The sequence below is a fragment of the Anomalospiza imberbis genome, chromosome 25, assembly GCF_031753505.1.
Source record: "Anomalospiza imberbis isolate Cuckoo-Finch-1a 21T00152 chromosome 25, ASM3175350v1, whole genome shotgun sequence".
Lineage (NCBI taxonomy): Eukaryota > Metazoa > Chordata > Aves > Passeriformes > Viduidae > Anomalospiza > Anomalospiza imberbis.
Window position 1 is genome coordinate 1,153,219 of NC_089705.1, and position 142,248 is coordinate 1,295,466.

At 53.8% G+C, this 142,248-nt stretch overlaps 2 protein-coding genes, 1 long non-coding RNA gene and 1 other non-coding gene across 10 annotated transcripts; 1 reads left to right on the forward strand and 3 right to left on the reverse strand.

The window, feature by feature from the left end:
- Nucleotides 1-561: 561 nt before the first annotated feature.
- PUM1 (pumilio RNA binding family member 1) lies at nucleotides 562-89,778 on the reverse strand. 7 transcript variants are annotated; one of them, XM_068172922.1, is made up of 22 exons: nucleotides 89,623-89,778; nucleotides 85,285-85,655; nucleotides 68,932-69,000; nucleotides 59,247-59,352; nucleotides 56,504-56,682; nucleotides 54,447-54,613; nucleotides 51,401-51,671; nucleotides 41,982-42,075; nucleotides 40,715-40,819; nucleotides 33,127-33,278; nucleotides 29,648-29,786; nucleotides 28,119-28,262; nucleotides 26,083-26,379; nucleotides 22,236-22,472; nucleotides 15,998-16,265; nucleotides 14,418-14,547; nucleotides 13,409-13,537; nucleotides 11,939-12,076; nucleotides 10,113-10,238; nucleotides 9,012-9,133; nucleotides 6,588-6,780; nucleotides 562-2,424 (listed from the first exon to the last, which is right to left on the reverse strand). In XM_068172922.1, exons 2-22 carry the CDS (start codon nucleotides 85,642-85,644, stop codon nucleotides 2,293-2,295), a joined length of 3,558 nt encoding a protein of 1,185 aa, XP_068029023.1. In that variant the 5' UTR covers nucleotides 85,645-85,655; nucleotides 89,623-89,778; the 3' UTR covers nucleotides 562-2,292. The 7 variants fall into 7 exon arrangements, with proteins under 7 accessions (XP_068029023.1, XP_068029020.1, XP_068029022.1 ...); XM_068172919.1 differs by having other exon boundaries at nucleotides 13,403-13,537; XM_068172921.1 differs by having other exon boundaries at nucleotides 40,715-40,816; nucleotides 59,247-59,355.
- On the forward strand, nucleotides 28,251-34,887 carry LOC137462492 (uncharacterized). The gene is made up of 4 exons (XR_010993706.1): nucleotides 28,251-28,318; nucleotides 29,280-29,430; nucleotides 31,276-31,347; nucleotides 34,614-34,887. It is a non-coding gene; the product is annotated as an uncharacterized lncRNA (long non-coding RNA).
- On the reverse strand, nucleotides 35,245-35,329 carry LOC137462531 (small nucleolar RNA SNORD103/SNORD85). The gene has a single exon (XR_010993717.1). It is a non-coding gene; the product is annotated as a small nucleolar RNA SNORD103/SNORD85 (small nucleolar RNA).
- A 14,948-nt stretch (nucleotides 89,779-104,726) lies between the features above and the next one.
- On the reverse strand, nucleotides 104,727-138,724 carry NKAIN1 (sodium/potassium transporting ATPase interacting 1). The gene is made up of 7 exons (XM_068172586.1): nucleotides 138,268-138,724; nucleotides 116,054-116,191; nucleotides 114,430-114,510; nucleotides 112,521-112,718; nucleotides 111,624-111,684; nucleotides 109,320-109,401; nucleotides 104,727-104,874 (listed from the first exon to the last, which is right to left on the reverse strand). The coding sequence occupies exons 1-7, from the start codon at nucleotides 138,319-138,321 to the stop codon at nucleotides 104,865-104,867; spliced, it is 624 nt and encodes a 207-aa protein (XP_068028687.1). The 5' UTR covers nucleotides 138,322-138,724; the 3' UTR covers nucleotides 104,727-104,864.
- Between the last annotated feature and the right edge of the window lie 3,524 nt (nucleotides 138,725-142,248).

Here is a 142,248-nt window from a genome sequence, read left to right on the forward strand (position 1 = left end):
CTCCTGAAGCTCCAAATTCCAATTCGACTCTCCATGAGAAGCAGAGCCCCAGCTCTCCCCATGTCCTGCCCCTGGATTGCAGCTCCAATTCCATGAAAAGCAGAGCCCCAGCTCTCCCCACGTCCTGCCCCTGGATTGCAGCTCCAATTCCATGGAAAGCAGAGCCCCAGCTCCTCCCTGTGTCCTGCTTCTGCCCCTGCAGTGAAGCTCCAAACTCCAACAAAACATTCCATGAGAAGCAGAGCCCCAGCTCTCCCCATGTCCTGCCCCTGGACTGCAGCTCCAATTCCATGAGAAGCAGAGCCCCAGCTCTCCCCATGTCCTGCCCCTGGACTGCAGCTCCAATTCCATGAAAAGCAGAGCCCCAGCTCTCCCCATGTCCTGTCCCTGGATTGCAGCTCCAATTCCATGGAAAGCAGAGCCCCAGCTCCTCCCTGTGTCCTGCTCCTGAAGCTCCAAATCCCAATTCGACTCTCCATGAGCAGCAGAGCTCCAGCTCTTCCCCGTGTCCCCTGGACTGAGGCTCCAAACTCCAACAAACGATTCCATGAAACCCGGGGCCAGATTCCAAAGTTCTGTATTTTTCAAAATAAAGATCACACGTTGTTTAGAGACAATCTACACAAGAGTTACAAAAAATAGTCGCCCAGGCAGAAGCATACACAGGTTTGTTAATTATACACATATGGTTACAAGTGTGCTTGCAAAAAAGTTCATTGGAAATATACACAAGGCTCTGTAAATGTACACCGTGTAGTGTTACAATTCTATATTCAAACGAGGAAAATTGACAGTATGTTACATTCACTTACAAGTAGACAAAATGCAAAATACAGTTCATCTTCTGTACAAAAAAGGGGGAGGTGATTCACACTTTACAAGGTGAAAAGGGGCTCTGATTGTAAGGAAAACTAGGAGGGGCTGTACTTTTGCACTTTTTGTTTCTTACTGTCACAAAAGAAGCAAAACATTACTTTGTAAGATTCAAAAAAACACTATTTGGAACTGAATCAGGTCTGTAGAACATTTAGAAAGGATCTCTACCGTCCAACTAGGTGACAAATAAAACCAAGCAGTTTATTTTTCTTCCTTTTTGTTTTTAAACATTAACTAGGCTGTATAAAGAGAACATTTCCTTCAAAGAAAAAATTTACTTCTGGTTGAAATTACAATTTACAATATACAACACTATATGCTACGACCATAAAAGGTGTGAATATACACTGAAATGCACAGGTTTTGCTAAATTCTTTTTTTTTTCCTGTTTTCTTACCAAAAAAACGGGTTTTATGTCGATTCAAACTTCTCCACATTTACATTACAGAGGTTTACAAATGTACAATTGTACAGTCAGAAGTATGTTCCACTACTAGGGTACATTATAGATACAGATCAGACATCAAAACAAGAAAATACTACAAATTTTTATATATGTAAAGTCTACACCAAGTATACACTATATATTTATAGAAGCAAGACCAAAGCCGAGTTGGATTTTTTTGTTTTTCCTCATGCTAAATAATCAAATTGTGTCTCTCCAGGTGAACAGAGGAGTGGGCATAAAAATCCCCAAAATCCTCCACTTTTAGATCATCTCTGGGTGTTTTCTCAAAACGCCAGCTAAGCTCCCTCCTTCAGCATGTCAGTCACAAATAAAATAGAAATAAAGCCATTAAAAAGTCCCAAAAACTGAATTTTGGTGTCTTCGTTTAAAACCAAACATTAGCAAGTTGAATTTTTCTCTTTTTAGTATTTCTACCAGTGGTGTCATTGAACTAAAATTCCAACTTCTCGCTGATTTTTGGGCTAAAAGGAGGAAAAAAACCCCATAAAAAGGTATTTGCAAAAAAGGATGAATTAAAAACGGGGTTTTTTTCCTGTTTTGTCTGTTTGTTGTCTTCGAACCAACCACCCTGAAAGTCTCCACATTTGGAATATAGATACAACAGTGAACAAAAATGTGGCCTTCCATGTACATCTGAGACCTATGTACAAGAATTCTATACACCAGTAAAACAGCAGGGCAATTAGTTAATTAAAAAAAATAATTAGTACATGTTATGCATAATAAAATTAAAGAAATTTACAAAGGCTTCTTTTTTTTTTGTGGTTTTTTTTTCTGCTTTTCTTTGTTTGCTTGTGTTTTTTTGGTTTTTTTTTTTTTTGTGGGTTTTGTTTGTTTGTGTTTTTTTAGCAACCGTGGCGGGTGGTGTGGGTGGGTTCCGGGGTGGGTTCCTGGGGGGGTTTGGGGGGATTCCTGGGATCCTGGAGTGCCTCTGGAGCGGCCCCTGCTCAGATGATGCCGTTGGGGGGGCCGCAGATGGGCCCCAAATCCACGCCGTTCTTCATGTAGTACTTCTCCAGCTTGGCCAGGATGTGCTTCCCGTAGGTGTACTTGCGCAGCGTGGCGATGTGGGGCCGGATCTGGGGGGAAAGCAGCACAAATGGGATTTAGGAACCTGAGTGTGCCTACCCACCCCCTGGGGCAAACAAACTCCCCCCGGGCCCCAGAGGTCTCTGCTGGCACTGATGCCTCAGGTTTAGCTTTTCTGTTTTTCACATTCTGCTTTGGTATGTGGGTCTGAGCTCCATATTATGGGATGGTGAGCTCTCTGCACAGAGCAGGGAGACAAAACAATTCCTGCTCCAGCTGGGGACCAAGGACAAACGATCCAAATCTCAGCCCAAGAGCACAAACACCATGGGCTGAAGAGAGAAAAGCAATCAGGATGGGACTGCATGGGCTAAAGCTGGAATGGGACAATGAACTCCAGTGTGCCAATGGAGCAGAACTGATCAAAGTGTGAGACCCCATGAGCATTCGTGCATTTTGGGACCATTTTGGTTCATCTTGGGTGCAGCCCTGGCTGGGCTCTGGTGCTGCCCAAGGTGGATCCATGAGGAGATCTTTTTAATAAATCCCTGATTTATTCTTCAGCTCTGTCTGGTCTCTGTTCTAGGTCAGCCTTCACAAGGCATCAGCATCACACAATTCCTGGGAATCCAGGCCGTGCTCCCCAGTTCCCAGTGGGATTCTGCACAAGGCAAGCACTGGGGCTTGAACTGAATGGATTCCCACTGCCTGGGAAGGGTCAGATGGGATACTGGGAAGGAATTCTTGGCTGTGAGGGAGGTGAGGGGCTGGGCTGGAATTCCCAGAGCAGCTGGGGCTGCCCCTGGATCCCTGGCAGTGCCCAAGCCAGGCTGGACACTGGGGCTTGGAGCACCTGGGACAGTGAAGTGTCCCTGCCATGGCAGGATGGCGCCATGGCAGGGTGGCGCTGGATGGGATTTAAGGGTTCTCCAACCCAAACCCTTCCAGGATTCCATGATTTCACTATTTTCTCCTCTCCAAGTGGGAAAAGCCTGTGGTTGCTCCTGGCTCAGCAGCTCAGCCTCCAGTCCCCCACATTCCTGTTTCACTCCAGGGACCCACATTCCCAAACCACAAATCCAACCTGGCTCCCCACGCCGAGCAGGAAAAATTCCTGTGCCAGCAGAAGGAGCAGAGAAGCTCCAATTCCAACCATTCCTTCTCTGCCCAGCTTCATCCCTTTCACTTTCTCCCTTTACTGACACAACTGTTAAAATCACTTTTCAATTTTATTTTTTTAAATAAAAACTTAACTAAAATCCCATTTTTACCCTCATCCCAACCTGCTGTTTTCCACAATCACCAGCCATTCCCACAGCCCCTGGATCCATTTTTCCAGGCTTTCATGCAGCCTGGGATCACAGCTGAAATCACATTCACTCAGGCCCACTTAGCTGTCAACCCTGAGCTATTTTTGACAGCCCCACTGATAATCTAATTTGCATTTTATTCCAAAGGCTTTGCTTCATGGGAAAAAAGAAAGTAAGAAATGTCAGGAACAATAATTTGTTTTGCTTTTTTTCAATACACAACTCTGTTATGGATTAACAAATCCAGGGCCCTTCTGCCACAGATAAATTGGGTGTATCCCTTGCCAGATATCTTTCTTTAATTATCTTTAGCATTTCTTGTGGACTAAAACAGATTTGGGGTTAAAAGAATGACTCTGAGTGGCTCCTAAACCTAAGAATTAACATCCCTGAGGATTATTCCAGCTGTTTGTGTTGATTCAGTGCATGTGGAGGTCAAAGCAGCTCCCTCACACAAATTCCCATTTCTTACAGAAAAATCAGTCTGTTTTAGTCAAGGATGCTTAAATATAATAATAAAAATGCTTCCTTAGCATTTGAATACCTGACAGTGTTGAAAATAAATAAATCTCAGCTATTCCATGCCTGGGTCAGTCAGGATTTCATTTCTCTGGCTGTACCTGGGCTTTTTCATCAAGTAATCCCAACAAATGTCACTGGAGGAAATTAAAATCCCCTCAGCCCCACCCCCCTTTATAGCATGTTATTCTCCATCCACTGCCATTCTAGACCTGCAAATATGACCTTTAAAAGCAGGAAAATGAAGATATTCCAGTTTCCAGAGCTCCCTGCCCTTGGAGCAGCAGGCACAGGGCACTGGGGATGGCAGCAAGGCAGGTTTCATTCCAAATGTCTTCATTTTGGATTAATCTGAACTCCTGGGATGGCTGTGCATTCAAACACTGCAGGGTAATGCTGAACCATGGAAGTTTAGGATATCAGGAGGATTTTTCTCCATGGAAAGGGTGTTCAGGCATTGGAACTGCCCAGGGAGTTTGGAGTGCCCATCCCTGCAGGTGTCCAAGGAATTCCTGGAGGTGGCACTCAGAGCTCTGGTGGGGACAAGGAGGGGACGGGGCACAGGCTGCACTCGGGGGCCTTGGAGGGCTTTCCCAGCCTCAGGGATCCCAGGATCCTGGGAAGTGTCACATCAAGCTCATTTAAGAGTGAGAAACAGGATTTGATTAATGGCTGTGGGCTCGGAGGTGGCACCAGCACAGTGGCACCAGGCAAGGCCAGCGGCCTTGGGAGGGACATGGAGGGGCTGGCAGGCACAGGCACAGGGACACAGCCACAGCAGACAGGCAGAGGGACAGGCCACAGGGACACAGAGGGACACAGCCTGAGTGACACAGCTACAGGCAGAGGGACACGGGACACAGTCACAGGGACACACAGGGACACAGCCACACACATACACAGGGACACAGTCACAGGGACACACAGGGACACAGTCACAGGGACACACAGGGACACAGGCGGGGGACACACATGGCCACAGCCACAGGGATACACAGGGACACACATGGCCACAGTCACAGGGACACACAGAGACACAGTCACAGGGACACACAGGGACACAGTCATACACATACACAGGGACACAGTCACAGGGACACACAGGGACACAGGCAGAGGGACACAGGGACACAGTCACAGGGATACACAGGGACACAGGCAGGGGGACACAGGGACACAGTCACAGGGACACAGGCAGAGGGTCACACATGGACACAGTCACAGGGACACACAGGGACACAGGCAGGGGGACACACAGGGACACAGTCACGCACATACACAGGGACACAGGCGGGGGACACACATGGCCACAGTCACAGGGATACACAGGGACACAGTCACACACATACACAGGGACACAGCCACAGGGACACACAGGGACACAGGCAGGGGGACACAGCCCACAGGGACACAGAGGGACACTGCCACAGGAGCACAGCCCAAGGGACACAGAGGGACACAAGCAGCAGGGGCACAGCCCACAGGGACAGAGAGGGACAGCTTGCAGGGACACAGGCAGGGGGACACAGCGGGACAGAGATGAGGACACAGGCAGGGGGCACAGCCCCAGGCCTGGGTGGCTCCCGGGAGCCGCAGGCCCAGCCCGGCGCTGGCAGGAGTGCGGCGCCTGCTCCGTGCAGAACTGGGTCACTGGGACACGGGCACTGCTGCCAGCTGCAGCTCAGCCCCAGGGGCTGCTCCGTATTCCCCCAGAAAGCTGGAGAGGGATTTGTGACACGGGAACGGAGCGACAGGACACAGGGAATGGCTGCACTCAGACACAGGGCAGGGACAGATGGGATACTGGGATGGAACTGTTCCCTGGACCCCAACAGCAGCAGCACCTGGAGCTGCTGGAGACAGCCCAGGAGGTCCCAGAGCTGCTGCAGGGCTGGAGCCCCTCTGGAGCCAGGCTGGGAGAGTTGGGGGTGCCCCCCTGGAGAGGAGAAGGCTCCAGGGAGAGCTCAGAGCCCCTCCAGGGCCTGAAGGGGCTCCAGGAGAGCTGGAGAGGGACTGGAGACAAGGCCTGGAGGGACAGGACCCAGGGAATGGCTCCCACTGCCAGAGGGCAGGGATGGATGGGATCTTGGGAATTGGGAATTGTTCCCTGGGAGGGTGGGGAGGGGCTGGGCTGGAATTCCCAGAGCAGCTGGGGCTGCCCCTGGATCCCTGGCAGTGCCCAAGGCCAGGCTGGATGGTGCTTGGAGTGCCTGGGACAGTGAAGTGTCCCTGGGCTGGAACAGGATGAGTTCTGAGGTCCCTTCCAACCCAAACCCTTCCGTAATTTCCACCTTGCAGCTGGTGAAACTCTCCACCCCTCTGCCATCATTTCCCCTGCAGCCTGGCAGTGCCAGGCTGTCCCCCCTCAGCCCCCAGCTGCCCACCTTGTGCATGACAATCTTCCTCTGGGCCGGCTCTGCCACGTCGATCATCTTCTGCACCACGTAGTTGGCGTACTGGTCCTTCATCATGGTGTATAAGGCACTGTGGGGGCCATCGTTCATGGTGCACACCTCGTCGATGAGCATGGCCCGCTCCGTGCGCGACGCGTGCGTCACACACTTCTCCACCACGTTGCTGCAAGGGCACGGGCAGCCGTCAGCGGGGACGGGAATGGGGATGGGAAATGGGGAATGGGAATGGGAACGGGGATTGGGAATGTAGAATGGGAATGGGGAATGTGGACTGGGAATGGGAACGGGGATTGGGAACAGGAACTGGGAATGGGAACAGGGATTGGGAACGGGAACGGGGATTGGGAACGGGAACGGGGATTGGGAATGGGAACGGGGAATGGGAACGGGAACAGGCAATAGGAACAGGGATTGGGAATGGGGAATGGGGACTGGGAATGAGAACTGGGACTGGGAATGGGAATGGGGAATGGGAATGTGGAATGGGAACAGGAATGGGAATGAGAACGGGGATTGGGAATGGGAACGGGGATTGGGAATGGGAACGGGGATTGGGAATGGGAACGGGGAATGGGAACGGGAACGGGGAATGGGAACGGGGATTGGGAATGGGAACGGGAACAGGGAATAGGAACGGGGATTGGGAATGGGAACGGGGAATGGGAATGTGGAATTGGGAATGTGGAATGGGAATGGGGAATGGGGACTGGGAATGAGAACGGGGAATGGGAATGTGGAATGGGAACAGGAATGGGAATGGGAACTGGGAATGGGAACAAGAATGGGAACAGGAATGGGAATGGGGACTGGGAATGGGGACTGGGAATGGGGATTGGGAAATGGGAATGGAGAATGAGGAATGGGAACGGGAATGGGGATGGGAATAGGGAATGGGAATAGGAAATGGGGATGGGAAATGGGAATGGGGATTGGGAATGGGGATGGGAAATGGGAATGGGGAATTGGAATGGGAACTGGGGAATGGGAACAGGGAATGGGAACTGGGAACAGGGAATGGGAACTCAGAATGGAGCAGGAACTGGGAATGGAGCTGCGAACTGGGCAGGGAACGTCTCCTCGGAGCTTTTTATCCAACCCTAAGAAGATCTCATGTGCTGCTACAAGGGCAGAGCTCAGCAATGTCAAAAACAGGATTTGGGATCTCGATGGGAATTTGGGATCTGGACCAGCTCATATTTCACCCCAATTTGTGCCTTGGGATCTGAGTGGGAATTTGGGAACTGGACCAGTTCAGGCCAGTGTCCAGTGATGCTCTATGAGGTCAGTGTCCACTCTCACAACAGAGAAGCTAAGTTGTTGTTTTGATTTTCTCCACGCTGGAACATGGTGGGAATGGACATTCAAGGTTAGAACAACACAGAAATGTTTGCTCAGGAATGAAAAATCTCAGCCAAGCAGAGGATTTCCAAAATTCCTGAATATATTAATGAGCAGCCTGAGCTCTCTGGAGAGCCAGAAGCAGGGTACATGAAAGGGGACCACGAGCTGTGCTGGGCTCATCCCACACCCCTGCCTGACTCACAGCATCACCCAGTGGGTTTGCTCAGCTCGGGGGACCCTCCACTAATTAATGCTCCAGCTGGAAAGAAGTTTGGGAAAAAAGAACCAGGCAAAGCAGGGAGGGAGAACCTGAAATAAATACGTGAAGACCACGCTCTCCTAATTATCATTAATGTTCCACTTCCCTTGTGTCCATGGGTATTCTCATCAGAGGAAGGGGGAATTCTGAGCCTTTGAAGAGCTCAGCCTTCACGTTCCAAGGACTGGAAGCACATCCAGCAGGGATTCACACACGTAGGAAGCAGCGCTTTGTCCTGACATCCACAAATACCTGGATCCTGCTTCACCCACGTGTGGCTCCGCAGCATCTGGGAATGCTGCAGCGCCCCTTGGAGGGCTCCTTGGGTGTGACTCAAAAGGGACACAGCAAAAAGCTGTGGGAAATTCCACAGCCATTCCCACAGCAAAGGGAATGACTCTGTGAGTGGAAACTCCTCTGGGAAAAGTGGGGTGGATTGTTGCTGCACTGATATCCCAAATCTCCCCGTGGCTGGACATAGCATCCCAGGGCAGTGAAGGCTCTTCCTACCCAAGGGTTAGTGACAACTTAAACCCCATGAAAATAAATCAGATAAACCAAAACACACAAAATTCCTGGTTAAATTCAGGAGCTTGGATTAGAGCTACCCTTCCACATCTCCATCCTCCTCCATGACAGACTGGCTGACACACCTCAGTTTATAACTGTTATAAATAACATTTTGTTATGAAGCAAAAGTCATTTTCACCTCCCCTACACCCACCCCTACGTCTTCTACAGCTCTTCCATGTGTCCATGCTCCCAGAGGGAGAGTTTAAGGAAGGAATTACTACCTGGCAAATTTATGTTGACTCAACACAAGCACGTTGCCTCTGATTTCTGCTACGATCTTGCTCTTATCCTCAGGCCGGCCGTGCTCCAGGACGTGCTGGATAACGTAATTCCCATACTGATCCTGGGTGGGAGACAGCAGCAGAGGTCACAAAAGGTGGATAAGTGGACTAGAAGTATTCCCAGCAAACTGACTGCCAAAGTGCATTCATAGTTAGAAGTTCAGATAAAGGTTAATTATATTTACTGTAAAAGTCAGCTCAATTCTTTCTATTTCTGTAAAAATGTGCATTCTAGGGCGGTACTAGGTGGTTAAATGATGCGTTTTTGTAGAAACTGTATTATTTCTAGAATTCAAAATTATGTCCTTGCACAGGAAATGTCCATATTCTGCTTATTCCCAGGTTTTTTCCCTCTCTCCAGGTTCAAACCTACCAAATCCCATGTCCTGGAGGGGTGTGCCATGGTTCAGGCTATGGGACACTGTTCTGAATTTGGGAATTTTCAGGCCACAGAATACTTATTTTCCAGTTCAGAGTACCACAGGCATGGCCTGATGTCCATGTCCCACTTCCCAGTGCTGAGCAAACAGGACTTGGGAACTGGACCAGCTCATATTTCACCAGTTTGTGCCTTGGGATCTGAGTGGGAATTTGGGAACTGGACCAGGACTGCGTTTGCTGCTTTATCCACAGGCCCCAAGAGCAGAATCCATGTAAAACCATGGCACACCAGGTTCTCCCAGGGACTGCAGGGAGGAGGGAAGGCAGCCAAGAGGGGAGTGAGCATAGAACCAACTCTTTTTAAGAATTCCAATGACTTGGCACCTCCTTTTCCTTGGAGTGATCAGCTCCTGGCACCCCTCCTGCTCTTCCCTGCACTGGAGAGAAGCACCAGGACACAACAGGGCCTCCTCAGAAAGGGAGGTGACAACACCCCTGGCACCCCCTGGACTTGTGCCCGTGGCCAAAGCAGGCAGTGCTGATGAAATTCCTGCCTGCTGTGCTCATTCCCATCCCTTTTCCAGGTGGGAATGTTCCCTGCAGGAGCTGTCCCAGCACTCAGCAGTGACCTGGGGACACTGCAGCCCCTTCCACACTGACCTGCACCAGCTGCTCCGTGTGCTGGTGGAGCTCCTCCAGGATGGGCAGGGTCTGCTCGGGCAGACAGTGCTCCAGGATCCTCTGGATCACCCGGCAGCCGTAGGGGTGCGTGGACAGAGCAAACACCTGGGGACAAAGGACAGGCAGCAACATTCCATTAGTCCTTGGGAATCCCAGAAACTTGCCAGGGAATGCCAACTCCAGGCAGCACCAGCTGCAACTGGAAACACCCACTGGTATCCCAGGCACATCCCATCCCTACCTCAGCTTCCCCACCTATGAAAAACAAATGGTAAAACCTCTTGATTCATAAAAAAAAAAAAATAAACTGGAACAACCAAGCATTGCTGGAAGCTTGGTTATTAATTCCAAATAATTCCAGCACATTGTTTGCCAGCATGAATTTTGAGCTATTTAAGAAATGCTATGAGCCAGAACAGTTAAAACTGCCCAGCAAAGGATTTTCCTCAACTGTTTGGATTTGTTTAAAAGCCTTAAGAGTGCTTAGGAGAAGTGACAACAAAGAATCTTTCTCATTTCTAATGGATTAGCAGATCTGTGGGTGAGAACATGACACATTTCGTTATTGCTGCTCCGTTTTCTGTCTGAAGCACAAAGTCTCGTTTGGTTGCTTTGATTTAACAACAGCAGCAAATCCAAGCACTAAAGTTTAAATCAACAGTCACACATTTTTAATAACTGGTGAGTAAACCCTGCAGGGAAACAGGGCTTGGAGTGCAATTAACTGCAGAAACATCATCTGGAGGTGCTAAGTTTAATCTGCTGTGTGAAGGTTCAGATAAAACTGGGACAACTGGTCAAGGAAATGTCAGTGCCATCAGCTGAGCTCCCAGAGATGTTTCTGCCTTCCAAACTCCCAGTGCAAAATCCAAACCTAAACTCTAGTCACAAGCAAGTTTCCAGGCAGAATCCTGCTTGTTTTGACCCAACCAACCAAATCCCCACCTTCCCCAGACTCCCAGCTCCTGGTTCCTGCTGTAATAGCCCCTGGCTGTCCTCACATCCCCGGGGCAAATCCTCAAAACTTCAAAGAGGCCCTGCACAGCCAATTAAATTGAGGTTGAGAACACCCAAAAAGCAACACTTTTGTACTGGGACCTGAGGCAGGCAGAGTAAAGCCTGCCACAACAGATACCCAGATCATCAATTCAGGAGAGGACACCAATAAAAAAGCAAAAATCTAAGAGAGTCAAGGACAATTGCCAATTTCTAGATGAAATTCCTGCTTTTTCCCTGCTCTGAACCCCCTGGGAATCAGCATTCAGCATTCCTCTAAGCCACCTGCACAGACAGGGATCAAAATGAAAGTGTGCTCTCCTGTGCATCCCCCATTTTCTTCTCTGCTCCCTTCAAAGAGAAACAAATCTGAAATGCACAAAGTTCACCAATTCTTTGGGTTATCAGGGTCACCTGTCACTAAAAGGGGATCAGCTCTAGGCTCGAACTTGCTGGGATTTTACACAAGTGAGGTGATAATTAAGGAATTAATTAAGTTTAGACATAACTAAGGTACCTCAGCACCAGAAAACTCTGCTCACCACCTTCACTGGGAAGATGGATTAGGGAGAGCCTTGTTTTCCCTCATCACTCAGAAGTATTCAATATTCCAGGGGAACAGACTCGTGAGGAGGTTTTACTCTGAGAGCTCTGCCCAGAAATGATAACACAGATGTGACCAAGGAGCTTCTGGACTCTCATGTGGCTGCATCAACCTGGTGAGCAACAGTTGCTAAAATTGAAGAGTTCAAGTCCCAGCCACTCTGAGGCTGCTCCAAGCAGGCAGCAGGAGCTGGGCAGGGCCTCACCTGTCCCTTGAAGGCATCGATGATGAACTGCAGGGACTGAGGCTGCACACACTCGATGCACTTCTGCACCACGTGGTTCCCGTTCTGGTCCTTGACGCACTTGAGCACGTGCCCGTCCAGCTCCCGAACCATCTCGTTCTACGGAGGACAGAGCACAAACAGAAAGCACCACCAGCATCCCCAGCTCAGAGAGCACAGCTGGGGATGGGCAGGAATGGCACAGGAGTCAGGGGTGCTCCCATGGCCAGGAGATGAGGCTTGGCTGGGCACAGAAACCTGCAGGGAAAATCCTGCTCTGACATCCCGTTAGCAGCCTGGCCTGCTGGGAGGGGCCCTGGAACAGGAGCTTGGAGCTCCATTCCAACCCAAACCATCCTGGGATTCTGGGAAGATGAAGCCCTCCTTCTTGATGAGCATCCTCTTCCAAGAATCCAAATTAAAGAAATCCTAACTGAGCCACAGCTTTCCTGTGCATCCCGCATTTTCCTCTCTGCTCTCCTCAAGAGAAGCAAATCTAAAATGCACAAAGCTCACCAACTCTTTGGGTTATCAGGGTCACCTATCACTAAAACAGGGTCAGCTCTGAGCTCAGAACTTGCTGGGATTTTACACAGGTGCTAATTAAGGAATTAATGAAGTTTAGACATGACTGATGTACCCCATGTGCAGGGTGGAAGCTTCACTCATAAACAGAAATGACACTTTGGGGCATTTTAATGCTTGACAAGAGCTGGGTGAATTCAGTTTCATAAATGAATCAAACCCAAAAATTTTGGGAGCGCTGAGTACTCAAAAATGCCACTCTGGAGGAGACAGTAAATCCTTGGAGCAGCAGTGCTGGAGCCTGGGCACAGCCCTGCTGACACACTTGGCTCAGGCTCAGCCTAAAGGGAAGGACCATTCTTAAAACCTCTTTCATATTTTTAATTTCACAGCCTACATTGAGATTCCTGTTATAACCATTCCCAACCCTTCCCAAGCCAGCCTGCCCAGCGTATTTCTCATCTCAATTCATTGTTCCCAAAACCCTTGAGGAAGTGCTTCATTAATGAGCTCTGAGTGGGGCTATCAGCCATATCTCTCCGAAGGCAGAACGAGGAGCTCCTCATCCATCTCCCTGCAGGAGCGCAGGATGCTGACCCACATAGCAATAACTCAGTGAATATTAAAGGCAAAACTTCCTTCAAGGGATTTAAAAATCTCTTTTCATTCACCCTCATTTTCAGTTTTCCCTACACACATGATCTGCTTCCAGGGAATTAACAGAGAAGTAGCCCCATGGCCAGGGAAGGGGAACAAGGAGGTGACAATGACAACCAAGGATGGTGGCACGGACTCGTCATGCACAAGGAACACCACAGACACGCCAGGAACCAAACCAAGGGAACATCAGGCACAAGAGGGACAGGAGGGAACAGCTCAGGAACATCAAACATCAAGAAGAAAGTTAAAATTGAAACTTACAATTACCTGCTGGTCTGGGGGGATGAACTCTAGGGCCTTCTGGATCACCCTGCAGCCGTACATCTGCAGGGCCAGGGACAGCACGTGCCCACGGATGCGCTCTGCCAGCGCCAGCTTCTGCTCCAGGCTGCCAAACTGGGACAGGAGAAACAGTCACTGCGAGGACAAACGCCTGCCCTGGCCACTGGCACTGCCCTCCCACCCTGGAGGCAGGAGCTGCCCACTGAGAACAGATCAGTTCTCAGTGCAGCCCCATGGGAAAGGGGTGAACTGGCACAGCCAGATGTGTTCTGTGTCTGCCTGCACACCCCAAAGGGGCTGGAGCCACCAGGGTGACCAACCAACCCTGGGCAGGTCACAGCCCCAGGGCTGCCAGAGCTCCAGAAGTGCTGGGACAACATCTCAGGCATGCACAGGCTGGAAATGCTGGGGTGTGTGGGCAGGGCCAGGAGCTGGATTTGAGCCTTGTGGGTCCCTTCCAGCTCAGGAGGTTCTGTGATTCTGATTCTTAATTATGGGGCAGAAGCACCAGGAACACCTGGTGAAGGACCAGACCAGTGTCCAGAGAGAGGGGTGGAGGGACACAACACCTTCCCAGCAGCTGCTGTTACTGGAGAAGCTTCTCCCTTGTTCCCAAGTCCAGGAGCACTGACAAGTTTTGCTGGATCTGCACCTCACAGAATGCCAGAGTGGTCTGGGCTGGAAAGGACCTTAAGGCTGAGTTCATTCCAACCCCCACCCACTTCCCACCAGAAATTTACACCTCCTGCAAACATTGCTGTTTATCACAACACATTTTGCTTCTCAAAGTGTTACTTCTAGGATGAATCGGAGTCCCACCCCTCAGTCACACCAACAACTTGTGGGGAGGAGATGGTGTCAGTGCTGAAGGTTAGGCAGGGGTTTAGCCTCAAGGCAGGGTTTTCCATCCTCATCCTCAAGGCAGGATGAGGCTCATCCAACACCTCAGCACAGCATGAACCCCAGGACGAGCTGCAGGGGAGGGCAGACTCACCTCAAAGAACTTCTGAATGACGTAGTTCCCAAACACATCCACCATGAGCTGATAGGCTGCCTGCAGGATCTCGTTGAACACCAGCTGACGCTCTGCTGGGGTGGCACGCTCCAGTTTCAGCTGAATAAATCTGAAAAACAGGCCTTGGAGTGATGCCACGGGCACATCTGTTCATTCAACCCCTTCCCAAAGCCTCACCCCTGCGTTCCAGAAATGGCCATGAAAAATCCTATTATGGCATGAAGATTAAGCACTTTCATTAACCTAAGCTTCCTACCACAAGTCAAACATTCAAATTTAAGACATTTTAGCCATCCACAACTTGCAAAGCTCTTCAAACACATTTTATCCAGCCGACTGAAAGCTTGGGTGGTCACGGCCATGAGGTCCATGGCCACATGCTGGAATCCTCATCCCAAGCAAACCAGATCTCAATGGAGTAACAGAGGATGGCCTCATGTCCAGCTGAATTTTAAAATTAATTAAGTCGTGCCAGTGGGATGAGCGAGCAGGGAAGCAGGGAAGCTCCTTTTCACAGAATTCACAAATTCACAGAATCCCTGGGTTGGAAGAGACCTTCCAGACCATTGAGTCCAGCCCAGCCCCAGCACCTCAACTAAACCCTGGCACCCAGTGCCACATCCAGGCTTGTTTCAAACACACACAGGGATGGTGACTCCACCACCTCCCCGGGCAGCCATTCCAGAACTTTATCACTCTTGCCATGAAAAACTTTTTCCTGATATCCAACCTGGATTTCCCTTGGGGCAGCTGAAGCTGTGTCCTCTGGTTCTGTCAGTTCTTGGAGAAAGAGCCCAACCCCACCTGGCCACAGCCACCTTTCAGGAGCTGCAGAGAGTGATGAGGTCACCCTAAGTCTTCTTTTTCTCCAGGCTACATTTGAGGAGGAATTCCTGCTACCAGCACCTGTCACCAACCTTGGACAACACTCCGAGGCGTGCACAGGGTGGGATTGCTGGGGTGTCTGGGCAGGGCCAGGAAATGGACTGGACAATCCTTGGGGATTCTGAGTGACACTGGCTTGGCTTTTACTGCTTATTCCCTTGTCTGCCTCAGCTTTGGGAAGTGAGACAAAACACAACCGCGAAACTCAAAATGTGAAATACAACCGCGAAACTGAACTGCAAAATGGAACCAACAAAACACAACTGTGAAACAACCGCAAAACTCAACCACGAAACAGAGCCAACAAAACACAACTACAAAACACAATTGCAAAATGGAACCAACAAAACATAACCGCAAAAGTCAACCATGAAACGCAACCACGAAATGGAACCAACAAAACACAACCGCGAAACAAAACTGTGAAACAACTGCAAAACTCAACCGCAAAACAGAACTGCGAAACGGGACTGCGAAATGGAGCCAACAAAACACAACTGCAAAACGCAACTGCAAAACAAAACTGCAAAACAGAACCACTAAACAGAATCGCAAAACGTAACCGCAAAACTCAACTGCGAAATGGAACCGCGAACCAGAACCAACAAAACACAACTGCAGAACACAACCTATGCTCCCCCAAGGAGCAGCCGTGCACAGGCTGCCCAGCCCACCTGGATCCGTGCTGATCCTGGGAGAACTCCATGATGTGGCCCGCGATCTCGCGCAGCTGCAGGTTGGGGTAGCGGTTGTTGCGGAAGTCCTCGAGCAGGCGGCTGCGGCCCGAGGGCATCACGTCGGACATGCCGTAGCGCAGCCGGGACGACGGGAACAGCGTGCTGCTGGGGCTGAACAGGCTGGAGGCGCTGCTGGCACTGCGGTACTTGGCCTCCGCCCCCGGCGCCGCCGAGATGTAGCGGCCGCTGCCGTTCGTCAGCCCCCCTGCAAGGGAACAGGGCATGGATGGGGATCAGGGAACGGGGCGTGGATGGGGATAAGGAAACAAGACATGGATGGGGATCAGGGAATGGGGTATGGATGGGGATAAGGAAACAAGACATGGATGGGGATAAGGAAACAAGACATGGATGGGGATAAGGGAACGGGGCATGGATGGGGATAAGGAAACAAGACATGGATGGGGATAAGGAAACAAGACATGGATGGGGATAAGGGAACAGGAAATGGATGGGGATAAGAGAACGGGGCATAGATGGGGATCAGGGAATGGGGTATGGATGGGGATAAGGAAACAAGACATGGATGGGGATAAGGGAACGGGGCATGGATGGGGATAAGAGAACGGGGCATGGATGGGGATCAGGGAATGGGGCATGGATGGGGATAAGGAAACAAGACATGGATGGGGATCAGGAAATGGGGTATGGATGGGGATAAGGAAACAAGACATGGATGGGGATAAGGAAACAAGACATGGATGGGGATCAGGGAACGGGGCATGGATGGGGATCAGGGAACGGGGCATGGATAGGGATAAGGTAACAGGAAATGGATGGGGATAAGGGAACAGGACATGGATGGGGATAAGGGAACAGGACATGGATGGGCCTCATGGGGACAAGGGAACAAAGCATGGATGGGCCTCATTGGGACACAGGGATGTGACACTGGAGCCCTGAATTCTGTTCCAACAGAGGAGGGGGGGTCTGACATTAAGCTAAGCAGGATTTTGAGGTGGGATTTCTAAGAAGAATTTCTAGGTGGGATTTCTAGGCAGGATTTCCTCACTGGAAGGGTGTTCAGGCCTTGGAACTGACCAAGGAGGTTCAGATTCCCCATCCCTGGAGATGTCAAAGGGATTCCTGGGCATGGGCTGAGTTAATCAGTCACAGGTGGGACCCAGTGACCGCAAAGGGCTTTTCCAACCTCAACGATCCCATTCTGTGATTCCTGACTCAGTTGAGTGAGCTGCTGGTTGAGAGTTTTTTGCAGGACAATGGACATATGCAACATATGCACAATCCAGCCTTCAGAGAGAATGAGTAGAAGGTCACAATGAGAGAATGAGTAGAAGGTCACAATGCCCTTGAAGGACACGAAAGGAGAAGAACACGCTCAACTCCAGACAGTTTAGGATATAAAGGCAGACAAGAAAACCGCAGCGAGATGCATGAAGAAGAAAAAATAACTAAATTAACCAAAAGCTTAAAATGCATGCACAGAAGGAGTTAACCAATCATTATTAGCTTGAGCTGTGTGAACAAGAGAACACAGTATAAATATAGTTTAGTTTTTGCAATAAATCAGCTTCACTTCATCATGGTGTGATGTCCGTTGCTGATCCTCCGCAGCTGCCCACCAAGGAATTTAGATGGGGATGTATCCAAGCATCTGTGGCACTGCTGGATTAGGGTGGGAACAGCTACAGACTCCAGCAAAGGACTCTGATGATCCCCTCTAAATCAGGATATTCTGTGATTCTGACTCTATTCAACGACATCAAATCTGTGACTGTGGCTTTCTGACAGAGTGGAACAACTTCTGCTCCTCCTTCTGTGCCCAAAATGTCTGAACCAGACCACGGGCAATCCCAACACTCCCACATTTTAGCTTTTTTGCTGTTTCCACTGCCTTTGCCTCCATCCTCAGGTTTTTCCCACCTCTCCTGCTGCCCTGGCAAGGACTGAGTTAAAAAAAGTGTGCTGGGGGTAGGGGACAGATATAAAAGTATAAAAAATGTGGATATAAACCCACAAATCACTATTAAACACAGGTAATACCAATAAATTAAAACCAGGAAAGATTTTAAAGCCCTGTGCTTTCACAAATGGTCAAAATTTCTGCAGCCACATAAACAGAGATGCTGTGTGACCCAAAACCAGGAATATGGGGACAGGTGATGCTTCATCCCACAAAGAGAAGCTTTAATAGAACAATGCTGTTTCCCTGCCTGCAGTTTTTCAGGATGTGGCTCAGCACGGTGGCAGAGGATTTGATTTCTGCCTTTCCTGCAGGGCTTGGGATCCCTCTGCTGGTGCAGGAGGAGCCTGCATGGATTTTCCTGAGTGGAACCAAATCCTTCCAGGGAACACGTCCTGATCACACAGGGACCTGCAGGGCTGAGGTGAGGCAGGGGGAATCCCAGGGAAATGAGCTGCAGCAATCTGTGCCATGGAGGGGAGAGCTCCAAGGAAACTTTGGCAGGGCTGGCTGCAGAGAAGCAGCTCCTGGCAGCTGGGCTGGAATGAAAGTATTCCATAAAAACAGAGCTGAGGGAGCTGCACTCCTTGGCCATCAACACCTGGAGGAAGCACCCCTGCAGGGAACTGGATGAGAATTCTGTATCTGATAACAGCCTAATTAATTATTAATTATGACCTCTGTGGCTCACTTCCAGCTCAGGATATTTTGTGATTCTACATCTCTGAGCTGGACAAATTTCTCTGGAGCTGGTGCCAGAATTCTCCTTTCCCAAGGAAGGGGAAGACCCTTTTTCCTCCTTTTTTCTTCCCAAGGAAAAGGAGAGCTGAGAGCTGCTTGTGCTGTCTTGCAATGGAGTGTCCAGCACCTCCTTCACACCAACTCCCACAGTGAGCAACAACGCCCAAAAGCCACCAGGTGATATTCCTGATATTCCTGTCTCCTGGAAGGAGCCAAATTGCCAGAGGATGAGTAAAACACTTCCCAGGAGAGGAAACCAAGGAGGGACAAGCTGCTTCTCACACATCTGGAATTCTCACAATTCCCAGTTTTTGTTTCAACACCTGGAGTAAAGTTAAGAGTTAGGACTGAAGTGGAAAATCGTTCCTGATGGGAAAGGGGAGAATTTGGCACGCAAGCTGTTATCTCTTGGTTAAGAGCGCAATCAGTACAGAAAATCTGTCAGAGGTTTTCTGAGAAAGCCCCAATCACTTGAGTCAGAATGATTCCACTTTCCCCCCTGTCTGCCTCTCCTGATGGGAATGCTGACTGCAGGTTTCCCCAGGATGCTCAACATCATCCTGGGAACACAGAGATCCCATGGGGAAAAAGCTTCCTAAGTCACAATTCTGAACCCCACCAAAGGCCTGAAATCTAAGGGTGCCTCCAGCTCCTCTGTGCCAGGACTTGGTCAGATCCCAGACTTGTGGGATTTTACCAAAAACTAAAAAGAAGCTGCTCCTTCTTCCCCTGGAGCCAGGCTGGGAGAGCTGGGGGTGCTCCCCTGGAGAGGAGAAGGCTCCAGGGAGAGCTCAGAGCCCCTCCAGGGCCTGAAGGGGCTCCAGGAGAGCTGCAGAGGGACTGGGGACAAGGCCTGCAGGGACAGGACCCAGGGAATGGCTCCCACTGCCAGAGGGCAGGGATGGATGGGATCTTGGGAACTGGGAATTGTTCCCTGGGAGGGTGGGGAGGGGCTGGGCTGGAATTCCCAGAGCAGCTGGAGCTGCCCCTGGAATCCTGGATACCTGGATGCTTGCTTGTGGGACTACAGAGAAACAAGGGAATGGTTTGGGCTGGGAGGGACCTCAAATCCCATCCCGTGCCACCCCTGCCATGGCAGGGACACCTCCCACTGTCCCAGGTGCTCCAAGCCCCAGTGTCCAGCCTGGCCTTGGGCACTGCCAGGGATCCAGGGGCAGCCACAGCTGCTCTGGGAATTCCAGCCCAGCCCCTCCCCACCCTCCCAGAGAACAATTCCCAGTTCCCAAGATCCCATCCATCCCTGCCCTCTGGCACTGGGAGCCATTCCCTGTGTCCTGTCCCTCCAGGCCTTGTCCCCAGTCCCTCTCCAGCTCTCCTGGAGCCCCTTCAGGCCCTGGAGGGGCTTTGAGCTCTCCCTGGAGCATTCTCTTCCCCACTAGAAGTGATGTTATAACGAAGGAAAGCAGACCTCCCCTTCCCACTGCCCTCCACTACTGATGAAAGAGAAACTTGAAAAAATAGAACGACTTTTCATGGATTTTCAAGTCAAATCCCCCAAAATCAGAGCTATCCCCAGGTGACACCTGACCTACAGCATCACCCAGCATGGAACCAGCCACAGAGGGGACAAGGCTACAAGGACAGGAATATTTGGGAAGATGGGAAGCCCCACAATGATCCTCTGGAGCACAACCCATTTCTGGGGGTGCTAATTCCAATTTCTTTCCAGAGGTTGTTCCCAGACAGATCCACGTTCCTCTGATCCAGAAGAATTCTTAAGATTCTTTGATTCCAAAGAATTTTTAAAATTTTTGGATTTGCTGCAGAGGCAACCAGGTTTTTCCAAGGTTTGGAACCTGCTTCCTCCTCAGGACTAATTTATTGTGGCCATTTAACTGTCAGCCAAGGCCTCCACAGCTGCATAAACAAAGTCAAAATCCTTCCAGTTCTATTCAAGCTCTGAACAAGGCACGATGGTAAATCTAAACCTGATCTTCAAAAATTGTATTTATGACTATTCCAGCTAACCTAGAGCCAGCATTGGATTTATCACACATCCATGGAATAAACATAATAAATACAGTGTCTGCTGAGGGGGGAAAACTGCTCTGAGAAGCAGAAGTTTTGTTAAACCCAGCAGATTCATGACACAAGCAAAACCAAGTGAATTTTTTGAGGAAATATTAAATTACCTGCTGCAGGTGCAACAAATAATCTCTTTGGTTTGTTTATGAGGGAATGAACACTGCAGGAGGTTCAGATGGGCACTGCTTTATTATTTAATATTTGCTTTATTTATTTTTAAGATTTATTTTATTGCGGGCCAGGCAGAAGCTCTTTGAGAAGATTCAGCTGCACAAAGTCATGGATCTTCCCAAAATTATTCCTCCTGTGTTTCTGATAAGGCCACACTGATGGGAAATTTTCCAAGGTAAAGTCACCAAATCCTCAGCTCAAAGCTGAGCACTGCTCCAGGGAATATTGGTTAAAGGAGGAATTGTATTCCAAGCTCATTATTCCCAATTTAATGGGTATTTTAAAACATCCCCTTTAAAACCACTGAAATTGAAGATCAGCTCTTCTTATGTATTTTATTCCACAAAACATTGCTACTGTTACCAAGACCAGTGCAAGAAAATCCTGTTTTATAAACACTTGGGAATATTATCCCTAATTTTTGAGCTGAGGAAATGTGTTAGGTTGGAAATGGGGCTGTGTGTTCTGTCACCATCTGTCAGAGCTGGGGCAGCTCTCTGCTGTTCATGGGGCAGTTTTCTTTATCTCTCCCACAGCCAATCCTCCCTCCAGGAGATCTCTTCTCTTCATGGCCACTGAGTGTCCCTGCATGGCTGAGAAAATTCCATCATCCCATGGGGAGAGGCTCCACCCAGGGAAGGAGCCAAGCATTCCTACCTGGATACAATCTGACCTTGGCACACCACAGCAGCCTTTGCCCACTGCATTCCCAGAGGAGCAGCTTTCTTCCCCACTGCATTCCCAGAGGAAGCCCAGGCCCATCTCCAGCAGCCCTGGAGCTTCAGAGGAAAACTCCAGCCTTGTGCAGGATCCCTGCTCCAGCAGAAGCACAGCTGGCACTGCAGGAGGGCTGAGCCACCATGGGATGGGACTGCTGCCACCAGCCTGACCCACAGGCTGCCAGGGCCTGCTCTGACTCTGGCACTGGTTTGTTTGTGCTATTGCATTTATATTTTTAATTTCCCTAGTAAAGAACTGTTATTCCTATTCCCATCTCTTTGCCTGAGAGCCCCTTAAATTTCAAAATTACAATAATTCAGAGGGAGGGGGTTTGCATTTTCCATTTCAGGGGAGGCTCCTGCCTTCCTCGGCAGACACCTGTCTGTTCAAACCAAGACAGGAAAGAGGAGAAAAGATGGAAACCTGTTCCCAGCTGAACCACGCAGGACACACACACCAGGAGAGCTGGACTTGAATTCAAGATTATTTTCCACCTAAATGATTGTGAGAGCCCCCACAACTCCAGCCTCGGGGAATCAGGGATGCTCCAGCAGAGCAGAGCAGGGCTCTTACCCAGGTTGAGGCTGGAGGAGGATCCGTGTGAGGACAAGGAAGGAGGAGGAGTCTGCGAGTGGCCGGGGCCTTGGCTGGGCAGGGGCATCCCCACGGGCCCGGGGGAGGAGGAGAAGCCCAGGCCGTTGTAGAAGCTGTGCCCGATGGGGGTCAGGCTGCTCGAGGTCCTCTTGTACAGGTCACTGCTGCCCGTCAGCGAGTCCCGGCGCGAGCCGCTGCCCGTGGTGGAGTTGGCCACTGGAAAAACAGGAACAATGGGAAAAATGGGAGATGCCACCAGCCCCAGCACTGGAGAGCCACCCACAGCTCCACTGCTCTGGTGCTTGGGAAAGTGATCAAATACAGTCATTGAAAACAGTCAGAGTCATTAAAACCATGTTGTTAATGATCAAATAGCTAAAAAAATTATCTGGGATCTTGTCTTTGCCTTCAGTGCTTTGGAGGTTTTATTGTGAAAGAGCACATGGAGAAATAGCTCCAAAAATCCCTGAGTAGAAAGGTCAAAGGATAAAAATCTCCCTGAAGGAAGGGACCCAGCTTCGGGGACACACTGAGACCTTTGGGGACACACTGAACATTCTGGGGACATACTGAACATTCTGGGGACATACTGAACATTCTGGGGACAGACTGAACATTCTGGGGACAGACTGAGCACTCTGGGGACACACTGAGACCTTGGGGACACACTGAGACCTTGGGGACACGCTGAGACCTCTGGGGACACACTGAACACTCTGGGGACACACTGAGACCATTGGGGAACACTGAGACCTTGGGGACACGCTGAGCACTCTGGGGACACACTGAGCACTCTGGGGACACACTGAGACCTTTGGGGAACACTGAGACCTTGGGGACACGCTGAGCACTCTGGGGACACACTGAGCACTCTGGGGACACACTGAGACCTTTGGGGACACCCCGAGCCCTTTGCTCTGGCCCTTCAGGAGAAGCTTTGAGCTCCCCAGAGCTCCTTACCCCCACACTGCCGGGCTGGGGGAGATTTAAGTCCCCCTCTGCTTGTTCCTGGCCATCAGAGCTGAACCACAGCCCCAGGAGATTTTCCCTGTTTGCTCAGGAGCATGCCCAGCCTGGTGCACACCTCCCTGAAATCCCTGGGCTCACCTTTCAGCAGATGAGAAATCAGATCCTGTTTGCCCCCAGCTTTATGGAGCTGGAAATCAGAACTCAATTTCACTCCTAACCCCCACGGTTTTTAGCTGTCTCGATAGGCAAATACAAACTCTTTAAATGCACTGTCAACTTGCAGGGGAAAAAATCAATTTTGCATTAAAATCTTGTTTAATAAACAGTGAAATTGTTAACTGCAATGAACTGATCATCTTTGGTGAGTGCACACAGGCTCCAGAAGCAGCAGGACCAGAGTTTTACTCATTGATTGAGGGAAAACAACTTTGTGCATCTTGGCACTGAGCAAACCACTCATGGAATTCAATTAGTTAAATAAACTGAGGGAAGAGAAGCAAATGCTTTGTTTAGCTGGAACCAAGATGGTTCTAATTGTCAAGGCTGGGTTGAAGAGAAATATTTAGAATAACTTTTTATTGCAAACTGTTCCTCTCTGAGGTAACAGCACCTCCCTGAGCCTGTTCTGATGGAGCCAGGTTGGAACCTGCCCCTCACACTGATGAGAGCAGCAAAGTTCAGGACATAATTACTGCCCTGAGACTGAGCAGTAATTAAAACAAGTGTTCCACTTCAAAAAAACACAAACCCAAGGGGAAAAAAAGCCCTAAAAAGCCACAGACATCACTGGATGAGTTTGATTCTGAAAGGAGCCTTGGTCTCTAGCTGCCCAACAACATCAAAGCATGGATGGGAGGTGTCTACAACCGCAGAGTGATTGTTTTGGTGTGTGATGGGAACAATCCCCAGAATGAAGCCCAGAAACCACCTCAGATCCGCTTTTTTAAAGTCATGAGGAGTTCCTCAGCCTTTACTCCAAGGTGAATGGGGTTGACACACTCTGGACCAATTCCTGTCAGCCCAGTACTCCACATGCAGGGAAAAACACTTCCAAGTTAATTACTCTGCTACTGCTAATTATCACCTACTAAAAGCATTTTTGCCAAGAACTGCTGCAGACTTTAAAGCCTGAAGTAGTCCCTAAAGGAAAATTTCCAGTTAGGCCAGGATGGATAAGGAGGGCTCAGCTCAGAGCACAAACTCCTGAAATCTGGGGTTCTCCTCACACTCCTTTTCCTGGGTGTGGGAATCCTTAAAATCAGAGGCTTTTGGGAAAGCTGCAAAAGGCAGGTCTCAGAGACAGCAGAACTGTGATCAAAGCTAAGCAGTAGCCATAAGATTTGTCAGCAGAAAAATTATACAAGAAGTAGGAAGTAAGGACAAATAGAACAATGGTCAGTGTATTAACGCTTGGCTAGAATAACTCCCTATGTTACAGAAAAGTATATCTAGCGAGATGTTAGGAAGTTCTATGCTTAATAACAGAGCTCTGTGCATTGTGTTTTAAGGCTTACAAGCAGGTATTGTATTGGAAATAAGCCAGCAGTTTTAACCAAAGGAACGTGTGCTTACAGTGGTTGGATTAATGTACTATCAAAATGCTTTTGCTTTGTGTGATTGGTCAAAATTTATCTTTAGTAAGATCTGTCTGGCCACCGTGTCAGGGTCAACCCCTGAATATTGCCTCATATTTTTCCTCAACCTTTCTAACCACTCTGCTGGGGTTTCTTCCCTCTTTTGCTGCTCATCGAAAGCCTTATGGGCATTTTGATTCCGTGGAGCTGCCTCTTTGATAGCTCTTCTAATCAATGGTCTGTGTTCCCCATGTCTTGCCTCCCCCCAGTGCTGTTGTGGTCCCAGGTGGGGTGCACTATGGGCATTTTCAGATCCCCAGGAGGTCCTTGCACATGCTCCCTTTCCCATACCCATATCCCAACTTTTAAAGTGAGCTGTAACATTGAGCTCTGTGTCTGCTGCCAGGGACGTGAGCTTCTGGCGTCTTCCCACGTCATAACCGTGTCATGAGACTGGAAAATGAACAGCTCGAGAGGCGTCCCTCAGCAGCCCTGTCCCACTGGGGATCTGTACACAACCCCCGGCTGGCAGCACTGAAAGCTGCACCCTCACTGGCCCTGCACCCCTCACCTGCTGTGCCCTGCACCCCTCAACTGCTGTGCCCTGCAGCCCTCACCTGCTGTGCCCTGCACCCCTCAACTGCTGTGCCCTGCAGCCCTCACCTGCTGTGCCCTGCAGCCCTCACCTGCTGTGCCCTGCACCCCTCCCTGGCCCTGCACCCCTCACCTGCTGCGCCCTGCACCCCTCAACTGCTGTGCCCTGCAGCCCTCCCCTGCCCTGCACCCCTCACCTGCTGTGCCCTGCACCCCTCCCCGGCCCTGCACCCCTCACCTGCTGTGCCCTGCAGCCCTCACCTGCTGTGCCCTGCAGCCCTCACCTGCAGTGCCCTGCAGCCCTCACCTGCTGTGCCCTGCAGCCCTCAATTGCTGTGCCCTGCAGCCCTCCCCTGCCCTGCACCCCTCACCTGCCGTGCCCTGGACCCCTCACCTGCCATGTCCTGCCCCCCTCCCCTGCCCTGCACCCCTCACCTGCCCTGCACACCTCACCTGCCGTGCCCTGCCCCCCTCCCCTGCCCTGCACCCCTCACCTGCCCTGCACCCCTCACCTGCCCTGCACCCCTCACCTGCCGTGCCCTGCACCCCTCACCTGCCATGCTCTGCACCCCTCACCTGCCCTGCACCCCTCACCTGCCGTGCCCTGCACCCCTCACCTGCCCTGCCCCCCTCCCCTGCCCTGCACCCCTCACCTGCCCTGCACCCCTCACCTGCCCTGCACCCCTCACCTGCCGTGCCGAAGCCGCCCAGCGCCGAGCCCAGCGTGGCTCCCAGGGAGCTGCTGCTGCCGAAGCCCAGCGAGGTGTTGGCAGGCTGGGCAGAGCCCTGCGAGAACAGCGAGCTGCTCTGCGAGTTGCTGCTCAGGGAGTTGTTGCCGTAGAAGGAGCTGGAGGCCAGGTTGTTGGTGGGCTGCTGCTGGGGCTGGGGCTGCGGCTGCTGCGTGCCCAGGGGCCGGAAGGGGCCGTTGGTGGTCCCTGCCAGCCCTCCTGCTGCTCCGTTGGCCGACGCCGCGGCCGCTGCCACGGCTGCGGGACACAGAAATGGGAAAAAATTGGAAAAGCCACTGAAAAAAATCCATTTTCAACACACTTCTTGAAGTTAAAACTTAGCAGGTCGCTTTGAATTGTTACAGGTTTTTTTCTTTCAGGACCAAACTCTGCATAAATCTGTTCGAAGTGAGCTGCCCACAGCCCCCAGACATGCCCAGCTGTTCTTGCTGCTCTTGTGCTGTTGGAGCTGCACAGATCAAAACCAGGAATGGTTCTTTCTCCAAAGATCCAAGAGTCCAGTTAGTGCAGCCCTACACTCACAAGGGCCAGTTAAGAAACCTGAGTTCTGAAATAACTGAAATGATCTTTCAGCACATGAAACATAAACTTGCAGTGTCAAAAACATTGAACCCAAGGACTTTTGGCTTTCAGCCAGTTCCAAAGCTAAAGAAAAAGCAAAATAAACAAGAGCTACAAGAAAACAATTAAAAGGCCCATTTCATAATCTGAGCCTAGTGCTGGCAGGCACTGCTCACACCAACAGATTGAAAATCCTTTTAAAAGCCTTGAACTCCCAAGGAACCCAAAAAAATGCCAAAGCAACTCATGGCAAAGGCCATTTTAGGCATGGTGGTATGATAAAGCACAAATCAGGGAATGGCTTGGGTTGGAAAGGACCTCAAAACTCATCCTGTTCCAACTCAGGGACACCTCCCACTGTCCCAGGTGCTCCAAGCCCCAGTGTCCAGCCTGGCCTTGGGCACTGCCAGGGATCCAGGGGCAGCCACAGCTGCTCTGGGAATTCCAGCCCAGCCCCTCCCCACCCTCCCAGGGAACAATTCCCAATTCCCAGGATCCCATCCATCCCTGCCCTCTGGCAGTGGGAGCCATTCCCTGGGTCCTGTCCCTGCAGGCCTTGTCCCCAGTCCCTCTCCAGCTCTCCTGGAGCCCCTTCAGGCCCTGGAGGGGCTCTGGGCTCTCCCTGGAGCCACTGGGAATTCTGAAGGCTCCAGCAGGTAGGAAAGCTGGTGCCAGGGGACAAATTTAAACACCTGCCATGAAACTCTACAAAATCATTCCAGTCCCTGCTCCTCCCCCTCTCCGTGGGTGCTCCGGAGGCTCAGCCCAAGTTGAGCACAGAGGATGTTTCTCAACAACAATCCCTGGATGGATCTCAGTGAGGGCAAGTTTGTCATCACTGCCAGCGGAGCACGGAGGGGTGGGGACACTGGGGACAAAGCAGGCACTTGGAGGGACCTGAAGCCACCTGTCTGAACCACTGTGGGGACCAGGACTCACCTGCCTGAGCAGGACGGGACAGGACTCACCTGCCTGACCCAGAGAAGGACAGGACTCACCTGCCTGACCCAGACAAGGACAGGACTCACCTGCCTGACCCAGACAAGGACAGGACTCACCTGCCTGACCCAGACAAGGACAGGACTCACCTGCCTGAGCAGGAGGGGACAGGACTCACCTGCCTGACCCAGAGAAGGACAGGACTCACCTGCCTGACCCAGGGAAGGACAGGACGCACCTGCCTGACCCAGACAAGGACAGGACTCACCTGCCTGACCCAGGGAAGGACAGGACTCACCTGCCTGACCCAGGGAAGGACAGGACTCACCTGCCTGACCCAGGGAAGGACAGGACTCACCTGCCTGAGCAGGGAAGGACAGGACTCACCTGCTTGAGCAGGAAGGGACAGGACTCACCTGCCTGACCCAGAGAAGGACAGGACTCACCTGCCTGACCCAGAGAAGGACAGGACTCACCTGCCTGGGCTGCAGAGGAGCTGATGATGACAGGGGCAGGGGCCACCAGGCGCACGGGAGCCCCCAGGCCGTTCCTGGCGCCGGCGTTGACCACGAGGGCTCCTGTTTGGTCATAATAAGCAGCAGGAGCCAGCACTGGGTAACCTGCAGAGGCAAGCACAGGTGACAGGGCAGGTGACAAACACATCAGTCATGTCCAGGTGAGTGCAGTGCAAGAGGGTTTTTAAAGGAAAAGCTGAATGGGGAAAAATAGAAGCAAGAACAGCCCTGCTTCCCCCAAAAATGTCCACGATTTTACACTAAGAATTGCAGGTAGCAAAGATTTTTTGCCCCCTGAATCTTTTCTATTACACTGTCACCAGTGCAAATTCAGCTAAAAAAGGGTTTAAAATACAAAAGCTCCATTTGTGCTCCATGATATGCACAACATGTGCTGGGATTGCTCAGAGCTGGGGCTGCCAGGGTGCACCCACCGGGAACTTCCACTTCTGTATTCTGTATTTTGGTACCATAAAATATTCTTTAATGCATGTAAATAAACTCTCATAAATGCTGGTGATACACACAGCAGCAGACTCCAGAATACAGTGATTTAGGCACCACATTAGGGAATTCTACATTAAATGAAAACAATAAAATTAAATGTAGTGAGTGATTCTCTAAGGTGGGGGGGGGTCACTAAGAGAATGTTCCTTGGGAATATTTGCTTTGCAAATACAGGTACAAACATACATCTATAATTGTATATACGTGTGTATTTGCTTTGCAAATACAACCCAAATAACAGAGATTAAAGGAAATCTGCAGACTGCTGGAAATCTGCACAGTTCACTCTGTAACTTAATACTGCAACATTCTTCTTAAACAACGGAAAAACCCAATTAACAAGGACGTGACAGTGCCAGCAAGGAGACCTGAAACCCAAATAATCCATTTTTCCTTCCATTTGACCAGCAGGACATATCTGCACATTATTCTAATGAGCTCAGCTTTGTGCTTTGCCATCACAATAATGTCCTCAATAACTGAATTTCAGCTGCATTTTACCCCAAAGCCTCAGGGATCAGAGTCAGAATTCCTACAGCAGCTCCTCCAATGAAGAGCTAGAAATGAGAGCTAAACCCTGCTCTCTTTTATCCCTTTTCTTTCCCTGTTTTTAAGCCTCTTGGAAGAGCAATCATGGAAGGAAGCCCCTGTTAAGTCATGCACCTGGCAGGGATGGAGAGCTGAGATGAATGAAAGGGACTCAGAAACCTCTGAGGTTTAAAATACAGATCCCTTAAGCTTGCACGATCCACAGAAAAATCTGGAGGTGATTTTCCACAGGAGCCATCGATTCTTGAGTACAATGCCAGCACAGGGAGCCAACACTGCTGTCACCTGTGACCCCTCAGTGCTGCCAGCTGGGGACACACCCAACCCCAGAATGAACCCCCAAAACAACACATGCAGGCACTGCTGGTGCCAGGCAAAGGCAGCCCTGGGAGATGCCGTTCCCCAGGCTCTCCCTGGCCCGGGAATGCTGGTACCTGGCATTCCTGCTGCCAGCCCCTGGCCGAAGGCAAGCGCGGAGTTGACGGCGGCGGCGGCCACCAGAGGATCCGTCTGCTGGCCCTGCTGGTTCTGGTTGGGAGTCAGGGGACGCTGGCTGGCTCCTCCACGGAGCACCTGGAGAGGACAGAACAGCCACGGGGTTATTCTGGATCCAGGAGAGAGCCACTGTCACCAGGCAGGAGCAGGAGCAGGAGCAGGAGCAGCACCAGGGGGGAAACCTTCTCTCCTTTGCTCTTAATTCGCTTTTCTTCACATTCAAAAAGGACCTGGAGGGGCTGGAGCGAGGCCAGGGAAGGGAAGGGAGCTGGGAAGGGGCTGGAGCCCCAGGAGGGGCTGAGGGAGCTGGGAAGGGGCTCAGCCTGGAGAAAAGGAGGCTCAGAAGGGACCTTGTGGCTCTGCACAACTCCTGACAGGAGGGGACAGCAGAGGGGGTCGGGCTCTGCTCCAGGGAACAGGGACAGGAGGAGAGGGAACGGCCTCAGGCTGGGCCAGGGCAGGCTCAGGATGGACAGCAGGGAAAATTCCTTCACCAAAGGGTGGTCAGGCTTTGGAACTGGCTGCCCAGGGCAGGAGTGGAGCCCCCATCCCTGAAGGGTGCAAATCACACACGGAGTGGTGCCTGGAACAGGGGTCAGTGCTGCGGTAATGCTTGGGCTCAATGGTCCTTAGAGAGCTTCTCCAACCTTTCTAATTCCCTGATCCACCTCCAACACTCATCCTCTGCCAGAAGTGTGTACAAGACACCTGCCCACCCCAGCTAACGTTTGGTCCCTGCCACCACAGCCCCACTAAAAGCCCCTGAGCAGAAACCTTACAAAGCCCAGTTCAGGAGCTGGGGTCGGGTGACAGGAGGTGACCTGGGTGTCTCCAAGCCATCAGCTCCTGTAGTGGGCAGAGACCTGGTGACACAAGACTTAAATCACAAGAAATCATGACCACAGAGCCCCCAGTGGGGTCTGTAGGGACGAGCTGCGGCGGTGGGGGACCCTCAGAAGGGATGATAGCACCTGCAATTACCGGGGACAGGCTTGGTTTGGCAGAGCCTCGCTCAGAGCTGGTGCAGGAATCTGCAAGCTCAGCTTATTAAACGAGCCAGCCCTGCGTCCTCAGCACATCCTGCTGCAGAGGTGACATCGTGGGTGTCACCTGCTCGAGTTATTAACAGCAAAAACTGACTCTGTGCACGGAGAGGCTGGGGAGGATCCCGAGGTTCACTGAGTGGGATGTGCCCCCGAGCCTGCCAGAGCCTGCACAGGAACCTATTGCTATGGTGGGGCACACAAGACACATGATGGACTGTGGACCTGGCTAACACGAGATTTGGTAACAGAAAACCTTGGCAAAAGCAAACGGAACTTTGAAAATTAGACCTAAACTGCAAGAAGATTCAATCAGACGGATTTACCAGAAAAAAGAAAATCCCATTGAACTCTGCAAGCAAGAGATGTTGTTATATGCATACGTCTGTGTATGTGATTTTAACCTAATCATCGTAGTACACATTACTAGTCTCCCTAAAACAGTACCTAAGTGTTTGTATCCCACAATAAAATCAGATTCTGATCACTGAATCAGTCTCCCTTTCTCTCTCCATCCCCAACAGGAACCCCCCAGCCCAGGCAATCTCTGGGAGCCAAGAATTCCAGGGGGTGCAGACTGCAGCACTGCAATGCTGGTGGGTTTTATTAACACGCTATTAAGATGTCACAAGGGTGACAAATCAAGTGTCCACACTCTGCTCCAGGTTCCCAAAGCCTCTGCCTCAGCACTTTTAATGCAAACAATCCCTACTGCATCCCCTCAGAGCGAGGTTTGCATTCCAAACCCCGCTCCCGACCCCACTCACGCCTGCTCCACGGCCATAAAAGTAATGAAACATCCCATAAAGGCCAGTGGCACTGAGATATTTTATTTTAATAGCCTGAGCCTTTGCAGAAGCTTTCTCAGCTCATGCCTGCTGCATCTGTAAAGGCCTTAGAACACCTCCTGACACTGGGGTTTGGTTTTCAAAGGATTTTCAAAGGGTTTTCACCTTCTGAGCTGAAAGATTCAGCTGCCAGTTGCTCTTTATTCTGCCACCTCCATCACCAAGGACTAGACAGGAGAGCTGCTGAGGGGGCTGAAGCCCAGCTCTGGCTCCTGGAGATTCCCCCTCACACACCAGCAGCACCACAGGTCTGCTGCTGCACAGCTCAGGCCATTCCCAGCCCGACCCACTGGTGTTTTAAAGCACTGACACTCTGTAATTCACCATCACCCCTGTACACGTGCCACTCTCCACGTGCATGGCAGATAAATTAAATTATAAATGTACAGATGGCTCCTGTCCCTTTGTCTTTAGGAGAGACCAAAGGGTTTTCTCCTCACTTAAAACTACTCAGAGCTGAGGTCAGGATCAGTCATGGAAAAAATCAGGGTTTTGAATGGCTGGAGGTGTGTCAGGGGAGGTTTGGGGTGGGTTTTACACAGAATCAGCTGGGCTGGGAAAGACCTTTGAGATCAGCAAGTCCAACATGTGAGCTGACACCACCCTGTCACCCAGACCATGGCACCGAGTGACAAAGTGACATCCAGGCTCTCCTTAAGCACCTCCAGGCACAGGGACTCCACTCCAGTGGGCATCCCCTTACATTGTCCCATCACCCTTTCTGGGAAGAAATTCTCCCTGATGCTGTTCCCCCAGAGGGAATGGGCACGAGGATGGGCAAGGGAATGGGCAGGGGAATGGGAGTGGGCACAGGAGCAGGCATGGGCACGGGGGCAGGGGAACGGGACTGGGAATTGGGGCATAGGAATGGGCATGACAATCAGGGCATGGGCATTGGAATGGGAATCAGCATGGGAACGGGTATGGGAATAGGGGTACGGGAATGGGGGCTTGGGAATGGGCACGGGAATGGGAGCATGGGAATGGGGGCATGGGAATGGGCATGGGGGCACGGGAATGGGGGCATGGGAATGGGAAGGGGGATGGGGGCATGGGAATGGGGGCATGGGAATGGGAAGGGGAATGGGAAGGGGCACGGGAATGGGCATGGCAATCAGGGCATGGGCATTGGAATGAAAATCAGCATGGGAACAGGTATGGGAATGGGGGCATGGGAATGGGCACGGGAATGGGAATGGGCACGGGAATGGGGGCATGGGAATGGGAAGGGGAATGGGAATGGGGGCATGGGAATGGGAAGGGGAATGGGAATGGGAAGGGGCATGGGGGCATGGGAATGGGGCATGGGAATGGGGGCATGGGAATGGGGGCATGGGAATAGGAGTGGACACGGAAATGGGCATGGATGGCCCCGAGGCTGCAGGGTTTGGACAGCACTGCCAGGGATGCCCAGGCTGGGATTGCTGGGGGTCTGTGCAGGGCCAAGGGCTGCAATCCACGATCCCTGGGGGTCATTCCCAGCTGAGGACATTCCCCACCCCAAGGCCAGGAGGGCCCAGGCCTTACCTGCTGCTGGCCCTGCTGCGTCTGCTGCGTGCTTTGCTGGCTGGCTGAGTTGGTGGCGGCGGCGGCGGCGGCCGCCTGCTGCTGGAAGAGGCTGGCAGGATAAACTCCCCAGGGAGTGACTCCATAGTACTGGTGAGGGACCACAGCTGGACCTGGAACACAGCACGGGCAGGGTGAGCTCCTGGGGGGACAAGGGGCACACAGCACCCCAAAAACACCAGCTCATCGTGGCTGGTTTAATGGGATCTGTGTGAAACTCTCTGCAAACACAGAGGGATCTGGCATTTGGGTCACACATTTTATACAGTTTCAAGTCAGACCTGGAATTTCATCACTGCATGAGGTCAAACTCTGCCAGCAGTGATTCCATGTTTTTATTGGTGTGCCCTGGTTTTATAGAGAAGGAACAAAAATCTCCAGGCCCAACAGAGGAACCATGTTTCAAGCATAGAGATCGACTGCTCATCCCAGCTGACATTCACAGCTCACTGCCATCCACCTTCAGCTCCTCAACAAATCACCAAACCCCCTTCACAGCTGGAGTGCATCAACCCTCAAGTATTAAAATGCTTTTTCCAGCCCTGCTTTGCATTTGCAAATCTCCCCTAAAAGAGGCTGCATGATCCTGTCCCTTCCTACATTCCCTCCTCAAATTTCACATCCCTTCCTCAAACTTAAGAGGCTTAAAAATAATAATAATAATAATAATCTTGGAGAGCAGCAGAAAAGGCCTCATTTTTGAGGATTCCTTGTGTTTATCAGGTTTCAGGACACCACAGAAATTTGGAGATAGCAGAATGGCAGCCTCTCTCCTTACATAATCCCAGTTAGAATAAGGATGAGGAGTCTTTCAGTGCTGGAGGGAAGAGCCCTCCCCAGCCAATAACACAGATGGGAATCCAATAATATTTTTGAATACAACTGTTTGGTATCTGTAGGAAAGGTCAACAAAAAAGGAGAAGTGTTCCCTTTGATTCCCAAATACATCCCCCCCATTCCAAGGCTCCCTCCCCACAGCAGGAATGGCTCAGGCAGAGCCAGAGTCAGGTGTGACACCAGACTAAACAAATCTTTAGAGAACCTTGGTCCTGTCTGGAGTAAAACCAGGATTTTTTCTTTTTAAAGAGAGACACTCAGCACGTGGGTTCTGCCCAAGTCTGTGAGTCCATGCAAAATGAGGGAGGACACAAAAAGGGAGGTGCAAACAGTGTTCAGTGTTACCCTGGCTGTGACAACAGGGGGAAATCCTGGATGTCCCTTTTCCTTTTGGTTTTTGTTCCATTCTTCTTGATTTTTTAATACAGTAACAGGCTTAGCTGAACTCCTGCAGAATATCAAGGAGCTGGATGAGCTCCTGCTCCCACATCCACACTTCGGAACATTCATTCCATGTTTTGTGCCAAATATTAACTTCGTATTTCAAACATGTAAGAGTTACTCTCATTATATTACTCTGGTTGTAACTACTGTGCTTTCCCCAAATTTAGGACTGAGGTGCCCAGCTCTGTGCACAGCAGGGAGGTGCTGGCTAATCCCAGGCAGATGCTAAACACCTCGATTTGTATCTCACCCCAAAGCCCATCCTTGCTGGATTTACAGAATCAGAGAGGCTGATCTGTTTCTCCTACTCAGATCTGGAGCAGCAACCACTCATTTCTTACCTGTCAACCTGGAAATTCATGAGCAGTGCCAGCTAAAATGGGAAAAAAACCCCACAGCAAATGAATCAGTGCCACGAAGGTGGTGCCTGTGGTGCCTCGGCAGGCACAGACAGGTAAGCAGGGAGTGATTTTAACCTGTTTATAATCACTGAATGCACATCAGACCCCAACTCCCAGGGTTCTCCTGCACCCAACAGGGCAAGAGCTGCAACTGCTCCATTTTAATGCAAGCCATTAACCTGCATTTGCCCTCAGGCTGCTGGAAGTTGCTGCAATCCCTTCATCTGGGCAAAATCTGGGCATCTCTCTGGGATATTTTAGTCTCAGCTCTAATTATCAACCAAGCACAGCCTAGATGGGCTTTTCTCCTAGGCAGAGGTTGCTGCCAAAGCCTAGGGTGTATAAAAGCAGAGGAGATTTTGAAGTTTGCAGCAGCTGGGTTTGAAAGGGCTGCGAGTCTGGCTCAGCTGCTCCGAGCACAGGAGAGAGGCTCATTACTGAACAGAGTTCTCAGTGAGGGCAAGCGTGGCATCACTGCCAGACCCTGCAGCACCCAGAGCTGCTCCCCCCTCCAGGACATGCTGCACCTGCTCCTGCACTCATCAGAGCTGGGCATTCCTGGGAAAAGAAAAATTCCAGCACCTCTGGAGGTGAGTATTGCCCATGCTGTGTCTCACACTCAGCCCCTGGAGAGCCAGAGCTGCTCCCTGCAGGGAACATCAGCAAATCCAGCTGGGAGCGTGCCCTGAACGTCACTGACGTGCCTGGGATCACCGAGGGGTTTGAGCTTCACCCCAGCCTGCCCAGCCCCACCTGTCCTGCAGGACAGCCAGGGCTCAGGAGCAGCGGCAGCACCTCCAGCTGCCCCAGGAGCTCGGAGAGGCTGCAGGCAGCAACCCAGCAGGTCCCACTGATCTGTGGGGTGATCCCTGTGGAAATCCCACTGATCTGTGGGGTGATCCCTGTGGAAATCCCACTGATCTGTGGGGTGATCCCTGTGGAAATCCCACTGATCTGTGGGGTGATCCCTGTGGAAATCCCACTGATCTGTGGGGTGATCCCTGTGGAATTCCCACTGATCTCTGGGGTGATCCCTGTGGAAATCCCACTGATCTGTGGGGTGATCCCTTCGAATTCCCACTGATCTGTGGGGTGATCCCTGTGGCATTCCCACTGATCTGTGGGGTGATCCCTGTGGAAATCCCACTGATCTGTGGGGTGATCCCTTCGAATTCCCACTGATCTCTGGGGTGATCCCTTCGAATTCCCACTGATCTGTGGGGTGATCCCTTCAAATTCCTACTGATCTGTGGGGTGATCCCTGTGGAATTCCCACTGATCTGTGGGGTGATCCCTGTGGCATTCCCGATGATCTATGAGGTGATCCCATTTAATTCCCAGTAATCTGTGGGGTGATCCCTTTGAATTCCCACTGATCTGTGGGGTGATCCCTTTGAATTCCCACTGATCTGTGGGGTGATCCCTGTGGAATTCCCACTGATCTGTGGGGTGATCCCTGTGGCACTCCCAGTGATCTGTGAGGTGATCCCGTTTAATTCCCAGTGATCTGTGGGGTGATCCCTTTGAATTCCCACTGATCTGTGGGGTGATCCCCGTGGCATTCCCACTGATCTGTGGGGTGATCCCTGTGGAATTCCCACTGATCTATGGGGTGATCCCTGTGGCATTCCCACTGATCTGTGGGGTGATCCCTTTGAATTCCCAGTGATCTGTGGGGTGATCCCTGTGGCACTCCCAGTGATCTGTGGGGTGATCCCGTTTAATTCCCAGTGATCCGTGGGGTGATCCCCGTGGCGTTCCCAGTGGTTTTTCAATTCCCAGCACGGCACCCCGGGTGCTGCTCTTTAGGGACGGCAGCGAGCAGCTGAGCTCACAGGTGCTGCCCAGGCTGGCCCTGCTGAGGAGCCTGGGGTACGGCCAGCTGCAGGTGCTGCCAAACCCCAGCCTGGCAGGGCTGTGCACACACCCACACCTGCTCCAGCTCAGCACCACGGGCCTGATCATTCCACCCAGGCTGAAAAAGTCCCAGAACTCGCTGTGGGAGGCTCTGCTTCTCCTGTGCCCAGGTTATCCCAGCACTCATCCACTCTCCACAAAGAGCAGGAGCGCTTTGCTGCCTGGAACACTCCACCCCAGAGGGAATCATTTCCCAACTGGCCTAAAAAAAGGCAAATTTTCAGTTTTTTGAGTGACATCTTTCTCAAATGATGGAAGGCAATTCAAAGGCAGTAGTATCTTCCCCACAGTTTAAAATCTAAATGAGAGGGGTTTTTTTAGGAAGTTCTTCCCTCTGCATTCAAATTTGTTCTTTAAAATGCTGCTATTGTTGGAAGAGAAGAGCATTATCCTAGAGCTGCCAGTCTCACAATCATGACAAACCTGCCATAATGGCAGAACTTTAATTGACAGATTATCTCTGCCATAAAACACACATCAAAGTTTCCTCTCTGCTCTGAGAGGAACTGTGAGCAATAAACTCTCAACAACTCCAAACTCATTTCTTCCATCTCAGAAGCTCCTTCAAGTCCTCCCAATTTAACACTCCCAGGCACATCAAGGAGGCTTTTTGGCTTTGTATAAACATTTAAATTGCCTCACGTCCCCCCAGTGCTGCTCTCAGTCATGACAGAAAAAAAGGGTTCTCAAACCTCTCAGGCATAGACAGGAAATATGCTTTTCTGAAATAAACATCAACATGGAGTTTACCTTGCCATTTCTAGGGTCCAAAGCCTGATGAGAGGGTTAAAATAACTCCTATTTTTCAGTGGTGTAACACTATAAATACACCCAGCACATTACACATTGTTTTGTTTCTTCTAAGAGTCATAAATTTAGAATTACTCAAGTAGAGGCCCTGATGCCAAGTTTTGGGATGCTTTAGGTATCCTTGGGCTGTAATTTCCAGTTCAAATGTGTATAACCCAAGTTAAGCACAGCCTAGATGGGGTTTTCTCCTGGTCAGAGGCTGCAAAAGCTCAGGTAGCTCAGCTTTAATAGAGCTGAGAAAAAGAAAATAAAATTGTGGCCAACACTTGGTATTTCCTGGAAACGTGGCCCAGTTCCATGTGGTCTTTCTATGAAATCAAGCTGCTGCTCCTCTGCACTCTGCTGTTGCCCAGAAAGGAGCTCTGGAGGCCCTGAGGTCATGCAGAAAGGCCAGGCAAGAGCCTCTTTGTACAGGAATCATTCACAAATCTCCTCCCCTGCCTGGAACCGGGGCTGCCAATGCTCTGGAGCTCCTCCCTGCCGAGCCCTGACTGAACTTCCCTCTGGTATTGGCCAGCAGCAGCTCAGCTCATTCATTCCCTGCTCCATTCCCCATCCCAGGAGGGTTTATCAAGCCCTGGAGCAGCAGGAATGTCCTTGTGCTTCTGCCCTTGGCTCTGTCCCATGGAATCACGGCGTCACTCGTTCGCCAACGCCGTGGTGCTGCCTCCACCCAATCTCCCCACGGCATTGCATAATCCCAGCACGAAATTCCCAGCAGCCCAAATTCCCAGGCCAAAGCCCAAATTCTAATCCAAGTTCTTCACACACATCTGCATGATCCACTAAAAGCTCCACCCAAGTGGGCAGCACTGGCTGAATTCCCGTTTCAGAGCTGACCCCACGATGGCCTCAAAAGCTCAGCAGGGGTTTTGTAAGAGCTGACCAAAGTTGTGTCCCAAACCACAGAGTGTCACAGGCACACACAGCCCAGGTCTGTGGGTTTGATCTGGTACAAGCCACCCAAAGAGAGAGGACTGAAGTGAGTTCACAAGCTGTAAGTGGAGCGTGGCAGCAGTGAGAGCCCCCACAAATATCCCCATTCCAAACAGAGTAGTGTTCACTTGCAGCACAGAACATTCTCTCTACTTTGCTCAAGGAAAGCCAGGCATGGTTAGAAAAATCCTCCTCTAAAAGCACATTCTTCCTATAAAAATCCTCTCCTAAAATCATGTTCATCCTTTAAAAATCCTCTCCTAAAATCCTGTTCTTCCTGTAAAAAATCCTCTCCTAAAACCATGTTGCTCCTTTAAAAATCCTCTCCTAAAGCACGTTCCTGCTTTGTCCCCAGCACTTGGGCAAGAACGTTATGGCATCCCCAGCAGAAGTCCAACGTTCACCGTGTCCCTCACAGTACCTGATAAGCTGTGGCACAGAGCTGGCACCTCCAGAATCACCAGTTCTGGCTGTGACAGCTGGGAGGGAGTTGGGAACTGATACATGAATGGCTGGAGGAAGATCCTGCAGAAAGAGCAGAGGCTCCATCTTTGCTACCATCTGGAAAAGGGCATGTTCCCAGCATGAGCCCCAGCAGCTATGGATGTGTTCACCTCCTGGGAACTGGAAATTCCCAAGAGAATTTCAGGGAAGAGATCATCTGCAGGATGCACCACAAGCTGAACAGAAAGGAGACACAACTTTCCTGGCAGGAAACACATCCTGCTTCTTTCCAGCCTTTCAAAAGTTTGTTTTCAGAGGTTTTCCTTGCTACTGTCAGTCACCAAAACACCCCAAAAACGGAGCAATATTTGTTCTGTGAGCAGTTCCCTTCCCTTTTGCTCTGGGAACCTTAAACAAAAATTATCCCATTTCATCTCCAGTTTTAATGACTAATTCTGGTTTTACTCAGAGCCACACCAATATACCAATTCTTCTCCCACAGAATGCTGGTTTCCCTTGGAGAGTCCCAGATCCAGAGCAGCTCTGGAGCAGGGAATGACTGGGAGTGCAGAGGGAGCTGGCAGGGCTCAGGGCATGGCTGGGAGTGCAGGGGGAGCTGGAAGGGCTCAGGGCATGGCTGGGAGGGCACAGGGAGCTGGAAGGGCTCAGGGCATGGCTGGGAGGGCACAGGGAGCTGGAAGGGCTCAGGGCATGGCTGGGAGTGCAGGGGGAGCTGGAAGGGCTCAGGGCATGGCTGGGAGTGCAGGGGGAGCTGGAAGGCTCAGGGCATGGCTGGGAGTGCAGAGGGAGCTGGAAGGGCTCAGGGCATGGCTGGGAGGGCACAGGGAGCTGGCAGGGCTCAGGGCATGGCTGGGAGGGCACAGGGAGCTGGAAGGGCTCAGGGCATGGCTGGGAGGGCACAGGGAGCTGGAAGGGCTCAGGGCATGGCTGGGAGGGCACAGGGAGCTGGAAGGGCTCAGGGCATGGCTGGGAGTGCAGGGGGAGCTGGAAGGGCTCAGGGCATGGCTGGGAGTGCACAGGGAGCTGGAAGGGCTCAGGGCATGGCTGGGAGGGCACAGGGAGCTGGAAGGGCTCAGGGCATGGCTGGGAGTGCAGGGGGAGCTGGAAGGGCTCAGGGCATGGCTGGGAGTGCAGGGGGAGCTGGAAGGGCTCAGGGCATGGCTGGGAGGGCACAGGGAGCTGGAAGGGCTCAGGGCATGGCTGGGAGGGCACAGGGAGCTGGAAGGGCTCAGGGCATGGCTGGGAGGGCACAGGGAGCTGGAAGGGCTCAGGGCATGGCTGGGAGGGCACAGGGAGCTGGAAGGGCTCAGGGCATGGCTGGGAGGACACAGGGAGCTGGAAGGGCTCAGGGCATGGCTGGGAGTGCAGGGGGAGCTGGAAGGGCTCAGGGCATGGCTGGGAGTGCAGGGGGAGCTGGAAGGGCTCAGGGCATGGCTGGGAGTGCAGGGGGAGCTGGAAGGGCTCAGGGCATGGCTGGGAGTGCACAGGGAGCTGACAGGGCTCAGGGCATGGCTGGGAGGGCACATGGAGCTGGAAGGGCTCAGGGCATGGCTGGGAGGGCACATGGAGCTGGAAGGGCTCAGGGCATGGCTGGGAGGGCACAGGGAGCTGGAAGGGCTCAGGGCATGGCTGGGAGGGCACAGGGAGCTGGAAGGGCTCAGGGCATGGCTGGGAGGGCACAGGGAGCTGGAAGGGCTCAGGGCATGGCTGGGAATGCAGGGGGAGCTGGCATTTCTCACCTAACGTGGCAGCTGCCGCCAGCCCGGCCGCGTAGGGATCCGTCCCCGGAGGCGCCGCGCTGATGATGTAGGGGTTGGGAACGAAGGCAGCAGGAGCTAAACCTGCTGAAAACATTCCTGTCAGTGAAAACAAACTCAACAGGACTGCAGCCCCACCACAACCCCGCTGCTGCTGCCTGGGCAGCACCAAACTCCAGCTGGTTTTGTGGTTTTAAGCTTTTTATGGGTGGTTTTCTATAGGGAGTAACAACATGTGAGTGTTGATGGGCAGAGGAGAGATCTGGCATTAAAAAACCCCAATTCCAAGGATTTAATGCTCCTTAAGAGGTAAAATCCTTTATATCCAACAGCTCAGGTGCTTCTGCAGGGCAGACAGAGCCTGTTTATGAGACTGCAGCTTGTTACTACTCTGTATTTCCTACAGCGAGTAAATCAGGACCCAAAGCACCCCATGCTGAGCTCCGTGCCCACCACGGATCCCAGCATTCCAACTGGTCAGTCTGGAAAGGGCTCAGGAGTGGAAAAACATTCTGCCCCTCTGCAAGGGGACAGTTTAATCATTAGAGAAAGCCCAGGTGGGCGGGAGAGGGGTGTGCAGGGGAGGTGAAGGTGAAGGGGAGGAAGTTAAAAAGCTGAATAATTTAAATCTCTGAACTCCATTGAGCACACAAGGGCACAGCACAGAGCTGGGAGAGCCCCAACACATTTACATTGGTGTTTTGGGCAGGAAGAACTACCACAAATTGCTTATTGTGCTAAAAACATTAATGCATTGTTTTCCTGGTTTTCTACACATGATTAAGTGCTTTATTCCCAGTAAATAAATATATTTGATGAATAATTTTTTTATATCAATCATGTGTTTGCATAAATTACATTTTTAACTCATAAGACCCCTGACAGCAAATTCATATTAATGTGATGATTAATTTGTGCATTCAATTGTGATATTAAATTGTGCATTTCCCTTCACTCTGCTGTCACCCTGACTTATGCTTCACTCAGAGACTTCCAAAGCCTCTCCTGACTGACCAGCACCCTCAGGGGAGTGAGAGTGACAGTCCTGCCACTCAGAGAACACCTTTAAAAGGCTTCTCAAGTGTGCAAGAGACACCCACAAGCAAATCTGTAACAACGCACTTCTGCCCACGCACTGATTATCAGCTGTAAAATACACTTGAAACCCTCCCAGTCCTTTTTCCCCTGGTGTTTTCTCCATGGATCAGGAGAAGGGCAGTGGAATAGGCAGGAGGAGAGGCAGACTCACCTATGTGTGGCTGGTGGGCAGCAGCCAGGGCGTACTGCTGCTGCTGGGCTGCTGTAAGCTGCTGCACTGCCAGGGCGTTGGGCCTCTGGAACAGCTGTGGGGAGAGCAAAAACAGCCCTGAAACCAGGCACAGACAGCCCTTAAATCAGTCACCAACAGTCCTGAAACCAGGCACAGAGAGCCCTGAAACTGGGCAGCGACAACCCTGAAACCAAGCACAGACAGCCCTGAAACCGGGCACCAATAGCCCTGAAACGGGCACAGACAGCCCTGAAACCGGGCACCAATAGCCCTGAAACTGGGCACAAACAGCCCTGAAACCGGGCACAGACAGCCCTGAAACGGGCACAGACAGCCCTGAAACCGGGCACCAATAGCCCTGAAACCGGGCACAGACAGCCCTGAAACCGGGCACCAATAGCCCTGAAACTGGGCACAAACAGCCCTGAAACCGGGCACCAATAGCCCTGAAACGGGCACAGACAGCCCTGAAACCGGGCACAGACAGCCCTGAAACCGGGCACAGACAGCCCTGAAACCGGGCACAAACAGCCCTGAAACCGGGCACCAATAGCCCTGAAACCGGGCACAGACAGCCCTGAAACCGGGCAGGGAGCACAAACAGTGTCCTTAAATCAGGCACAAAACACAAAGCATGTCCTGGAACTAGGCACAAACACAAAAACACCCTCAAATCAGGCACAAACACCCCTCAAATCAGGCACAAACACACCAACATTCAACTCAGTCACAGAAGCACAAACGCTGCCCTGAAATCAGACACAAAACACAAACAGCATCTTGAAATCTGGCACAAACACACCAACACTGCTGATCTTATACACAAACACACCAACACTGCTGAGCTCACACAGACACACCAACACTGCTGAGCTCACACACAAACACACCAACACTGCTGAACTCACACACAAACACACCAACACTGCTGAGCTCACACACAAACACACCAACACTGCTGAGCTCACACACAAACACAGCAACACTCCTGAGCTCACAAACACACCAACACTGCTGAACTCACACACAAACACACCAACACTGCTGAGCTCACACAGAAACACACCAACACTGCTGAGCTCACACACAAACACACCAACACTGCTGAACTCACAAACACACCAACACTGCTGAACTCACACACAAACACACCAACACTGCTGAACTCACACAGAAACACACCAACACTGCTGAGCTCACACACAAACACACCAACACTGCTGAACTCACACACCAACACACCAACACTGCTGAGCTCACAAACACACCAACACTGCTGAGCTCACACACAAACACACCAACACTGCTGAGCTCACACACAAACACACCAACACTGCTGCACTCACAAACACACCAACACTGCTGAGCTCACACACAAACACACCAACACTGCTGAGCTCACACACAAACACACCAACACTGCTGCACTCACAAACACACCAACACTGCTGAGCTCACACACAAACACACCAACACTGCTGAGCTCACACACAAACACACCAACACTGCTGAACTCACAAACACACCAACACTGCTGAGCTCACACACAAACACACCAACACTGCTGAGCTCACACACAAACACACCAACACTGCTGAACTCACAAACACACCAACACTGCTGAACTCACACACAAACACACCAACACTGCTGAGCTCACAAACACACCAACACTGCTGAGCTCACACACAAACACACCAACACTGCTGAGCTCACACACAAACACACCAACACTGCTGAGCTCACAAACACACCAACACTGCTGAACTCACACACAAACACACCAACACTGCTGAGCTCACACACAAACACACCAACACTGCTGAACTCACACACAAACACACCAACACTGCTGAACTCACACACAAACACACCAACACTGCTGAACTCACACACAAACACACCAACACTGCTGAGCTCACACACAAACACACCAACACTGCTGAACTCACAAACACACCAACACTGCTGAGCTCACACACAAACACACCAACACTGCTGAGCTCACAAACACACCAACACTGCTGAGCTCACACACAAACACACCAACACTGCTGCACTCACAAACACACCAACACTGCTGAGCTCACACACAAACACACCAACACTGCTGAGCTCACACACAAACACACCAACACTGCTGAACTCACACACAAACACACCAACACTGCTGAGCTCACAAACACACCAACACTGCTGAGCTCACACACAAACACACCAACACTGCTGAGCTCACACACAAACACACCAACACTGCTGAACTCACAAACACACCAACACTGCTGAACTCACACACAAACACACCAACACTGCTGAGCTCACACACAAACACACCAACACTGCTGAGCTCACACACAAACACACCAACACTGCTGAGCTCACACACAAACACACCAACACTGCTGAGCTCACACACAAACACACCAACACTGCTGCACTCACAAACACACCAACACTGCTGAGCTCACACACAAACACACCAACACTGCTGAGCTCACACACAAACACACCAACACTGCTGCTCTAGGGCACAAAAAGCAGCTACTCCTTCCTTTTCCAGCAATCCCTTCACACCACATTTCCTTTAACCCTACAGATACTCCACACCTCAAAAGGACCTGAACTCCTTTGGAATAAATCTTCCATGTCAACCCTCCTGAAGAAAACCCACATTTCTGCAGCACAGCCAGCCCCAGCCCAGCTTTTCCCTCTGCTGTTCCCTCAATCCCAAAGGATTTATCCCAGCTCCTGCTCTCACCCAGCTGCAGCCTGGGGGTCCCCAGGAGCACTCCCAGGTGTTGGGAGTGCCACCATTGACACCAGTGTGCCCTCCCAGTATGGCTGAAGTGGGAAATGGGATGGAAAGGGGGTGGCAATGGGATGCAGAGCCAGGTTTGGGATACCCAAGATGCCTTCAGAGCCAGCAGAGGGGACACAGTCCCAGGATCACAAACCCCAGACCAAACACTTCCTTTACCTGCAGCCCCCCTGCTCACTTCTCAAGGTTATTGAGAATTTATTCCTCACTAAGGAAGAAGAATAGGATTCCCCTGAAGTATTTTTGCTGAGGGTTGGTGTGGGTTTTTTTCTTTCTTCAGGACCTTAATTTATTTCCCAGCTTCTTTTGCATCTCCCTAAAGGAAATCCCTGAATTCACCCACCTTCAGCTACAATTAAAACATTTAAGGACACACCAGCTGAATATTTCCTCTGAAATTATCCAGCATGTCCATCCCCCCTCACTTCCGAGGTGGGAATGACTTCACAAAGCACTGTGAGAAATGTTGTCTCCCTCCACTCCCTCAGAACAAATGCCTATGATTTTCACACCTATTATCCTGCCCTCCTTTCAGACAAGTCAACTGCTGGCAGACACAGCAATAATTCTGCCCGAATTTTTGGCAGAAACCCACAAGCATCAAGAAGAAGCCCAGAACCATCAAGAAAACTCTATTATTTCTTTTATTTGGAGGCAAAAATTGGCATTGGTTCTCCTAAGAGCAAAGCTGTGTGAGAAAATCCACCTTTATTTCTGTCTTCTCACAAGTTCAGGTGGAGAAAACACATCTGAGGGATCGGCATAGGGTTTATGAGGTGGAAATGCAGCATTTAGGGCAGCCAGAATTAACCTGCTGTGTGCCAAACACTCACCCTCACAACAGCTTTGTTTGCTCATCCCTCAGGACATGGCGCTCCTACAACACACAGGGGCTATCAGAATGTTCCTTGTGGAGGAAAGTATCTGATCTCCAGTTCCTCTATTGCCTCCTGGGCCATAAAATGCCCTGAGCAGTGTGGGTACACAACACACCTGCTATTCTGGCCCTTTTTGTTGTTTTAAGGTGCCATTTGTGGTCACATCAAGCCAGGTGGCAGCTCTGCTCAGGTGTCACCTCTGTTGAGGTGCCACCCATCACCAGGAGCTTGGGCAAAGCTCCACTGACATCTTGGAGTACAAACCCTGTGAGGAACGGCTGAGGGAGCTGGGGGTGCTCAGCCTGGAGAAAAGGAGACTCAGGGGTGACCTCATCACTCTCTGCAGCTCCTGAAAGGTGGCTGTGGCCAGGTGGGGTAGGGCTCGTTCTCCAGGAACTGACAGAACCAGAGGACACAGCCTCAGCTGCCCCAAGGGAAATACAGGTTGGGTATCAGGAAAAAGTTTTTCATGGCAAGAGTGATAAATTCTGGAATGGCTGCCCAGGGAGGTGGTGGAGTCACCATCCCTGGGTGTGTTTAACAAAGCCTGGATGTGGCACTGGGTGCCAGGGTTGAGTTGAGGTGCTGGGGCTGGGCTGGACTCGATGGTCTGGAAGGTCTCTTCCAACCCAGGGATTCTGTGATTCTGTGAACATCTCTGCATGCAAAACACCACAGAGATCATGGACAACAGGAGCAGAACATGGAATGAGGGACAGTGGCTCTGTGGGAGTGACCAGCAACGTCTCACTGATCAGCAAATATGGGGAAAAAATCCTATAAATCCCCTAAACGGCTTCCTCCTGAAGTGTGGATTCCTCTGCAACATCCTCGGGGTTGGGGTCTGCTTTTGGATTAGTTCAGCCATTTGAGCTTTTCAGCTTTCTTCAGCTGCAAAATTTCACCAAACCCTTGAGTTCTCACATGCTTTTCCAGCCTGTTGATGTGGATTCCATACCAGCGGAGCAGAGAGGAAATGCAGGATTGTTAGTTCCTTCTCTTGAGGGCACAAAAAGCATTTATTTCCCTAAAACCACTTGTGCTCACTTTACAGGTGGGGACTTCCACACCTCCGAAAAGCAACTCAATGAACCACCTGGGAATCAGAAAAACTGGGAGAAAGGAATCCACACCCACTCAGAGCCTCAGTACTTCACCATCAATATTTCACCTGCTGCTCTTGGCTCTTTCTGTTGTCTGCCTGCTCGGGGGGCTCATCTAGTCCCTGTAAAATTTGACTTCCAGACATAAAAGGTCTGCAAGAAAGCTGGAGAAAGATTTTTTTACAGCACAGGACAAGGGTGAAGAACCTTAAACTAAGAGAGGAGGGATTTAGATGGAATCCTGGGAAGGAATTGTTCCCTGGGAGGGTGGGGAGGGGCTGGGATGGAATTCCCAGAGCAGCTGGGGCTGCCCCTGGATCCCTGAAGTGCCCAAGGCCAGGCTGGAGCAGCCTGGGACAGTGGAAGATGTCCCTGCCATGGCAGGGGTTGGAATTGGATGAGTTGTAAAGTCTTTTCTCACCCAAAGCATTCCAGGATTCTGTACATCTCCCTCTCCCCAACTTTAATTCACAGCCTTGCTCAGCTCCCTCAGAAGAAACTCAGCCCAGCTGCAGATTTCATCCTGTAGCCTGTTCAAGGAAGCAGAGCCAAGAAAAACCATCCCAACTGCAGCCTTTGCTCAGGCAGAAAAGCCAGGGGAGCTCTGGGAATCATCAACTCCATGTATTTAGGGAGAGCTGTGCTGTCTCCATCTGCTGACAGCACTGCCCCACATTCAAAACCCAGAGATCAGTGCTAAAAGGTGGGATTGAGGAGCAGGAAAAGGCCAAGGAACCTCTGCAACAGGAATATTAACCTGAATTTACAAAGGTATCAGAAAAGGGCACCTGGGGCGTTTCAGGCTGCTGGAAAATGCATTTGGAGTGAAAAGCTACAAAGCCCTGAGATGGTTCTGGAGGAGTTCAGGGAGATCATCCAGCATTTCAGTGAGGCTGCTCCATGTGCAGACAAATGAAGGATGATTTCCACCCCGTGGAGGAGCTCACTGAGGGAACTGCAAGGAAGCAGAACCTCAGAGTTATGGGAATTCTGGAAGATAGATTTCCCTCAGCCAATTTCTTCTGCAATATCAACATCTGACATCCCTAATCACATCAGACGTGAGTAAAACCTTCCCCTTCCTCACACTGCCTTCAGCTGCACTCCCTGTAATCCCTTCCAAGGATGGGATGCTTCCCCACAACCCCAAAAGGCACTGTTAGGGATGAGATCCCTTGTTCAGGACAGATTTCCTGCTGCCAACAGAATGGCAAAAGTCAGATTCCTTTTAACCAGGCTGAGAGTGGCAGTGGGCAGCAAGGACCCCTGGCTTTGGGGATCAGGAATTAAGGGAATGGGCACAAGACCCCTGGATTTACACAAACCTGCCCTGAGAGGGCACAAATGGCTGGGGAATGATTCCTGATCTTTACTACAGCACCTCAGGCTGACTGAAGGCTCCTGTTTGCTTTCACTGCAAGTGGAAGCTGCCACAGGGGTGAAAACTGAAAATAACAGATCTTGTCTGACAGCCCAGCAGGGCCTGGGTGGGACCAAGGGACAGCAGCTGTGTCCCCACTGCTCCCCCAAAATCAGGGAGAGGTGAGAGGGGTTTGGGCTTCACAACACAGAAATGGAGTTTGAAGGGTCTGCAGCCCCAGGAGGGGCTGAGGGAGCTGGAAAGGGGCTCAGCCTGGAGAAAAGGAGGCTCAGGGGGGACCTTGTGGCTCTGCACAGCTCCTGACAGGAGGGGACAGCCGGGGGGGTCGGGCTCTGCTCCAGAGAACAGGGACAGGAGGAGAGGGAACGGCCTCAGGCTGGGCCAGGGCAGGCTCAGGGTGGAATCAGCAGGAATTTCCCCATGGAAAGGGTGCTCAGGCCTTGGCAGGGGCTGCCCAGGGGGGTTTGGAGTGCCCATCCCTGGAGGGGTCCAAGGAACCACTGGAGGTGGCACTGAGAGCTCTGGGCTGGGGACAAGGTGGGGACCAGGCACAGCTTGGATTTGATGCTCTGAGAGGGATTTCCAGCCTCAGTGACTCCATGATTCCCAGACAGTTGGTGACACAGAGGTGACATCAGCTCCACACGGACAGTGCCCATCCACTTAGTATGAAATAAAAAATGCAAACCCGGACAGAAATCCACAGCCCCCAAAACAGGGATCCTTCCCTGCTCTGCCTTCCTTTGGCAGGGTTTATTTCCACTAGTGAAGAGCCAGATGTGCCAAATTTGAAATATTAATTTTTAAAGGCTGAAAGAAACAAATAAAAACTCCTCGAACTTGTAAATGAGCTTTCACTTAAACAGAAAATCCTGACAAATTGCAAATTCCAGGTTTCCCACTCCTGCCGTTCCAGTTCCATCTCTAATGCTTCTCCAGAACCAAATTACTTGTGGAGCCCTAATGTTTTAAAAAACACACAACTTTCCTGGTTTAGAAGGAATTCGGGCATCCCAGGCCTTGCAAGACAAGACAAAGACTTAGAACTATGGTTTTTTTTTTTCCTTTTTGAACTCTACAGCAGCTATTTAGTTTAATCATTAAATTTTCCATCCTTAACCTCCCAAAGATGCTGTAGAACAGAGCAGCCAATTGAGCTCCAACACAGATATTTACACTGCTTTTAAGGTTGTGAGATAACTCAGCACAAACTTGGCAATGCTTTCCCTCACTCCAGAGTGCCAGAGGCTCTTCTGCTTAAAAAATCAGATATTTTAGGGAAGCCAGGGAGAGTTATATATCCCTGCAATCAGCTACAACAAAGGATTCCCTTCTACTTCGAGGGATATCAGACTTGCAAAGGGAGAGCAATAAAGTTTAGAATCATTACCCAAATGAGCATGAACAGGAGCAGAGCAGGAGTCGATTGCTGGAGCCAGGCCCAGCATTCAGCAGGAGCCAAGGGAGTCTGTGCTTGTGTGGGAGAAAGGTCAAACAAACCTAAGCCAAGCTCAGATAAAGGTTTGTAGTAGTGGACTCTGCCCGTAGGGTTTAAACCAGGCTCAGGTAGAAGAAAGTTTGAACTTGTAATTGCCTCAGGCTGCTCTGGCTGAGCAAAGCTGAGTGTGGGGCTAAGTAAAGCACAATGTGGGGCTCAACAGGGCTCAAACTTGGGCTCAAGCAGGGCCCCAACCTGGGCTCAAGCAGGGCCCACACCTGGGCTCTGCAGGGCTCAAACCTGGGCTCAAGCAGGGCTCAAACCTGGGCTCAAGCAGGGCTCAAACCTGGGCTCAGCAGGGCTCACACCTGGGCTCAGCAGGGCTCACACCTGGGCTCAAGCAGGGCTCACACCTGGGCTCAGCAGGGCTCACAGCTGGGCTCAAGGAGGGCCCACACCTGGGCTCAAGCAGGGCCCCAACCTGGGCTCAAGCAGGGCTCACACCTGGGCTCAAGCAGGGCTCACACCTGGGCTCAAGGAGGGCCCACACCTGGGCTCAGCAGGGCCCACACCTGGGGTCAAGCAGGGCCCAAACCGGGGGTCAAGCAGGGCTCACACCTGGGCTCAAGCAGGGCTCACACCTGGGCTCAGCAGGGCTCAAACCTGGGCTCAGCAGGGCTCACACCTGGGCTCAAGCAGGGCTCAAACCTGGGCTCAGCAGGGCTCACACCTGGGCTCAAGCAGGGCTCAAACCTGGGCTCAGCAGGGCCCACACCCTGGGCTAAGCAAGGCCCACACCTGGGCTCAGCAGGGCTCACAGCTGGGCTCAGCAGGGCTCACACCTGGGCTCAAGGAGGGCCCACACCTGGGCTCAAGCAGGGCCCACACCTGGGCTCAAGCAGGGCTCACACCTGGGCTCAAGAACAGCCCACACCCTGGGCTAAGCAAGGCCCACACCTGGGCTCAAGCAGGGCCCACACCTGGGCTCAGCAGGGCTCAAAGCTGGGCTCAAGCAGGGCTCACTCCTGGGCTCAAGCAGGGCTCACACCTGGGCTCAAGCAGGGCTCACACCTGGGCTCAGCAGGGCTCACTCCTGGGCTCAAGCAGGGCTCACTCCTGGGCTCAAGCAGGGCTCACACCTGGGCTCAGCAGGGCTCAAACCTGGGCTCAGCAGGGCTCAAACCTGGGCTCAGCAGGGCCCACACCCTGGCTAAGCAGGGCCCAAACCTGGGCTCAGCAGGGCTCACACCTGGGCTCAGCAGGGCTCACAGCTGGGCTCAGCAGGGCTCACACCTGGGCTCAGCAGGGCTCACAGCTGGGCTCAAGCAGGGCTCACTCCTGGGCTCAGCCCAGCCCACCATGGGGCTCAGCAGGGCCAAATGTGGGTACCGTGGGTACCAGTGCAGGGCTCACACCTTTCCTGAGCAGGTGTTGGCTCTCAGTCACCTCCTGGGCTCCAGGGTGGGTGTTTGGGGACCTTTTTAGCACTTTTTACTACTTTAAAGCTCTTTTTCAATGCCAGCTCCTCGAGACAGCCAGGATCACCAGAGAGGGCAGTGCTGTAGGAATTCTGATTATTCCAGCTGCCATGGGACACAGATCTGCTCTAGTTCCCTGGGAGGACACACACAGCACGAAGACAATGACAACACCTCCAATCTTCCTCCATCCCTCTTCCCAGGACAGGATCCCGAGCTCATCCCACCCCACACCGACCCCACTGGAGCCACAGGGCTGGGATCAGGGACCAGGAATCAGGGACCAGGGATCAGCTCTGTACCTGCTGCTGGGAATTGTAGTCAAAGAGCCCCACGGTGGCCGCAGCCGAGTCCACGGGGACCTGAGTGCCGGAATAATCGAACTGCAGCGGCTCCATGCCCACGTGCTCCATGGGGTCCAGGGGCACGCTCTGGGATTCCATGTTGGAGAAGTCCTCCACGGGCTTGGCCCCGTTGGTGCTGGCCAGCTGGGCCAGGCCCTCGGAGCCGTTCTGGTTGGGGCCCAGCAGATCCACCTCGCTCGCTGAGTTCTGGCAGTTCCCAGGCGTGCGGCTGCGTGGGGAGGGGAAAAGGGGTCAGGAAAATGCTCCAGCCCAGCATGCCACCCTCCAGAAGGTGGTGGAGTACAGGAGGGAAAAATAAAGACATGGTCTGAAATCCTTCACCAAATTAATTCTATGGAGAATGGATGTATTTTAAAAAAATTAAAAATAAAAGCAGGAATGCTCCATCACACCCCCAGACCCAGCAGAACTGCCCAGAGGTGGTGGAGTACAGGAGGGAAAATAAAGGCATGGTCTGAAACAGTTCTCCATGTTAATTCTATGGAGAAATTGATGTAATTAAAAAAAAAATGAAAAATAAAAGCAGGAATGCTCCATCACACCCGCAGACCCAGCAGAACTCCTTGGAGGTGTTGTAAAAGAGGGAGGAAAAATAGGGATGGTCTGAAATAGTTAATTCTACTAAGAAATTTATTTAAAAAAAATAAAACCAGGAATACTCCATCCCAACATCACACCCCTAAACCCAGCAGAACTGCTTGGAGGTGTTGCAGTAAGGGGGGGAGGGATAAAAAAGATGGTCTGAAATAGTTCACTGAGTGAATTCTACTGAGAAATTGATATATTTAAAAAGATAAACAAAAAATAAAACCAGGAATGCTCCAGCCCAGCATCACAGCAGCAATACACCTCCAGACCCACCAGAACTCCCTGTAAGTTGTAGAAGTGCTGTAGAAGTATTGTGGAAGACAAGGAAAAAAATAAAGAGATGGTCTGAAATAGTTCCCTATGTTATTTCTACACAGAAGTTGATGTATTTAAGACAATAAAAGCAGGAATGCTCCAGCTCAGCGTCAGACCCACCAGGACTGCCTGCAGGTGGTGTAGTAAGTAAAAAACATGGTCTGAAATAGTTCCCTGAGTCAGCTCTATATAGAAATTGGTGGATTTTAAAAACTAACAAAAAATAACCCACAACCCCCAGTCCCCAGCCCCAAACACCTGTTACAGAAAAAATGTAAAAAAATTCCGTTTCTGTTCTCTCCTAAACTGAGAGTCAGAACAAGCTACAATCTCCCAAAATACTTATATTTAATGGAGTATTTGGTGATTTTTAATTGTGTGGAGCTCTGGCACCAAATCTCACTTAACACCACTCTAAGGCTGCTGCTATGGGCTCCTGATCACCCAGAACAAGGACTGGACTTCATGGGAATGCTTCATATCCATGGAAGAGCCAGGAATGTGCATTTCCCAGCACTTTGTTTGGCTTTTACATATTATTTTACCATTTGTTTGCCTTCTCCAGTTTTCCTACAGACCACCAGTAACCACAAGAGATCCAGAAATGAGCAAGGAACACAAATGTATCAATGACATCAAGGGCCACAATTTCAGGAGGTTTTCACCCCTGCAGAGCTGCAAGGAACAAATCCAAAGCCCCAGCTGTGATGTGGACAGGACAGGAGCAGAGCCAACCCTTCCCAAGGGGGTTTCCATGGGAATCCCACACAGAGGGATTCAAAACAGGACTGAAAATCACCGGGATCACACCCAGCCCTGAGCTCTCAGGTGCTCCCACCTTCTCCTCCTGCTTCCCTGGGGACATTTAGAACATCCTGTAGGACACTACAGTGAGGAAAAACCTTCCCAAAAACATCAAGTGCAAGCCCAGGTTTGGAATTGGGCTGATTGCACAGGGATGCCCAGAGCCAGGGGCTCTTCTGCTCCTCACTCCACCAGTGAGGGACTGGGGGACACAGGGAGGGTGACACAGCTGGGACAGCTGATCCCAACTGACCCAAGGGGTTTTATAAAAGAGATTTTATAATTTATTTATCAAATCATCTAGATCACATATAGGAAGCAGTTTGTCACACTGAGGGTGGGGAGGCCCTGGCACACATTCCCAGAGCAGCTGTGGCTGCCCCTGGATCCCTGGCAGTGTCCAAGGCCAGGCTGGACAGGGCTTGGAGCACCTGGGACAGTGGGAGGTGTCCCTGGATGGGTTTAAGATCCCTTCCAACCCAAGCCACTCTGGGATTCTGTGATATCCCAGCCCACACAGCACCCAGAGCTGAGGGAAGAGGGAAGGGGAGGGTGTTTGGAGTGCTGGTGTTTAGTCTTCAGCAGTCTCTGTCACAGAATCCCAGACTGCGTCAGGCTGGGAGGACCCCATGGGGTCACTGGTGCCACTCCCTGCTCCAGCAGGGCCATCCCAGAGCCCAGGGCACAGCAGGGTGTCCATGTGGCTCTGGAATGTCTCAGGGAGGAGACTCCAGCCCCTCTCTGGGCTCTGCTGGGGCCTGGCACTGCCCAGGGCAGTTCTGCCTCCTGGGCAGGGGCAGCTCCTGGGCTCAGGCCCTGCCCGTGGCTCTGGGGCCATCGCTGGGCCTGGAGCAGAGCCTGGTTCTGCTCTGCCCTCCTGCACACAGGGGCACCCTCAGGAAAGGACAGAGACACCCAGGGACACCCAGGGCTGGGGGCCCCCTCAAGGCTGTGCAGCCCCAGCTCCCTCAGCCTTTCCTGGGCAGGGAGATGCTCCAGTGACCCCCAGTGGAGCCCAGCATTCCTGGGAATGGGGTGGCTGACACCTTCCCTGGGATGTGCTGCACGAATTCCTGCCTTAGCTTCGCTTCCATACCCAGTTTTGTCTTTCCCCATTCAAATGTTCCCACCTCAGCCCATGAATTTTCACTTTTCCCTTTCCAATTCTCCCCGCCATGGCCCTGCAGGGAATGGAGTGAGAGCCTGGAGAGGCTGAACTCAGACCCCATCACTGATTATTATTAACTGATTAATCACTAAGCACCAATGCACATACCTGAAGTCTTTGACATCGGCGTCGATCCCGTTCTGAACAGGCAAACCATTGGATTTATCCATCACATCCCCCTCCTCCTTCAGATCTCCCAATTTATCTCCATCAAACGTGCCCTTGCTTTTCTTATCCCCTTTGTCATTCTCATCACTCTCTGCATCCCTTGGCCCCTGGGCAAAAGAGACATTGTTTTAATAAGCTGAGTTTTCAGATCAATTTTCCTGTTACCCCAAGATGGTAACAAATCAAAGACACATGTCACCATAAAAGAAGTCACTTGCAAACATTAATTCCTACTCAAAAAATAGCTAAAAATGCAAAATACTCAATAATAATCAAAGAAATCAAGGAATTAGCTCTCAATCTTCCAAGAGGTGTTTCATCTCTTCAGGTTTCTTCATTTAGTAACTCAAGGTTTGCTTTTATAGGCTCTAAAAATCCCAAAATCCCATCCCACAATAATTTTAAGGAATTCTCTTTCTAGATGGGACTTAAGAACTTCAAAATCAACACCAGCAAATGCTGCAGGGGCATAAAGTGAATTAGTGCCTCTCTGAAGTGCCTGGCTCTTCAGAGAGTGTCAGAGACAGCTCTTGACTGGACAAGTGTTTGAAAATCACCTCAGTTTTGGAGGCATCAACAGTGAATTCCAAGGCACAGCTCATTTAACAACACTCAAATAAATCACTGCCTCAGTCATTGGCCCCTGTAATCCTGAAGCACATTTCTTTGGGAGAAAAGGGGGGAAAAAAGAGGGAAAAAAGGGATTTCTGTTCTGTTGAGCATTCCATGAGTGGCGTTACATCTGCAGCGTGTCTGCATTTTATTGCACTTGGGAGGAGAATAAAGGGTGATGATGCCTGGGGCAGTGTTTTGAACAACAAAAGGGAGAGGAAAAACAACATAATTTATGATAAAAACCAGCAAGGGGCATATAAACATATTTATCAGAGGCAGCTTTGGTGCTGTCACAGGGACAGACATCCAAAGCCTGCCTTTTGCTTGACTGGAGGGAGAAGTGCTCTGCACACAACACTTCTGCCTCTACCCACTGAACCCTTTCCCCAGTCTCTCTGATTGGAGGGAGGGATTTTTCCCTCATATTTAGAGAAAAAAAAAGCATTTGTTCTAAAAGCAAAAATCTTTTGGTGTTGCTTCTGAAAGAAAATAAAATTGTGTTTACTTAATACTCCCTGGAAATGCCACCTGTAAGTCCAGCTGTGGAGCAATAGTGCCCCAAACAAGGGGGTGTTCAGCAGTGCCACCACTGTCACTCTGATGGTGCTGAGCAGCAAACCCCTCCCGACCCCCAGTTGGGACACACTGCCTCCTTGCCCTGAGTGCTCACATCCCAAAAATCCTCCCTGCTCTCCCAGGTCCTTGGGCACCCTCTAATGAGGGCCAGCAACCCCAGCAGGGCTGAGGGAAGCTGTAGAGGACAGCAGCCAAAGGAGGCTTCTCCACCATTTCTGGAGCCCTTTTCCCCACTCCAGGGCTGGGCTTGATGCCAGCTCTCCCCACATCCATGAACTGGAGGCTGGGCTCCTTCCCCACCCCACAAAAGGGGTGCTGCCATTCCCCATGGGAAACGAGCTGCCCCAGCAATGCCAGCTGTGAAACACATCCAGCCTCTGACAGGAGTTCCAGGGAAGGGTGCCTGACACCAACCTATTTGTTAGGGAGGTTTTATTCCAAAAAATTGCATAAGGATGAACATTATGCCATAACAGTTATCACCAGATAAAGAGTTTGGAGCTGGAATCCCATTTGTGGGATCAGCACCAAGGCAGCCACAGGCTCAGTGCAGGTTTGTGGGACCTTTTCCAAGGATTAGCTTGGATGGGGTGTTTCTGCTGGGGGGCTTTTCCAAGGATCCAGGGAATGCCAGCACCTTCCCATCTCCCATCCCACATCCCCAAGCCAAGGACTAAACCTGCCCTGTTTGAGGGAAGAGCTAAACTGAGAGCAAGAAAGAAACCTCTGCCCTAGAAATGATTCAAACCAAGCAAACCAAGCAGCAAAGGGAGAAAAGAACAGAAAGGTGGCAATCAGGCACTTACAAATGCTCCTTTTCTTAGGCAGGAGTCTCCAGGAGATGAGCTCAGCACATACTCCACCATGCTCACTCCCAGCCCTCCACTCTCTGACCGTGGTGACAGCACTGAGTTGACTTCACTGTTCACATGGAAGCCCTGCCCAGGTCTTCTCTGAACCATAATTGGCTGGGAAACAGAGTGATCTGGAACAGAAACATGGGAAACTCTCACAAGCAGATCCAACTATTCAAAGGAGTCAAATTAAATCGTTCAATATGTACTCCCCAGGGGCTTATTTGCACTCACAAGTGCCAACTTTGTGATTCTGCTGATGTCCATTAGTTAAGCCAGGATGGCTTTCTCATTTTTTAAACACTACAACGTGTAAACCTGCAAGTGACAGCTAGGTTTAAAATCTAAACTTATAAAATGTCAGAAATTTAAGACTAATTAAAGGTTGCAATTAAAAAAACAAAGTTTTAGTTTTTAGTTTTAGTAAAATTATTGCATTAGCACAGTGAAAACAAGTTTTGGCTTGTCATTTAGAACATGATCCTGCTGCTCCACCAGCCCTGTGTCCTTTGTTCCACCAACTGCTGTGTTCATGTCAAGATCAGAGATTTTTTTGGCTGCTCTTTCCTCAAGAAAAGGTTTCTCAGGAGTTCATTTCTCCTTCTTCATCCCCCTGTCCTCCTGCCCCAGCCCTTTGCCATCGCTGAGGCTTTGAGGCCCAACCAGGACAGACTCGGGGTCTCCAAATCCTTTGGGCTCTGCCAAAATCCCTGCCTGGGGAGGGGAGAGTGACCCGGGAAGGGGAAGGGGATTCTCTGCTCCTGGCAACAGGCAGGGAGTCAAAAATAGCAGGCAGCAGGTCTGGGAGTTGCCAGGGGCTGGTGGGATGTGGAAGGGACATCAGTACCCAAGGATATTGACACTGGAGCTTCCTCATGAGGCAGGTGAAAGGAATTCCATCCTCTCACTGCTCCTGGCTAAACTTCCTTCCTTTTCCCATCAATGTGGCCACAAATGGACGTGGGCTGGGGAGATTTTTTGGGGATAAAGCTTCCAAAAAAGGGGGAAAGCCAGTTTTCACCTGGCACTGCTGCCCAACCCTGTGTCCCCAGGAGGGGAAGGAAGGGCAGGACTGCAGCTTTGAGCTGGGCTGGCTTTGAAGGGTCTAAATCCACAACTTTGAGGTAGAGTAAAACCCCAAATCCACGTGGGAGGCCCGCAGTGCATCCTGTGGGCACGGATGGACAAGGGATGGAGCCAAGGAAGATCCAGGCCTCACCTGGATGGACTGGGGGGATTGTGGGGGGGAAAAGCTTCCCAAAAAGAAAGGGAAAAATTTGTTTTAACCCAGCACTGCTGCCCAATTCCATGTCCCAGGAGTGGAAGGGAGGGCAGGACTAGAGCTTGTAGCTTTTAAAAGTTCTGAAAAGCCTTTAAAGGTTCCAAATCCACAGCTCTGAGGCAGAGGAGCGAAACCCCAAATCCAGCAGCGCAGCCTGGGCACGGATGGAGCCAGGGAGGATCCAGGCTCCACCATCCCATGGGGGCTGCATGGACTGGGGGGGTTTTGGGGAGCAGAGCCCTCAGGGGCTGCTCCCCTATTTTAGGGGAGCCAAAGGGAAACTTCCAGACCCTCAGGGCTCTGTGAGCTGTGGGGTGCATGGGAATCAGCACAGGGAGGGATGAGAGGGGCCTGGACTCCTGCAGATGTGGGATGAGACTGCCGGGGGAGAAAATCCCAACCTCAGCTGGTCCCAAAGCCTGGCTCAGCCCTAATCCCCTCAGCTCCAGGCTGGTCTAAGGCAGGAACGAGGTGCTCCCGAGGGTGGGACAGGCAGCAGCTGCCCAAAATCCCCCAGTGCCCAGAGTGATCCAGCTCTGTCCCCTTTTCGTGGCCATTTTTTAATGTAAATAATAAAACAAGGCTTTATCGCTGATTTAAAAACGGGTATTTTCATCAGGGAAAACCCCACACAACAGTGAGGTAAATGCCATTTCCTGGGAGCTGGAGCTTTTGGGAGCTGCACCAGACAGCCAGCTGGGTTTCAAGAGCAGATTCATGACACAGAAACCATGGACAGAACAAATCAAAGGTCAGCATTTCAAACCCAGCACTTGCAGGTTTTTTTGTTGTTTTTTTTTTTTCCCCTGAAACCAACCTGAATATTCTCCCCCAAAGTTTAAAATCAGGGAGAGTCTCTGAGGCGAGAACAAAATCTTTGGCAGATAAAATTCAATACTGATTCAAAACCTCTTTTTTTATTATTTTTAAACTGAATGCTGCTCTCCCATCAAGTCCAAAATCAAAAACAATCCTGATGCAAGAACAAAATCTTTGGCAGATTTAACTCAACACTAATTCAAAACATCTTTTTTTTAAACTGAATGGTGAGTTTTGGCTGGTTGGTTTAGCATTCAAAAAATGAAGGGATTTTTTTTTAGTTCATCTTGTTCTTCAAGACCTTTGTTTAAACTTTCAGCTGATCCATCCCAAGGTAGAAAACACATCAGAAATTGAAATTTTAAGCAGATAAACATGAATTTACACATATTCACATTACACAATGTTCTGACATCCCTGGATATCTTAATTTTATCACAAAGCAAAGTGAGGTTTTCTATTTGTTTTTTATTATATAAACCAGATGGGTTTTTAAATCTTTTCAAAGCTGTGTCACCCAGCCTGGACTTTGAGTAAATAAATTGCATATTTCTGTATTCAACCCCAACTAAATTAAGGAAATAATTGAGCTACCTGATGTTCCCCAAGCACTGTCTCTCCACTGATCTCCCAGAAATATCCCTTTTGGTCCATCTTTGCTGGAATCATCAGATTCCCAAAACTTTTTACCTGGCAACAGCTGCTGCAATTAAAAAAACAAAACAAAACAAAACAAACAAAAAAAAGAACAAAACAAAGCAAAGCATGATTAAAATAAGTATAAAATGCAAACATAAATCCCGTAAGCATCGCCCTTCTATCAGGTACCAATCATTAAACACAACAGATATAATCAAATATTTACATCTCCCAGGTGAAAGCTGAGGGAACAATTCCATCTCCCCATCCCTGATTTTCCTCCCAGCTCCAGGAACCCCCCACACGTCAGACACTCTCACAGACACTCTCCAGCCTCTCTGCACTCACAAGGAAAAATAAATGAGGGGGAAAATATTCTGAGTTTTCCTGAGTTCACCTGGGAACAAATTCCTGCCTCCCAATGGGAGCTGGTGCTGCAGAGAGAGAACAGGGACAGAAAAGCTCAGGAGTTCCCATTTCTCCCTTCTGCTGAGGACTCTGCTGCTCCAGGGGTTTTGGAACACTGATGGGAGGGAGGGCAGCACCTGCCACCAGTGGGAAAAGCTCCTGGGAATAGGACAGAGCCATCCTGAGCTGGGACAGCCCAGGAAAAGCTCTTTGGGAATAGGACAGAGCCATCCCGAGCTGGGACAGCCCAGGAAAAGCTCCTGGGAATGGGACAGAGCCATCCTGAGCTGGGACAGCCCAGGAAAAGCTCCTGGGAATAGGACAGAGCCATCCTGAGCTGGGACAGCCCAGGAAAAGCTCCCTGGGAATAGGACAGAGCCATCCTGAACTGGGACAGCCCAGGAAAAGCTCCTGGGAATGGGACAGAGCCATCCTGAGCTGGGACAGCCCAGGAAAAGCTCCTGGGAATAGGACAGAGCCATCCTGAGCTGGGACAGCCCAGGAAAAGCTCTTTGGGAATAGGACAGAGCCATCCTGAGCTGGGACAGCCCAGGAAAAGCTCTTTGGGAATAGGACAGAGCCATCCTGAGCTGGGACAGCCCAGGAAAAGCTCTTTAGGAATAGGACAGAGCCATCCCGAGCTGGGACAGCCCAGGAAAAGCTCCTGGGAATGGGACAGAGCCATCCTGAGCTGGGACAGCCCAGGAAAAGCTCCTGGGAATAGGACAGAGCCATCCTGAGCTGCGACAGCCCAGGAAAAGCTCCTGGGAATAGGACAGAGCCATCCTGAGCTGCGACAGCCCAGGAAAAGCTCCTGGGAATAGGACAGAGCCATCCTGAGCTGGGACAGCCCAGGAAAAGCTCTTTAGGAATAGGACAGAGCCATCCTGAGCTGGGACAGCCCAGGAAAAGCTCTTTGGGAATGGGACAGAGCCATCCTGAGCTGGGACAGCCCAGGAAAAGCTCCTGGGAATGGGACAGAGCCATCCTGACCTGGGACAGCCCAGGAAAAGCTCCTGGGAACAGGACAGAGCCATCCTGAACTGGGACAGCCCAGGAAAAGCTCCTGGGAATAGGACAGAGCCATTCCGACCTGGGACAGCCCAGGAAAAGCTCTTTGGGAATAGGACAGAGCCATCCTGAACTGGGACAGCCCAGGAAAAGCTCCTGGGAATAGGACAGAGCCATCCCGAGCTGCGACAGCCCAGGAAAAGCTCCATGGGAAGAGGACAGAGCCATCCTGAACTGGGACAGCCCAGGAAAAGCTCCTGGGAATGGGACAGAGCCATCCTGAGCTGGGACAGCCCAGGAAAAGCTCCTGGGAATGGGACAGAGCCATCCTGAGCTGGGACAGCCCAGGAAAAGCTCCTGGGAATGGGACAGAGCCATCCCGAGCTGGGACAGCCCAGGAAAAGCTCCCTGGGAATAGGACAGAGCCATCCTGAACTGGGACAGCCCAGGGATCCCGGCTCTGGAGGTGGCAGAAAGAACAGCTGCTCTGGGAATTCCAGCCCAGCCCCTCCCCACCCTCCCAGGGAACAATTCCCAATTCCCAAGATCCCATCCAGCCCTGCCCTCTGGCAGTGGGAGCCATTCCCTGTGTCCTGTCCCTCCAGGCCTTGGAAAAATCCCTCTCCTGCATCCTTCTTCCCTTTCTTTAGGAGGTTTTGGGAACAGCTTCACCAGGGATCACCTCCACATGGGAATTCCAGGCCCTGAGGTGGCAAGAGGACAATATCCCAGTAAATCCTCTGGATGGGATGGATGGAAGGAATTCCCAGCAGCACATTCACTGCAAATTAACCATGAAATGAGCCTTGCCTGAAGCTGGGATAAAACTCAAACTGAAGATGAAAAGAACCTGAATCTGCCTGAAATTTCCATGGAACAAACAAGAATCATCAGTTCTGGGGATCTCTCATCTGGATCAGGAGTGGTGATAAATCCTGACTGGTATCTGTTTCACTACCCTGACTGATAGCAAATTAAATATCCTGATAAGCACATCAATATCTCGATTTGATATCAAATTCAATGCCCTGATTGATATCAAATTCAATATCTTGACTGATATCAACTCCTGCTGATAACTCCAGCAGCAGATGTGCAAATGTAAGGCTGAACTCAAGGAGTAAATCAGCTGCTGGATGCAGAGGAAGCAGCAAGAACCGATTTCACAGCTCTCGGGTGCTGGTTTAGAGCACAATCACAAAGTTGTGCTCTCTGTTTCCTCCCTAACTCAACAAAGAGCTGTTTGTTTACAAAACCAATCAGCTGGCAGTGATTTCAGACAGGATTTCTCCTCACACCCTCAACACGGTGCAGGCTGCTCGAGGATAAAAGCAGGGACCTTGCCCCATGGTCCCCTTTCTGCCATCCCAAAATAACCCCAAGTGGAAGGGCAGGAGGCTCCCATGAGCAGCAATCATTCCCAAACACAGATGAACATGTTCCTCCAACTGCACGAGGAAGGAGGAAAAAGCCAAGCCACTGCTCTCCGATATTTATAAACATCAACATGTATCAGGTGTCTTGCAAAATTTTTTTAATCTTCTGTCGTTCCTGTATTTCTTCAAATACACCTTCTTCTTTTCTCCTCCTGCTGCCACAGTGCAGAAATAACAATTCTCCTCATGGCATTGCAAGGAATTTTGAACAGAAAGCAGCACAAACTGATTAAACCGAATTTTAGCTGCAGTTAAACACCTCCCATTTCTCCTGACAACACCTGCTTGGAGCAGCCTGGGACAGTGGGAGGTAGAACCCGATGGGCTTTGAGATCCCTTCCCACCCAAAGCACTCAGGGATTCTCCCACACCTGCAGCAGCTCCTGCACACCTGGGGCTGTACCAGCATTTCCTGCTGGAGGGGGATCTGCAGCTAATCCAGCTCTTCCCTCTTTGCTCTTTGCCCTGCTCTCCTCTACCCCTTTCCTAAAGAAAACAAAACCTTTACCAGCACAATCCTGCAGAATTGCACCCCAACACCTTGTGAATTTTGCAGTGAATCACACCCATGGGTCACAAAACATTTTAATTCTCACTGTCTCCTGCACACCCCTGCTCCTGCACAGAGAACCCCAGCTCTGCTCCCTCCAGTTTAGCATCTCCCACCAGAAGCACCAAGTTTCCAACTGGAAACAGCAGAAACAATCAGAAGAGAGAAGTTTACCTCACACGGAGATTCCAGAGCTATTTGCAGATATAAGGGAAACCCCAAAGCCAATATTAACAGATGCTAATGAGGGGAGGGGGCTTTGTTCTGTCAAGTGCTGCTCCAACCAACACAGGGCATTAGCAAGCAGCAATCATCTGCAATTATGCAACAGGCTGCTAAGACAATGAATTTTTCCTCAGGGAAAGTTGTCAGTTGCAATGGAAGGAAAAAATGGGTATTTTAAGTGACTCTCAAGCAGTTCTGCAGGTTGGAAATTTGAAAAGAACAAGCAGTGGTTTAGAACCAGAGTCGTTTATTCATTCCCTGGTTTTTATTAAAATTGACCCAATCCACTATGAAAATAATCCTGCTAAGCCCTCTTACAAAGGGCTTACGAGTTAGGCCAATATTCAATTTGGCAGAGCAGGGAGGAGGGGAGGACTTACCCATTATCAACAAAAGCAATTCTTCCAGCAGCCAGGGCACAGAGATCCCACTGAGATGGGATTATGAATTAGACAAATTAAGAAAACTGATCCCCCTCAGACAAGGCAAATATAAAGATAAAAGCAGCCATCTGTGCAGCGCAGAACTGGGTTTGTCTGCAGCAGCAGGCAGAGCAGGTATTTACAGCAGGTATTTACCAGGGTGTTCACAGGTCCTACTTTGCAGATGTTATCTGCCCTCCCCAGCTGCAGCCAGCTGGGGCAGAGGGGAGCACCCAGCAGCAATGCCAGCCCTGCACAGGAGGAGAGCACCCGGCAGCAATGCCAACAATGCCAGTCAGCCCTGCACAGGAGGGGAGCACCCGGCAGCAATGCCAGCCCTGCACAGGAGGGGAGCACCCGGCAGCAATGCCAGCCCTGCACAGGAGGGGAGCACCTGGCAGCAATGCCAGCCCTGCACAGGAGGGGAGCACCTGGCAGCAATGCCAGCCCTACACATCCCTGCACTGTACTGGGATAGCCCTGGCTCTGCCCCAGCACTGCCCTGGGAGAGCCCTGCACTGGCCTGGGACAGTCCTGCCACTGCCCCGGGAGAGCCCTGCACTGCCCTGGCACTGCCCCAGGACAGCCCTGGCACGTCCCTGCACAGACCCGGGAGAGCCTTGCACTGGCCTGGGGCAGCCCTGCCCTGCCCCGGGACAGCCCCTGGCACTGCCATGCAAGGAACAGGCATTCCCTGCCTGCTCTGGGACTCACATCGCTCACATCTCTGCAGAGAGAACAGGAAAGGGAGCATAGCGTTGGGAACGTCTGACCATTCCTTGTGCTCCCATTCACGTCTGCTCCCAGCCCTGCCCTGTGCTTTCCTGAAGTGCCAGGGGAGCTGCTGTGGCACCATCACCAACCTTGCTCGACTGCTCCCATCTCCATCCCAGCCCCACTGCTCCCATCTCCATCCTGGGCCCCACTGCTCCCATCTCCATCCTGCTCCCACCACTCCCATCTCCATCCCAGCCCCACTGCTCCCATCTCCATCCTGCTCCCACCACTCCCATCTCCATCCCAGCCCCACTGCTCCCATCTCCATCCCAGCCCCACTGCTCCCATCTCCATCCCAGCCCCACTGCTCCCATCTCCATCCCAGCCCCACTGCTCCCATCTCCATCCCAGCCCCACTGCTCCCATCTCCATCCCAGCCCCACCGCTCCCATCTCCATCCCAGCCCCACTGCTCCCATCTCCATCCTGAGCCCCAATGTTCCCATCTCCATCCCAGCCCCACTGCTCCCATCTCCATCCCAGCCCCACTGCTCCCATCTCCATCCCGGCCCCACTGCTCCCATCTCCATCCTGAGCCCCAATGTTCCCATCTCCATCCCAGTCCCACTGCTCCCATCTCCATCCCGGCCCCACTGTTCCCATCTCCATCCTGAGCCCCAATGTTCCCATCTCCATCCTGAGCCCCAATGTTCCCATCTCCATCCCAGCCCCACTGCTCCCATCTCCATCCCAGCCCCACTGCTCCCATCTCCATCCCGGCCCCACTGCTCCCATCTCCATCCTGAGCCCCAATGTTCCCATCTCCATCCCAGTCCCACTGCTCCCATCTCCATCCCAGCCCCACTGTTCCCATCTCCATCCCAGCCCCACTGCTCCCATCTCCATCCTGCTCCCACCACTCCCATCTCCATCCTGAGCCCGAATGTTCCCATCTCCATCGCGGCCCCACTGCTCCCATCTCCATCCTGAGCCCCAATGTTCCCATCTCCATCCCAGTCCCACTGCTCCCATCTCCATCCTGGCCCCACTGTTCCCATCTCCATCCCAGCCCCACTGTTCCCATCTCCATCCCAGCCCCACTGTTCCCATCTCCATCCCGGTCCCACTGCTCCCATCTCCATCCTGGCTCCACTCCCATCTTCAGCGCTGCCAGCACTGAGGAAACTGAAAATCTCAACCCAAACATTATTCCAAACTGCCAGTACTCCCCAGCTGCCAATAAATCATCAATTTATGGGAACACAACACATCAGTAGCATGGAAAGCAGAGGCACAGGGGTTTAGTTTGGGGTGTTTTTTTCCTTCATTTTTGTTTGGTTTGTGGTTGCTTTCTTTAATCCAGGTTACAGAAGCGTCCAACCTCAGTGTCACAACCACTGGGACTGTGTTCCTCTGCAGGGGCTTCTCCAGGACCTACCCAGCTGCACCAATGGGGCATTAACCATGGACATGGGCACAGAATCATGGAATACCCTGAGTTGGAATATCCACAGGGATCATTGATCCAGCTCCTGGACCCCCACAACCCCATCCTGGGCATCCCTGGAGCTCTGGCAGCCTCGGGGCTGTGCCCATTCCCTGGGGAGCCTGGGCAGTGCCCAGCACCCTCTGGGGGAAGAACCTTTCCCTGAGCTCCAGCCTGACCTGCCCTGGCCCAGCTCCAGCCGTTCCCTGGCTGCTGTCCCTGTCCCAGAGCAGAGATGGGAGCTGCCTCTCCAGGTTCTGATGTCCCAGAGCTCCCCTACAACGATCTCCAGGGGCTGCAGGAATCTCACTGCCACACTCAGTGACCCCAGCACAGCCACCTGCAAGGGCAGCAGCCCAGCAATAATTGAACACTTTCAGTTAAATGTATAAAATATTTCTCACCAACATTTCTCTTCCAGGGCAGGCTCCAATTCCCTGCTACCCCCAGTACTCCAGGTTTGAAGTTAAGCACCTCCAGTTGCCTCATGGCTCTGTGTCCCCATCCTCCTCCCACCCTCAGGATTAAGTTTCACCAGCACCTCACCCAGCTGCTCCTGACTCCAGACACAGACTTTGCACAACCTACTCCAAATCCAAGGTCCCAAATGCCTGTAAGGGGTTGGGGACAAACCCAACTGCACCTCACAGCCCCTCTGTGCTGCCCGCTATCCCCAGAGACGCTGCACCAAAAATCCCTGCTGCAAAGCTACAGATCCAAGGGATTTCAGCAAGGAAGAGCAGACATGCAGCTCCCCACCCTGAGGCTGGGGGAGAAAGGAAACTTGCAGGGCTTGTGTTAAGCCAAAGATAAGGGTCAGGGCTGTGGGATCAAGGCCTTAAGGGCCATATGCGCTGGGCTGAGCCACAGCACCAAAATCCCACATGGAACTGCTAGACAAAGCTCCGAGGTGAGTTCTTCATCCCAGAGAACAGCCTGGACAAGGTGCTGTAACAGAGGGACAACGTTCCCTGCCCCCAGAGCTGCTTTCAGCAGTACTGACCACGGTCACTACCAACAGCACAAAGCTTTCACAGTTTAGAGTGGAGAAAAAGGGGCTCTGGGACTCTTTTCAATCCCTGCTTGAGAAAATTTGCACTTCCACTCACTGGAAATTCATGAATTTGAGGTTGGAAGTCTGAGGATGGAAACAGCCCCAAGAGAGAAGAAAATTGTGGGGGTTTTTAAGTATTTTTAATGTCCCCAGATAAGGATTATCTGTTGATCTCCAAGTATTACCTACATTTTGAGAGCAGGATAGATAAGAGATTTAACTGTTTGACAGTGCCTTTTAAAAAACTGCTCTGATGTCTTCACAAACTCCTTCAATCACTGAAATTAAAACGGTGCTTAACAAGGAGCAAGAAAACTAGAAGATAAAAGAAATCTAACACTGAATGCAGAAACGTTCTTCCTCATCTTTCTCCACTATCCATTTATTTCAGACTCTCCGACTTTCTCCCCAAGTTTCCTTCTCATTCCAGGATCAGAAGGGGTGGAAACCACCAGTGCCTTGTTAAGGCATCTAAACTGTACAAAATCCAGGTGATTTTTCACATGGTTCTGAAAGCCAAATCAAATCCTGTGGGATCTCCTGAAATCAGCCTTGGGGAGATACAGAGAAAATTCAATGGGTAAAGAATGGAAACTGTGAAGCTGAGGGAGAAAAACCCCAAGAGAAAGAAGAAATAGTGGTTTAGGTGGAAGAGAAGGGTGAGATGTCACCTTTCCCAGAAAAACCCGCTCATTCCAGCATGTGGAAAAGCCCAGTGACAAAAGGATGCCATTGCCAAAACTTTCTGCATCGCAGTTACAAGAAGGGGAAAAAAATGAGTCATGACTGGAAGGCAAAGCTCCAAAACACAAACACAAACTCGCTCCTTTCAGAAATGCCTAAAGAAACCGAAAGCTGGGAGAACTCAGCAGTTTTAGGAGCTCCTTGAGGCGTTCCAGCTCCGTGACCTTGTGTCCTGACAAGCGAAGCTGAGTGCTGTGCTCGCTGTGAACCTGCTCCCAGCCAGCCTGGGCTCTCTCTCTCTGAGAATGAACCTCCTGCCCAAATGAGATGTCACAAACTCATCTCCTCAGAACATTCCCACCCCCAGCATTCCACAGGCAAGCTGCACATGGAGCACAGCAGCTGCTGTGCAGCAGCTTCAGGCAGGTTTTTAATGTCAGGTTTGCTCCTTTGAAAATCATTTTCACCTCCTCTTAGTCAACAGTCTTGGGGTAAATTAATCCAACCTGGAAAAACAGATTTTCCTCTCAAGTCACATCAAAGTCCAACCCTGGATTATGGTTTTCCACAGAAGGAAGGGGGGAGAAAGAAAGGGGGAGAAGGAAAGCAGGGATGGAAGAAGGAACAGGGGAAGAAAGGAGGTCTTTGACCTGAGAGAGGGCACCTTACTATGAATCCCACCATGCCACAGTCCTGGTTTGCCCTTTTCTCCAAAACAGCAACTTCAGGGTTCCAGGGGTTTTTATTTTTTACATCTGGCTCATGCACTGGGTAACAGACAGGATGGACTAAACATGAAGGAAATAAACTGGTTTGAACTTGAGAGGAGCATCAGACTCGCATCAAGCTGAGCTGCCACACATGAACATCCTCCTACCAGACATGATTTTCTCCTCTGTCCTTCCACAAGGGACTCACTAAAGGCAAAAGGAACCAGGCAAGGCAAAGAATATTTTCATCAAACTTCCAGGAACCTACAGGAACAAGCTATTCTTTCAGGTCACTCTAAAAACAGATAAATTCTCTTTTTTCCAAGAAAACCAGTGGGCATTTTCCCCTAAATCTGCCACTTCCTTGCTGCTGTGAGAGATTAAATTAGTTAAGTCTGGCTGGGGTTCTGTGAAGCTCCAGCTGCAGGCCCATTATCTGTGCCCTGCTGTTATCCCTCCTGCAGCCCTGGCACACCCTTCCCAGTTACTCCAGACCTTAAACACAGCCCTGGCCTTTCTGCAAGAACCAAAAACAAGGTGGCCAGGACTGGAAACAGAGCAGCAGACAATGCCCCACAGCACAACGAGGTCTGAGCTCAGTGAATCCCAAAATAAACCTGCCCCAAGGATTGGGACACCTGTCCCCAGCCAGATTTCGAGCTGTTACTGTCCAGCTACTCTCTCCTGCTGGATGAGCCAACAGGTGGAAGCTTAACTGTTCCTCCCTCTGAGATGGATTCCAGCCTGGAAGGTTTGGGGGCCGGCAGGTTTGGGGTTGGATCAACCACACACACACACACACACACACACACACACATATATCTCACAGGCAGAACGGAGAACCCTCAGCATCACAATCGTCCCAGCAGCAAAAGTTGCTGTTTCATGTCTTCCCCCTCCCAAAATATGGATTTTTTTTCTCCAGACCTCTCACTTACCTCTCCCATAGCCCGTCCCTCCAGAGCCAGCGCCTGGAAATCGTGATTCAGCTCATCCATGGAACGCACCTATTCACAGATGGGGGAGAACAGGCCATGAGGAAATGCTTTTCTTTGCTGTTATTTTTATTATAATCACAGTTTATAACCATTTTTCTGCTCCAGACTGAGAGCTACATTCCACATGAGAGCCTGTAACAAGGTTATGGAGCTCCAGAGGATGACTTACCTTTAACACTTCCAGCAGTTACAACATTTATATACTTTCATTATTTTACACACACATGTATTATTACACACAGATTTATCTGTGTGTTAGATTTATACATGCACAGGAAAGGAACAACCAGCAATTACTTTTAAGACACACAAAGCCTAACACAACTGTCTCTGCTCATATTTCACAGCGGTTTCAGGTGAAGGAGTCAAGGCATGAGGAGCCAGCATCATTTCAGGTGGGAATCAAGAAAAATCTCCTGTATAAACCTGGCAAATTTTTCATCCAGGTTACACAGACACGAAGCAGGAAAAAACCAACACATTGATTTGATGAAAATTGAGTCATTTAGAGCAGAAAAATAAAGCATAAACTTGAAACTATTGGATAAATAAGTTGACAGAAGCATAGAACAGATCCACAAGGATGATCCAAGTGCAGCTCCTGGCCCTGCCCAGACCCCCAACAACCATACTCTGGGAATCCTGAGCTGGAATATCCACAGGGATCATTGATCCAGCTCCTGGACCCCCACAACCCCACCCTGGGCATCCCTGGAGCTCTGGCAGCCTCGGGGCCGTGCCCATTCCCTGGGGAGCCTGGGCAGTGCCCAGCACCCTCTGGGGGAAGAACCTTTCCCTGAGCTCCAGCCTGACCTGCCCTGGCCCAGCTCCAGCCGTTCCCTGGCTGCTGTCCCTGTCCCAGAGCAGGGATCAGTACCTGACATGGACTGGGTTTGTTGAAAATGCAGGAAAACCCTTCTCCTGCTTCTCATTCCCAAATCTCAGCCACTGAGCACACATGAGGAAGCAAATTCAAAAAGAAACCCCAACTCTGGACTTGTAGCCAAAGCCCAGCAGCTGAGCCACGTGCTGGGACTGGGAGCAGGTGACTGCCCTCCCCTGCCCCACTCCAGTGTCCCAGCAGCCCCAACACCCCACATAAGCAGCACAAACTCCCCTCCTACTCAGTGTTTACACACTCTCTGCAGCCCAGCAAGGCCGAGGCACCTCTCTGCTCAGCAGGGAGGAGTTTATAAAGCTCTTTCAAATGAGCAATGCTCACAGTGATCCAGGCTCCGTGCAGCATGCTGCAGTCTCAAGCTACGTCAGGGAAGGTACAGGTTGGATATTAGGAAAAACATTTTCACCGAAAGAATAATAAAGTACTAGAATTGACTTCCCAGGGAGGCGGTGGAATCCCCATCTCTGGATGTGTTTAGAAAAAGACTGGACATGGCACTTGGTGCTATAGTCTAGTTGAGGTGTTAGGGCACAGGTTGGACTTGATGATCCTAGAGGTCTCTTCCAACCTCGTTATTCTGTGATTCTGTGATTCTGTTTACACACAGGGTTTAGTCCCGGCTCTGCACAGAGCCCTCCCAGGCTGAGGAAGGAGCTCAGCAATACCTGCTGGGTGAGTTACAGGACAAAAAAAACCCAAAAATTGTTTAGATGCTCGTGGCCCACCAGTGACCACCACAGTAATGTTACACCACCATCAGTTACCTTAACCATGACTTCTGATACTGCAGTGCCACTTCCAGCAAGACCAAGACCTTGGGGTTATGTTTTATTTCTATTCTAAAACAATATTCTGTAGATCTCATCTACGACAATATTCTATAGATCTCATCTAAGAAAATATTCTATAGATCTAAGACAATATTCTACAGACCTCATCTAAGAGATGAGATTCTATAGATCTCAACAAAGAATCAGATGGAAGAAAGCATCACATAAACCTCCAGAAATCCCCTCCAGTCTAAATTCTATTCTGTGGCCATCATACTTTGCAACAGATTAGTGGTATATTATTGAATTATTTAATAGATATTTACATAATTTGCAAATCCTCAAGGGTCACTCCACTCACTCAGAATCCCAGTTTAAAAATCAGGTATCTCTTGTTACTGTATCTCAGCTATTTTCAGTTCTGCCTCAGCCTTGCCACCTTTTGCAGTGACATGGGCCACCAAGTGAAACTCTTCCCAAAACTGCAGCCCCAAGGACTTTCCTCCCCTGCCAGCTCCATCCCTGCTCTGCAGCTGACACAGCTCAGCTGCCTGGTGCCACACAAACGTCACTGGGACCAAATTCTTCTGTGGAGCACTTCAAGCTGAACTCATGGAAAGTGCTGCAACCTCCAGATGTGCCAAACCACAAAAGCTGGCAGAGAGCAAATTATTATTTCCATGAGATATCTGAGAGAAGTTGCACAGAGAGATTCAGAAGGTGATGTGAACTCACAGCTGCTGAAGTGATGTCCCAGCAAACCACAGAAGGCACGCAAAGGCTGCTCCGAGTGTGTCCAGCAGCTTCCCCAAAAGAAATCATCTCCCAGGGCTGGGCTGTGGGAACCTCAAAACAAAGCTGCTACAAAGATCCAATCACTACATTCCCAGTAAAATCCAAAAGGATACTAAGTGATATTTTTATTTGATTTGATCAACATGGAATCATGGAATGGGTTGGGTAGGAAGGGACATTAAAGCTCCTCCAAGTGCCACCCCTGCCATGGGCAGAAACATCTTCCACCGTCCCAGGTTGCTCCAAGCCCCGTCCAACCTGGCCTTGGACACTCCCAGGGACAGCCACAGCTGCTCTGGGAATTCTACCCCAGCCTCTCCCCACCCTGCCAGGGAATAATTTCTCCCACACATCCAATTTAAACCTATTCTCTGTCAGTTTGAAGCCATCTCCTCCTGTCACCCCAGGCTCTTGCCAACAGTCCCTTCTCCATCTTCCCCTGCAGGCACTGGAAGGCCACAATGAGACCACCCCAAAGCCTTCTCCTTTCCAGGCTGAACAATCCCAATTCTCTCAGCAGAGGTGCTCCAGCCCTGCAGATGACTTGGTGGCTCCTGGACACGCTGCAACAGGACAATGCCACAGGAGAAACAGGCTGCCTCCATCCTCTTCCCCAGTATCCCTTACCCCAGCCATGATGAAAAGCAGAAAATAAAAATTGCCTCCTCTATCAGCTATCAGATGTGAGGAAATGAAGAAATTATTCATTCACAGATATTTCACATCCCTTATCATCTCTCTTTCAAGAATCCTAACAAATATGGATAAAAGCATTTTCTAAATCAGGTCTTTGTGCCTGATTTTGGCCACTCTGAGCTCAAAGTGTCCATAAACAGCAATTCTCCAGCTCTTTCTCTCACTCACACAGTTTCTTTACCTTCACTGATCACTGGATCCATTTATTTGATTTTCAAAGACAGCACCCAAAGGATCCTTTTCCTATTTCTCAGCGCCTCTAATGTTAAACAGCAACACATTTTCACCTCATTGCACACAAATATCCCAGGGGTCCTTCATTCTCCCTTCCCTGAAGAACAAAGTGTCTGGAACAGCAGAACACAAAGCCAAAGCCATGACTTCCAACACCTCTGCATTCCAGAAGTCAGGGATTCCTCTGGAATGGCCATTAAACAATAGAGCTGCTCTTCCACCTCATCAGGATCTGTTCTTGTTACTGATCCCTGAGCTCTGAGGAGCACACAGCAGAGCCAGGATGGTGTAAACACAAGAAACAAGGAGGTCCACAGAGACAGAACTTCTCCCCAGATGAGCACTGATGCCGATGAGATTTGATGACCAGAAAATGTGGCTCACCACTGAAGCAGAGATTTGAAAGAAATCCAGAAGACAACGCCAGGATCAATCAGCTGCACCAGGGAGCGATGCCCTGACATCTGGATCTGATGTGACATCCTGGGAGGGAGAGGTGAGCTCCACGAACTTCAGGAATCAGAAATCACACAAGGAGAGGGCAGCTGGAGTCCCAATCCCTTGGGAAGCGATCCAAGTAAATCTGACTCCCGCTGCTCTCAGCCAGCAGCACCCCAAGGCTGCCCCCTGCTCCAGCCTGTTCCAGGCAGGCGGTGCCTCTGAAAGGATGCAGAGTGCACATCCTCACAGGAGCCAGCTGCTGCCTTCCCGAGGATGAGAGCTCCTCCCTTCTGCTCACACACACCACAGAACCCCACTTCACAAAATGAAGGCTCTGGACACGAGCACCACGTTCTAGAACGAGTTTCAAAGTAGGTTTATGCACAAGAACATCCCACCCCTCACCATGGAACATGTGGATGCACTCAGGAGTGATGTAAATCTCATTCAAGAAGAACGATTTCCACACACTAATAGAGGAATGTGTGTCACTGTAACAAACTCCAGCTCCAGCCACTCCACTGACTCAGAAATCATTCCCTGCCTGCCCGGTGGGAGCGCACATCCCAAAGTGGGATTCACCACAGCCACGACGAGAAACTGGAGCAAAACCACGGGATCACTGCACTTCCCGAGGCTGGGGGGAATCCAGCCCCTGCTCTGCACCACTTCTCACCTCTCTGCTGAAAAACACGGGGCAAAGCAAGACACAGCTGCATTCCCAGTGCACACCCAACAGACACAGCTGGATTCTCCACTGCACACCCAGACAGAGCTGCATTCCCAGTGCACACCCAACAGACACAGCTGGATTCCCACTGCACACCCAACAGACACAGCTGGATTTCCACTGCAAACCCAGACACAGCTGCATTCCCAGTGCACACCCAACAGACACAGCTGGATTCCCACTGCACACCCAACAGACACAGCTGGATTTCCACTGCAAACCCAGACACAGCTGCATTCCCAGTGCACACCCAACAGACACAGCTGGATTCCTCACTGCACACCCAACAGACACAGCTGGATTCTCACTGCACACCCAACAGACACAGCTGCATTCCCCACTGCACACCCAACAAACACAGCTGGATTCTCACTGCACACCCAACAAACACAGCTGGATTCTCACTGCACACCCAACAGACACAGCTGGATTCCCACTGCACACCCAGACACAGCTGGATTCTTCACTGCACACCCAGACACAGCTGGATTCTTCACTGCACACCCAGACACAGCTGCATTCCTCACTGAACACCCAACAGACACAGCTGGATTCCCACTGCACACCCAACAGACACAGCTGGATTCTCCACTGCACACCCAACAGACACAGCTGCATTCCTCACTGAACACCCAACAGACACAGCTGGATTCTCCACTGCACACCCAACAGACACAGCTGGATTCTCCACTGCACACCCAGACACAGCTGGATTCCTCACTGCACACCCAGACACAGCTGGATTCCCACTGCACACCCAGACACAGCTGGATTCTTCACTGCACACCCAGACACAGCTGCATTCCCCACTGCACACCCAACAGACACAGCTGCATTCCCACTGCACACCCAACAGACACAGCTGAACTCCTCATTCACATCCCTGAGGCACAGCTGGATTCCTCACTGCAAACTCCTCTCTGTCAGATCTCCAAACCTCATTTGTTCTCCCAGATCACTGAGGGTGGAAAAGATCTCTGAGCCCATCGAGTCCAAGCTGTGCCCAGTCCCCACCTTGTTCCTAGCCCAGAGCTCTCAGTGTCCTGAGCCCTTCCTTGGACCCCTCCAGGGATGGGCACTCCAAACCTCCCTGGGCAGCCCTGCCAAGGCCTGAGCACCCTTTCCATGGGGAAATTCCTGCTGATTCCACCCTGAGCCTGTTCCCTCTCCTCCTGTCCCTGTTCCCTGGCTGTCCCCTCCTGTCAGGAGTTGTGCAGAGCCACAAGGTCCCCCCCTGAGCCTCCTTTTCTCCAGGCTGAGCCCCTTTCCAGGTCCCACAGCCTCTCCTGGGGCTCCAGCCCCTTCCCAGCTCCATTCCCTGGACAAGCTCCAGCCCCTCAGTATCTCTCCTGTCACGAGGTGCCCCAGCAGTGGCAGCATGGGGACAGTCACTGCCCTGCTCCTGCTGATCACACTGGTCACAGAGCCCAGGTGGCAGCGGCCTCTGGCACACCTGGGTCCATGTTCAGACTGTCACCAGCATCCCCACAGGGCCTTTCCCAGTTTTCCAGGCTCTGCCCCAGCCTGGAGCTGCTGGGGGTTGTGGTGACCCACAGGCAGGATCCTGTATTTCACCCTATTGATCCTCCCAACCCCCTTGGCCTCACATCAGTGCTCCAGGGGCCTTTCACAATTCCAACAGCAGACACCCAATCCTATTCCGGAAGGACAAAAAGCATGGAATGCTTTCAGCTCTCCTGTACTGCAGACTGCAGCAACCCAAACCTATTTCTCCGGTGGTCAATGGCCACTTCACACCTCACACACTGCAGAGGAGCCCCTCAGCAGCTCTGAACCAAATATATTCACGGGGATTTTCCAGCCCCTGGAGCAGCTCATTCATGTCAGGCAGCCACTTCACACAGGACAACTGCACTTTCTTTTCTTTTAAATAAGATTAGACAGCCTCATCATCAAAAAACTCAGTGCCAACAACTCAGAAGCAAATGTCTTCCTTGTGCCAAAGCTACCCAGCCACCAGCCCTTGTCCATTCTGGAACACTTCTGAGTGGATGGAGCTGTACCAGACAGGCACAAAGCACAATGCCAGCAGGTGAGGATGTTCTGTGTGCTGGGACCTGCTGCTCACCCACCACCCCACAAACCCTGGCAGACACTTTTCCCTGTCTCCAAACTCCTTAAACCCTGTCACGGATTTAAGTATTCCAAGTTATCTCGTGCAGAAGAGCAAAGACTCAGCTGTCCATCACAGACATCACCGAAGATCCACGGCTCTGGATCACCCTGGAGATTGAGAGTGGGGGAACAACCCACACACAGGGACTGGGACTGAGCCCCTCCTGCTCCAGCTCTAACACTGCACCCCAAAACAGGCCCTGGTGTCCCCTGGGGAAAAAACTGCAACACAGCAAAAGGGTCATAAAGATGCTCCCAGGGCTGGAGCCCCTCTGGAGCCAGGCTGGGAGAGCTGGGGGTGCTCCCCTGGAGAGGAGAAGGCTCCAGGGAGAGCTCAGAACCCCTCCAGGGCCTGAAGGGGCTCCAGGAGAGCTGCAGAGGGACTGGGGACAAGGCCTGCAGGGAGAGGACCCAGGGAATGGCTCCCACTGCCAGAGGGCAGGGATGGATGGGATCTTGGGAATTGGGAATTGTTCCCCGGGAGGGTGGGGAGGGGCTGGGCTGGAATTCCCAGAGCAGCTGGGGCTGCCCCTGGATCCCTGGCAGTGCCCAAGGCCAGGCTGGACTGGGACAGTGGGAGGTGTCCCTGCCATGGCAGGGGTGGGATGGGATGAGCTTCAAGGTCCCTTCTGAACCAATCCACCTGAGATTCCATGAAACCACAGAATCCCAGGATTCCCCAAACCTGCAGCAGCCCCACAGCCCAGCTCCTGCCAGGAGCCAGGGCACTGCTGGTGCTGCAAACTCCAGCTCAGTGGATCCCAGCAAACCCAGGCCCCGGGGAATGGCACTTGTCAAAAGGGATTCTGCACTCAGGTCAATTAACAGCAGCCAGGGCCCCAAACTGTCCTTCTGATTACTAAACACTGAGCTGAAGCCCCAACAAATTAGCATGAAAACAACAGGGAATTTACCTTGCAGATTTCCACGATTGTATTTTTTATTCTAGAATAATCCAAAGGGGTTTTTCACGCCCTGAGAGCAACCAGCAAAGCATGTGAATTGTAATTTTAGGTGAATATTAATGTCAACAATCTGTGTTAATACTGCACCTTATATTAAGCAAATATGGTTGCTAAAATGACCTTTACATATAAATTCCAAGTGCAGGGCTGCATCACATTTCAGGTATCCCAGGGGACTGTACACCAGTTTTTTATATATTAAGGAATCCTCATTTATGTAGAATTTACATTCACCTGGGCAGACAGGCAGCCAAACTATCCAAGGCTAAATTTCACTCTCAACCCCAAAGGATTCTTTTTCTTCCTCCTTATCCAAGAGATGTTTCACAGGAAGCAAAAGGCAAGTGGAATTAAACAAAGAAATAAAACAATCTGGCATAAAGGAGGAAAAAATATAGAAAACTAACTACAAATTCCTTTGGAGAAAAAGAATCTAGAAATATTTGCTAATAAATATTTGAGCGAAGAAATATTCTAGTGATGATGTAAACTGCCTCTAAAAGTGCACTATGAAGCCAGATTTATGATTTTTTTTATGTTGAACATTAAATAGATCAAATACCTGTATTTATTGGGGGCTATCAGTGACTGAAGAGGGTTTAAATTATCTGTTTCTATTTAGCCAATTCTCTTAGAACGGAAGCAAAGCAAACCTCTGCCAGCAGCCCCAGCTCTCCAGGTTCCCACTCCCTGCTCCTCACCTGGCCCCATTCCCTTTTCCCAGCCTTTCCTCAGCCCAGGATCCATCTTCCCTCCCTCACACTGGAGCATTTGCTCTTCCCAATTCTCCTCCTGGCCAGGAGGGATCTGCTCCCACCGAGGCAGGATGGGCCCTGCCAAGCCAGCAACTCCTGAAGCTGGAACATGCAAATGGAGCAGTTCAGCATTCCTTTGATCTGCAGTAAATTACAGGGCCCAGTGCTGCCCTCAGCCCTGCAAACTGACTGCAGGGAATCCCACAGAAACTTCCACAAGAAATTCTGGGCTCAGCTCCTCTTTGCCATCCTGGCAAACAAAGGCATGGCAAGGGAAGGGTGCTGGGACCACAAATCGTGGGAAGGACTCTCCTGCTGCTGGCCAAGCTCTTGGAGGGACTGGAGGAGCCCCCCAGGATTTCAGCTCTGCACAGGCCTGGAGCTCCCACCCTGCTGGGGCATCTCTCTGGCATCTCTCCACTGCTGCAGAGAAATGTGGGAAATGATATAATCATTGTATTTCTCTGGAGAGACAAATGTCCTGATTTCTCAGCTCTAAGATCCCAAAATTCCAGACTGATTTGGGGTGGAAAGGACCTTAAAGCCCATGTGGTTCCAGCCCCTGCCATGGGCAGGGACTCCTTCCACTGTCCCAGGCTGCTCCCATCTCCTTCCAACCTGGCCTGCAAGATCCAACAGCATTTGTTTTGTTTGTGAGAAAACAAGATGAGATTCCAAGTTCCCCCTATTTGTATGTGCCAGGGGCTTACCTAGAGCACCTCCAGAGTGTGATTATTCCTTGGATATTTATTTTTAACTCCTGTGCACTCTACAAGTGGGAATGTAGTCTTTCCATCCATTTGGCCTCTGTATTTTAAGACTGCTCAATTTGCAATTAAAAGAACCTAACAAAAAACTCCAACCAAACACTTCTCTAGTAAAACATCCCTCAAAAAAGTCAACATTACTACAGGAACACCAGAACTGAGACAGGAAGAACAAAAATCATCAAAACCAAGAAGCATCCTTAGAAAGGAGAGGAGAAAATCAAAAAACTACAGCTGAATACTTTGATTTATATACTCACAAGTGTTTAAACTCTTTAAATGAACTAAAAGTTTACAAATTTCAGATGGAAACAAATCCTCCTTCAGCTGGGGGAGGCTGCTTGAGTTTGAACAGCTCATACATGAGGCTATTTCAAAAAATCCCAGATCTGAGTGCCTTCAGCCAATGTACAGCACCCAGGAGAGGGGAAATGCATTCCCCAGCTGACAGCAAGAAAAGCATCACACGCTCCACAACAGGTTTGCCACTGACAACCAGAGCCAGGGTTAAAATATGTTGTTCCATCAACTGATTACTGCCCTATTTTTAGCCTTCTCCCATAACAATAGTAGGTAAAGAAAGAATGTGAAGTCACAAGTATTAGACAGGATTAGGTGGTTTAACTACTATTTTTGTAGTAAAGGATTCATGGTTAGAATCGCTACTACCATTAGCACTGGAAGCAAAAAGCCATTGAAATTGCAGATTGGCTAATGCCTTCCCTGGCATGGGGCCAGGCTGATTAATGATTCAGGGGACAGAAATAACTGCAGCAAAAGCAGCCTTGCAGAGGGGCTCTCCTTCCTCAGCTAATTATGTTTTTCCTCCCATTTTATCCACCCAGGGAAGCGCTTCATTAATGTGGAATTTAGGTTACCCTGCCATGTCTCAGGCACATATTGGGGTGCAGGATTCAAAAATACTGGATTTGGGAAGAAACAACCTTAATTTTGTCCTGCTGGAGCTGGCAATACCTTGGGAAAACCATCTTCTGCATCCCAGGTGTGCGCCTGGATGTGTGGGTTTGCACAAGAGCTTGGGGCCACGCTAAGATCTGATCTTGGGGAGGCTCTTCCTTTTACTCACAGCCCTACTCTGACTTTCCCAGTTTTAAATTCAGAGGGAAAAAAGATGTGGAGAAGGGATGCAGCAGTGTTTAACTGCAGTGCCAAGGCACCTCTGTCAGAACAGATGAGAGTGCCCTCATGCCACCCTGAGAGGGACTCACTGAGGGTTTAGCAACAGTCGAGTCTCACCTCAGAATGAATGTCTGAACAGGGCAACAACCAAAGCCAGATGTTCCCAATAAAAACAACTGCCCTGGAACAGAAGTTATCCCTAACAAAGGCAGGAGTAACAGGAGAGCTGAGAGCAGCTCCTTGCCGGGAGGGAGCAGCATCACATGGCAGCAGCACAAAGGAGCGTTTGTTCAGCCTGACATCAGCACTCAGGGAAAACAGCCTGGAAACCATCCCTGATACACCTAAAAGGGAGTGCTCTGAGCCAGGCAAGCCAGAGACAATGCTCTGCAACAGCTCTTTGCTACAATGCTTTACAACAGCTCTTCATCGAGGAGCAGCTGGATCTTCTGATCAGCAGCTGGAATTTGTGGCAGGTCACAAGGAACAGGCGACTGGGGATGGATTGGGTGGCTGGGGATGGACTGGTGTGGCTGGGGAGGGACTGGTGTGGCTCAGATCCACTGTAAAACTTCACCCATTTACAAAAACGCTCCCAGGATCACAACCTGCTCAGCAGAAGCACAAGGAGGTCAGGGCAACTCAGCAAACCACAACTGAGCTGCTAAGGGGAAAGCAAAGTTGGGGAGAGGGGAGGAGAAAACAAGCAGGACAAGTTCTGTAATAAACCTCTTTTAAAAGCACACTCGTACAAGATAACCACTGAAATACCTGAAGTCTTCTGGAAGCACTGAAATTTGTAAATTCAGTAATGAGAGAAAGTGTCTCTGCTCCTCCTGAGTGAGCACCATGGCAAGGAAGCAGAGCAGAACAGCAACAACCACGGAGAAATCTCAACACCAGGTCACTTGGGCAATGCCAAGTGGACAATCTTATCTGCAGCTGCCCATCAGGAACAGTAAAATCCATGGATTCGGAGGAAACAGTCTCAGAGTATCTTTCTGAATGTTTCAGAGTGTTTTCTTTCCCCTGTATATCACAAGGATTTTCCAACCTGAAATATCCAACTAAGCCAATCTACTCATGCTCCTTCTGCCTCAGGAGAAATTTTTAGGGAGCAACACAAAGCAGAAAACCAAATTAAATGTTCCAGTTCCCCTCCCAAGCTACCCGTCCACTATGGAGAAATCTCTGTGAAACAGATCAGCCAAACCAGACATTTCATTTCAGCAAGGAATTATGTTTCAAATTGCCTGGGTATCAAATTAGCACAGCCCTTTCAGTGTCAGGGAAAGGAAAGCCCTGAGCAGTTCACTGGGACGCAAGGAAGTTCCCATGAAAACTCAACAGGTTTAATGAAACAGAGGTCAGAAACCACCTTCAAGAGCTGAGCCACAGGGGCTGTCACATGGTTTGTGTGACAAAGGACTCACACCATGCCTTCAGCCCCAGCACAGACAACACATCCAGTTATTTGGGACACATATCCACGGGCACATCAGAAATCATGGAATGGTTTGGGTTGGAAGAGACCCCAAATCCCAGCTCATTCCACCCCTGCCATGGGCAGGGACACCTTCCACTGTCCCAGGCTGCTCCAGCCTGGCCTTGGACACTTCCAGGAATGGGGCAAAATCTCTGTCCTAAGGAGTTAAGCACCACTTAGCCAGGATTTCCCTCTGGAAGAACAAACACCAGGGCTGCCTTTGCTTCCAGGACCTTTTCAGAGGCTCTTGCCCTAACTTTCAGGGCAAGCTCTGGCCATGGTGCCTGCCAGCAGCACCCAGTATTGTCAAATGTTCTCAGATCCAGCTGCTCCCAGGGCAGGAAGCAACCTGGCTGGAGGAGCTGTGCCCCACCAAGGCAGCTGCCCGAATTACCTCCTGCCTCCGCTTGAATCCAGCTCCCAGTGAAGAACTCACATGGCCACACTGCCAAAAGGCAAAACTGAGCAGAAACCCCAGTCCCAGCCCTGTTGTACTGACTATTCTTCACCAACTCCATGTGAAAAATTCCCCACATTCAACAAGACCATCCCTGCAGAGTTCTATTGTCTCCAATTATTAATTAAACATGCTCTAAGAGGAAGCAAATGCCTAAAATCATTTCCTTCTACCAAGCAACTCCCACACTACCCGAGTGCAATTCCGACAGTCTAAGTATATCCAGTGACTGCAATTCCAGAGGGACACCACCACAGAACTCTCCCTTCGCTCCAGTTCAAGCACACACACGCACAAACCACAAGAGACCCCGGCCAAGAAAACCCAGCCAATTTTCCTAAAAACCTGCTCAGTGTTGATAACTTATCCCAGCTGAATATCCCGAGTGTCATTTCACTGCCCCCAGGAGGAGCAGAGGCTGTTTGGGTTTGTGAGGAGATCTGTGCAACCTTTCATAACCAAGGCAGACCCAACCCGGGCCATTCCTCACCTGGAGCCATCCTGTGCCCTCCCTAGGTGATGTCCTGATCCCTGCCCGTGGTTTTTGCAGGATAAACAGCACACAAACACCCTCCTGCAGCCAGGGTAATGCTCTGCCCAACAGCAACCAGGCATCAGACAGCCTAAACCTGCTCACTTTAATATTAAAATTACTGGGGACCCTGACACTCAACCTCATCCTGCTGCTTCTTGTGGATAAAGAGAAAAATTTCCAGTTAAGTGTGTTCTATGGAGGTTTGGTGATTAAGGATTTGGAGCTGCAAACAGCTGGGATTTTGCTCAGGAGATCTGAGAGACCAAGTCAGGAAATCAAAAGTCTGATTCCAGCACCTCTTCAGTGTCTGCAGGGACAAAGGAGACCTTATCAGCACAAGTTTTTTGTGTGGACGGTGAAGCTTTGACACCTGAATTTGTGATATGAAAGGAGCATCTTTAATTGCTTCGTTTTATATAAAAACCTGGCCCCAAACACACCTTCCAGAGGAGCAGGGGAAAATGCAACAGGAAAAGAAAGTTTCTAAGCAAAACACAAACAGTCAGAGCATCTTCCTGCTGCCCACAAGGAGAGGACACCACCAGGAAGGAGCTTCTCTCCCTTCCCTGGGAGGAACTTTCCCTTAAGCCAACCCTGCTAAAGCCACTCTCAGCTCAATTCCCAGAGCTGCCAGGAGGAAAAGTGACCAGGAGGAACAGCACAATTAAACCTATGGAAAATCAGGATACTGCAGCTCAGCTGTGACTCACAGCACTCCTGGCTGTTTAATACCACCATGAGATGTCATCATTTGGTAAAAGCCACTGCAGTGTTATCACCAACAGACACACATGTGTCTACAAATGCAACAAAAAGAATTTGGGATTCAACAATTAAAACTCTTCTACCTTTAATTATGACCTCCCCAGCTCTAGGCAGACATTAACCTATACTAGCCTAGAATTATATTTTTTCTGACTTCCCATTATCTTTTAGCTACTGAGTTTTCTAACCAGTCTTCAAAGCTGGGCCCTCACTGAACCATCTCTGAAAGTCTAAAATGAAAAGTACAGTAATAAAAGTGCATCCATAAGAAAGAGAGTCAGGAGACATCCCTAATGATTCCCTACCTCCCTGCATGTCCCAGCACTTCCTTCCACTTCTGTTCTTGCAGGCCAAATTCAGTTCTATCCCAGCTAAACCCAAACTGAATTAAATCATTTTGCATGCATAAGATTAGTCCTTGCTCCAAGGAATTTATAATTTAAGCAGCAGATGTGGAGGTGGCCAAGAAGTCAAGAAGAATGGCAGTGTTAGGATTACACATATCCTGCATTCTGCTTCCCAAGAGTAAAACCCTGAGGCAAGCAGAGAACCATGGAAAAAGGGATGGAGCACCAAACTCTGCAAAAGTGCCCATCAATCACTGGAGCACCCAGTATCGAACAAGGAGGAGGAGAACAGGGTTAGTGCCCCACCTCAGAGCCGACCTGAAGAAATTAAGACACAAAGACTGGTGTGGAGATGAGCACTGAATGCAAAAGCATTGGAACTATGGCAGTACTCCATTTATCAGAGTGTAACAGCCAGCAGGAAGCAGAACAGATAAAAACCCCAACATCAATTCTGGCCTGGTGGGTATTTCCTGAGCCTCAGCTCACAGAACTCACAGGGGAAACTGAGAGAGCATCACACAGAATCATCTGTGAGCTCCATCCTGCAGGTGTGATCTGTCCACCACAATCTCACCACTGTCCTGCTGCCAGACAATACAGGAACTGGATTTGAAAAGTTCATTTAAACTAGCATAAGTTAATGAGCTTTCATTTCATTAAGTGGTTTATTTATTAGAATCGTTTCATTCCAGACGTTACTGAAGAAAATCAAGCTGAGCAACACTTCTGCTGACAACAGGACAAGCCTCTGGAACAGGCAGGATTTTTTTGTTTGAGTGAAAGTTAAAGTCTTTCCATTATTAAATAAATAAAAGCTCAAATACCAGCATAATTTTTAATGACTGTGAGCTTGGAGTGCCCTGTCCCCACCCCCCTTATCTCCAGTGAGTTCTGTTGTCTTTGATTTCAGGGATTTGCAGTAAAAGGAGGATGAAAGTGTGAGCTGGAGGAAAAGAGGATTGAGAATTTCTGACATCATTTTAATTCATGAAGTCATCTTGCCACAAAATGCCCAAACAATAGCAGGCCCTGCCCAGGTATCTCCGCCCCAAGACTCCATGGCTGTTTTGATTTGAAAAAGCTACAAGTTTGCAGGAAGAAATTCTTGCTTATGGTTTTTTTCAGAACTTAAAACATTAAGATCTCTGGCACTGATGTCTCTTGAAGCAAGTTTTACAGTTAGTGACTGAAAATTTTGATAATAAACAGAAAAATTACATCTGATTACTGCAGTTATTTCTTCTGAATTGATACCTAAACACCACATTTCTCCATAAGGGAATAACAACAATATTTTTCTAGCTCTTTAGCTCATATTGCAGTATTTTATGTGATTTTTCTTCCAGAACAAATTAACAGGGCACTCGGGTTTATGTCTTTGTTGATGTACACACTGCCTTCGGTGAGGCTGCAAAATTCCCTGCAATGTTTGCTTTTAAATGGTCTGGTTGGCAACACATCCCCTGGGGAGGCACAGCAGAGGAGCCAGGGCTTGGCCGCTTTGATTCCAGAAACTGGAGGCAGGAGATGTTCACAAAGGTTGCAAAAGCTTTGTGTCTGCTGCCCTGGCAATATTTGTGGGGATCATTCTGCTTTAAAATGTGCTTACACTTGGGTTCTGCTGCCTCGGAGAGGAAGCACTCGTGTGTCTTTGATGAGTGAGCTACAGGTCACAGACAGAGTGGAGTGAGTCAGCCACTCATTTAACTGCAGCACGAGTGACAATGCAACTGCTGAAAAGACTTCTAGTAAACACCACTAGCACACAGCCTGGCCCACCACCCCTCTAGAGACTGAGTGCCTCTAAGAAGTTCCTAAAACCACTGGCTGGTGACACTCTTAAGACTGCTCTTCTCAGTTCAGCTACACACATCATCACCACCTTCCCCAGTACATGATAACCATAAAAACCCAACACCAAAGCAAAGAAACCCAGCCAAACATACCACCAGCAACTTCCACTCCTGTGTTTTCCAATATTGGGAATGGTAAAAGCCCAACCTACATGCATTGGCAGTTTTGTAATACCATTACATAAGAATTATTTAACTACAGCAACAGATTTGAAAAGCAGCAGCAGCAGTCACGGCTATGCTGGTTCACACATTAGAAAAAAAAAATCAATAAAGGGAGTGATGAATTTTGTAAACATGCAATTGACTGTCACAGGGAGTGGATTGGGATTTGGGGTTTCAACACCCTCAAGAGCAGAAACCTTTCAGCTCAGAGCTACCAGGGCACCGCCACCCTGAAAAGAGAAAACAAACAGCACCACTGCTGCCACTCCACTCCAGCTTTAGAAGAGCACCATGAAAACATCTCTGAGAAGGCTGCAGGGCTGAGTTGTGAAAGCTGGGAGTGGTTTTCTACCTGATGCTCTGCATGGATGTTGTCCCCAGTAGGCCAGCGGTGTTTGCTGTTGTTGTAGCCGCCACCACCACCTCCTCCCCCGAGCTGCTCCCCGTGCTGCCTCTGGAAGAAATAATCCACCATGGCGTCGTCCTGGGAGCGCCCCGCCACTCCTATGGATCCGGGCACGGGGCTGGAGTGTGTCCCTGCTGCAAGGGCCTGGTTTGCAGCTGGCTGTGGCTGAGCCTGCGAGCCTGTGCCAGATGTCAGTACCACAGGCATGGTGGGGTTGGCTGTGTCTTGAGCGTGCTGCTTCAGGTGGGGGCTGAACGAGTCCTGCCACAGAACTGCTTTTCTCTTCAAAACGCACGCTACGCTCATTCCACCAACACCTGCAGGGGGGACATGGGGGAAAGAGAGGGGAAAGACACATGAAATCCTCCCAGCTGCAGCTTGGAGTGTTAAATAACACACCCATCTTGTGACTGGCAGGGGAACATAGCTGTGGCAAAAGTGACTCCTCCAACACTCACTTGCCCCATGAACCCAGCAGCTAAAACAGCACGGAAAACGCACACAAGTCCCACTGAAAACACACACAAGTCCCACTGAAAACGCACACAAGTCCCACTGAAAACACACACAAGTCCCGCTGAAAACACACACAAGTCCCGCTGAAAACGCACACAAGTCCCACTTTCTGTGCTGCACAGGTCTTCTAAGGATGCACATAAAGCACCAGCACAATGGCAATTTCTGTCAGGGACAACACACTGACTGGAAAACTGCTGGGAAAAAGCCCCCAGAAAACTCACGGAAGGCAGTGACACCAGAACCTGCTGTGTCCATTTACACCAGGCAAGAGAGGCCTGGTCCCCCATCCGTATAAATGCTCAAGGCCCCCTGTATCCCAAAGTATTCCCTCAAACATGCAAAGCAACAGTTTGGTTTGGTTTTTGTTTTTCAATGCAAATTTAAAATCCCGGATTTCTGCTTGTACAGTTCATGGAGCCCAAACACAGCGTGTGCCCTCCCTGCTAACTCAGGAGCTGGGCTCAGGAGGCAGTAATACCCATGGACATGCTTTATGGAATTCCCTGGAGAAAGAACAGCAAACCTGGGAGCTGGGATCTCAGCAGAGCTTTCCAGAGCAGGCACAGCCAGCACTGCTGGTCCCGATGTCAATGGCACTGGGGGAAAATCTGGACAACTCCAACACACTTTCAGTACCCAGAGCACTGACCACCCCAATAAAATACCCCAAGAAATGAAATACCCCACGTTTTGCATGCATCCAAATGATCTGCAAGCAGGAAGAAAACCTGCACATTAAGCTGACAGCAACTCACCAAATTCCTATTCCCCAAAAATTTTGATAACATTCCAGCAGCACAAAACCACAGAAGTTTGTTATTTTAAGGGAGGACTATCAGAGCAATAAAGACACTACAGGTGTGAACAGCAAAGTGTTTTCCCCCATTATGTAACACTCACACAACAAGCCAAATTCATTTTTAAAGGCATGGGATAGTCTGAATTAATCTTTATTAAACAGATCAACAGTTTATGACCTGAGGTACCTAAATGCAGCCCCACAGAGAGTGCTGAGGATGAAATTGGGGTGGTGGAGCCCTGGGAAGCTCCTGGCAGAGCAGCTCCAGGATGTTTCACTGCTGTACCTTGGTGGCTGCAGAGCTTGGCCCTGCTCCTGCCAGCGGCTCCAAGGGCCTGAAAGGCAGCTCTGTTCCCTCCCTGCTCCTCATAGTAACTCTGAACAACACTCTACTACAAACAACTTCCAAGAACAACTTACTAATGGTGGGGAGACCAAAACAAAAAATCTGAGTCCTATCTTTGATCAAACTTTCTCAGGTTTGCCCCAGGAGTGGAGCATGGGGTTAATACTGAGAGGAAAATGACTCTGAAAACTGCACAGATCAGGTTGTTTTAATTGCACCTCCAACATAATTTGGTGCTGCACACACACAGCCCCCAGGGCCACTCTGCAGGGCTTTTTATATACTCACAACTTAAATACCAGGGACATCCAACAGGACTCACTCCTCCAGCTTTCAAAGAGTCTGGAAATCACCACCTTCCCCACATACTTGAAAAAACACTGAAAACACGATATGACTAAATCTTGACTGATTTTAAGACTACAATTCAGTTTAATGGCATTTTCCCCTTAATTTCCTTTTAGCAAACAACATCAAAATCCTTCAGTAACACCACATGAAGCACTCAAGCTCCTCCATGCAAAAAGAACAAAAAAATTAACTAATTAATAGTAAGAAATTAATTTATCATCAAACTGAGGTGTGTATAACTGCAGCAATGAAATCTGAGCGGCCCCTTGAAAGGAAGTTACAAGTTATCTCAGGGCAGACTGTAAAAAAAAAAACAAACAAAGGAAGATACTGTAAAATCCCCACCAAAAATTTCCAGTATCTGCAGATTGTGACAAGCCCATTTCCAGTGAGAAACAAGGTACAAAGTCACACCGTCACAGTCTTTGCTCCTTCAAAAGGCTGCAGACGCTAATTAATTTCTGAGTTAATAAAGGTGTTATCTTAAAAATCAGGAGGGTCCAGAAAATCTCAATGGATTAAGGAGAGGCTGCTCCCAGGCGCTTCCTCTTTGGGCTGCTCCAAACACGAGCGGAAAACTTGGCAAAGGCGACATTTTGAAAGGGAGCAAAGGGGAAGGGAGCATTGTGGGTAGTTCAAGTTTAGTTCCAAGCCGTGTTTTTACGGGAATGCCGCGATCGAGGCAGCAGCGGGACAGCTGAATCCTGTCATTCAAAGCTCCCGGAGCGCCGGGAACACGGGCAGTCACCTACACAGGCACTCGCAAAGCCGCAGCTGCTCAGGGCCTCCAGAGCCTCTTGCATTCCCAAACTCTTCCTAAACACAGAGGATCGACTTTTCCCAGGTGAAACCCCGGGTTTGCAAACAAAGGCTGAAATGAAAACACGGCGTGGAAATGAGCTGCTCCGTGTTGTCACTGCAGGCAGAATACTGCAGATTATCGGACGTTCCACAAACAACAAAAAACTTCGGAGGAATCTCCCTGCGAGTTTGAGGTACCGGTGGTGACAACACTGAATAAAGGAGCTTTAATCCACACAGAGCCCGGCTCCACAGCCAGATCCTCCTGGCTCTGGTTCCGTATCACCCTCAAAATCACAGATTATTACAAAATTAACACGGTGTAAAACGCCCGTTTCAAAAAAGTTCAACCCCAAAGCGGAGGAGTTTGGGTTGGGTGGGTTTTTTTTGGAAAGTTCCACTGGAAATGAAAGCAGAGCCATTGTTTGAGAGCTGTGTGGCCTAGGAGAACTTTTAACGTTATCCCTGTGTTTTCCTGAAAACCTGGGGAGCCGCAGCACTGAATTCCTGACCCATCGGATTCCCAAAAGCAGCATTAAAACCCAAAAGGACCCAGGGTCCCCCTTTCCCCCACCTCCATCCCTCTTAATAAAGGAAATTCCTTACTCATGATCTGCCTAATAAAATCTCTGCTCCGAACAAAGTTATTAAACATTGACCAAAGCAAACAACAACAACAATAACAACAACAACAAAAAAAATCAGAGCATTTCTCAGGTTGGGCCGAGAGGCTCTTAAAATTCCAACTTTGCAGCTCACAAGGGCCGAGGCTGTCCTTACGTGAGCACAAGATAAAAACAAGGGGGAAAAAAATCCCCACACAAACACAAAACCCCCAGGGTCACCCAGCACGTCTGAAAGGATTGTCTGCTTTTACCCTCCCTCCCCCTGCCAACCCCGACCCCCTCCTCTTCCAGGGACCCCCAGAGCCGCCGAAACCCCCCCAAAACCGGGGGGGAAGGAACCCAACCACCCCCCCGGAGCCCTAGGGGCAACAAAGCGGGGCCTCGGCCGGAGCGACAGAGCCCCTCGGGATTGAAGCCCCGGGACAAGGGGGAGCCCCCCGGGGATGAAACCCGTCCAGGAGAGAGGGGAGACCCTCCCCAGGAGAAGGGGGAGCCCCACAGACCGAGGGGCAGCCCCGGGCGGGCCGGGCCCGGGGGAAGGCGGCTGAGGGCTGCGATGGGCCCGCGCCCCCCCAGCAATAACCCCCGTCCCCGTCACCGGAGCGCCCGCGGGGCCGCGCTCGGGGCCCGGGGGTCCCCCCGCGACCCCTCCCCGCTAACAATGGGCCCAGGCCGCGGCCCCGACAGGGAGCCGGGCGGGAGCGCCGGCGCAGCGCCCCCGCCGCCGCTCGCCTTCGGGGCGGCCTGGGGCCTCTCCTCCCGCGCCCCCCGCCAATATGCGCCCACGGGCGGGTCCGCGGGGGTCCGCGGCGCGGCGGGGCCGGCCCCGGGCCGGTACTCACGGGCGGAGCGCTCGGATGCAGACGGATGCCGGGCCCCCCCCGGCCGCTCGCCGCTGCCTCTCCCCGGCCGCTCACTCCGACAACATGGCGGCGCGGCGGGGCCGCGGCCGCGCTGCACCACGGGAAGGCGAGGCCGCTCCAGCGCCGCCGGGACGGGGCGGGATGGAGCGGGAAGGGACGGGACGGAGCGGGATGGACCGGACCGGACCGGACCGGACCGGGACGTGCCCGGGCTGTGCCCCGACCCTGCCACACTGCCCAGGCTGGGGTCAGCCCGCAGCGCCCTCGCAGCGTGGCCCCTGCCCCGGCCGGGGTGCGGGCACGGCCCCGCCTTCAGCCCCGCGCCGGCTCCGCCACCAGCGCTCGCCGGGCTGGCGGGGATGTGGCTAAGCCCCCCCAGCCTGGGCACCCCGATTTCCCCCCTAGTCCGGGTATCCTGAACACTCTGCACCCCGCTGCCTGGACATCCCACAGTCCCCCCAGCCCGAGCTCCCCCAGCCTGAGCGCCCCGAGTTTCCCCAGCCTTGGCACTCCCAGCTTGTACACAGCGAGCCTTTCCAAGCCGGGACACCCTGAGCCCCCCAAGCTGGGCAACCTGGACACCCCAAGCCTCCCAGCCTGTGCACCCTGAGCCCCCCAAGCCTGGGCACCCCGAGTGGTCCCCGTCCGAGCCCCCCAGCCTGGGCATCCTGAGCCCCCCAGCCTGGGCATCCTGAGCCCCCCAGCCCGTGTTCCCGGAGTGGCCCCAGCCTTGGCACTCCCAGCTTGGGCACACTGGGCCCCTCCAGGCCGGGACACCCCGAGTCCCCCCCAGCCCCCAACAGCGGTGATCCCCCTCCTGTCCCAGAACCGCACCGGGGGCACCGAGCGCCGGCTGCACAGCGGCGCCTCCTCACCCTCCACCAACAGCCAAACACAATTTTGGGGGGCTTCTCCCTTCGTGCCTCCCCCTTCCCACGTCCCCTGCCCACAAAGCCGGGGCTGCGGGGGAACTACAGCCCCCGGCGTGCGGCGCTGGGCGCGGAGCCCGGGCAGGGCAGGGCAGGGCGGGCGGCGCTGGACGCTGGGAGCGGTAGTTCTGCCCCGGCTCCTCCATGTTAACGGGGCAGCCCGTGGGCTTTGTGCCCCTCCTGCCCCGCCGGGCTGCGCTCCCGGCGCCTTTGCGGGAGGCTGAGCGCTTGATGCGCTCATGGAATATTTTCTCTCCGTCTTGGCGGGGCACGCAGGGAACCAGGAGGGAAGTGCCGGCGCTGGGGAGAGCTCGGGACGTGCCCTCACTTGCACGGAGAGAGAACCGGCAGCTGTTCCCAAGGGCTCCTGCCGGCCGTGGGGCTCAGAGCCCGCGGCACGGGCGGGTCCCCGCAGCCGCAGCTTTTGTGGGTTGTGAGGGTACAAGAAGTCACTTCAAGCCCGGGTTCTCGGTCTTTAAAACACGTGCAAAGCTGGATCCAGCCGTGCTTTGCATCCATTTTCTGCTCGATGGGCTGCTGGGGTGACTGCTGGGTGTTTCCACCACCTCACCGCCTCTTCCAGCGTGCACTCCCTTGTGGGGCAGCAGGACCTCACCCCGACCCCCAAAAAACCTGGGGAAACACGGCTTGAAGGGTTTGGTGCTGGGTGCCCCAGGCCGGGCGTGACAGGGGTCGGTCAAGATAAACAGCGAGCAAAGGTTTTCCCTGCTGAGGGTGGGCTTGGAGCCGAGCCTTGTACAGACACCCAGAGGTGGCTTTGGCCAGCAGCAGTCTGGCTTGTGTGACCTAGCCAAGTCCTGCTGGGATAAACTCGGCTCTGCCGGGCTCGGCTCTGCTGTGACACTGGGCAGGGACCCACGCGTGGCTGAGAAGTGGACACAGCTCTTCTGGGTCATTCCTGTGGCTCCAGTGTCTTCAGTTCCCAGGAGAGGGGAAGGGCCTGGAGAAGGAGTCCTGTGAGGAGCAGCTGAGGGAGCTGGGAAGGGGCTCAGCCTGGAGAAAAGGAGGCTCAAGGGGGACCTTGTGGCTCTGCACAACTCCTGACAGGAGGGGACAGCAGAGGGGGTTGGGCTCTGCTCCCAGGGAGCAGCGTGAGAGGAAATAGACTCAGGTTGTGCCAAGGGAGGTTTGAGTTGGATATCAGGAAAAATTTGGATATCAAGCATAGGCACAAGTGGTGAAGATATGACCCCTGAAAATGTTCAAAAAATGTGTGAATGTGGCATTTGAGGATGTGGTTTGTGGTGAACGTAGCAGTGCTGGGTTAATGGTTGGACTGGATGATCTCAGAGGTGTTTTCCAACCCAAATATTTCCATGACTCTGTGGGGGCCCATGCAGTGTCCCCAAAACGCCAACGGTGGGGTCAAGGCCAGCCTCTCGCTGGGTGGAAGCGTGAACGGTGGAACTGTGTCATCTGGGCACTGGACCAACTCAATCTGTCTGCACACCCTTCTCCTCTGGTTCCACCCATCTCCTGGGCACCCTGGGCTGATACAAGGCACCAGCGATGGCTCCTGGCTGGCAAAGATCTGGGCTGCAAAGCCTGAGAAGTCGGGAGTTCTTTCCCACCCCATGTCCTCACTGTGGACAGAGGGCCCTGCACTTCTTCTGGCCACTTTTGGGATGCTGTGCCTTCCAGCTGCCACCCTCAGCTCCCCAGCTGGCTGTCCCTGAGCTGTCCTGCTGGCGGTGGCCCTGAGGTCCCCAGCAGTGCTGCCCCTCTGCTGTGAGGCAGAGATAAGAGCTCTGCCAGGTGGGCTCAGCACACACCCAGGCTGCTTGCAGACACTGGAAACGTGCTTTCTGTTAATTATAGCTGGGATAATTACAGTTATGCTGGTGTAATGAGAGGGGGAGGGAAGGAGTCCTGCTGGGGATGAAATGTGAGTGGTTCAAACCCTCATTTGCCAGTGAATTTTGACGGATTTAGGGAGAAGTCCTGCAGCTGTGAGGCTGAGGGGGAGTTTGGGTCTCATCTCCAGCACTTCCATCCCTCCCACAGCCTCTCCTGCCTCCCACCACTGCCATCCTCTCTTCTCCCTCAGACCTTGCCCAAGCTCCCAGCTTGTTGCCATCCATGGAAAAGTCTCCCACTGGGAGAACATGCTGCTCCAAAAGCTTCAGAGCCAGAGTGAAAGGAACAGGCAGTGAAATAACTTCCACCTCCACAGGAAAAACCTTCTGGAGGTGGAAATGTCCTTCTGATCTTCCTTGCAACGTTGGCCACCAAGAGCTGCCCCAGCTGCCTGGCCCTGGCTGAGCCCATAGCACTCCTGACAGAAGTTATCCTGGGATGCATCTTCATCTGCAGAGGGAAAAGGGACCTCCAGGGGTGACTGATGTCCTCCCACCTCTGAATGGCTCCCTAGAAGGGCCTTTCTCCCTCTGTGCCCCACAGAAGGGGCTTCAATCCACTGAGCACCAAAATTCCACATCCCCACCAAATGGCCAAATACAAACCCTCCTTCCCTGCTCTGCCCAGACAGTGTGCCCGGTGGCACGATGCCCAACACCACAGAATCTTCTCTTTGAAGGAGTCTAAGAGCAAACAAACCCAGCTCTGCTGCCGTGATTCATCCTCCTGGGAGCAGAGCTTCCCACAGCTCCACAAGGGAGACACCTGCACAGGACAGGGGGTTCACCTGGGGAAAAAAAAACAGCCTGGGGGGCTCCTAAAAGTGGCTTCAGTGCTGCCCCAGGGAGGCCTGGCTGGCCCCAGCCTTGGGACATCCAATGCTTTTGTTTCAATGATAATTTGATGCCTGCAATTAAAAGCTAAATTGAAGGAAAGAGGATCTCCCTCTGTGTAGGGCACCAACATTTCCTTGGACACCAGAAAAAAAAATTTAAAAATCCACTGACTGACTCAATTTTTCCCAAGCCAAGCCAAAAACTGCTGAGGTCTTTGTGCAGAATATTTTCAGAGTGTGTTGGCTTGACCAAAAAATCCTTGCAGAGCCAAGTGCATCATTGATTTGCATCACTGGGGCAGTATTTCGTCAAAGCCCAGCCTTGAGACACAAAACAATGACCAGCCCTGAGCCGGGCAGCTCCTGAGCACATCCACTGCTCCACCAGCTGCTCCAGACACCTGAAACCAGGAGCCTTCCCAGTGCCACCTTGATGGAAAGGCTTCCTGAGCTGGACCTGTCACTGGCAGTGGCCGGGGAACGTCCCTGGGCTCTGCAGCAGCTCTGAGCCATCGGATAAACCCCTGCTTTCCACCGACACCTTTCGCCCACAGGTTTCTTTCCACGCTCGTGTTGAGACACCCAGAGCAGATGGGTTGTTTTTTTTTTTTTCAGGAGTCCCAGCCAAGTGTCTAAAAGCGGCTGCTGAAATGTTGTGGTTATGGGAGGCTGCAGGGAATTCTGGCTGTGGACCCACCTGGCAACAAACAGCAGGGTCTGATAGTTTGGTGTTGGCTGCAGAGCTGCTTTTTCTTGTGAAAATACAGCCCCCCAAAATTAAAGTTTTTAAGTAGCTTCCACCCACCAGCTGGGCTTAGGGCTGTGCTGAGCTGTGCATGGAGTCCCCAGTCCCTGGTGGAAGGACAAAGCTGCTCTGGGGGATGTCCTGAGGCTGCTCAGATCCCACTGTTTCATCTCTGTGTTCAGGGAAGCTGCTGGCAAAGCCATGCCACGTTCCATGGTGAGGAAAGAGCCATGCCAATGCCTCTGCTTCCCAGGGGAATGGGCTTCCAGCACAGCATGGACATGGAGCTGCTGGGAGAGTCCAGAGGAGGACACCAGGATGGACAGAGGGATGGAACAGCTTTGCTGGGAGGAAAGGGTGGGAGAACTGGGATTGTTCAGCCTGGAAGGCAAGTGTTGGAGTGATCAAATTGTGACCTTCCAGTGCCTGAAGGAGCTACAAGAAAAGTGGAGAGAGATTATTAATGAGGGCTTGGAGGGACAGGACACAGGGAATGGCTCCCAGTGCCAGAGGGCAGGGCTGGATGGGATCTTGGGAACTGGGAATTGTTCCCTGGGAGGGTGGGGAGGGGCTGGGCTGGAATTCCCAGAGCAGCTGGGGCTGCCCCTGGATCCCTGGCAGTGCCCAAGGCCAGGCTGGACACTGGGGCTTGGAGCACCCGGGACAGTGGGAGGTGTCCCTGCCATGGCAGGGGGTTGGATTTAGATGATCTTTAGGGTCCCTTCAGCACAAACCATTCCATGGTTCTGTGATCTCAGTGATGTCCTCTGCTGTCCCTCCTCCAGTTGCTACAGCTCATGGAGCCACTGTAGACGACAGCCAGAAGCTGGCAGTGAGAAATGCGCTGGAGAAGTGGAGATAAACCCAGGATGGATTTATGGGCTCTGTAATAGTTTAAATCCAGGATAAGAGACACATGGGGCTTCTTCTCACTCTGTAGGGTCAAGAAGGTGTTTTCCCTACAGCCCAGGCAGCAAGGAATATTTTGGTCAGGAAAATGCTTGGTAGACAAATGTTGTTTTTTTTGTTTTGGCAGGCACTGGGTGTCAAGTGTCATTGGAAGGGATGCCTGAGTACCCCTCTGCACCCCCCTGCCACACTGAAAATGAGGATGGAGTTCAGAAACCTGCAGGAACAGCAGCCACACAAACACCTGATAGAGCTCTAAACCAGGAAAAAGGAAATTCGTGTTTGGTTTAAAAACCGGTTGGGATTTCCCCCCGATCCTTGCTGCTGAGACGTGTCACAGCCCTGCTCAAATTCCCACCTTTCCAGGAGCCCTTTGAAGCAGCTGCCAAATGCTGCAGGGATCGTGGGGAGAGAAAACAGGAGCGGGGAGAGAGGCTGAAGGGTTAAAAGGTGAGCAGCTGGGGTGCCAGAGCTGCTGCCCTGCAGACAGGTAAGGGTTGAGCTGCAGGCACAGCCGCTGGATGGGGCACACACCTGGGAGCTGGTGGGATCTGAACATTCATTCACAAACAGCTCCAGGCAGGAGAGTTCAGGTGGTGGCAACTTCATCCTGGGGGGCAGGTGGCAGTGGTGTCCCTGCTGAGTGACACTGCTGCCCCCGTGGCTGAGCTCCAGCTGGGAAGGAGCTGCAGGACCCATGGCCAGTGCTTCCAGGGCCTGGAGGAGCCTTGTCCCTGCTCAGGACATCTCACCTGCAGCACCTGTCCCTCCTAACACCCCAGGCCAGCCACAGCCAGGCCTGGCCCTGAGTGTGGCCTCGCGAGGTCACCCTGATGCCTTAAGGAGCTGGAGCAGAGGCTAGATGGAGTTAAGTGGAATAAAGAGATTTACTGAAAAGCCTTCAAAGACCACACCCTGGCAGTACTGGAGCCACGGTCATGGCTCTGCCCGGATGGCTCCAAGATGGAAGGAAAAGTGAGCTTGGTCATGAGATTTCACATTTTTGGAAGTTTTGGTCCATTAGCATATTGGAGTTAATTGTCCAATTATAGCCCCAGCCCATGAAGTCCCATCCTTCTTGTTTTTCTCTCTTCAGCCCACGTTGTTTCTGCTCTTGGGCCTGAGATTTGGATCATTTGTCCTTGGTCCCCATCTGGAGAAGTAATTTTTTTGTCTCCCTACTCTTTGAAGAGAGCTCGCCATCCCATAATGTGAAGCCCAGACCCACACACTAAAGCAGAATCTGAAAAATAGAAAAGCTAAAACCTGAGGCATCAACCCCCAAATCCCAGCTGGATCCTTCTACCCGCACACCTGCCCTGCGGGCACCAGGAGGGGTGGCTGGGACATGGGGGCTGCCCCATGGGTGAGGGCGGCAGAGCTGCTGGGGTCATTTCCCACCCACTGGTGCCACCTGGTCCCTAAATGCTGCCGTGGTTGGAGTGACAGCACCTGCTCAGAGGGGCTGCTGAGACTCCCCTCTTTGGGGATCATCCCCCACCCCGTTCCTTGGGGATCATCCCCCACCCCGTTCCTTGTCCCAGATTCTGTCATTAACGCTCTGAAGCAGGAGGCTGATTAAGGTTTCCAGCTCGTTTGTTATCATTAAGGACATGGAGGCTGGGTTTTCTCAACGGGCAATTACGTGAGTCAGCCTTTTGGAAGCCTCCTGCCCTCCTGTCCGCATGACTTCTCCTCACAGCCCCACGGCCTGATTGCATTTCTGGGGAGTGATTTCCCTCTGCCAGCTCCCTGCTTCTCATTTGCATTGCATCAGCCCTTCCTTGGGCTGGAAAACATGAGAGGGATGCTCTGACTTTCTCCTGCTGCTCTGACAGGATCATGGAATCCTGGAATGGGTTGGGTTGGAAAGGAGCTCAAAGCCCATCCAGTCCCATGGCAGGGACACCTCCCACTGTCCCAGGCTGCTCCAGCCCCAGTGTCCAGCCTGGCCTTGGGCACTGCCAGGGATCCAGGGGCAGCCAGAGGCACCTGTCCCAGGGCCTCCCCAGCCTTCCGGGGAAGAATTTTCTCTTAATATCTAATCTCAATCTTTTTCAGTTTAAAATCATTCCCCTTTGTTCTTCCACTTTCTCTCTCTCTTTGCAGAAAGTCACTCTTCCTCTTTTTTATCAACATCTCCAGAACCAAGCGGGGCTGGAGCACAACACTGAGACCAGGGGATCCTCCCCCTGCAGCCAGAGCTATTTATTGGAATTTCTGTGTACATTGGACAATATTTACCACTACTGGAGCAGAGTCACAGAGCAGCAAAGCTCACACAGGAGCCAGGGGTGAGCGGGGACTCATGAGGGTGCTGGGCACTGCCCAGGTTCCCCAGGGAATGGGCACAGCCCCAAACCTGCCAGAGCTCCAGGAGCGTTAGGACAGCGCTGCAGGGATGCCCAGGGTGGGGTTGTTGGGGTGTGTGGGCAGGGCCTGGGGTTGGACTGGATGATCCCTGTGGGTCCCTTCAGCTCAGGATATTCTGAGACTCTAATTTTGCAATATTGGTCTGGCAGCTGGGTTTTCCTAGTGCTCAACCCCACTCTTTGCTTCCAGCTCCCCAGACCTTATTTACTGGTGTTTAATTTCTCCAAATTGCTCTCATCCTTGTCACCCTGAAGACGGTGACAAGGAGCTGATGCTGCTGGGGGGGCCCTGGGGCCCTCCCCAGGGCACAGCTATCTGCTCCTTGCACCTTCCAGACATTTCCTGTTGTGTTCTCCGCTAAGAGAAATCAACAGCCTCCAAACTGTCACGTTTGTAAGGCCACCACCCTGCCAGCTGCACACTCCTGGGCTCAAATTTAGGAAATAGCAGCCTCACATTTGCCTGTGCAACCTTAATTCAGCCCGTCAGGCTGTGCAGTCCTTAATTACAGGTTCACAAATGAGGGGTTTTTGCATGACACCCCCGGCCCAGGCAGGGTTGGCTCTGTCCCAGGGCAGAGAGGGACAAGGGGACCCCCGTGGCCACTCGTGGCCAAGCTGGAAGGAGCTTGAAGGGCAGAAATTTGGTGCTTGAAATGTTTTTGCTTTCCCCCTGTCTGAGCAATTCTGCAGAGACCCAGGAGGGTTTGCTGAGCAATGCAGGGTGAGGGGGGAAGGTTGAGCCTCTCTGCTCCCAAACCCAGCCCCCAGCGCCACCAGGGTCCCCCCAGACCCCCTCCCCAGCACCTCCCGTGCTGCCCAGGGTTCCCTGGCGCCTCGTCCCTCTCCCCTGGCCCAGAGGAGCTCCTGCCATCCCTGTGCCACGCACACCTGGGGTTTGGGCACGGGGCTGTGCCTCGGGGCACGTGGAGGCCGATTCATTCCACCTTTCCTTGCCCCCGGCTCCTACGGCTCTGCCTGGGGCTGCTCCTCCCTCCTGCTGCAGCCCAGCCCGGGGCACAGCCCGGACACCTCCTGTCACTCCTGGCCTGTCCCCGCGGAGCTCCAGAACCTCCCAGCCCGAAGGAGCTGCATGGGGAGCAGCTGGAGCTCGATGGTTTTGCAGGAAAAACCTGCGGGTGGAAAGGAGAGGGAGCTGTAACTCCCTGGGGCCAGGAATGATTTAGCCCGACTCCATTCTGCCCTGCTCGACATCCCTCATCTCCCTCATCCTCCCTGCGCCTCCAGGAGCAGCATCCTGGAGCTCCCAGCTCCTCCCAGCACGGATGGGAGCTCAGGTACGCCTGGCTCGGGAGCCAAATCGCCTCGGTGTCATTTGGAGGCAGCAATTCCGTGCTTAGCAGGGCTGACCCACCCTCTGGAGCCGCCCTGCCCCTCCTGTGAGGCTGGAGAGGGAGGAGGGCACGGAGCACCCCCCAAGAGGTGACCCCAGGTGATGCTTTGGGGTGGTGGTGGTACCGTCTGGGAGTTCCGCTTGCAGATCATTTTTACAGTTTACAATGTTTACAGTCAGCAGGAGCTAAGCTTTGTTCACACAGGATTGCGGGGACCTCGAGCCCAGCTGGGAGGGTTTGTTCAGCCAGTCCCAGGTGGGAATTTGCCTGATTTTCCCTTGTTCTTGCAGCCATCCGGGCTGTAACCACAGGGGTTTACTCCAGACCGCACTCAGGTTTGCACTCGTGGTGGCAAAGGGATGTGAATCCTTCTGTCACTCCTGAGGCCTTTCCCATCCCTTCCCCTGCCTGCGAGGTGCTGCCTCCCCACCCCCTGCCCCTGCAAACCCCCCTGGCTGCTGCAGCGGGAGCAGGGCAGAGCCCAAGGGGTGAGTGGGGTGTGCAGGGCGAGTTTGGGAATCCTGGAGAGCCCAGGGCTGCGGCCAGAGCTCCCAGAGGCAGGAGCAGCACAGGGAATCCCGTGGCAAAGGGCAGGGAACAGTGCAGGAACACCCTGGAACTTCTGCCATCCGTGCCAGCTGCCACCTCCCCCTGCTCCCAGCGTGCCCCTGCCCTGCCCACGGTGGCACTGGCACCAAATCCCTGCCAAACTCCACCCTCACTGCCCACACCGTGCCCCAGCTGCCTCCACCCCGTCCTCAGCCCCTTCCTGAGGCTCTGGGGCTACACCCGGCTGATTTGGAGCTGGATCCGGAGCAGGAACTTGCTGTGCTCCAGCAAGGGCATCCTGGCTGCTCATCCTGGGGACTGATGGGGCCAGTGGGGCCACTGATCTATTTATATTTGTATTTATATTTATTTTAATATTTTATTTATATTTAATTATATTTATATAAATATTTTATATAGTTATATTTATGTATTATTGTATTTATAGCTTATATTTATACTTATATGTTCATATAAATATGTTTTCCAAAATGTTCATGTAAAATATAATATGTTTGTATAGATATATGTTCATAAAATATGTTCATATATATAAAATATATTTGATATAGATGAAGAGAGACAGAGATAGATGGAGTGAAAAATTGTGCCCGTGCCTGTGGCTGCACCACGGCTGGCAGAGAAAGCCCCAGATGTGTCACCAAGGCAGGTGTCACCTCCATGCAGTGCCCGTCTGGGTGACACCCATCCACGTGTCATCTTCCAGCCGGGACCAGAGGTGATGGGAGCCCTGAAAAGAGCATTTCTCTAGGGATGAAGGGCTAGGGATTCTGGGGACATGTGGCAGCACATTTCTTTCTCTCTCAAGATTTTTCATAGAGGAGCACAGAGAGAAAGAAAGAGAAAACCATTTCTATTTCTGCTCCTTGTTTTTCCCATGTGGAATGTGTTTGGAGAATTGTTTACCTGAGGTGATTGCTTGGTTGGATTCTGGTGAGGATTGTTTGAGCCTGGTGGCCAATCCAATCCACCTGTGGCTGCACTCTCAGAGAGGGTCACGAGTTGTGAGGTGTTAGATATGGTAGAGAAAGTAGGTTTGTAGTTTTAGTATCTTCCTTTACATAGTATATTAATGTTTTATAGCCTAGTTATAATAAATAAATCATTCAGCCTTCTGGACTGATGTTAGACATCAGCATTCCTTCCCATTGGGTTCTCCTGCGTTTACCATAGGGACATCCCACCCACGTCATGTCGTGGTGGGGTGGTTTTAGGAGGGTGTCCTTGGGGTTGTCACATCTCCACCCCACCTCTCCAGGCTGGGACCCTGGAGAACCATCCCTGCTTGCTCAGGAGGCAGAGCGGGAAGGGTCAAACCCCGGGCGTGTCCCTGGGTGGGTTTGGTTCAGTGAGGACACCTCAGTGCTCCGTTCCCCGGGATCCCGGCACACCTAGGAGCGCCCCAGCTGGCTGCCACATCCCCGAGCCCCTGAAAAGCGTCTCTATGCCTTTGTTGGAGGCTCTGAAAGCGGCTTTTTTACTCCTTAACATCTGTGACTCGCCGGGCTCCGGCGGCTGCGGGAGGGAAAATTAATCCTTTGTTGCTCCTCCGCCGTTTCTTAGCCGGGCTTGCGATGGAAGAAAATCAGCTCGTTTTTCTTCCTGCCCTTCCTGGTTACGGCCGCGCCGGGGGCTCTGCTCGGGAGCCCGGGCGCTGCTCGGAGTCGGGAATGACAGCTCAGCCCCGCCGGGAGGGGACAGGGGCTGCGGAGGGGACAGGGGTTTGGGAAGGGGACAGGGGCTGGGGAGGGGACAGGGGTTTGGGGGAGGGGACAGGGGCTGCGGAGGGGACAGGGGTTTGGGGATGGGACAGGGGTTTGGGGAGGGGACAGGGGTTTGGGGAGGGGACAGGGGCTGGGGAGGGGACAGGGGCTGCGGAGGGGACAGCGGTTTGGGGAGGGGACAGGGGTTTGGGGATGGGACAGGGGTTTGGGGAGGGGACAGGGGCTGGGGAGGGGACAGGGGCTGCGGAGGGGACAGGGGTTTGGGGAGGGGACAGGGGCTGCGGAGGGGACAGGGGTTTGGGGAGGGGACAGGGGCTGGGGAGGGGACAGGGTCTGCGGAGGGAACAGGGGTTTGGGAAGGGGACAGGGGTTTGGGGAGAGGACAGGGGCTGGGGAGGGGACAGGGATTTGGGGAGGAGACAGGGGTTTGAGGAGGAGACAGGTGTTTGGGGAGGGGACAGGGGCTGCGGAGGGAACAGGGGTTTGGGGAGGGGACAGGGGCTGGGGAGGCGACAGGGGTTTGGGGAGGGGACGGGGTTTGGGGAGGGGACAGGGGACAGGGGCCATGGGGAGGGGACAGGGGTTTGGGAAGGGGACAGAAGTTTCGGGAGGGGACAAGGGCCATGGAGAGGGGATGGGGCTGCGGAGGGGACAGGGGTTTGGGGAGGAGACGGGGTTTGGAGAGGGAACGGGGTTTGGAGAGGGGACGGGGATTTGGGGAGGGGACGGGGTTTGGGGAGGGGACAGGGGCTGTGTGAGGGGACAAGGGCGTGGGGAGGGGACAGGAGCTGCAGGGCAGGGGACCGGGGCAGTGAGAACAGGACCCTGACTGTGCGGCGGGACCGGCCGGGGCCAGCGCGGAAGGGGTTCAGAGCGACCCCCCACACTCCTCCGTGACTGTGAGTATCAATGCAATCCCCACACGCACTGGATTTTAAATCTGGGGTGCCCCCATGGTTTTTTTGGGATGCTGCACTCGGCTCCAGGCTCGGGTGGGAGCGCGGTGGGGACATCACACGGCACAGGTGACATTTGGGACAGCTTTTGCCCCGTCCCAAGAATTCCCCCTGCTGCTCTCAAAAGACGATTCTGGCTCTAAAACCTAACCCGTGGTTATAAACTCGGAGTTGTGTCCCAAAATCCAAGGTTTTAATGCAAAATCACTTTACGGAGTCTATTCCAGCCTCCACTTTGATGCTCTACCGCCCTTCCCAGGAGGGCGAAGCTGCAGCTCCGCCACCTCGGGAGGATTTCCCGGCGTGCCCGGGCCGGCTGCGGGGCTGGGCCGGGCCGGACCGGGCCGGGAGGTTGTTGGGGAGGAGGCAGATCCGTGGCGAGGCCAGGGGAAGGGTTCGCTCCTCCCGCCCGCCTGGGGAGGAGCGCGGCAGGATGGATGCTGCGGCTGGGGGTCGGTGGGATGCTGGAGCGCTGTGGCCATGAAATGAACCCGCCTGCAGAGCTGTCCCCAGCCCTGGAGCCTCCGAAATCAAGGACGTGGAGCTGCTGGAGAGGGTCCAGAGGAATCCACGGAGCTGCCCCAGGGCTGGAACCCCCCTGGAGCCAGGCTGGGAGAGCTGGGGGTGCCCCCCTGGAGAGGAGAAGGCTCCAAGGAGAGCTCAGAGCCCCTCCAGGGCCTGAAGGGGCTCCAGGAGAGCTGGAGAGGGACTGGGGACAAGGCCTGCAGGGACAGGACACAGGGAATGGCTCCCACTGCCAGAGGGCAGGGCTGGATGGGATCTTGGGAACTGGGAATTGTTCCCTGGGAGGGTGGGGAGGGGCTGGGCTGGAATTCCCAGAGCAGTTGGGGCTGCCCCTGGATCCCTGGCAGTGCCCAAGGCCAGGCTGGACACTGGGGCTTGGAGCACCTGGAACAGTGGGAGGTGTCCCTGCCATGGCAGGGGTGGCACTGGGTGGGATTTAAGGTCTCTTCCCAATCCAAATTATTCCATGATATAAGATGGGGAAATCTGGGGCATTCAGAGCCCTGAGGAGGGAGGTGGCAGTATTAAGGAAGGGAAAAAGAGGGGAAAAAATTAAAAAAAAATTAAAAACCACCCTCACATTAATCACCTGAACTGCCTGGGGAAGGGTAGTGCCCCAAAGCAGAACAGCACCAGCTGAAACTTTCCTTTGACTTTTATAATTACAGAATAGAAAAGAAATCCTCGATTCACGTTACAAAGACGGGCTCATAGAAAACCAAGCCAACGGAACAGAAACACCCAAGGTCCCGGAGCGCCGTGCCCAGCTCCTGTGGAGCCTGGCGGGGGAGGCTCTTCCCAAGAGCTTTAATGCCAGCGAGCTCTTCCTGCTGCTTCCTGCTGGGTTTGGGAAGGGTTGGGAGCAGGGGAGTGTCTGCCTGTCCATCCCATCCCTTCCCTTCCCATCCCAGAGCAGGTCAGTGGAGCATCCTTGGTCCTGGAAAGGAAAATAAACCCCAAAGATGCTGCTGGCGCCAGGGCTTGGGGATGGGGATATGTTCTGGAGGATGAGGGGGATCACTGCCTGAAAAAAAACACGATTTTCCATGGAAAAAGAGGGGCAAAGGGTGGAAAAGTTATTGCCTGTAGAGTTCGCAGCTTGGCTGGAGGTGGTGGGAGGCTGTGGGGGGGTCAGCACATCCCAGCTCCGAGCCCTGGCACTTCCAGGGCTCCCTCTTGGGAAGGGACAAAAAACACATTCCAGGGTGTAAAAAATTGCCCTGGCACTGGAGGAGAAACAGCTGGGAGGTGAAATCCACCCACCCTCTCCAGCTCCCAGGGGTGCAGGGCGGCCTTCGGAGCAGATCCAGGGATCCTGCAGGAGCCGCATCCCACGGAAAGGCGAGCGAGGAGGTTCCAGGGAGCTGGGGCACTCCAGGAAACTCCTTTTTTTCCTTCCAGTTCCTTCCAAGGCTTTTCCTTCCCAGCTGATCCTCCTTCTGCAAAGCAATCCCTGCCCAACCCATCTCACACCCCCCAAAAATCCTTCTGCCCGTGCCGGTGTCCCTGTGCCGCCGGAGCTGACGGATGAGTTTTGCACTGAGCCCCCCCGGATGAAGGGACCAGGGTGGAACCCCCAGCCCTGGGCGAGGTTTGGGAGGGCCCTGGGGGGGTCCCAGCGATGCTGAAGGCACGGTGTCAGCCTTGGGGGGGCCCGGCTCAGCCAGAGTCTACTCAGGCACTTTAAATTAAATAAAAACCCAAAGAAATGATTGGAAAAAAAAAAATCCCAAAGCAACCCAAAACATTCATCAGATCCGTTCGGACGGCTGGGAAGGGGCTGTGCCGCAGCAGCGTCGCTGTTCCCAGCTCGGAGCAAGACCCCCAAAATGTGGGAGGGAGGGGGGTGCGGGGGATTTTGGGGTCCTGTGTGTCCCCCCATGTCCCCAAATCTGGGGGTCGGGGCGATGCTGATGGACAGATCCGACTCCTCGGAGCATCCCAGAGCGAGCCCCTTCAATGCTGCTTCGTCCGAGTGTGGGGGGCTGAAGAATTCCTGCTGGGAGCAAAATCCCCGTTTTTGGAGCCAGTCTGAGCCCAGGTCCGGAGTTTCAGGAAATTGTCCCAACCCCGCCTGTCCCCAGGGCGGTGCCCGTCCCTGTCCCAAACCCGTCCCACTCCGCTGCTCCAAGGAGAAGCCAGGCTGGGAGAAGCTGAAGCCAGCGGTGTCCTGTGAGCGCTGCCACCTCCCCGCTGTCCCCGTGTCCCCATCGCGGGCAGGCTGCGAGCCCAGGGGGTGGCACAGCCCCCGCGGCCGGCGGGTTCGGGCTCCGTGGGGTGGATGAGCGGCTCCCGGTGCTGGTTTTGGGATGTCCCGGGGTGCAGGAGGGGACGGGCGGCTCGCCGTGGTGGCCCCGTCGCACGGGGGGTGGTGGCATCAGGGGGTGGTGGCTCCGCGGGGTCCTGGCGCCGCTGGCTCCCGGTTATCCCGAGCTGGAAAAGGGGACAGGAGGGGTTGGGAGAGAGCCCACGGCGTGTCCCCACGTGGGGACAAAGGCACAGAGCGACAAAAAAGGGACAGGAGAGGTTGGGACAGAGCCCACGGCGTGTCCCCACGTGGGGACAAAGGCACAGAGCGACAAAAAAGGGACAGGAGAGGTTGGGACAGAGCCCACGGCGTGTCCCCAGTGGGGACAAAGGTACAGAGCGACCAAAAAGGGACAGGAGGGCTTGGGAGAGAGCCCACGGCGTGTCCCCACGTGGGGACAAAGAGGCAGAGCGACAAAAAAGGGACAGGAGAGGTTGGGACAGAGCCCACGGCGTGTCCCCACGTGGGGACAAAGAGGCACAGAGCGACAAAAAAGGGACAGGAGGGGTTGAGACAGAGCCCACGGCGTGTCCCCAGTGGGGACAAAGAGGCAGAGCGACAAAAAAGGGACAGGAGAGGTTGGGACAGAGCCCACGGCGTGTCCCCACGTGGGGACAAAGGCACAGAGCGACAAAAAAGGGACAGGAGGGGTTGGGACAGAGCCCACGGCGTGTCCCCACGGGGGGACAAAGAGCCGTGGCCAGAGCGGGGCAGGGAACTCGCATGAGGTCACTGCTCTCCTTCCACCCCCAAAAATGTCAGAGAGCAGCTGGGCAGCAGGGCTGGTGTCCCCTCACGTGGGGACACGGTGTTCTTGGGGTTCATTCCTCTCTCTTCCCGTTGTGTCTATTTTTTTTTTATTATTTTTAGTGTTGTTGTTATTATATTCAGCGTTGTTATCGTTGTTATTATTAATAATTTTGTTGTTGTTATTATTATGAATAATGACAATACAGTTGCTACTGCTACTATGGCTGGTACTGTTATTCTTCTTGTTATCTTTTGCTTAATTTCAGTTATTAAACTGTTGTTGCCCCACAGGTTCTCCCTGTTACTGTTGTTGCTATTTTTATTTTTATTGATAATAATACAGCTCCTCCTACAACTATCACTACTACTACTATTAATATTATTCCTATTATTATATATTTTTAAATTTCAGTTATTAAACTGTTGTTACCCCACAAGTTGTCCCCATTATTGCTGTTATTTTTTTATTAGTAATAATAATAATAATACAGCTCCTCCTACTACTATTATTATTGTTATTATATTTTTCTTCATTTCAATTATTAAACAGTTGTTACCCCACAAGTTGTCCCCATTATTGTCGTTTCTATTTTTATTAATAGCAATAATAGACTTGCTACTACAACTATTACCACTATTACTACTACTATTATTCTTGTTATTATATTTTACTTCATTTCCATTATGAAGCCGTTGTTATATCACAGGTTTCCTTATTATTATTGTTGTTATTGTTATCAGCACCACCACCGATAATAATAATAATAATAATAATAATAATAATAATAATAATAATAATAATAATAATAATAATAATAATGCTATTACGATTTCTATTATTCTTGTAATTATTCCCAGGCCTCCCCATGCCATCGTTAATTCAATCACAGCTAATTAGAAACTGCAGAATGAGCTGTAATTGCTGTGGCTGCAGCCCGGCTGGCCCTGGGGACACGAGTGACCCTGGGGACACAGGTGACTCTGGGGACATGGGTGACCCTGGGGACACAAGTGACCCTGGGGACATGGGTGACCCTGGGGACACAAGTGACCCTGGGGACATGGGTGACCCTGGGGACACGAGTGACCCTGGGGACATGGGTGACCCTGGGGGCACAGCTGGCCCTGGGGACACGAGTGACCCTGGGGACACAGGTGACTCTGGGGACATGGGTGACCCTGGGGACACAAGTGACCCTGGGGGCACAGCTGGCCCTGGGGACACGAGTGACCCTGGGGACACAAGTGACCCTGGGGACACAAGTGACCCTGGGGACACAGGTGACCCTGGGGGCACAAGTGACCCTGGGGACACGGGTGACCCTGGGGACATGGGTGACCCTGGGGACACGGGTGACCCTGGGGGCACAAGTGACCCTGGGGACACGGGTGACCCTGGGGACATGGGTGACTCTGGGGACACGGGTGACTCTGGGGACACAAGTGACCCTGGGGACACAAGTGACCCTGGGGACACGGGTGACCCTGGGGGCACAGCTGGCCCTGGGGACACGAGTGACCCTGGGGACACAAGTGACCCTGGGGACACGGGTGACCCTGGGGGCACAGCTGGCCCTGGGGACACGAGTGACCCTGGGGACACAAGTGACCCTGGGGACATGGGTGACCCTGGGGACACAAGTGACCCTGGGGACATGGGTGACCCTGGGGACACGAGTGACCCTGGGGACATGGGTGACCCTGGGGGCACAGCTGGCCCTGGGGACACGAGTGACCCTGGGGACACAGGTGACTCTGGGGACATGGGTGACCCTGGGGACACAAGTGACCCTGGGGACACAAGTGACCCTGGGGGCACAGCTGGCCCTGGGGACACGAGTGACCCTGGGGACACAAGTGACCCTGGGGACACAAGTGACCCTGGGGACACAGGTGACCCTGGGGGCACAAGTGACCCTGGGGACACGGGTGACCCTGGGGACATGGGTGACCCTGGGGACACGGGTGACCCTGGGGGCACAAGTGACCCTGGGGACACGGGTGACCCTGGGGACATGGGTGACTCTGGGGACACGGGTGACTCTGGGGACACAAGTGACCCTGGGGACACAAGTGACCCTGGGGACACGGGTGACCCTGGGGGCACAGCTGGCCCTGGGGACACGAGTGACCCTGGGGACACAAGTGACCCTGGGGACACGGGTGACCCTGGGGGCACAGCTGGCCCTGGGGACACGAGTGACCCTGGGGACACAAGTGACCCTGGGGACACGGGTGACCCTGGGGACACAAGTGACCCTGGGGACACGGGTGACCCTGGGGACACGAGTGACCCTGGGGACACGGGTGACCCTGGGGACACGGGTGACCCTGGGGACATGGGTGACCCTGGGGACACAAGTGACCCTGGGGACACAGCTGGCCCTGGGGACACGGGTGACCCTGGGGACACGGGTGACCCTGGGGACACAGCTGGCCCTGGGGACACGGGTGACCCTGGGGACACGGGTGACCCGCCCCACAGAGCCAGGCCAGCCCTTGTTTGTCCCCTCGCTGCTGAGAGGAGCAGTGGGACCCTGGTGTCCCCTCCCTGTCCCTGTCCCTGTCCCCTCCATGAGCCACCACGTGTCCCCCACTTTGGGGACAGCGGCGCCCCTGAGTCCCTGAGCTGCCACTGCTGACAGGGGGATGGAGGGGATGCATTAATTAATCAGTGGGTCATTAATGAGCTGCTGGGGACAGGTGGAGCTGGCAGAGCGGTGACAGTGTCCTGGTGTCACCCAACACCCCAAGCTGGGTCCCTGGCAGCTGGGGCAGTGCCAGGGGGACACCGGGATTGGCAGAGGGCACAGGGAGGGTACAATCTCCCAGGATTCGGGACAGGAACCCGCCCAGGACCCGAGGTGTCCCCACTTGGGGACACAGCCCCAGCCTTCTCTGCCAGCAGCTTTTGTGTCCCCTGTGCATCTAAAACTGCTGTTCGCAGCACTTAAAATCGATTTTTCAGCTGATTTCCCCAAATCCTGCAGCTTTCCACACTGACCCCACAGCCATCGAGGCGTGCTGGGCCTGCAGGACCCCCTGGCACCCCCTGTGCCCCTGGGGGGTGACATGAGGGTCAGGGTGGGCTCCCCTGTCCCTCTGCCCATGGTGGCTTTGCCCGGTCCCACCCAGACAGGGCTGAAGGGACACAGGGGACATGTCCCATCCATGGGACAACACTCCTGGGTCCCCCAAAGGGGCGGGAGGCCACCCCAGTAACCCCCAGGATGTGGGTGCTGGCACTGGGGGGTGCCAATGCCACCATCCATGTCCCCGTCTGTGTCCCACCCACACCCAGGCGCTGGGCGCTCTCAGGGAAGGACCAGCCCCGTGCAGGGGGGCACAGCACCCATGGGTGCTCCCCTCCACCCCATCAGTGTCCCCAGGGAGGGCCCGGCAGTGTCACAGATGGATTTGTCACCTCCCAGCCCCTCTCTCCCTCCCTAATGGCATCGCCTACCCTTGAATTTGCATACAAGGCTTAAAATATAATTAATTTTTGGCAGCGGGCAGAGCCTGCTGGAGGTTAATCCCTTTAGATTTGCGAGCCTTATCTCGCTGGAGTGTTTATCGAGCTCGCCTTAATGGGGAAGGGAGGGCGAGGAGGAGTCGGCTGCGCTTATCTGGAGAACCTCTGCTCCCGCGGGCACGGCGAGGGGCAGCTCAGCAAACACAACCCAGCAACCCAAACCGCGGCCGGGATCCTCCCCAGAGCGCCCGGCCCTGCCCGGGGTGAGGATGCACAGCCCCAAATCGGAGCTGAGACAGGCCGTGGGCACACTGAGGGGTCCTGCAGCCCTGAGCACCCCGGACTCACGTGTAGAGCGGCTGGAGTTGCAGGTGCGACGTCTTCTGGGGCGCCTGGTATCCGTAGGAGTCAAAGCCGCCGATGAAATCAACTGGGGAGAGCCGGGAGAGCAGTGGGGTGAGCCGGGAAGGGAAGCAGGGAGATTCCCGGCATCCCGTGGGATGGGGAACAGCCCGAGCTGCAGCTGCATCCCAGCAAAATGCGACACCCCAGGGAAATGTGACTTCTCAGTGGGCAACTGGGAAGTGCTCAGAGCCCCTCCAGGGCCTGAAGGGGCTCCAGGAGAGCTGGAGAGGGACTGGGGACAAGGCCTGCAGGGACAGGACCCAGGGAATGGCTCCCACTGCCAGAGGGCAGGGATGGATGGGATCCTGGGAATTGGGAATTGTTCCCTGGGAGGGTGGGGAGGGGCTGGGCTGGAATTCCCAGAGCAGCTGGGGCTGCCCCTGGATCCCTGGCAGTGCCCAAGGCCAGTCTGGACATTGGGGCTTGGAGCACCTGGGACGGTGGGAGGTGTCCCTGCCACGGCAGGGGTGGTATGGGATGCGATTTAAGGTCCTTTCCCACCCAAACCATCCTGTGAGTCGGTGATCCTGAACCACCAGAGCATCCCGGGGAATCCCGGTGCTGCATCCCCAAGGGAATAAATCAGAACCACAGACTGGATCAGATCAGAAGGGACCGCTGCTGTCACCCAGCCCAACCCCCTGCTCAGGCAGGGTCCCTCGGGACACCTGGAATTCTGTCCAGGCTGCTTTGCATCCCCCAGGGAAGGAGGCTCCCCAGGCTGGCTGGGCAGCCTGGAACGGAGCGTCCCGGGAGGCACAGCCGCACCCCGGCCAGGGCCTCACCCCAGCCGACAGCAGCCGGGATGGGGCAGCATCCCGGGACAACAGCGCTGAGAAACGCAGGGAAGGAGCCGGAGCAGCTTCCGCGGTGGCGGCGGTTCCGCTCCGTGCTCCCCTCACAGCCCCGCTGGACAGAGAGGGCGAGATTCCCTCCCGCTGCCGCCGAGTGGGCATTTCAGGAGAATTATGGGGCAATCAGCGCCCGTTCGGGGCTGTCACCTCGGGGGATTGCAGGCACGACAGATCAGATTTCAGCCCTTGCGTTGCCAGCCTGGAGGCTCATCCCGCTCCCAGCCCGTTCCCGGGGGGATCAGAGCCCGGCCCCTCATCCCGAGCGGTGCCGGGGCAGCTCAGGGGGGCGGGGGTGCCCTGGGGGTGCCCTGCGTGGTGGACATGCCCTGGCTGGCTGTGGGTACCCAGCTTCTCCCAGATCACCCCGTGTTTCCCCAGACCTGACCCCTCCCCGCACAGCCAGCGCAGGGATGGACTCCAGGTGCAGCCAGGCTGGGAAATCCAACCTTTGCAGGATCCCCAGCACCCCAAATCCCACATGGGGGTGGCTTATCCATGGGTGTCCAAGAGCTGAGAGCTCCAGGGGAGAGCCCCCCTCTCCCGGAATATTTCCTTTCCTGACTCAATATTCCGCCAGCTCTCGATTTTGACGCCATCCATCCATTTCCAAATCTAATAAGATATTCCATTAAAAAGATGCATTTGCATCCCGGGCTGAGGCAGCATTAATATTAAAATTGTGTTGGATGCGGGAGTTTGTAGGAGTGCAAATGCGCTCCAGAGCCGTCAGCACTGGATAAATCCTTTTGGAAAGGAGTTGTTCCCGCAGGCAGAGGCCAATTCCCCACGGAGATGTTTTATTTCCATGGGAAAGGAGGGAAAACATGTGGGGGCTGCAGCCCTAGGCTGGGCTGGGACCACCTGTGGGTCCGTGGCATGGGTGGGGTGCTGATCCCGGTGCTGATCCAGGGAAGGAGCGAATCTGGGTGGGTGTGGCCCAGCCCTGCTGGGATCTGCCAGCTGGTGGGAATTAATTAATGGCAAATGAGCTTTTAATGCACTGGGACAGCCACAGCCTCGAACACTTGGTTCACGGGGGCCCGGGTGGGAGCAGGAAGAGCAGAACAGATTGGATAGAAGTTAGCCTTCCCTTTGCCCAAAGTGCTGTTTTCCCCCTGTTTTGGGTGAAAACCTGGCAGAGGGGACACAGCCCAGGGACACAGTGTCCCCAAGTCGCTGTGGCTGTCAAGGGGGGAGGGAGGTGACGGCTGCCCCGTCACACCCCAGCAGCTCTGCCTCAGGGATGGGAAAATGGGGCAAAAACCCAACTAAAGGGATTTCCTCAGCTGCCTGGGACCCGGGCGCTGCTTCCCCACACCCTGCTGGGAGTTCCACCCTGCTCAGGGTGGCACCAGCCGAGGACACTGTGTCCCTGTCCCCCCAAGGCACTTACAGCTGTCCTCCTCCTCCAGGAACACTTTGCTGACGTAGCAGGCGTAGACGAAGCCGAAGAGCTGGGGAAAAACAGGGGGCAGGGAGAGGCTGGTTATGGGGCCATGGGCAGCACAACGGGCACGGTGCCAGTGGCGGCATGGCTGGGGGACTGGCAGTGACCTGGGGGCACTGGGGGTGACCTGGGGGGTCACTGGGAGTGAACTGGGGGCCCTGGTGGTGAACTGGGGGGCAGTGGGAGTGAACTAGGGGTCCCAGGGGTGACCTGGGGGTGACCTGGGGGCCCTGGGGGTGAACTAGGGGGTGCTGGGGGTGAACTGGGGGGCCCTGGTGGTGAACTAGAGGCCTTAGCGGTGACCTGGGGGCACTGGGAGTGACCTGGGGGGCACTGGGAGCATCCAGAGCCCATTCCAGTGCTTTTGGGGTGCAGCAGGGTTGGATGGATTCAGCTGCACAAGGTGGGGGGGGCCCTAAAGGGGCTGGAGCTGGCACCCCGCAGAGGGTGCTGAGCCCCACACATGCTGGGACCCCCTTTGGGGACTTATGACTCCCCTTAAAGCTCTATTTTAGGGAGCTCTGCCTCCAGGTGTGACCCACTGCCACCTCCCCACAGGGGGTGACAGTCACCGGGAGGGGGGACCCTCCCTCCCAGCAGGCAGCACATTCCAGCAGCTCATTCCCAGGGAGTGATTCCTCCATCCCTGCAGCACCCAGCCCTCAAGCTGACAAGTTCTGAGGTGATTCGCACCCCTGGGGTGTTGGCAGGGCTCTGTCTGCTCCTCTCTGGGTGACAGAAATGCGCGATGGGGGCACCACGGCGCCTCTGCTCAGCCCAGTGCCATCCCCCCGCCTGTCCCATTCCCGGCTGGGCATGGAGGGTGAGGAGGGGCGCCCTTACCGCCAGGAAGATCTGCGTGGCGCTGCTCACCACCTCGATGTACTGGTAGTCGAGCAGGCAGCCGCTGACGGTGATGACGTGGTGGTCCTCGGGCGCCAGGTTGGAGTTCAGCACCGGCGTCACCAGGCAGCCCGGGCCGTTCTCCATCCACCACGAGCGGTGCAGTGAGGTATTGAAGGTCATGATGAAGTCTCGGTCCTGCAGGAGGAGGGGGAGGAGGAGGAGGATGGTGGATCCGAGGCTCTTTGCGGGAGGGTTGCACAGAAAATGGGTTTTCCCAAGGCAAGGATGCTCCCTGAGATCAGAGCAGGGCATCTCCCTGACCCCCAGCCCCGGGGTTTGGGGCTTCCTCCGGTGCTGGCACCGTGGACATCTGCCCAGGCAGCATCCAGGTGACGCCCAGGTGACAGGATGGGTCACAGAGCGGGCACCGGAGTGGCAGGGAAGGTGTTTGTGATGGTGCCTCCTGCCACCCCAGGGATGGGAGCATGGCAGCGCCCCATCAGCGTGTCCAGGGATGCAGGGCAGCCCCTGCTGCTTCCCCTGGGCTTTTGGGGTGCCATGTCCTCATGCCACTCCCAGGGAGTCTTGCAGGGTCCCCCTGGAGCAGGTCCCCTCCTTGTCAGCCCCTCAAAAGCTTTGGGGCTCTGCCTGGGTCCTCTCCAGCACCTGTGGGGTGGCCGTGGGCAGGCAGCAGCCCCCTGCAAGGGGGAGAATCCTCAGCCCCTGGCTGCCCCTTTCCACCCCATGAGAGCCCCCCTGGTACCTCTGGTGAGCCCCCACCCCATGAGAATCCCCCTCATATCCCTGTGGACCCCCCAACCCACAGAGAGCTCCCCCAGCCCCTCTCTGCTCCCTACCCCAGCTCTCGGCTGTGCTGGGGCTGAGCATCCCCCGCAGGAAATCACCGATCTGGGATTAAAAGATTTTCGCTGCTGGGGGCGGCAAAAACCCCGAAAGGGAGCGAGTGGGTTTGGGTTCGTGGAGCTGGAGGATGTGGCTGAGGCGCAGGGAAGCGGGCGAGGGGGAGCTGGGACGGGCACCGGGGATTTCCACAAACACCCGCGGTGGGAGGGAATCCTCCCCCTCTCCCCATCCTGCTGCGCACCCTGCGCTCCGGGACAGCCTCAAATGACCTGGAGCTGCTCGGGGAGACGTTCCCAGCCGTGGAACATCCCCAGGGGCTTCGCCCTGCTTGGGGCAGCAGGGAGAGAGCGGAGCTGGCTGTCCCCAGCCCTCCGCGATGTCCCAGCAGCCCCAGAGCCGGGGAGGGACGCACAGGGACCCCCACCCTGGGGTCAAAGGTTCCCTCAGAGCAGCCGGTGCTGCCCCATCCCCCTTTTTTTTTGGTGTAAAAGCGAAATTTAACAGCGCAGGGTGTGGTGAAGGCACAGCCCCGCTCACATCCTCAGCCCATGGCCGCAGGGTGACGTCCCAAAGCTGGGAATGCCGTCCAGCCATGGCTGGGAGCCCCAGAAATCCGGGGGAAATTGGGAATACACAGCGGGGTGGTGTCCTCCTCCCAGCCACTGCCCTCCCCATCCCTGCCAGAGACGCTGCCCCGAACTTTCCTGCCACTGCTCATCCCCATCCCGGTGTTCCGCCTCTCCGTTATCCCCTCAGCGGAGATAAAGGAAATTCACTCTGGGTTCGGAAACGGCCGCTCTCTGCCTCTCTGAGCTGTCCGTTTGTCCATCCCATCCCGTGGGAATTCCGTGCTCCGGGGAGGCGCCCCCGGCATCCGCTGTGCTGCGGGGCTGGGGGCACCCCTGGCTCTGGGGGGGCACTTTTGGGGGAGCAGGAAGGCGAGGAGGAGGAGGAGGAGCTCAAGGGCGGGCCAGCAGGAAGGACGGAAGGACGGGGGGAATGAGGATGCAGGGAGGAAGAGGAGGAAGGTGGGGGCGTTTACCTGTGACAAGCGCCCGACCTCCAGGTAGAAGCAGATGATGAAGGCGTTCCAGCCGACCCACAGCACCAACCACACCGCGTACTGCGGGAGGAGACGGCTCAGGGCACGGGCACCCCCTCCGGACCCTGCTGCACCCCCTCCGGACCCGCTGCACCCCCTCCGGACCCGCTGCACCCCCTCCGGACCCCCTGCACTCCTCCGGACCCACTGCACCCCCTCCGCACCCTGCTGCACCCCCTCCAACCCTGCTGCACCCCTCCAACCCTGCTGCACCCCCTCCGGACCCGCTGCACCCCTCCGGACCCGCTGCACCCCCTCCAACCCCGCTGCACCCCCTCCAACCCCGCTGCACCCCCTCCGGACCCTGCTGCACCCCATCCAACCCTGCTGCACCCCTCCGGACTCCGCTGCACCCCTCCGGACTCCGCTGCACCCCCTCCAACCCTGCTGCACCCCTCCAACCCTGCTGCACCCCCTCCGGACCCTGCTGCACCCCCTCCAACCCCGCTGCACCCCCTCCAACCCCGCTGCACCCCCTCCAACCCTGCTGCACCCCTCCGGACTCTGCTGCACCCCCTCCAAACCTGCTGCACCCCCTCCGGACCCGCTGCACCCCTCCGGACTCTGCTGCACCCCCTCCAACCCCGCTGCACCCCCTCCAACCCCGCTGCACCCCCTCCAACCCTGCTGCACCCCTCCGGACCCGCTGCACCCCCTCCAACCCTGCTGCACCCCCTCCGGACCCGCTGCACCCCTCCGGACCCGCTGCACCCCCTCCAACCCCGCTGCACCCCCTCCGGACCCGCTGCACCCCCTCCAGACCCGCTGCACCCCCTCCAACCCTGCTGCACCCCCTCCAACCCTGCTGCACCCCTCCGGACCCGCTGAACCCCCTCCAACCCTGCTGCACCCCCTCCGGACCCTGCTGCACCCCCTCCGGACCCTGCTGCACCCCCTCCGGACCCACTGCACCCCTCCAACCCTGCTGCACCCCTCCGGACCCACTGCACCCCTCCAACCCTGCTGCACCCCTCCAGATCCGCTGCACCCCCTCCGGACCCGCTGCACCCCCTCCAACCCTGCTGCACCCCTCCAGATCCGCTGCACCCCCTCCGGACCCGCTGTACCCCCTCCAGCCCTGCTGCACCCCCTCCGGACCCGCCCCGCGCGCTGCATCCACAGGGGTCTGGGTTTGGATCGTGGAATCACAAAATCACAGCAGGGTTTGGGGTGGAAGGGACCTTAAAGTTCATCAGTTAGGGGAGAACCCATGGGGGTGCCAGGCATCATCCCAGGCTGACTTAGTGAGTCCTAATTACAGGGGAGAATTAATGAGGTGGGGAAAGTGGGGAGAGTTTTTCCCGAGGATGTGCATCCACCAGCGGTGCCTCAGTTTCCCCATCCATAAAATTCCAAATACTTATTGAATTTCCTTTGTGAGGGCTCTAATTCCCACCCTCGCCATGGCAGGGATGCCTCCCAAATCCCACTATACCACTCCAAGCCCTGTCCAGCCTGGCCTTGGACACTTGCAGGGACGGCTGCTGTTCCCGGGGATACAGGAGGGAGCTGGGGCCGAGCCCCCCCGGGGCTGACGCTGCTGCACCCCCAGAGTGGTACCTACCATCATGAGGTATCTGGATCTGTACTGGATGGTCCCAAAAATACCCAAAATCACGGCCATGATGTGTAAGAAGTTTGCCAGGATGGGGGCCCACTGGTATCCCAGGAAATCAAAGATCTGCCTCTCCAGCGCCGCGACCTGCAACAGAGCAGGGGAGGGGGCAGGGATCAGGGCCGGGCACCCCCGGGCTGCTGGAGGCAAGGAGCAGCTGGGAATCGCTGGGAATCGCTGGGAATTCCGTGGATAACGGGTTGGGGTGGGCTGGAACGTCCGTGTGGTGCACTGGCCAGTAACCGTGGTTTACTGGGGATATTTGGAGCTCAAAGGGGAACCCAAGGAGATGTAACCCCACAGCACCCTCTGTGCCTCACTTTCCCATCACTCAGAGCTTGGGCACTGCTGAAAACGCATTCTGGAGGATGATGTGTGATGGGAAAAGCCTCCAGGTCCTGTATTTTGCTTTCCAGCCCGTGGATCCACCGGGCTCTGATCACCATTTCCATCTGTAATCCACAAACGGGGCCGTGCTGCAGGCAGGTAAATCCCCCTGGCAGCTGAGGGGATCCATCCCCGACCCCAGCACTTATTTATGGCTCCATTGCTCCTAATTACAGGATTAGCTCCAAGGAAGGGCTGAGCAAAAGCCAGGTGGGAGCTCTGGAACGTTCAGTGATGGGTTTAATTCAAAAAATGGGGATTTTGGATGAGGCCATGGTTTTTTAGAGAACTTCTAAAGAAGTTTGAGGGAGCTTGAGGGTGCTGGCACACCACAAGGTGCAGGGACAGGTTGGCAGCAGCCTGGAAAACCCAAACTTTTTTTCCATTTTTCTTACTCAGCCCTGTCCTGTCACTCTTTGAGGTGGCCCAGATTCACCCTGAGAGCTTCAGGGCCCTCCATCCTCCCCACAGCACCATTCCCCAGTTTTCTGCTTGAAAAAGGGGGAGTTTATCCTGAAAACCGCAGGAAAAAAAGGGGTTTGCATCCCCCCCTCCATTCCCCAGCAGCTCCCAAAGGGATCCGAAGCTAGGGGAGAACCCATGGGGTCCCAGGCATCATCCCAGGCTGACTTAGTGAGTCCTAATTACAGGGGAGAATTAATGAGGTGGGGAAAGTCCTTGCCTGAGTTTTTCCCGAGGATGCACATACACCAGCTGTGCCTCAGTTTCCCCATCCATAAATCTCCAAATACTCGCTGAAGTCCCTTTGTGAGGGCTCTAATTCCCACCGATTTCAGCCCAGCTCCACCCTAGGGCTGTGATATCCCATCCCCTACCCTACCCCTGGGATAGGATCTGCTGGATCAGTGCCAGCGGGACCCTGATTTTTAATTAAAGGCAATGAAAACCCGTGGAGCAGCAGCCCCGGGATCTCTGGGGCCGGGACAAAGCTGTTTGCACTGAATTCACTTCCCTGCTAGTTCAACTCTCCGAGGAAACAGCCTCTGGAAATACTCACAGCCGGGCTGTAAATCTCCTAAATTGAGGAATGTAAATAATAAATGATACAAGGAGCGCAGTGCTCGGGGGTTTATGGCCACCCATCCGTCTGGGGGCTGTCAGCAGCGTTGCTTAACGGGAGCTTTGGATGCTCCAAGCTGAGGGACGGGGCTGGGAAGAGCCTCTGAGGGCATCCCATGGAGCTGGAGTGAAGGGATCACACCCGTGTGGCTCCTTAATTCCAGCCGGGATGGCCTGAAAGAGGAGGAGCTGGGAAGAGCCTGCTTGAAGCAATCCCTCCTCCATCCCAAAGAGCAGAATTCGGGATAAACACTCCCGTTTCCCCATGGATGAACTAATTAGGGGCTGCTAATCGCACCACAAAGCTCTGCTGGAGCCGCCCCAGCAGGTCCAGCGCTGCTCCCTGGGTGTGCTATTCCAGTTTTTTCCCTCCGTGGGAAGAGCAGATCTCGGTTTTTCCATCCTTGTGGGATGCAGCTTCAGGTTAAGAGACAAACAGACTCACAAAGGCAGCGTGGCTGCAGCTCCCCGGCTCTCACCGTCCGCTGAGGACATCCCAAGGACATCCCAAAGCCAGCCCCACGTGTTTCATGAGTGGGGAAACTGAGGCACAACCTCCAGCGGGAGAGTCCAGGTTTGGTGGCCATGCCCGGGGAACTGCGGGGCTGAGCGAGCACCCTCAGCTCAGAGCTGCTGCTCAGGCTGCTCCAGCCCCCGAAGCATCGTCCCCGATCCCGTGGGGGTAAAATGTCCCTGGGAGGGACCTGCCCTTCGGGGACAGCAGCCCTGGCTCCGGGACTCAGCATCACCCCAAGGAGAACTTCCCAGCAGCATCCAACGCAGCCAGAATTGTTCCGTGGGGCTCAGAGCACGCTCCCTGCCCCTGGAATGGGAATTGCCGCTGCTCCCAGCGCCGCCAGCCCCATCCACACGCCTCTCCCCTCCCCGCCCCAGCGCCTCCGGAGCCGGGATGCGAACGCCATCGCACTGCTAATTAAGATAAACCTGCAGCTGATCGATGCAACGAGATTTAGGGCTCCCTCTTAATTAAACACTCACGAGTTCATCGATCGGCCCCAAAACTTCGCTCGGCAGCAAACCACAGCAATTAGCTGGGGGCGGGCACCGGGCCCCGCTCACCCCGGCCTGCGATGGTTTTGTTTGCACCGCGAAATTGGAGCGGGAGGGACCAAACTCCATCAGTGGCTGAGGGGAGGACACACTCGTGGGGAGGACAGTGCCGGGCGGGGACACTCGTGGGGAGGACAGTGCCGGGCGGGGACACTCGTGGGGAGGACAGGGCCGGGCGGGGACACTCATCGGGACACAAGCTCAGCCAGGGCTCAGGGAGATGGCACCAGGGAGGCAGAGCTGGAGGAAAATGGGATTTTTCCAGCGTGCTGGCACCAAATTTAAGAGGGAAGGAGTTCCTCTGTCCCTGAATCAGCCGTCGCTTTTGGCGCCCTCACCTTCTTCAGACCCATCCCATCACTCCAAGTTTTCCCAGTCCTTGATCCCCACGAGGAGGGTGAGAAAGCTGGATCCTGCTCTGGCTGTGCCGGGAGCATTGCAGGGTCACCAGGGAGCCCCTTCCCCACCACAGCTGAGAAATTGAGCTGAGAAACCGAGCTTGGAAATCCGACTGCAAGGTGGGGAGTGCTGGGTGAACACCCCAGACTCAGCACCCTTGGAAAGCAGGAGCTTTCCTGCCCGGCAGCTCCTCCTGGAACCAGAGAATCCCAGAATGGTTTGGGTTGGAAAGGACCTTAAATGACCTTAAATCCCATCCCATTCCCATGGCAGGGACACCTTCCACTGTCCCAGGTGCTCCAAGCCCCAGTGTCCAGCCTGGCCTTGGGCACTGCCAGGGATCCAGGGGCAGCCCCAGCTGCTCTGGGAATTCCAGCCCAGCCCCTCCCCAGCCTCCCAGGGAACAATTCCCAGTTCCCAAGATCCCATCCATCCCTGCCCTCTGGCAGTGGGAGCCATTCCCTGGGTCCTGTCCCTGCAGGCCTTGTCCCCAGTCCCTCTCCAGCTCTCCTGGAGCCCCTTCAGGCCCTGGAGGGGCTCTGAGCTCTCCCTGGAGCCTTCTCTCTCATCCTGGAGCATTCGGGATCCTGGAGCTGGCGCAGGGCAGGATCCTGGAGCAGGCAGGACGCTGCTCCTGGCTACCTGCTGCTCTTCAGCCCCGCAGCAGCATCTGCACCTCGGGCTGAGCTCTGAGCTGCCCTCCGCTCCGGGCAGGGCTGCTGACCCCCCTGTGGCTGATTATCCTGCAGCCGGCTGATTTCCTCCCGCACACCATATGCCCGAGGCTCGCCAGGGATTTCACTTTTCATTTCGCCGCGTTTTGAGGAGATTTGGCCGTTTTGATTCCTCGTGTGCCGCGGCCGAAGGTGCAGCGAGAGCCTCGCTCGCCCCGTCCCTGAGTCGCCGCCATCTCTGGGAGTTTTGGCCCCAAAAAACCATCGGGGTTTGGAGAGAAACCCCCCGGGGCAGCGTTTGGCGCGACAGCAGGATGCCCGATCCATCAGGAATGTTCTCCACAGCCCCGGGGCTGATGGAGCATCCCTGGGGCTCCGGCCCAGCCCCAGCCGCAGCCGGTCCCACCCCAAAGGCGCTGCAGGACCCCACATCCCCAGCCCGGCCCCCTAGCAGGCTCACACCCTCCCCCAGGCCCTCTTTTTGAGGCAGTTTAGGGCATTTTGGCTCTGCCAACGGCCTCCCCTGCCCACGAGGAGCCCCAGGAGCCGTGGCAAGCGGCTCCACCCCGCAGCGCCGGCCCCAGGAAGGGGAATCGGCCGCGATTTAAATGAGAGCAGAGCACGGTTGGTTATTAGGGAGGTGCAGACACCGCTGTGAACCCAGGGACTTCATTTAATGACTTGGAAACAAGTTCCTGACCTACTTCCATCTGCAAAAACCTTCATAAAATCACAGACGGAAAGAAATGAAAGGCGCCAATCGCTCTCCAGCACCGGCTGGGGATGAGCAGGATGCGGCCCCCACTGGAAAGAGGCCCCGATGCAGGAGCAAAACCACGGCAGGAGCAGAAACTGGGGTGAAAGAGGCACAAATCGGGTCCTTCCCCAGCTGGGACAATCCCTGGTGGATGCCGCAGGTTTTGGGGCCCCTTTGAACCCCCCCAGACGGGACCTCCCAGGGCGTGGCTGGAACATCCCTGGTCCCCGGGATGTGGCACTGGGGACACTTGGGGTGCTCAGGGCCCCCCAGCACCCACCCCCCACCCCACAGCTTCCCCTCCTCTCTCCCACTGGATCCCCTCTCCCCTTTCCCAGTTATTTATTTCATTTCCCCGCATCCGGCGGCGTTGCCATGGGAACCCAGCCCCGGCTGGATGCGCCTGTCTGGACGCTGCACCCCGGGATCCCGATGGAATCTGCTCCATGGGATGCACCCCTGGGGGCGTCCCCACCCCTGGGACCACCGTGGTGCCACCCCTTGGGTGCCCTCCAAGCTCTGCTCCCACATCCGTGCTCCTGGCTCCATCAGGGAGGGCTGGGGAATGCACCCTTGGAGTAGTTAATGGTCACAAATTTATGATTGTTATTATCATTATTATTATTATTATTATTACTATAACTATTATTTTCCCTAAATGTAGTGGATGAAACCTGGCCCATCTTGTTCTGGCTCCACCACAGGAGAGGGAAACTGAGGCACACCATAGAGAGACATCCCCCGCCCCCCTCCAAAACCTTCACGGTGCTTGAGAGGCTGGGGACGCTGAAATCCAGGGAATTCGATGCTCCCACATGGAGAGGGGATGCTCCATGACCACCTCCCGATGATTCTCACCCAGGAGGAAGCTCCTCCTCATTTCCACCCCTAAAACAAAGCCCTGAGCTCCATCAGCTCCCAAACTCTGGGGTCTGGGTGTATTTGGCTCCAATATCCCCAAAAGAACCCCGGGAATTTTTGATTGTGGTGTTTTTTTTTTTTTTTTTTTTTTTTTTTTTTTTTTTTTTTTCCCTGGAAACAGCACAAATTCACGATTTCCCCAGAAGCAGGCTGGTCTAACCGATTTACCTCTGATAAAATATCTCCTTAACTCTGACACAACATCGCATTTATATTTTACTGAGCTGTAACACAACGCCCCAGCTCCTGTTGGCAGCATCCCACAAACGCTGCCCTGAGATCCCTTTCCCCTCCTGCCTCCCAGCCAGGAAACTTTTCCTCGCCGAGGGAAAGCCGAGGCGGTCGAAGCAGCTCGATTTCCTGCCCGCCCATCACAGCGCTGCCCTCCCGCCCAGCGGGCTGGATATTCCCGCTGGGAATTGCTCCATCCCCTCGGGAACTGCTGCTGCTCCCGCAGGAGGGAGCCGGGATGATCCCGTTCATGCCGGGCTGGTGCTCAGCATCTCCCCAGCGTCACCTTGCAGCGACCTTGGCAAGATCAGGGTGCCCTGGTGGGGGGACACGGGGTGGTGGCACTTGTGGGAGGGGTGACGGTGCCAGGAGTGTCCCCGGAGAGGGGAATGCAGTGGGAACAGCCCCAAGGGGAAACTGAGGCACGGGGCTGTGACCACAGCTGGACCCAGTGTTCCAATGAGGCTGAGGTCATTGGTGGTGACCCTGCCCTGCTGTGCCTCAGTTTCCCTGGAAAACGGCCTGACTCCTGCTCAGCACCACACCAGGAGCATCCACTCTCCTGGCCAGGGGGAGTAGCTCCATCAGAGCAGGTCCTCAGGGAAACTGAGGCACGGCAGAGTTCAAGGAAGCTCCAGCCCTGGAGAAAGGCCATGCCTTGGGAACACCAAGCTGGGAGCTGCTCCAAACCCGTGGGAGCAGGGCTGGGACCTCTGGGGTAGCCATCCCATCCCATCCCATCCCATCCCATCCCATCCCATCCCATCGTATCCACCTGTATTCCATTGTATCCCATTGTACCCCATACCACCCGTCCATTCCCAATCCCATTGGTGCCAATCCCATCTCATTCCATCCATTCTATGCATCCCACATATCCCATTGTATCCCACATATCCCATTGTATCCTACATATCCCACTGTATCCCATTGTATCCCATTCATTCCCAATCCCATTCCATCCATTCTATGCATCCCATCCTATCCTATCCCATCCCATCCCATCCCATCCCATCCCATCCCAAATAAATCCCTGTCCCACTCCAATGTGGATCCCTGAGCCCCGGCTCAGCCTTGCAGGAATTTGTTATTCCCAGGGACATCAGCTCCCAAACCCAAGCCCCATAAAGAAAATTGGGATTAATCCAGGACCTCAATCAGGCATCCCCTTGGAGACTCCCAGCAGAAGCCACTGAGAGGTGGAGCGTTAATTAAAATGGAGGAAAAATCCCTAAAAAACCCCACAAGCAAATGGGGAATAACTCAGGGCTGAAACCTGGGGGATCTTGGGTTTTAATCTGTGGGTCTGGGGGCAAAATGTAGGGAAATGTGGATTTAGACCTGGCAGATCATGGGCCTGGGTCTGAGCAAACTAGGGTTTAAATTTGGGAGGTTTTGGGCTTAAATTTGGGGAATCATTGGCTGAGATCTGGGAGAGCTGGGTCTTAATTTTGGGATCTAAGATTTAGGAGAGCTTGTGCTTTAATCTGGGTTTAGGGTTTGGATTTGGGGATCTTGGTCTTAGATCTGGTGGATGTGGGAAATTTTGTGCTTTAATTTGGGAGATCTTGGGTTTAAATTTGAGGAATTTTGTCCTTAAATTTTGGGGTTCTTGGGCTTAAATTTGGAGGATTTGGGGCTCTTGGGCTCAAATTTGGGAATCTTGGGTTTAACTATGGAAAATTTTGTTCTTATATTTGGGAGATTTGGGGCTTAAATATGGGAGGATTTGGGGCTTAAATATGGGGGATCTTGGGCTCAAATTTGGGAACCTTGGGTATAACTTTGGGGAATTTTTTCCTTGAATTTGGGAGATTTGGGGCTTAAATATGGGAGATTTTGGGCTCAAGTTTAGGAACCTTGGGTTTAACTTTGGGGCACTGCACAGCCAGAGTGAATAAGATGGGAAACCAGGAGAGATGTGGGGAGCCTGACTCCCTAAATCACAAATTCCGGGAATGAGACACAGACAAAGGCTGGGGCTGGACGTGGGAGGGGAACGGGCAGGGAAAAGCAAAGCAATGGGACAATCTGCTCCAAAAATGTGCCAAAGCCCAGCAGGATGGGACAGGATGGATGCCGGAGGAGATGCCCCAGCAGCCCGCGGTGGCCACGGATTAAGCCGCAGGCAATTTCCATGCTAATTCTCCCGGTTCTGTTCTTTATCCTGACATCTGGGAGAAACCAGAGGTATTTTTCCTCATATCTCAACCGATGCCTGAAAGACACCGTTAATAAAATCCGGTAGAGGAGAGGAAAAAAATGAATATATTACATATATATATATATATATATATATATACAAAAAATCCAATTTACTGACTTATTTAGCGCCACTTTCCGTAATCAATTCTCCCAGGGAAGAGCCCTGATTAAAGCCAAGCGCATCGCTATGGAAACCGGCATTCCCTCCTCCCACGGTCCGCGGGCTGCGAAGGAGAAGCTCGGGTGAGGAAATCTGCCTGGTAACAACCCCGTTAATGAGCCGGGGAGCAAAAATAATCCCTGCGAGCGCTGGCGCCGCCAAAGGAGCAGCCGGCGGCAGCCGGTGGGGAGGCGAAACGGCTCCCAAAATATTGATTTATCTGGGATTGTTTTGGAGGAGGAGGGGACGCTCCCACATCCTGGAGGGATGAGCGGACATCTGGAGGTGGTTCCCGTGTGCGCCCACCCAGCCCGGCGGCTGTGGGTGTTTCTTCCAGCGTTTATCCAATTTTTTAGCTTTAAAACCCCGGATAAAACCACGCAGGTCTGAGGGATTCGCCTGCCCGGCGGGGTGGGAGCTGCCGGCGTAAATGGGATTTATGGGATGAGCCCGGTGGGTTTCCCTCTTCTCGGGGTAATTCCACAACCCACGGGCACCCGCGACTCTGGGTGAGGGGCACCACTCCCCACTGCCCACTCCTATGCTGGGCTTAAATCTTGGGGGGGTTGGGGCTGGAATGTGGGGATCTTGGTGTCGGATCTGGTGGATTTTTGTGCTTAAATTTGGGAGAGTTTGGGCTTACATTTGGGGCTTAAATATGGGAAACCTTTGGTTTAAATTTGGTGGATTTGTATTTTAAATACGGGGTATTTGGGGCTTAAATATGGGAGAGTTTGGGCTTAAATATGGGAGAGTCTGGGCTTAAATATGGGGAATTTGTATTTTAAAAATGGGGGATCTTGGGCTTAAATATGGGAGCAACCCCCACATGGGTGAGAATTTCTTGGAGAACTGGAGATTTATTCTTATTTCTCCATTGAATAATGGGACCTGGAGGGTTTGGGGGTCTCCTCCTGGCTGGATGAGCACCCTGAAAGGAGAAGGTGCTGGGATAGAAATTCCCATGGGCTGTAAGGAAATGACCAGGGGATGGGAGTGGTGAGTGGCTGGGATGTTCCCTGAGCCCTCAAGGAGCTTTTTGGGGTGCAAAAGTCTGCCCAGGACATCTCAGTATCCATTGAGGAATTCAATAACAATCCCATCAACATTCTTCCTAAAATCCCCCATCCCTGTCACTGCTCCCAGGGTGGGAGCAGAGCCCCTCTGCCCTGGCAGTGGCCTTGTGCTCCAGGCAGGATCCCACAGGACAGAGCATCCCAGCATTGCCACCACCGCCCCACCCGCAGCCCAGGGCTCCAGGAGCTGGAGAGGCACCCCAAGGGAAGCACCGTCCTAATAGAGCCAGAAGGTTTGGAGAAACTCCTTCAGCGAAGTGGCGCTGATCCCCATGATCCCTTTGCTGCAGATCCCAATGATTCCTTCACTGTTGATCCCAATGATCCCTCTGCTGTAGATCCCAGGATCCCAGTGCTATAGATCCCAGGATCCCTGGGCTGTGGCTACCAGGATCTCTGTGCTGTAGATCCTGGTATCCCTGTGCTGTGGATCCCAATGATCCCTATGCTGTAGATCCCTGGATCCCTGGGCTGTGGATCCCAGGATCCATGTGCTGTGGATCCCTGGATCCCTCTGTGCTGTAGATCCCAGGATCTCTATGCTGTGGATCCCAGGATCCATGGGATGTAGATCCCAGGATCCCTGTGCTGTAGATCCCACGATCCCTGTGCTGTGGATCCCAGGATCCCTGGGCTGTAGATCCCACGATCCCTGTGCTGTGGATCCCAGGATCCCTGGGCTGTAGATTCCTGGACCCCTGTGCTGTGGATCTCTGGATCCCTCTATGTTGTAGATCCTAGGATCTCTGTGCTGTGGATCCCAGAATCCCTCTGCTGTAGATCCTGGGATCCCTGGGCTGTGGATCCCAGGATCCCTGGGCTCTGGATTCCAACGACTCCTGGGCTGTGGATCCCTGGATCCCTGGGCTGTGGATCCCAGGATCCCTATGCTGTGGATCCCAGGATCCCTGTGCTGTGGATCCCAGGATCCCTGTGCTGTGGATCCCAGGATCTCTGTGCTGTGGATCCCAGGATCCCTGTGCTGTGGATCCCAGTATCTCTGTGCTGTGGATAGCAGGATCCCTATGCTGTGGATCCCAGGATTCCTGTGCTGTGGATCCCAGGATTCCTGTGCTGTGGATCCCAGTATCCCTGTGCTGTGGATCCCAGGATCTCTGTGCTGTGGATCCCAGTATCTCTGTGCTGTGGATCCCAGGATCCCGTTCCCATTTATCCAGGCAGGATGTGCCGGGTGCGTGCCGTGGGCTCGTCATTAACCGCAGCCATCGGCAGCTCGGAGCTCATTAGAGACTCCTTAAACAGCTGTAAAAATTGCTTTCATTAATTGCTTCGCCCTCCTTCCATCCCCCCCGTGGAAGGGGTTTTGGGATGGGTTTTTCCAGCCCCTTTCTTGGGTGGGGGTCGTGGATGAGCAGCTCCAGGGGCTGAATCCATCTGGGGCCCTCTGGCTCCGCTGCATCCCTTAAGGACAAGATGTGACAGCGGGATGTGGTGACAGGTGACATCCCTACACCCAGCAGGGATGGGAGCCCATCCCCACACTGGGGAAACTGGGATTTTCCCCCCAGAATTGATTTTCCTGCTGTACCCACACGGCACAGCTTTGCCAGCTGGGTGACGGGCGCTGTCCCACCCCATCCCCCTCGTGGAAACACCCACGGGAGGAATGAGGTTTTCCCTATGAAAATATTTAGGGAAAACCCAGCCCAGCAGCACCAAGGCCTGGGCCCCGCTAACGAGGGTGCGTTAATTGCGAGCCCTCGCCCCATGTATAATTCAAGGCGCTTTGTTAGGGCCGGGTTTGCTTTGTCTGGGAAGTGCCACCTACCCACAGGACCGACCCTGAGCCACACAGCTCCTTCTGGGGGCAAGCTGGATCAAAAATAATTAGGGCCTGGGGCTGCTGTGAGGGGGGGATGGGGTCGTTAGCAGGGTTGGGGTCATTAGTGGGGTCAGCATCCCCCTCATGGAGGAGAGGATGGGGCAGGGGGACATGGGGACAGCCCGGAGCACCATTTCCCATGGAAGGAGCCACAGGGGGACCCCAAAAGGTGCTGGGAGCATCAGTCCAGTGTCCAGGCCGTGGGTGCTGCTGGGCTGGGACTTGCCCCCACATTTTGAGGTGGAAATCCTCATTCTTGCTGTGAGTGCACCCAGAAGTTTGGGTTTGGGGCCTGTGGGTACCAAAGTTGGGGGCACCCATCACGTCCTCCCCCATCAGCCTCTCCATCATGTCCTGGATGGATGATGGAGAGGATCGGCACCAATGGGGCATAAAGCAGTGTGGCATTCACAAACCAGCCCCAAATGGGTGAGGGTGTCCCTAAATACAGCTCCTGACACCCACCAGAGCCCCAAGTAGACACCCCACAGTCACCCCAAATTCCCCAGATACCCTCAGCTGCCGGTGGTGTGGGATGTGGCCCTGGGAGGGCTGGAAATGGGACAGGGACATCCTCGCTCCCAGAGGGACTCTCCACAGGCCACCACCACACAACTGCTGAGCTTTAGGGGGGGAAAAGATCTAAAAAATTAAAATAAAACTTTTAATAACCCACTCCCCATGGGTGTTTCTTGGTCACAGCAGCACCAGGCTGTGCTGCTAAATGGAATCCCTGGGGGAGCCAGCGAATCCAAGACACGAGGCAAATTCCCAGGCGGGAACAAAACGGGGAATAAAACACAACCCTGAAATTCCCATCGCTCCAGACTGCGCCCGTGTCCCTCCCAGGAGGATGGGGGACATCCCAGGAGCACGGTGTGACCACAGGCAGTGGCAGGGCTGGGAGCTGGAGGGGATTGAGGCACAGCCGGGGTGGGCACAGGGACCCGCAGCCCCCGGGGACGCCCACGCCCGGTCCCAACCCCCAGCATCGTCCCCTGGATGTCCCCACCCAAGCCTGGCCGTGGCACCCACAGCCCCGGGGCTGCCCATCACCCACTCAATGGTCATGGGATGCCACCCTCCAGTGCCACCTCCAGCCCTGGGCACCCTCAGACCTCCCCAGCTGCTCTGTGACCACCCCAGCGGGCCCCACACGGCGACGGGGACTCGGTGCCAGCCCTGTGCCACCCCATGGCCGTGCCAGGGCTCTGACTGCGGCCCTGCTCCCCGGGCCCAGGCAGAGCGGTGCCAGGTGCTGCAGAAAAGGGCCAGGGAAGGACGGAGCCGCCCGAGAGCCCCGGCAGCTGCCGGGGGAATTGGCAAGCGGCCGGTGAGGGGCTGGAAGTGGCAGCACAGGGGGGGACAGCAGGGGACAGCAGCTGAGGGGGTCCTGCAGGCACAGATGGAGATGCCAGGTGTGCCCAGGATGGGTGAGAGGGACGGGGCTGGTTCCTGAGCCAAAACAGGGCAGGGAAAAGCAGAGAAAACACAAATCTGAGCCTGCAAAGGTTTGTGCAAAGCTGCCGACCCCGGGCCCGGCTGCTGCACCCACGGGTGGGAGCGGGTCCTTTCCTGGGGGTGGGGGACACAAATCAGGGTGGGGGGACCCAGCTGGACCCCACAGCCACGGCTGCCACCACTCCTGAGATCCAGTGGGGTGGAGAGGAGAGGGAGAGAGCCCAGGAGGATGGGACAAGGACTCTCAGTGTGACACTTGCAGGCAGAGCCTGAGCACCACCATTAATCCGAGCTGTGCCTGCACGGAATTAGAGCACAGGCAGGGCTTCCCTGGGGCTCCCTTGAGCTTCAGCATCCCAAGAACCCTCCAGTCCCACTCTGAGCATGCCCCGTGCTCACCCGGAGCACCCTTCACTCATCCCAAGTACCCTCTGCTCCCACTCCGAGCACCCTCCATGCTCACCCCAGCACCCTCCACTCTGACCCCAAGCACCCTCCACTCCCGCCCCAACCACCTCAAGCACCCTCCACTCCCCGAGCAATCTCCATTCCCACCCCAAGAACCCTCCACTCTGACCCCAAGCACCCTCCACTCCCGCCCCAACCACCTCACCGCCCTGAGCATCCCTGATTGCCACCTGAGCATCCTCCCTGTGACCCAGCACCCTCCACTCCCACACTCCCAACCCCAGGCACCCTCAGCTCCCACCCTGAGCTTCCTCCCCTCCCCTGGGACATTTCTCACTTGGGCTTTGTACCTGGGAGTCCCTGTGGGGTGGCACGAGTGGCCCCAGGGGGAGCGGCACCGTTCCAGTGACATTCCCACAGCTCCCTGCAGCCCCAGTTCCCAAACTGGGGCAGTCACTGAGGCCACCCCCGGTGGGCCTTTGCTTTCCCAAATCCCATCCAGCAAAGGTTCCACATCTTCCTGCCCCACCACGAGGCCAGGGGAGGCAAATCCGCCCCGCTCGAGCTCCTCCTGGCTCCCCGGTGCCACATTCCCGGGGTTCCCAGGACACACTCCCGGCCGTGGGAAGAGACCGGAGTGCCCCAGGGTGCTAATTAGCCTTAATCACGGTAATTAGCCTGAGAGTCGAGCAGCAGGGCTGTGTCCCCTGTGTGTGACAGCACAGCTGTGTCCCCGGCCAGGCAGAGCCGCTGTGGGCAGGGAGGGTGATGAGGGTGACAGGACACAGCCTGTGCAGTGTCACTGTCACCGCCAGCCCCTGGGTACCCCAGGACCTCCCCCAGCACCCCCAGGGCACAGGTGCCCTCTGCCAGGACAGACCCTCTGCCACAGGAGGTGGCACCAGGGGGTGAGAGATCCCCTCTGGGGGATTCCCAGCCCGTCCTGCCGGCCCAGCTCAGCTCAGGGGTCCCACTGTGCTCACAGCCGGGTACCCCAACCCCCCCGTGCCCTCCTGCATCCCTCCCTGCCATCCCTCCTGCTTCCCAAACCCCTGGAACTGCCGGGATCGCTGAGCCCCCGCTCCCTGCAGGCCCCAGGAGCTGATCCCTGAGGGTGAGCAGGGAGCCAGCACCCCGAGGCAGGTCCCACAGCAGCTCCCATCTTCCACACCCATTAAATAGTGTGACGCCATGGGGACAGAGGGGGACACATCCTGTCCCACTGCTCCCAAGCACCACTTGGGCCATCGTTTTTTCCTCCCCAAAATCTCCTTCTACCACAGATGAGACCCAAAGGAGAGGGAAATTTCCCCCAAGCACATGGGAGCTCTTATAAATCTTATTAAAAACCTCTCGGAGTTTAATGTCCTGGTTAAACACAGCCTGAGCTGCTCTCTGCCCACTTTGCATTCCCACTTTTCCAGCCCGTTACGTCCATATTTTGGAAATTGAAATAAATAGCTGCTTTCAAATGGGAGAAAGGAAAAAAAAATCAGTGCCAAGGGGGCCATTCTGAGCTGCTCCAAGCATCCCCCAGGATTTGGGAAGAATGTTCTCTCCCTACTCAACCCCCAGTGTTCATCAATTCCAGCCACACTGGCCGCGGTGGGGACAGGGACATCCCCGGGCATTCCAGGGAGAGGAGGGATAGGGACACAGCCTGGAGCACCGGGATGGGGGTGGGAAGGTTCCCACCCGCCGGCACTGCTCATCCAGGCCGGCAGTGATGGACACACAGACCTCACCCCAGAGCGGGCTGTTAAAACAGGCAGGACTGAGGGATTTGGGGGTTTTGCATCCCTGCCCCTTTCCCAAAGGACAGGATACCCTCAGGCGATGGCTGCAGCACCCCGGGGGCTCCCGGCGATGCCAGCAGGATCCCGTTCCCGTTCCCGCGGTGATGTGCAGTGGGATACAGAGCCTTTCCCAGCCCTGGGAAGGGGCACGAGGCGGGGAGGATGTCCTGGCACCCGCCCCCAGCATCCTCCAGAACGCCCAACCCACCCCTGTGCCAAGGTTTGCGGGGGCAGGGCTGGGAGCCCGAAGCTGGGTCTGTGTCCCAGAGGGGAATGGGGGTTTCCCTTTGGGAACTGAATTCCTCCACAGCGAGTTTTGGACTGGTGGAGCCCCAAACCCTCTTCCAGGCCTTCCCTGGGGTTTCTCTCTGCAGGAACTGAGCAGAGGAGCCAAGAGCACTGCTGCAGAAGGGAAAAGTGGTGGGAGATGATGCCTCAGGTTTAGCTTTTCTGGTTTTCAGATTCTGTGCTGCTTTAGTGTGTGGGTCTGGGCTTCACGTTATGGGATGGTGAGCTCTCTGCACAGAGCAGGGAAACAAAACAATTCCTGCTCCAGCTGGGGACCAAGGACAAATGATCCAAACCTCAGGCCCAAGAGCACAAACAACGTGGGCTGGAGAGAGAAAAGCAATCAGGATGGGACTGCATGGGCTAAAGCTGGAATGGGACAATGAACTCCAGTGTGCAAATGGAGCAGAGCTGATCACAGTGAGAGCCCCCGGGAGCACTCATGCATTTTGGGACCATTTTGGTTCATCTTGGGTGCAGCCCTGGCTGGGCTCTGGTGCTGCCCAAGGTGGATCCATGGAGGAGATCCTTTTAATAAATCCCTGCTGTATTCTGTAGCTCTGTCTAGGTCAGCCTTCCCAAGGCATCAGAGCCATCAGTGCCTGGGGCAGGGAGAGCAGTCTGTGAATAAATAACACCATGAGGAGTCCACGAGGTGCTCCTGGATCCTCCAGCAGCAAATCCCCAAACAAACCCAACCTCTCTGCTGGAATAACAACCCAGGGTGCTCAGCACCCCTGAATGCTGCCACTGTGTGGGGATGTCCCTGTTGTCCTTCCAAACATGGCCCAAGCCTGGGGCAAGCGCTGGCCAAAGGCAGCAGGGAAAGGCCAGCACACCCAGAGTTCATTTCTGGCTGTGGTTAATCACCTTCAGGGCTGAAAAAAACATTTTCTCCCCAAACCCACTCACTTTGCCTCATTTCTCCTGCATTAAGGGCTGTTGGGACGGGGAATCTCTTCCACCTCCCTATCATGGTTGAATATTAGGAAAAAGTTTTTCATGGCAAGAGTGATAAAGTTCTGGAATGGCTGCCCGGGGAGGTGGTGGAGTCACCATCCCTGGGTGTGTTTGAAACAAGCCTGGATGTGGCACTGGGTGCCAGGGTTGAGTTGAGGTGCTGGGGCTGGGCTGGACTCGATGATCTGGAAGGTCTCTTCCAACCCAGGGATTCTGTGATTCTGTGAATCTTCAGGGCAGGATGGTTTTAAACTAAAAGAGGGATTCAGATGGGATATTGGGAAGGAATTGTTCCCTGGGAGGGTGGGGAGGGGCTGGGCTGAAATTCCCAGAGCAGCTGGGGCTGCCCCTGGATCCCTGGCAGTGCCCAAGGCCAGGCTGGGGCAGCCTGGGACAGTGGGAGGTGTCCCTGCCATGGCAAGGGTGGCATGAGATGGGATTTAAGGTCCTTTCCTACCCAAACCCTTTCAGGGTTCTGTGATCTTCCCTCAGAGCAGCCACAGACCCTGAGCCCCTCCAGAGGCTGTTTTGCCACATCGCCCGTCCTCGGCTTCCTCTTCCCAGCCCCCTCCCGATGGTTTGGCAGTGGATTTTGGGATGGTGCATGCCCCTGCCCCATGGGCTGCCCAGGATACAATTCCGGGGGGACTCTCCCGTGCCAGGCTCTGCTCACCACCATTCCCTCATCCCACACCTTTTCTCCAGTGCTGATATTATTCCTTCTCTTCTTCCTGCCTAGTCCTGAAATGAGCACCATTGATTTTTCATAGCACTAATTTCTTTCCTAACAGAAGCCACCTGGGATTAAATCAAATTCCTTATCAGCATCCAGACTATTGCTGGGGCAGCTCAGCCCCTTCCAGCAGCCAAAGCTGGGAGCTCTAGAAGAAACAAGAGCCAGGTTTGGCTGGGCAAGACACATTTCCAGCTCTCCATGAGCCCCCCTGCTTTAGGCCTTTCTGCTCACATCAACCTTTCCTTCCCGGCTCTGACGGCTCACTGTCGGGCCAGGCTGGCTTCAGCCTCATCCTCTTTATTTTCTCTACAACCCAGCCCTCTGAGACATTTATTTTCCAGTCCCCCTCGCTCCCAGCTCTGTTAAGAACCGCCATGAATGATTTAGGGAGTTCTTCAGGCAGCCTCGTCAATCCTCTGGGGTGCACATTAGCTGGTCCTGCAAATTTAGACGTACGGCACTTTAATCGTGGTTTTAATTGTGAGCTGTGAGGCTCTGCCTTCCCAAACACACGTCAATAAACCTTTCCAGCCTGCCTGGAATGTGGATGTGCCGGAGGATGCTCACCCACACGGAGGTCTGGGCTGGCCGATGTCTCTCCGCGGCCACCCACAGCCTCGGTCCCTGTGGGGCCCTGGGAGCGCTCACCCGGGGAGGTGACGGGCTGGGGTGGGGTTTTCAGGCTTTTAAAACACATTTCCCACCTTGGGGCCGGCTCTGGACCCTCTGCATCCCTGGAGGATCCTCATCCCTCCATGCCGGCACCTGTGACCCCACAGTGCCGCAGGTATCAGCATCCCCATCATCCCCACCCCACGGAGAGGGGATGTGGGGGAGCGAGGGGGCTCGGGGAAGTGAGGGACTCCCCTCGCCATCCCCGCGCTCCTGCCAGCCCCCCATTTCCATGGCAACCATGCAAATGGGAAAGCTTTCCATAATCATTAGGGAGCGGAGCGGAGCAGTACAAACAGTGGCGGCAGTAGATTACAAGCCCATTATGAACAGTCGCACCTTCTGAGCGCTAGTAATTACACCTAATTGTGCATTTAATTGTGTAATTGAAAACCTCCATCCCGAGTTCAGCCCGGGCTCCTTTCCCCCTTTCCGGGCGGGGGGGATGCGGCCGGGGGCGGCCCCGGCCCCGCGGTGCCCGGGCCATCCCCGCGCCGAGCACCCGGAGCCGTGCGAGGACAAAAGACGCCGGCAGAGGTGGGAGGAGGGTGGTTCCCACCGGTGGTGGCCAAAGCCAGGGAAATCAGAGCAGGAAGAGAGGGTGGGAGGGCACGGAGCCCCCAGGGTGCAGAGGGGTCCCACTGTCGCACAGGGATGAAGGATCACCCTCTCTCCCTTCACCCATCCCTCGTTAAGCCGCACTCCTGATCCTTCTCCAGCCTTGGAGTCGGGGTCACATCCCCGGTGCCCTGCGCAGACCCCCGGCTCGGGGAGAAGATGGGATGGACCCGCGGCCCCGCTCCTGCGCCCCAGCCCCGCAGGGACCGGGGATGCCAGCGCCACTCTGGCGTGGCACGGCACGGCACGGCACGGCATGGCATGGCATGGCATGGCATGGCACGGCACGGCACGGCACGGCACGGCACGGCACGGCACGGCATGGCACGGCACGGCACGGCACGGCACGGCACGGCACGGCACGGCGTGGCGTGGCGTGGCATGGCACGGCACGGCACGGCACGGCACGGCACGGCACGGCACGGCATGGCACGGCACGGCACGGCACGGCACGGCACGGCATGGCAGGGCATGGCACGGCACGGCACGGCATGGCACGGCACGGCACGGCACGGCATGGCATGGCATGGCATGGCATGGCATGGCGTGGCACGGTATGGCATGTCACCGCGTGTCACCGCACGGCCCCGCACCGCACCCCGCCAGCCTGGCAGGCTCCGGCAGGCGGGAGGTGCCAACCCAGCTCTGCTTTTCCAGCCAATTAAAGGAGAAGGAGAGAAACAAAGAAGGAAACGAGAGCCCGGTTGGAAGCGGCTCCCGGCTCTGCCAGGCGGAGGTGCGGCACGGAGCGTCCCTGTCCCCATCCAGCTGCGGGGCTGAGCGGCCGCACGGAGGGGGCAATGGCATCGCCACTTTGGGATGGAGAAGGAGCCAGCTCGGGGAAAACCATCCTGCACCAGCGCCTGAGCGCAGCCGGGGGGCACAGAGCGGGGTGGCCAAGGGACATGCGACAGCAGCTGCACAGACCCGGCCTGACAGCTGCCAGCAGTGCATATCCCAATATCCTGATGTCCCGATGTCCTGATATCCCGATGCCACCATATCCCAATATCTCCATGTCCCCATATACCGATACCCTGATGTCCCGGTGTCCTGATATCCTGATGTCCCCATATCCCAAAATCTCCATGTCCCCATATCCTGATATCCTGATATCCCGGTGTCCTGATATCCCAATGTCCCCATATCCTGATGTCCCAATATCCCGATATCCCAATATCCTGATGTCCCAGTATCCCAATATCCTGATGTCCCGATAACCCAATATCCCGATATCCCAATGTCCCAATATCCCGATGTACCAATATCCCAATATTCTGATATCCCAATGTCCCAATATCCCAATATCCTGATGTCCCAGTATCCCAATACCCCGATGTTCCAATATCCCAATGTCCCGATACCCTGATTTCCTGATATCCCAATGCCCCGATGTCCCGATATCTCAATATCCCAATATTCTGATATCCCGATATCCCAATATCCCAATATTCTGATATCCCGATGTCCCGGTGTCCCAATATCCCAGTATTCTGATATCCCAATGTCCCAATATCCCGATGTCCTGCATCACTGTCACCAGGGCTGGCCCAGCCCGGGCAGCAGCACAGCTGTCCCAGCAGCAGCAGGCTGCAGAGTTAACAAATGCTGTGGCCTGTGGCTCCCACACCCCCACGCCCCAGCAGGGCAGAGCCACCTCCGGTCCCTGCCCCATCCAGCCCCCTCAGCAGCTCCCATTTCCCATAAAGAGAGGGTGAATCCCAACAACGGGGCACAGAGACGGCTTGGTGTCTCCTAGCTGGTGGGAAAAACAGCAAAACCCTGGAGTTTTGGTTTTATCCCACCTCATTATCATTAACATCTGCTGGTGGCCCCTCCTGGGGCGGGGTACAGCCAGTGGAGGTTTGGGAAGTGGATTTTTTCAGGGAAAAACCATAAATGGAGGCAAAATCTGGCACATGTTGCTTGTCCCCAGGACTGGGGTCAGCCAGCACTTGCAGCACGGCCCCGCCAGGGGTGAAGGAGCTTGGGGGATGTTTGAATGCTCCAAAGCAGCTCCTGTGGTGTGATGGCCCAAAAACCAGTTTCCCAAACTGGTTCAGGTGTGGGTTGGAGCGGGCAGGGCTCTGCAGGGCCCCTCTGGATCAGGTTCCTTGTGCCCAGTGGGTGCCAGCTGTACCTGGGGGCATCCAGAGCATCCCTGGGACCAGGGGGGCAAGGGAACAGGTCATGAATATTAGGAAACCAGCTGGGGTGTGAAAGGTGCCCACGAGGTGTCAGCGGCACCCTGGGAGCCATGGGAAGGTGCCTGGGCTGGGCAGGGAGGACCAGCCAGAAATGGTGGCATCACCTCAGGATGTCACCACGCTGCTGTTTAAGGGACACCAGGGCCCAGGCTGGCCAGGGGGGCTCAGCTAAGACGTGCCCTCCCTGGGCAGCCCCACTCATGGCATGAGCTGGTCCTGCAGCCACGGGGCAGCCCCACACACACCAGTGCAACCCCAGCCCTGTGACTGGGCACACTGGGAGCACAGCTGTCCCCACCCACAGAACAGAGGGCCCAGGACAGGTGTCAGGGACACCTGGGTGGGGGGACATGAGTGCCATCCCCATGTCAGGGGTGAAGCAGAGGAGGGGAGCAGGGATGGGGTCGGCGATCATCTCTGCTCCCTGAGGCTCCATCCCAAACCTCAGCTCTGCCTGGTCCAGGTGCCGTGTCACCTCAGGGTGCCCTTGGTCACCCCAGGGGACACCTGGGTGGCACTGCCACCTCCAGTGTTCTGGGGCTGGCTCAGCACAGGGCCATGGGTGGACACCCAGACCCCTCACCCTGGCATGAGGATCTGAGGGTCGGGGGCATCTCCCCATGGCGGGGTGGAAGCTGCTGCCTCCAAAACCAGGAAGGAGCTCTGGAGAGCATCCCAAAGGATGAGCTGGTTCAGGGTGAGCCTGGAGTGGGAAGGGAAAGGTCCCTGGTAAGGGATTGGAGCCTTTGGGGATGCCAACAGCACCAGGACACACGGGGGGAAGGTGGAGGGGACAGCCTGACCCCAATTAGCAGCACAAAGTTCCTCTGGGTGTGAGCAGGAGCTGCTCTCCCAGCCCAGGAGCTTGCACCTATTCAGCCTTCCCCCGAAATTAATAGATTAACATCTCTCAGATCTGGGATATCTCGGGGAATAATCACCAACAAACCTGCCTGGGAGCTGAGTGGTGAAAAGGAATGTGACCAAAAGCCAGGAGACTCCTGCACACCTGGAAAACTCCTGCTGGATTTTTCCTGGATCAGGTGAGCCAAACACCAAGCGAGACTTCACAGCCCAAAGCAAGGGGACAGCTGGGGACACAGAGGCCATTCCTGCTGGGAATGGGGGGACTCCAGCCTGGGAATGATCCCACTGTGCCTCTGCTGCCCAGGGCTGAGCACTGGCTTCAAAGCCTCCCCCATCCCCCCAGCAACACCTCGGGTACCCCCCATCCAAGAGTGGGGACCCCTCCCCACCCGCTGCCTTCTGGAGGATGAAGAATGAACAGGAGCTGGGAAGAAAGTGCCTGTCAGCAGGATGCCACCATCATCTCCAGAGGGCTCTGGAGCCCGTTTCCATCGCCGCGTCCATCCATCCATCATCTCCCGTCCCCGGGGACACCACGAGCTGACCCCACAGATTTCAGCAGTCCCTCCCTGCTCTCCTCGCCGTGACGAGCCCGGCACGGCCGCGGGGGCAAGTTGGAGGCTGCTGATTCTCCATTAACGCACCACCCTGCCGGGATAATTAATCGCAACCTCGCCGGCGCTGGTTTGAGCCGAAACCCCCCGGATCCCCCCCGCGCTCCCTTCGCCGGCTCCTCGGGCAGAGCCTGATGAAGATTGATTCGCGGGCGGCGGCAAGCGCGGCACCGAATTGTCACGAAACCCTACAATCGGAGCCCTACAATCCCGTGAAAATCAACCCTCTCCTTTCTCCTTGCCACCACAGCCCGGTGTCCCCCCGCCGCGGGCAGGTGGGTCCCGCTCCGGAGCAGCAGAGTTTCCAAAGTGCTGCCAGCGGCTCCAAGTTTCCCTCTCGCCCCGACTCAGGGGACCAGCAACCCCGAGACGCATCCGTGGAGTCACCAGAATGGGAAACCGCGGGCGGGAGTGAACTCGGAGGGAAGAGATTGCAGTTGGGAACAAAGCTCACACCTGCTGGAGACGCAACCTCGGGCACTGACAGCGCAGGGAAGGGGTCCCCATCCACCTTCCCGGCCAGCGCTGGCTCGAGGCAGGAGATGAGGGTGGCATTGCCTATCTTTTAGATCAGCATTTTTTCTTTTCTGTGGGTTTTTTTTTTTTTTTTTTTGGGTGATGGTGAGGCATCCCCGAGCTGGTCCCAACACAAGGTCACCGCCGAGGCGGCGTGGGGAGCGGTGACAGGCAGCATCTCGCACAAAGCACCCCCGGCATGCCGATGAACCTTACCAGCTGCAGGCAGCAGAATCCCACCAGCGTGCATCGCCCGTTGCATCTCCCCATGGCTCCCCAGCCGGATCCTCGGGGCTCCCTCACCGTGGCCTCGCTCCGCCGCCGCGCTCCAGCTCCTCACCAGCCGCCCCTTGGCCACCCGGGGAGCGTCACGGGGGGCTCCAGCACCATGTCCCGCTCTCCAGCCTCCGGCCAGCCCCGCCGGCTCAGCACAGCGGCGGGCTGGGCTCGGCGTGGGGCATCGCCCCCCTTCTCCCTCCGCCCCCCGCCCCGCTACAGCCCGCTCGGGCGGCGCGGGGGCCGCGGGGCCACGCAGCCCTGGCCGCCCATCCCCGGCCCGGCCCGGCGCGGAGCCGTCCGCTCCGCTATTGTCTCCCGCACAGCCGCGCTCCGCGCCCCGGGCGGGCGGGCGGGGGGCGCGGGCGGGGCCGGGCGGCGCGGCCGGAACAAGGCGGGACGCGGCAGCCGGCGGGGCGCGGCGGGCGGCGCGGCCGGGCGGGGCGGGGGGCGGGCGGGCACGCCGCGCCGCGCCGAGCCCTTGGCGGCCTCCGGGGGCACGGGCAGCGCGGCCCCTCCGCCGCACCGCGGCTCCCGCCTGGCCTTATCCTTGATCATCAGCGTTTGTCTTTTAAATCGCCGATTTTTGTTGTTATTCTTTTTTCGCCTCCGGAGCCAGGCGCGGCTGGGTGAGACCTTGGGGAAGGGCTGCGAGATGCTCCCCCCCCGTTTCCCCCCCGCATCCCCCGGCCCTGCGGCCCTTGGGCGGCGCCTGGACCCGCAGCACAGGGACACCGCCACCTCCCCTGGGGTGGCCATGCCAGCGCAGCAGCTGGGCTTGCGGGGAGGACAGATGGCCGGGCCCGGCGGGAGCGCCCCACATCCCCCCGCAGAGCCCCGCTCCGCTGAGCCCCGCTCGGCACACGCGGCAGGGGCCAGGGGCGAGTGCCGGCCGGGGGCAGGGTGCCTGGGCAGGGAGGTGGGTGCAGACAGGGCGGACACGGCCCCTCACCGCCACCCACCCGCTCGCCTTTGTTCTGTTTTCACAGCACACCTTCGGGGACATCGCAGAGCGCGAGGAATCACCGGGATGCTGCTTTTCCAGCGCTTTAGAAACCTCTGGCTGAAATGCCGCCTGGCAGAAGCACTTGGAAACAGTTTGCTGCTTTTAATTTCCACGATTTCTTAATCCTCAGCGCCGATGTTCTGAAGGAAGCATCTCCTCAACCCACCTCACACAGCCTTAGGTGTCAGAGCATCCACACGTCATCCGAGGGGTGAAGCTGCATTTGTGTGTGTGGTCCAAACCCATCTAAGCTTGCCAGGGCTCATCCCTGTGCGCTGCTGGGACCAGCCTGCAGCACCTCCCACACCTGGAGCTTCTCCTTCTCCCTCCACGATGGGGATTTCTCTCCCCCTCGGGGCTGTTCTGTGCTCCCGGGAGCATTTTGGGAGGCTCGTGTGTGGCTGAAGGACGGGGCTTTGCAGAAAACGCTTGGCTTTTGTGCATTCAGACACACACAGTGCAAAGATGCAGCAGGTTCCTCAAGGGATGCTCTGAACCAGGCTCCCCGGAGCAGGAGCAGACTCAGATGTGGTTTATTCCACCCTGGCCAGGCTGAGTGACCTCCACCAGCCCTGAGTATTCCCCAGCCTTGCTCTGCGGGCCGCCAAGGATCCCAGCTGTGGGGCTGGGCCATTCCTCCCAGCTCTCCTGGCTCCAGGATCCCCAGGCTTTCACCTGGGACAGGTCCCATCACCTTCATCCCGTTCTGTCCCAGGCTCGTGAGGGCTATCCTGGCACAGCCACAACTCCAGGATTCAGCTTTTGAGCTCCTCTGGGATTAAACACAGCAGAAACTCGGAGCAGAGATGTTGGGATCACCTCACATGTCAAAAATTATAAGGACCAAAGCACCCCACAGCATCTCCTTGGCCATGGCCAGGCAAATCTGCCCAGCTCAACCCTCCTGCAGCCCCCAAAAACACCAGGGAAAGGCAAAATACTCTGATGGAAAATCATAAATTCCCATCCAATGGCACCGAGATCCCGCCTGGCTCACGACCAGGTGGAGTTTTGCAAAGAATCAATTTTAGATTAAAAAAAGGTCAATAAACTCTGTCATGGAGATTCCCTGGAAGGAGAGGAGACAACTTCATCCAGGAGAGGCTGGGGAATGAGCCCAGGGCTTTGTTCTGCTCAGAACCTGCCACTCTACACGCCCCACCCTGGGGTTTATGGGCAATGAAAAGCCCCAACGGCCAAAATTACAGAGAAAATATCAGGAAGAAATCCAAAAAAGGGTCATGTAATTAACTGGGAGACGGGAAATGGGTGGGAGTCATCAGGCTCCGTGCTTTGGTCCCCAGCTATGCTCCCACCAAGCCCTGTTGTGCCTCAGTTTCCCCAACACCCCTAGTGGGGGTCAGAGCCTCATCCCAAATCTCCCGTGGGGTGGAGAAGGGAGAGGAACGATCCCCCATCACGGCTGAGACTTCATTTCTCTGCCACCCCACATGCCATGGTGGGGTGACAGGGATGTCCCCTGTCCCCCATGGCCACCTGGCTCTGGCAGGGGCTGGATCTGACCCAGCTGAGCTCTCCATCCCCAGGGCAGGAGCAGCCAGATGGGATCTCTTCCCCAGGTACACAAAATCCTCTCTTTCCACTAAACCTGAGTGTTTTAAGTCAAAAACCATCTGTATCTTTATGCCAGAGAAAGCTCTGCCTGCCAGGGGTATAAACAGAACACAGAGAAATCAGGTTTTTCCGCTAAACTGGGATTTTTACACCAAAGTCAGGTTTTTGTCTATTTGGGCAGGGCTGGAGCAGCCTGGGGACAGGGACAGCCCAGTCCTGGAGCCAGGGATGCTCCGGCTTTGGGTCCAGGGATGGTCCAGCCCTGGGGTGAAGGATACCCCAGCTTGGGGTCAGGAGTGCTCCAGCCCTGGGGTGGGGGTGCTCCATCCCTGGGGGCAGTGACTCTCCAGCCCTGGACACCAGGGATGTCCCAGCTTTGGGATCAAGGGTGTCCCAGTCCTGGGGTCACATTGCTCCAGCCCTGACTCCTGGGATGCTCCAGAGCCAGGGTCAGCTCAGGAATGCTCCATCCCTGGGGTCATAAGTGCCCCAGTCCTGGGGTCAAGGATGCTCGAGACCTGGACCCAGGGATGTCCCAGACCCGGGATCAGGAATTCTCCATCCCTGGGGTCATAGAGGCCGTGGCTGTGGGGCCAAGGATTCCCCATCCCTGGGGTCAGTGACACTCCAGCCATGGCTACCAGGGATGTCCCAGACTTGGGATCGAGGATGTCCCAGTCCTGTGGTCAAAGATGCTCCAGCCCTGAGTTCAGGGATGTCCCAGACTCAGGATCAGGAACCCCTGGGGTCATGGATGCCCTGGGGTAAGGGATGCTCCATCCCTGGGGTGTAGAGGCCCTGGCTGTGGGGTCAAGGATGCTCCAGCCCTGGGGTCAGGGACATATTGGCCCCGGGGCCAAGGATATTACATCCCTGGGCTCAAGGCTGCCCAGCCCTGACTCCAGGGATGTCCCAGGCCCAGGATCAGGGCTGCCCCATCCCTGGGCTCAGGGCTGCACAGGGCTTGGAGCACCCAGGGATAGTGGGCAGGGGTGAAATGGGATGAGCTTTACGTCCCTACAACCAAACCACTCTGGGATTCCGTGATTCTGTGACTTCTCCAGCCACCTCCAGGAAGAAACACACATTTATTTAAGCAACCTTTCCCCAGTTTGAAGATAATTAGCCCCCAGCTGCCAGTCACCATCAGCTCTGTGGATCCCAGGTAATGGATCAGGCTCAGGCGGCTGCTGGAGAATTGATGGATGAGTTAAAATGAGTTCCCACCTTTCCTTCTCTGTTGTCATCCTATCTCTGTGCTGAGGAGGAGGGCAGCACATCACAGGATTCATCATCATCATTTCGCCTTTGTAGCTCACAAAATTCATAATTAACAAAAA

Coding starts and splice junctions, on each gene's coding strand:
- NKAIN1 (XM_068172586.1), bottom strand. CDS start 138,321: ATGGGGAGATGCAACGGGCGATGCACGCTGGTGGGATTCTGCTGCCTG. Junction 116,192..138,267: donor GATTCTGCTGCCTGCAGCTG/GTAAGGTTCATC, acceptor GCTCTGTTGCAG/GTCGCGGCGCTGGAGAGGCA. Junction 109,402..111,623: donor CCTGGAGGAGGAGGACAGCT/GTAAGTGCCTTG, acceptor GGCTCTCCCCAG/TTGATTTCATCGGCGGCTTT.
- PUM1 (XM_068172916.1), bottom strand. CDS start 85,644: ATGAGCGTAGCGTGCGTTTTGAAGAGAAAAGCAGTTCTGTGGCAGGAC. Junction 10,239..11,938: donor TCGATGCCTTCAAGGGACAG/GTGAGGCCCTGC, acceptor CTTTGTCCCCAG/GTGTTTGCTCTGTCCACGCA. Junction 9,134..10,112: donor ACACGGAGCAGCTGGTGCAG/GTCAGTGTGGAA, acceptor TCTCCCACCCAG/GATCAGTATGGGAATTACGT.